General features: G+C 44.5%; 3 protein-coding genes and 1 pseudogene across 3 annotated transcripts; 2 read left to right on the top strand and 2 right to left on the bottom strand.

Annotated features, from left to right (window-relative positions):
- Positions 1 to 666: 666 nt before the first annotated feature.
- On the bottom strand, positions 667 to 49,606 carry Ttc26 (tetratricopeptide repeat domain 26). Its single transcript, XM_036180283.1, has 18 exons — positions 49,502 to 49,606; positions 48,659 to 48,796; positions 45,579 to 45,671; positions 43,309 to 43,423; positions 41,073 to 41,122; positions 34,261 to 34,406; positions 30,043 to 30,214; positions 27,535 to 27,609; positions 25,417 to 25,519; positions 23,209 to 23,264; positions 21,660 to 21,713; positions 20,331 to 20,394; positions 16,218 to 16,306; positions 14,934 to 15,017; positions 13,805 to 13,874; positions 6,420 to 6,526; positions 2,933 to 3,066; positions 667 to 1,589 (listed from the first exon to the last, which is right to left on the bottom strand). Exons 1-18 carry the CDS (start codon positions 49,502 to 49,504, stop codon positions 1,478 to 1,480), a joined length of 1,665 nt encoding a protein of 554 aa, XP_036036176.1. The 5' UTR covers positions 49,505 to 49,606; the 3' UTR covers positions 667 to 1,477.
- A 13,592-nt stretch (positions 49,607 to 63,198) lies between these two features.
- LOC118579338 lies at positions 63,199 to 63,418 on the bottom strand (annotated as a pseudogene).
- Positions 63,419 to 69,409: 5,991 nt separating this feature from the next.
- Positions 69,410 to 112,752, top strand: Zc3hav1 (zinc finger CCCH-type containing, antiviral 1). Its single transcript, XM_036181238.1, has 11 exons — positions 69,410 to 70,354; positions 87,417 to 87,552; positions 91,894 to 92,146; positions 97,243 to 98,253; positions 98,923 to 99,021; positions 101,005 to 101,128; positions 104,802 to 104,976; positions 107,931 to 108,054; positions 108,710 to 108,812; positions 112,164 to 112,222; positions 112,691 to 112,752. The coding sequence occupies exons 1-10, from the start codon at positions 70,047 to 70,049 to the stop codon at positions 112,195 to 112,197; spliced, it is 2,367 nt and encodes a 788-aa protein (XP_036037131.1). The 5' UTR covers positions 69,410 to 70,046; the 3' UTR covers positions 112,198 to 112,222; positions 112,691 to 112,752.
- A 16,675-nt stretch (positions 112,753 to 129,427) lies between these two features.
- On the top strand, positions 129,428 to 135,281 carry Zc3hav1l (zinc finger CCCH-type containing, antiviral 1 like). The gene is made up of 4 exons (XM_036181527.1): positions 129,428 to 130,064; positions 130,718 to 130,853; positions 133,040 to 133,301; positions 134,691 to 135,281. Exons 1-4 carry the CDS (start codon positions 129,697 to 129,699, stop codon positions 134,810 to 134,812), a joined length of 888 nt encoding a protein of 295 aa, XP_036037420.1. The 5' UTR covers positions 129,428 to 129,696; the 3' UTR covers positions 134,813 to 135,281.
- The last annotated feature ends 8,332 nt before the right edge of the window (positions 135,282 to 143,613 follow it).

A 143,613-nucleotide genomic window follows, 5' to 3' on the forward strand; every position in this document is an offset into this window, starting at 1 on the left:
CAGTGATTAGTGCTCTGGACCCATCAGATCTGAGCCTAATGTCAAGGATGGCACACTGGCCACCTTCTGAGCAGACCTGAAGAGCACCTGGGGTCTGGCCAGACGTGGAGGCTGTGTCCAGCCGCTGCTCCATTGCTCTGGCTGCTCTCACTCTGGACCGGCTCTCCTCTCTGTTCTGTTCAGCACCACGCCACCTGCAGCGGGAGCCTGGGGCAGGAGGAAGAACTAGCAGTGCATCCTTCCCCATCCACTCTGCTCTACGAGGATGGGTCTGCGTGTTCTAGCTTGTGACACTGTGTAGCTCAAACTTACAAAAGAAAATTAGAGAGCATAGAAACAAAGGTAATCTGATACAGAAAAAGATGTCTGTTTTCTGAAAGTGGGATGTAAGTCCGAAAATACTTGGTTGTAGAAAAAGAGGTTTATGTGATGTCAGCTCAGAGACAGGAGGCTGAGATATATTGGAGGGACTAACTACTAGGAGGTCCCTTCCAAGGACCCTCATTTATAACTATCAGTGAATCCCTATTACATGTGCATGTGTGTAATATATAATATGCCAGGTGGTGGTGGTGCACACCTTTAATACCACACTTGGGAGGAAAGACAGGCGGTTCTCCAAGTTCGAGGCCAGCCTGGTCCACAGAGTGAGTTCCAGGACAGCCAGGGCTACACAGAGAAACCCTGTTTCAAAAAACAAACAAACAAACAAATGTACATATGTTTCATGAAAACCTTCACAGCCCTATGATCAAATTGCTGTTCATTCAGCTGATAGATGAAGAAGCTTGCCCTGGCTTTGTTTCCTAAAATACAAGGTAGTGGAAACTCTGAACGGCACACTTTCAGAGACGCCACATTTTCCCTTTCCCTCACCTTTTAAAACCCTACAGCGCTCGACTTGTCTCACTACAACAAGCTAGGAGCAGCGTTGACCTACTGAGAGAGTGAGCCTCGGAGCCTGCTCTCTGCTAACGACTGGACAGTTCGGTGGAGGGTCCCATGCCATCCTTAGGACCACACACTGGGGAAGACTACTTCTCCCAGGACTCAGATGTATTCTTCACGGATGGGCTAATGGACAAGATGATAGAAGATGATCAAGTGATAGTCATTCTTTAGTATAAAAGTACTTGTCACGGCAGCTAGGAGAACATGTCCTGAAATGCTAACAGAAAAAGAAAAACAAAACTATGATCTACTCTAAAAGCCAGTGAATTATAGAGGAGTATTCTGAGTGCTTTTGGGAGAAAGGCATGGGGCAGGATCCAAAGTCCTTTCACCAGTAGATGACATGGGGTGTCAGTACAGACCAGGGAGGCCTGTGTTTCCCGATGGCTGAGTCCCCACATTCCAGCCACTCATCTTGACGTGCTAAAAGCAAGGAAGGAAATGTCAATCAAACGGTCCTGGATCACATGTTCAAGTTCCAATTTGATGTGAGAGGAAGCTGGTCCCTGGCCCAGGGCTGGGCTGTTTAGATAGGCACTCTGTTCTCCTTGGCCCACTTCTTCATGATCCTGATGATATACTCCACTTGGGTGTTTCCTGTGCTTCTCAGTAAGTGCAGCACTTCTCGGAGGGTCTCCCTGAGGAAAGGGTTGGCAAGAACACACGTCTCAATAGAAAAGGAAACCCCCGCAGTCTCACACTCTTACACTGTATCCAAGTGAGGCATCTGTGCTCATGGGTCCTCCACTGAGCCGCAAGCCACTTACAAAGTTACCAGTTTTCTAAGCCACACCAACCAGTGGCTTCTTCAGCAGATTGGTTTTAAAAGGGGTTCAAATATACTAAGAATAGAGATGTGAATAGCAGTAAGGACTCAAATTTGGTGAATATCCAGCATTTATAATTTAACTAATTAAAAATGCTTTAACTTAAAATTCATTTTATTTATGTATGCATGCATGTGTCCCTTTGTGTACGTCTGTGTGAATGGATTTGCATGTGTATGCAGGTGCCTGAGGAGGCTAGAAGAGGGTGTCAGATCCCTTGGAGCTGAAGTTACAGGTGTTTGTGAGCTGTCTGTCATACATGCTGGGATTCAAACTCCAGTCCTCATGACTGAGCAGCAAGTGTTCTTAACCACAAGCCATCTCCAGCCCCAAATTCCAGTGCATTGTAGTTAAAGCTTGGATTTTAATGAACTATAATGAGGTGGGCTGACACTTCCCTGTTGTCCCATCAGAACGAGGCAACTGTCTGTGGGCCCACTCCTTTATTGTCTTGTTTTCTATCCCTTTCTCTCCGAGGAGCCTCCCGCACCCAAGTGCTTCTATTTGGGATTGTAAATAGATACAAAGCAGAAGGTAAATTCTGATAATTTGCTTGAAAAATTATTACATTTTTCTATCCATATGTATTAAGCAATAAATATATTACATAGAGTTATTTTTAGAATACTGAATTAATGAATTAATTTTAGCCGAGGCTGGCCTTTCCTGGACTTGAGCTCACAATTGTGCTTCAGGATCCCAAGTGCTAGGAATTTAAGTGTTTTAATTTGTATTCAGATAGAACTATAGTCTCTTAGTTTTACATAATCAAATATCTCAGCATTTCCTGGAATATAAGAAGGCAGAAGCAAAAACAGAATTATCAATCTCGTCTGCTCTATTCCTCTTTCTTTGAGGCCGGAACTAGACAGCAGAAGGGAAAGCCAACAGGCAAAGAAAGTGGAAAGGTGAATGGCTTTGGTTATTGAAATGGCTGTTCATCTGGATGTGTACTTTGCCCTGGATTTGGAGGCTCTCATACGCTTAGTGTCCCCAGTATGTATCACTTATTTGATTGCATGAAATAAGACAATTCTGGAAGAAACGGTCAAACAGAAAATCTAACATCTCAACATTTCTATCTTTACAGTTTCCACAGGCACCTGTCCCAGGGATGGTCGAGCAGAAGTGCCTCTGTCCATTTGTTTACTTACTTGGGCTCTCTTCCGGCTAAAATCATCTGGAAAATGCCCACACAGGCGCCCCTTTTGCCTTCCCAGTATTCAGGGTTGGGATCCAGCCTCTCTAGGACATCAAAAGCTTTGGCTGAATAGTAGAACTGGCCCATCTGCACACAAGAAAGCATGGTGGTAGCATTGACATTTAGTCAAGAGGCAGAACGGAATGAAATATATGGAGTATAGAACAGAACAGGATGGAACAAATGCGCGCACACACACACACACACACACACACACACACACACACACACACACACAAACCATTTTGAGGTAGCAACTTAGGTACATTCCAATTCCTCCAATTCCTAGCCAAAAGGAGAGGACCCCAGTTTACGTGCATAGGTTTGTTCAGAGCCACATGCTCTTACTTTCGGTGAGAGAACATTTTGTCTACATACTGTTGAATCATGCTGCTATCAAGCCGTTTGTTATTTCTTCTAATTCTATTCCACTCTTGTGAGAAACTGATTGTTGTCTTTTTTAAAAAGGGTATTTTCAAGTCTCTTAAATACTAACCTGATCATATTCAACTCAAAAGACTTATCTTTTCCAGATTATCTTAAATGCTTAGAATGCCTAGGCAGTGACAATTTTAAGTACGGCATCTCCTAATTCATTTTGACAGACATCTTTCCCAAAGACATGACCCATTCAGGACATGTAGAGCACAATTGAGTTGGCTCTTAAGGCTCCTAAATGCTGGGTGACCCTCCTCACTGGTGATGTGATTACCCTCCCGCCTACTTCTCAGACACTGACCACTTAAGTCTATACTGCATTCTCAGCTTTTACTGCAGAGAGAGCATACACTCCCTTCCCTCAGAACAAATACTACTCCTCCCTTGTGCCATCTTTCTTCCTATCTCTCAAAACAAGTGTTCTTCCTCTTCTCAGGGTTAACCTTTCTGTCTTCATGTTTCTTTACAATATGTAAAATAACACAGAGAGAGCAATGTGTGAAACATGTACAGCTTACTGTGTGTGAATACAAGTGGAGAGTCTACCACCCAGGTCCACACAATATGGAAAATAAGAGTTTAGCATATCCCTTGCCAATGATCCCTGCTTCTTCCTCACTCAGCAGCGATTGCTATTCCCACTTCTATGCTCAATTCTTAGTCCCTCTTTATACTTTTATCTTCTACCTGTGCATCTTTAAATTTTGTGTTGGGGGGAGTATGTTTGCTATAGCATGTGTGGAGGTCAGAGGAAAACTTGGGGTAGTCAGTCCTTTGCTTCCATGTGGGTCCCAGGGATCAAACTAAGGTTCGCTGTGCCTAGTGGCAAGTAACTACCTGCTGAGCCACCTCACTGGGCCTCTGCATCTTTTAAACAATGTAATCAAGTTTGCCTCTCAGAGTTTTATCTACATGAGGTATTGCATTTGGCTCAAAACTTTAACATTCATCTACATTATTATATACAGCACTAATTAGTTTTAGTTTTTTTCCTTAGGTATTTTCTTTTTATGTGGATTTTTGTTTTGTTTTGTTTTTTGAGCTGAGGATCAAACCCAGGGCCTTGTGCTTGCTAGGCAAGCGCTCTACCACTGAGCTAAATCCCCAACCCCTCTTTTTATGTTTTTATTTCATTGTTTGTTTCCCTGCACACCTGTCATGGCAAACGTGGGGGTCAGAGGACAACCTGTGGGAGGTGGTTCTCTCCTTCCATCATTTGCATTCCAGGGATCAAACTCAGATCGCCAGGTTTGGCAGCAGGTGCCTTACCCACAGAATGATATCACTGGCCAAGATTTAGTTTTATTTTATGTATAGTGGTGTTTTGTGCACATTCATCTCTGTGGACAGTGTGGATGCCTGGTGCCCATGAATTTCAGAAGGAGGATCAAATCCTGAGACTGAAGTTACAGATGGTTGTGAACCACCCTGTGGGTGCTGAAAACCAAATCTGGATCCTCTGGAAGAGCAGCCAGTGCTCTTAACTGCTGAGCCATCTCTCCAGCCATTAACATCCCCAGTTTTATTTTAAATAATTACAACTCTATGGGAAATTATAAAGATAGGATCATGTCTCCTGTACATCTCACAATTTCTTCCAATGCTTATAGCTTCTAAAACCATAGGGAAAAAAAAATCAGGAAGTTTACGTAGGCACTGGGGAGATGACAATCCTGTGGAGAATGCTGACTTCCTCCGCTATCAAGATCTAGATTCCTCCATCACCAGAGATTGCCCTGTTTCCAGCCTACAGTGATGTCAAGCCCTTCCCTGTATACTCAGCATCCCTAACACCAGCACCCACTAATATTTCTTGATAATCTTGTCACTGCTGTTATAATTTCAAGATTTTTTTGTTTTGGTTTTCTTTTTTCTTTTCTTTTCTTTTCTTTTTTTTTTTTGGTTTTTTGAGACAGGGTTTCTCTGTAGCTTTGGAGCCTGTCCTGGATGGCCCAGGCTGGCCTCGAACTCACAGAGATCCACCTGCCTCTGCCTCCCGAGTGCTGGGATTAAGGGCGTGCGCCACCACTGCCTGACTCAAGAATATTTTTTATATATGTTATAAAACACAAAACTGTTTTCTTTACTCAGCATAATGTATATGATAGTCCTTATTAACTTGGGTATCAATTTGTTTTCACTATAATCACTCTACAAAACTAGGGATACCCCCAAAATTTGGTTTGGATATTGAGATTGATGATGCCCCCCCCCCCCCCCCGTGAGGAGTATGAAAATGTTTCTTATCTGTAGAACTGGGATCAATAAATTTATTTATTTATTGTGGCACTGTGAGTTGAACTTAGGGTCTTGAGCATGGTAGGCAAACACTCTACCACTTACCTATACTCCCAGCTTCCTTAGAAAGCAGGGAAAGGTTGTGTGTGTGTGTGTGTGTGTGTGTGATTGCCAGTGTGCCAGAGGAATTGGTTCTCTCCTTCCACCCAGTAGGTTTCAGGGACTGAACTCACATCATCAGGTGTCTTGGTGGCAGGTGCCTTTACTTGCTAAGTCATGCCAGCCCTTAAGCTGTTTCTGAGGGCTTCATTTTTCTTTTTCTTTGAAACAGGTCTTGAAATCTCTAAGTAGCCCAGGCTGCCTCCAAACTTGTCAGTGGTCCTCCTGCCTCTGCTTTCCAAGTGCTGAGATCAGAGGCAGGTGCTACCACACCTAGCTAATCAGTACTTAGATGCTGACGGTGATTCCTAATCTGTTTCCAGATGACGTTTTTCAAGTTTCAGAACCAAATTTCTGTCCATCAGCTGAATACTTCTACCTTGATAGCTCCTGAGATTTCAGGGCCTTAGAAATCAGAAGCCTCCTTCTAAATCATTGTTTATATGCAGACGAGACTCTGAAATACTAACCTATCCCTGAGGTCACATAATTCTTAAAAAGGATGACAGTCTTCTCACCAACAGCTAGCCAGTCTCCAGGACTAATATTTTGCTGATGAAACATGACACTGATCCTGTCTTCCCTTTCCTGGGACCCAAACTCACCTTGTAACAGTCGTTGGCAATGAGCTGTAAGAGGCTGAAGGACTCGCCAGAGGTTTCCATCTTGAGATAAAGTTCCCAAGCTAGTCTTGGTTTTTTATTCATGATATCTACAAAAGGAAACAATTGTTATTTATTATTTATTTATGACAGTGTCTCAAGATATCACCCAAGCTGTTGTTCAGCCTGAGCCTCTCAAGTGATGGGATTATAGGAGTGCACCACCATTTTTTAAACTTAGTTTTTATTTATGTGTATGTGTGTGTGCCCTTGGAAGCCAGAAGAGAGCAGTACGTCCCCTGGAGCTGGAGTGAGAGGAGGTCATGAGCTGACTGGGTGCTGGGACCTGAATTCTGTTCCTTTGCAAGATCAACAAGCACTCTTTACCACTGAACCATCACTTCAGCCCCTAGGCTTAAGCTTTTTAAGTGTTCAAGAACTAAGTCCTTTACTGTGCCATTCTATGGACTTGGATTTATATCCCCAAATACAAAATGGTGAAGTGTTGCCATTTAACTGGCTCCTTACCAGAAGTAGACCAAACTTAAAATATAAAAGACTTATCTAATTATCTTTTAGACTGGGTTGATTTCTAGAAGTTTCTACTTTGCTAAAGAGTATAGTTATTATTCATTCAATCCTGCTCAGTTTCATCCTCACAGAATCTGACTGCTAGCCAAGTGTGGTAGTCCATACTTGTAATTCCAACTTTCGAAAGATTAAGGCAATCGGATCAGAAGTTTAAGGCCAGCCCGGGACACACTTTGCCTCAAAATATTACTAGCACCACCAACAAAAAGAACATGTAATTGCTAAAGTTTTCCTGTGACTACAAAAACTTACTGAACATTTTAAGTATAGTTTAAAAATGTTTATTATCGTGTGTGTGATGTTTGTGTTTGGCATTGAGGACTATGTGCCAGGGTACATATATGATGGTCAGAGCCCAAACCTGTTAGTTTTCTTCTTCCTCCTTTATGTGGGTTCCAGGAGACAAGCGCTTACCTACTGAGTCATCTCAGTGGCCCTTGGCACGTATTTTAAATCTGACCGAATGGTAACAATGGCCTGACACTTGTGCCCAGAGCAGGCACCATATACAGAACTCCCAGAGTTCTCTTTCCTTCTCTTCTGTGTTTTCCTATCTAATATTTAATTTTAACTTAGTGGACCACCTCATTGTGCCCTGTTGTTGTTACTTCTTCTTTTTAAAATTATGTTTATTTTTGGTTTTTATTTTAAAGATTTGTTTTATTCATGGAACTGGAGTTATGAGCCCCTTGTAAGCTATCTGATGTGGATGCTGGGATCCAACCAAGTTCTCTCAAAGAGCAGTGAGTACTCTTGACTACCCAACCATCTCTCTAGCCCAGATTAGCTATAAAAAAAAAAAAAAAATTCACTCTGTAGCCCTGGATGGTCTAGAACTCATATGTAGACCAGGATGGCTTTTAACTCACAAAGATCTGCCTCCCTCTGTCTCCCAAACAGCTTTATTTATTTTTTAGACAAGTTTTAATATATCCTAAGCTGACCACAAACACATCATGTATCCAAGATTTACCATGTAGCCAAGGATGGCCTTGAACTTCTGACCTGACTTCCTCTTAAGTGGTGCTGTTTTTTGATTGTTTTTGTTTTGATGTTTTTTAAACTGGCACTCTCAAAGAACATAAGTAGACCTGTAATTATGGGTCTCCTGGTCTCAGCCTCCTGAATGCTAGTGTTGTTTAGGCAAGGCTATCTGATAGGATTTCTTTCTCCCTTCGCTGAAGATGGATGATCGCCTCTCTGTCTTTATTGTTCATCCTTTCTGTTTACCTTTCTCCCTACATTTTTCCTGTTGCTCAGTCTAATTGCTAGTATTATGCAGTTTATTTCCCTTCTATCCCTACCATTAATAACTAATATTATAGCACACGATGTACTATTCTTATTTCTTTCTTTTTGTGTTTTGTTTTGTTTTTTGAGCTGAGGATTGAACCCAGGGCCTTGCACTTGCTAGGCAAGCGCTCTACCACTGAGCTAAATCCCCAACCCTTTTTATTTCTTTAATTCCTAAAATTATTGGAATTGGAGAGGCAGTTGCTTTTAATTGAGTGCTGCTGCATTTTCATGGTAGACATATCTATAGTTAGAATTGTTCCCTCAGTTACTCTTCTGCTCTGAGAGCAGAGCTGCATATTGGGCCTGGTGCTCTGAGCATGCGGGGAGAAAAAACACTGAACACTGAAAACACTTTCACTGAAAGAATGCAAAAGTGATTGAAAAACAAAATCCAACCAAAACAGAATCCCAGATGTGCAAAGCCCAATGCAAAGCCAGGTGTGGTGGCACACATCTTTAGTCCAGCACTTGTCCCAATGCAGAAACATAAAAACCCTGAAAAATCACGACAATACAACTATCCTAAAAATTAGTAATTTCACAGTAATGCAGTCCAGTGAAAGTGAGATGAGTTAGGTGAAGTCCTGGACAAGGAGTTCTAAGGAATGAATATGAGAACATTCATTGAAATCAAAGACGGCTCAGTGGCTAAGAGCACTGGCTGCTCTTCCAGAAGACTCATATTCCGTTCCCTGAACCCACAAGATGACCCACAACTGTCTGTAACTCCAGTTCCAGGGGATCCGATGCCCTCTTGTGGCCTGGACAAGCATTGCATGAAGACTGTACATATATACATCCATGAATATAAAAAAAAAAATTTCTTAAGCCCTAAATTGCTAAAATAAAATTTAAAAGTCAAAGTAAGATATGAAAATGAATTCATAAGAGGAAATACTAGAGAAACTTAATTTTGTAAGTGGAAAATTCCGTAAGTCGTACAAAGGAGGCCTTGCCGGTAGAATGGGTCAAGTGGAATAGTGTCAGGGCTTGGGGAGAAAGTAGATGAACGTGACAGCTAATCTCGGTATCAACTAAACTGCATCTGGAACCAACTACAACTCAAGATTCTGGACACGCCTGTCAGGGGTTCTCTTAACTGATTATTTGAGGCCAGAAGACCCACCCTAAATGTGGGCCACAATTTAGGGTAGCAGCCTACATAGAAACACTTGGGAAAAGGAAGCTTTGGCTTTTTACCTGCTTGCCCTCACTCTGACTGACAAGTTCATCTGCCCTGTTGCTAATGCATTCCTTCGCCTATACTAGAACTAATGTCTTTGGGATTCCAACATAGCCTGAAGCTCAGCAGTTCTCCAGGAGTCAGTCCTCTAGTACGCCAGTGCCTGATTTGGAGATTGGTAAATATCCACCCCTTGGGACTGAGTAATACCAGATTCTCAGTCTTTCCACCATGAGACAGCCATTGCTGAACTATCTGGACCCTAGCCTGTAAGCTAGTATAGTATAGCAAATTATGTGTGTGTGTGTGTGTGTGTGTGTGTGTGTGTGTGTGTGTGTGTACATTCTCATTTTTGTTCCTTTAGAGAATGATGATTAATACCATGAATTAGAACAGTTATATAACGATGAAAATGAAGTATTAATAGAAGATGAAGAAATGAGATATACAGGACATGATTAAAAGATTAAATATATAATTCATGGGCATAGAACAGAGAGACATTGAAGACAAAGGTACAGACATATTTAATAAGATCACAGTAGAACATGTGAAAATCTAGGGAAAGAGATATCCATCCAGATACAGGAAGGAGGCTTTTAGAATGCCAAGATAAGACCAGAAAAGAACCTCCCATGCCATAGTTAAAACATTAAACACATGGGGGCCAAAAGAATATTAGAAGCTTCATGGGAGAAGGTAAAGACAACTTTATCAAACAAGGGTAAATTTTGCAACAGAAATTCTAAAGGTCAGGAATGCACGGAATGTCATATTTCAAATTCTCAAAGACAATAATCGCCAACCCAGATTACTATACTCAGCAAAGCTATGCTTCATAACTGAAGAAAGGAAAACTTGCCATGATAAATACAAACTAGAAAGAATTTATGCTCACTAAAACAAAACTAAGTGGAACGAATCACACACACTGAAAAGACAAACACAGCCATGAAGACATAGGAAAGAGCAGACCACAGGAGACTGGTAAATAAGCAAAGAGAAAACCTAGAGCAAACATTACACTAAATGGGGAAACTCGGACTTACTACTAAAACCAGGAGTCCATTTTCTCTACCCTTGAAGAACTCTTAATGCCCTGGGTGGTGGCACACACCTTTAATCCCAGCACTCGGAGGCAGAGCCAGGCGGATCTCTGTGAGTTCGAGGTCAGCCTGGTCTACAGAGCGAGCTCCAGGACAGGCACCAAAAGTACACAGAGAAACCCTGTCTCAAAAAGACAAAAACAAAAAGAAATTTTAATGTTTTAAAACTTTCTCTACTCTTGTTCAATATAGTCCTTGAAGCCTTAGCAAGAGCAATAAGACAAGAGAAACAAATAAAACAAAAGTAATAAGTCAAATTATCCCTACTTGTAGATGGTATGATCTTTTGTTTTGTTTGGTTTTGGTTTTTTGGTTTTTTTGTTTGTTTGTTTGTTTTTCCAGACAGGGTTTCTCTGTGTATCTTTGCGCCTGTCCTGGAACTCACTCTGTAGCCCAGGCTGGCCTCAAACTCACAGAGATCCCCCTGGCTCTGTCTCTTGAATGCTGGGATTAAAGGCGTGCACCACCAATGCCCAGCTAGATGATATGATCTTACACATTGGAAACTCTAAAAATTCTACAGGAAAACTTTTAAAACCGATGAACCCTTTCTACAATGTATATAAAAACTAACATGGTTTAAAAAACAGTAGCTTTTCTATCTACCAATAACAAACTTGCCAAGAAAGAAATCAGGGAAACTTCCATTTATAATAGCTTTAAAGATGGTGCAACAACTGGGGATAAACCTAACCAAGGAAGTAAGAGACCCACACAATGGTACTGTAAACACAAACGAAAAAAAAGGCACTAGAGAAATGAAAAGGCCACTATGGTATTGAGTCAGCAAAATAAAAATGGCTATCTTACCAAAAGCAACATACAATTTCAATGCAATTGCCACAAAAGTTCCAAAGACATTCCTCACAGTAACAGAAAAAACAAAAACAAAAACAAAACAAACCTGCTCCAATTCACACAGACGTACAAAAGAGGGATGGGCACAAAAGCAGACGTGGAACTCAGTGGAAGAGAATAAAGGACCTACAGTTCAATCAGTGCAGTCATGGCCATCTGAGTTTGACAAGGGTTTCAAAACCTCAACTGGGGAAATCGAGCCTTTCAAACAAATGGTGCTGAGAAGTGGACATCCGCATACAGAAGACAGAAATTAGGTCCCTGTTTGTCACTCCACTTAAAAATATGGACCTTAACCTAAGACTGAACTAAAACTGTTAGAGGAAGTCACAGGGAAAATGCTCCAAGACAGAGCCGTAGACAAGGTCTTTCTGAAAAGCATTCTAACAGCTTAGTAACTGAGGCCAGGATTAACAAATGGGATTTCTTGAATTAAGAAGCTTCTATGTGGCCTAAGAAACAACTGAGTGAAGAAGCAGCCTACAGAAAGGGCAGAAATATCATTTAGCTATATATCTGATGGAAGATAAATGTCTGGAATATGTAAAGAGTTTCAACAACTCAAAATTCCCCAAATCTAAATAACCCAACTGTGGTGGTATTGTGTTCCCCAAAATATTGTGCACCCTAACAAATTTATCTGGGGTCAGAGAACAGACAGCCACTAGATACAGAACCAAAAATGGTGGCTAGAAAATGGGTCAGAGCAAGCTATAGCAGAAGCTAGGTGGTGGTGGTACATGCCTTTAATCCCAGCACTTGGGAGGCAGAGCTAGCCAGATCTCTTGAGTTCAAGGCCATTTTAGAAACAGCTAGGCATGGTGACACAGCCTTTAATCCCAGAAATCCAGCCTTTAATCCCAGGGAGTGATAGCAGAAAGCAGAAAGGTATATAAGGCCTGAGGACCAGGAACTAAGTTAGTGAAGCATTTGGCTGGTTAAGCATTCAGGCTTTGGAGCAGCACAGTTCAGCTGAGATTCATGTGGAGGAGGACTCAGAAGCTTCCAGCTTGAGGAAACAGGATCACCTGAGGAACTAGCAAGGTGAGGTAGCTGTGGCTTGTTCTGCTTCTCTGATCTTCCAGCATTCACCCCAATACCTGCCTCAGGTTTGATTTTATTAACAAGACTCTTTAAGATTCCTGCTATACCCAACAAACAAATGGGCTAAGAAAATGAACAGTTCTGAAAATATAAACTGTAATGGTCAATAAGTGTATGCTAATATCCAACAACCTTAGCAGTCAGAGAAATGAAAATTAAAACCACATGGACTCCGTCTCTTCCCAGGCACAATGGTCATCAAACAGAACAAGTATGGAGAGTGTGGAGAGAAGGAACTACACACTGTTGCTGGGAATATAAACCAGTCCAACAAGTCCAAAAGGCTGTTATCAAAGTTTCTCAAAATCTCAAAATAGTGGGGCTGGGTTAGAGTGGTATAGCACTGGCCTGCCATGCATGAGGCCCCAGGTTTGATCACTAGACCACAAAACAACAAAGCAAGACTGCCTAAAATAGAACTACACTATGATTCCAGATCTTTATACCATAGATACTTGCACACCTATGTTTATATCTGCAGTATTTGTAATAGCCATGCTGGGGAAATAGCCCAGGTGCCCACCACAGATGAACAGATAAAATATGGTACACACAAACATATATAGGATATACAGAACAATGAAATTATGTTTTAGAAAATAATACAACTTAAGATCATTGTATTAACATATGAAAACTCAGACAAACATCTTCTCTCATCTGTACATCCTAGATTTTATACAGCTTCACAAGACCATTTCTCCATAGGAGATGAAGGCAGAAGGGAGATGGGGAATGGAGGAAACTATGGGAGAGTATGGGGGTGGATATGGTCAAAGTATATGATACACTTGAAGTTGTCTTGATGAAACCTGGCACTATGTGTAATGAAGATATGAGAAAAGAGGAAAAGATTTGAGAGACTTATTACAGGTTATCAATGAACAAAAATTACCTTTTGACATGTTGCTACTTTTCAGGCTTGAAAAATGAAAAGGTAAAACCAGCCTGACAGCACCATTTCCCTGATGGCACTGAATGCAGAGTCTGGAAGCTTTAATAAAGCTAAAAGAAGCTGACATCTTGCTGAATGGCATTGGTATGTCTGTGAATGGTGGAACTAATCATGGGTGAAGTTACATCATATTCACATGGCAGCTCTTACCAAGGAACATAAATAACCCATCATTTCAGTGTCTACTCATTCTACAGAACAAAAGAAGTGTAGGAAATGCTTAATGTGATTTCCAAACAGATTACATAATGGGAAAGAAAAAAAGAGCATTCTAATGTCGAGAAAGAAAACTTACAGCAGCGAGCTAACCAACTGAGGTAAATGTAATCATTTTTCAACTTCTCGCTTTGGATCAGGAGGAAAACCTAGGAGAGGGGAAAGGGAGTAAACATGAGGCCAGGTCAGCAAAAGAAATGGACATACTCAACTAGACCAGGTTGCTGATACTATAGCCTTATAGTTTATTAGCAAAACTGAAGTAAAGGAAAACATTAATATTATAAAATCCGTATGTTGATCGACACTGTACTTTTTGAAAGATTATTTAATTTATGTGTAGGCATGTGAGTCTGCTTGAGTTTATGCACACCATGCCCACGGAAAACAGAAGAAGATGTCAGATCCCCTGGAATTTAGATTACAGTCGTAAGCCACTATATAGGTGCTGGAAACTAAACCCTGATTTTTGCAAAAGCCAATAAGTGCTCTTAATGGTTGAGCCATGTCTCTAGCCTGATACTGTACTTTTTTAATGTAAACCATAATGAAACAAATTGTGCACACAGGAGTATATGGCACATGTATAACATGATGTGCATACGGAAGTCAGAGAACACCTTTCAGAAGTTGTTTCCTGCCCCTACCCTGCTGAAGCAGGGCCTTTTATTTTGCTGCCACAAGTGCTGCATACTCCAGGCTAGCTGGCCTGCAGGCTCCGGGTAGTTCTCCTGCTCTGCCTCCCCTCTACAAGATAACACCCCAGCCAGCTTTTTTATGTGGGCTCTAGGGGTGACTTGGGTTACAGCTAGTTCCTTAACCCACTGTGCCATCTCTCTGGACTGTTTTGGCTTTTTGAGGCATGGTCTTGCTATTGGTTCAGGGTTTATAGGACTGATCAACCTATAATAGTCCTTTACTCTTGGCTATTTTATTTTAGTGAGAAAAAGCGAAGAATGCTTCTAGATATGATAATTCAAATGCCTTTAAAAGCAGGCACCCTAAGAAGTATCATAATTTTTTTGTTTTTGTTTTTTGTTTTTCAGGACAGGGTTTCTCTGTGTAGCCCTGCTGTCCTGGAACTCACTCTGTAGACCAGGCTGGCCTTGAACTTACAAAACTCCACTTGCCTCTGCCTCCTGAGTGCCATGATTAAAGGTGTGTGCCACGCTGACCATGTTAAAGAGAGAAAAAAAGCAGGTACTCACCTCTTCACCCTCACTGGTGTTACCAGTTGCAGCTTTGGCTTGGGCATAATTAAAGTTAAAGATGTCATCATTGTAGAAGTAACTCTGAAAAATGTGCCAAGAACATGACACACTGAATATTAATATGTAAAATATAAAATCATCAGCTATACTGACTGGTAAAATAATGAGTAATAATGAAGAATCATCAGCTACATTAGCTAAAAAAAAATCTTTTGCTTTTGAAGCAATTTGCTGCCCCCACAGGAGTAATCTTAAGGAATTAAGCCAGGTATGGTGGCATACACCTCCTATCCTCGAACTTGGGTGGCAAAAGCAGGGGGATCTCTGAGTTCGAGGCCAGCCTGTGTTGTTGGTTGTTTTTGCTCTTTTGCTCTTTTGGGGGGCCTGCCACCCAGCTCCCAAATAAATGACATGGAGTCTTACTCTTACTTATAAATGCCTGGCCTTAGCTTGGCTTATTTCTAGCCAGCTTTCCTTAACTAAAATTATCCCATCTACCTTTTGCCTCTGGGACTTTACCTTTCTCTTACTTCTGTAATCTTACTTTCACTCTTACTCCACAGCTGGCTGTGTGGCTGGGTGGTTGGCCCCTGATGTTCTCCTCTTTCTCTAGCTACTCCTTGACCTCTTTCCCAGATTTCTCCTCTTATATCTTTCTGCCTGCCAGCCCAGCCCATCCTTTCTCCTGTCTCACTATTGGCCATTCAGCCCTTTATTAGACCATCAGGTGTTTTAGACAGGGACACTAACACACCTTCACAGAGGTAAACAAATGCAACATAAATTAAAAAAAAGTAACACACCTTAAAATATATTCCACAACAAGCCTGATCTACAGAGTGAGTTCCAGGACAGCCAGGACTACACAGAGAAACTGTCTCAAAAAACCAAAAAAACCCAAACAAACAAACAAACAAACAAACAGAAAAAGGATTTAGATTAATTCCTTGATGCTACCAACACCAGCAGAGATAAGGGGCTAGCTACAAATGTATAACTTTGGGGACCTGATTCTCCTTGACTTCCTTTTTTGTTGTTGTTTTGAGACAGGGTCTCACTATGTAGCCTTGGCTGTCCTTGAACTTGCTCTGTAGCCCAGGCTGGCCTCTAACTCACAGAGATCAGCCTACCTTGGCCTCCTGAGTTCTGGGATTAAAGTCATGTACCACCATGCCCAATTTGGCCTTGAACTCTTAATTTTCCTGCCTCAGCCATCATTCCCATCTAACACAGCATGTAAAGTGTTTCATACATAGTGTCACATAAATAATCCATACTGACCTTAAAAGAGTTGAGGTAAATCAAGACATCATCAAATTGCTTAAGCAGGAAGAAACACGAAGCCATGCACTGCCTCCCTGGTATTGTATCTAAAATGGGGTTAAGGAAAGGGAAAAGAAACCATAGAAATTCATGAAACCAGAAGTTGTCTTCAGCTAAAATTTGAATTACTGTAGAATTTAGAAATAGGAATGCAAAACTCCACTTGCCTCTGCCTCCTGAGTGCCATGATTAAAGGTGTGTGCCACGCTGACCATGTTAAAGAGAGAAAAAAAGCAGGTACTCACCTCTTCGCCCTCACTGGTGTTACCAGTTGCAGCTTTGGCTTGGGCATAATTAAAGTTAAAGATGTCATCATTGTAGGAATGCAGCAGAATGTGGTGCACACCTCTAAACCCAGCACCAGGAGGCAGAGGCAGGTGGATTTCTGTGAGTTCAAGGCCAGCCTGGTCTACATAGAGAGTTCCAAGACAGCCAGGGATACATAGTGAAACTCCATCTAAAATCAAATAATGAATCCCAGGACCCCTTTCTAAGTCCTGATTTTGAAATTGTGGAATCTGCTGGCCCCAGGCTTGAAGGTCAATTCCCCGAGTCCACAAGAAACACATCCCCTGCAAGTATACTGGTTTTGGTATTCCCTAGACTGCTTTTATGGAGCTTTGGTTTATGCAACTGGTATGGACCTCAACTCAATCAATATGGTCACGTCTCCACATTTACCTGTCCAACACAACATAGCACCTCCAGACTCAAGCAGGGAAATAATGTGCCATGGAGCTACCTGATTCTGGTCTTATACTTCTATTTAAAATAGCAGATGCTAATATGAGATCCTTATCCACTCCATGGCATTCCAAAGACTATGCTGTTTAAGGTTTGTTATAGTCTGCTATGTTCCATAATCTATTTCTGTCTCATGTACAAGGCCTGTCTGTCCCACTAGACTGTAAGCCCCACGGGGCAGGGATTCTTGTTTTATGTGCTGCTATATCTCCAATGCTTTAGTAAGTTTTGTTGTACAAATAAAAAAATTAAATAAGGAAAAGAAATACTGTTCAATAAATAGTGTTGGAGAAACATTTGTAAATATTCAGGAGCATTAAAAAAAAAGTTAACATTTGGTTCAGCAAACATAATTTTTTGCTCTGTAGACCAGGCTGGCCTGAAACTCAGAGATCCATCTACCTCTGCCTCCAGAGTGCTGGGACTAAAGACATTATTCCCAGCAGATTTAAATTTTTGAACAGGAAGGGGGTAGGGAGGGAGAAACTCAGTGTAATGACATATATCTGTAATACCAAGACTTAAAAATCACCTATCTATATCTATGTATCTATCTATGTATCTATCTATCCTCTCTCTGGCTGATTTATTACATATGCATGTATGCCTGTACACTAGAAGAGGGCACCAGATCTCATTACAGATGGTTTTGAGCCATCATGCAATTGCTGGGAATTGAACTCAGGACCTCTGGAAGAGCAGCCAGTGCTCTTCACCTCTGAGCCATTTCTCCAGCCCCTCTTTCTCTCTTTTTAAAGACTGTTTATTTATGTATGTGTGTGAGTATTCCACATGCCCACAGAAGCCAGAGAAAGGCATCAAATTCCCTGGAGCTAGAGTTACAGATAGTTCTGAGCAGCCCAACATGAGTGCTGGGAACCAAACTCCAGTCCTCTGCAAGAGTAATACATGCTCTTAACCACTGAGCCATCTCTCTTCCTTTTTTAATGACCTCTTATTATTTTTAGCATTTAAAGTATGTTTTATCACATTTCTTCACACATGTTGAATTGTGTGTATAGGAGTGTGGTCATGAATCTGCTATGGTGTACATGTGGAGGTCAAAGGACAAGTTGTAGAAGTTGGTTCTCTCCTTCTTCCATGTGGTTTTTGACAAACTCAGGTCATCAGGTTTGGCAGCAAATGTCTTAAGCCATTGACTCAGCTCACTGGCTTTTAGTTTTAATCTTTCCCTTTTATGTGTGTGACAAATGTGTGTACATGTATGATGCGTATGCATGTTTGTCTGTGTATATACCACGGCATTCACGAGGGGATCCGAGGACAACCTCACATGTTGTTCCTTGCCTTCTAGCTTGTTTGAGTCAGGCTCTCTTGCAGCTTGGCTGCATATGCCAGGCTAGCTGCCCAGCAAGCTTCCAGGGATCCTCTAGTCTCCACCTCCCAGCTCCCAGCAGGAGCACTGGGATTACAGATGTCCATCACTCTGAACTGATTCGCCTGGGTGCCAGGACTCCAAACTCAGGTCCTCATGCTTGTATTACAAGTGCTTTACCATGGAGCCCTCTGCTTAGTCTGGGTTATTTTTATAAGCAATAACATATGCTCTGAAGTTAGGCTTTGCTGGATGTGGTGGTGCATGTTGTAATCTCAGCACTTGGGAGGCAGAAGCAGGATGAGCATAAATTTAAAGCCAACCTGGTCTACATAGTGAGTTCCAGGCCAGCCAAGACTACATAATGAGACCCTGTCTCAAAACAACAACAACAACCACAACAACAAAGTGAAATTTAAAGCAGATGACCCATGTGGGGCGGGAGGTGAATCTGCAACATGCCAGAAGGTTAATATATAAGGAGTTGTTAAAAATTCAGTCAGAACATTTCATATTAAAACTAATTTAGCGCTGGGCAGTGGTGGTGCATGCCTTCAATCCCAGCACTTGGAAGGCTGAAGCTGGTGGATCTTGGAGTTCAAGGCCAGCCTGGTCTACAGAGTGAGTTTCAGGATAGCCAGGGTTACACAGAGACACCCTGTCTCGAAAAACAAAAAAAGAAGGAATAAAAACTAATTTAGATTTAAAATTCTCAGGAACTAAGGAGCAAATTTATTCCTATTTATTTATTCTCATATCACACTTTTAAAAATTATACTTATTTTTTATGTGTATGAGGTTTTGCCTAACTTATGTCTGTGGATCTCATGTGTACCTGGAACACATAGAGGACAGAAAAGGACATCAGTTTCCCTGGGACTGGAATTAGAAACAGTTGTGAGTTTTTATGTGGGTAATGAGAATTGAATTCAGGTCCTCTGTAAGAACAGACAGTGCTCTTAACTGATGAGCCATTTCTTTAGCTTCATATCCTTTTTTTTTTTTTTTTTTTCCTTTTTCGAGACAGGGTCTTCCTATGTAGGCTTGGCTGTCCTGGAACTCACTCTGTAGACCAGACTGGCCTCAAACTCACAGAGATCTCCTGAATGCTGGGATTAAAGGTGTGTACCACTACTACCCAGTCTTTTTTTTTTTTTTTTTTCCTTTTCTTTTTCTTTTGGTTTTTCAAGACAGGGTTTCTCTATGTAGGCTTGGCTGTCCTGGAACTCACTCTGTAACCCAGGCTAACATGATAGCCTGGAACTCACAGAGATCCACCTGGCTCTGTCTTCTGAGTGCTGGGATTAAGGCGTGCGCCACCACTGCCTGGCTCCCAGTCTTTTTTTTTTTTTTCTCTAAACCTATTTTATTGTTAATTATGTGCATGTGTGTACGTGTGAGGGCATGTACACATGTGAGTGCAGATGCCTATGAAGTCCAGAAAGGAATTCTGGATTCCCTGGAGCTGGAGATACAGGCAGTTGTAAACCACCTGATGTGGATGCTGGGAATTGAACTTGAGTCCTCTGTAAGAGCAGCAAGTGTTCTTAACCACCGAGCATCTCTCCAGCCCTTTCTTATCCCTCTTTACCAACATGTTCCAAGGGGCTAATTCTGATATTTTCTTATTGTTGTGTTTATTTGTGGGTGTGTCATTATTACAACAGCTTCCTATATCCCTGGCTGGCCTTCCCCATGGAGCCAAGGATTCCTTGAACTTCTGATCAGCCTGTTTCTGTTTCGAGGGCTAGAATTATAGGTACCAGCTATCATGTTAGCTTAATGTGGTGCTAGAGATCAAACCCAAGACCTTGTGAGCACTATGTGAGCATGCTACTACATGAGCTACATCCTCAGCGCTTCACTCCAGTTTCTAACTCCTTGCTTCATAAGGAAAAGCATGACAAGAATCCCTTGGTGGTTAGACTCCACTAATCAATATCGCCCAACTCCAGTATGAACTGGGTTCAAAGGACAGACCATAGACATACCACACTCACTAGCCGATCCTCCTACCAACTGGAAAAACTGCTGGGCAATTTTCATATGATCCCTCTGAAAAACAGAACAGAAGTGAGAGAGAGGAAGCACGCACAGTATTTTATTTATATTGTACTTATGATTACAATGCATTTTCCTTTATGTCATTTAACAAATACCCTTGTTTTAAATCATAATCAAGTTCTTATTAGCTTATTATTATAAGCACCAAGAAAAATACGACCTGAAATTACGTGAAAACTTAAGTAGAGTCGATTAGAGAAGAATCTAACCTCCAAATTCCACCCTAGAATCCATGTAATAAATAAATTAATTTACTCATTCAACAACTATGTAACACACTCTCTGACTGTGTCTGAACTTGTACAGAAGCCACGGACATAACAAGGATTATTAGACTCCTTTATTTGTGCACTGAGGATTTGCTGCCTACATGAAGAGACCCAGAGATGCAAAGCTTATTTATTGCACTCTTTGCTTCACCAAGAACTCAATATGCTACATTAACATGGACAAAAACCTTAGTTTATCTGTCTGTCTGGTGAGAAAGGGCTGCGTCATCTAACCCAGGCTGTCTTTGAACTTGAGGTCCCCTTGCCTTGGCCTGCAGCTATAGGTGTGTGCCGCCATGCCCTAGAGCAGCCTAACTTTAGACTGTTCTCGTAGTTCTAAGAAGCTCTTTAGCCAGGCAGTGGTGGCACACAACATTAATCCCAGTACTCCAGAGGCAGGCAGATCTCTAAGACTGAGGCCAGCCTGGTCTACAGAGTGAGTTCCAGGAAGACTGAAGATTGGTAGGAGCTCAGGGCCATCTTGGGGGTATATTATATGAGACCCCGTCTCAAGAAACCAAAAATGAAAAACAAAAAAGCTTTCCTAGAAGAGATGGGGGTGTATCCCCAGTGCCTTAAAAGCTTTTCTAGAGAAAGAATTTTTCCCATTTTCTAGGTACCAAATCCATTTTCTGTGTCTGTCAGTAAAGAGACAACCGTATTACAGTGGGGCTCTTTTAAAGAAACAGCAAGTTTTATTACTACAGCTTTAAAAAAAAAAATCTCTACATAACAGGCTTGTTTTTGCAGGGATCCTGGACTAGAGTATTTAAAGAATTAAAGGAACTGAAGGACCAAGGATATGGCTCAATGCAAGTATCTACCAAGCACAAGGGTTTGCTCCCTCACACCCCACCCCAACAATAAAGTACAAGGACCTACGGAAGAACCCAGTGATCATAAGCTTGTTACTGGCTGCTCATCATCATTCATCCCGGGTTTTCTAGAACTTTGCAAAGTAGGGGTTACTGATGGTGTCATACTCACCGAACCCATTTCCTGGCCAAGGGCTGCATTAACAACTCCTTTGAGAATATACTCCTGGGAAAACACAATCACACCATCAATCAGTGGGCTTTCCTGTTGGCCCCTTGCACCAACTCTACGTCACATGCTGAGCTGTCTTTCTCTGCTGTACCCTTGGCTTATGGGAGGATGTGGAGTCCAGTTTGATTTCAGCAGGCAAGAGCCCAGATAGCAGAGTTTACCATTGTGCAAGCTCAGTCTTAAGCAGAGATGACTTGGTGGGAGGCTCGGGAGACAGCTCAGTCAGAAAAGGACTTGCCATGTAGCATGAGGACACTAGTTCAATCCCCAGGACCCATGGGAGAAAACCATTGTGATCCCAGTGCTGGAGAGGTGAAAACACACTCCTGGGACTTGACAGGCAAGCCAGCCTAACCTAACCAGTGAGCCCAGGCCAGTGAGAGCCCCTGTCTCAAGGAACAGGGGAGGCACTGCTTTGGGAAAGGACTCCATCTGTGTCATACCCCCTCTCCAATGTCACAAGAACTACGCTGTGGTCCTTTTCCTACAGGACAAAGACAACATCTGATACCCACTTACAAGATACTTTCTCTACTGGAGTCTTGTAGCCTCATCTATAGCCTATTTTTTCAAATCTTGGCTCCAAAATTTAATGATACTTTCCTTAGAAGTATCATTAGCTTTTATTAAGAGGGCTCCTTCTAGGTAGCAAAAAGATACTGGAGCCTTTCGTTCCCTTGAGAAAAAGACTTGTTAGGTGGGCTGCAACCGGGCAGGAAGTGTTTTTCATTCAGATTGCTTTCTCTTTCTTTCTTTCTTTCTTTCTTTCTTTCTTTCTTTCTTTCTTTCTCTTTCTTTCTTTCTTTCTCTTTCTTTCTCTTTCTTTCTTTCTCTTTCTTTCCTTCTTTCTTCTCTCTCTCTCTCTCTCTCTCTCTTTCTTTCTTTCTTTCTCAACGTGTGTGTGTGTGTGTGTGTGTGTGTGTGTGTGTGTGTGCTCATGGGTGTGTATACACACGCCATAGCATGCATGTGGCGCTCAGAGTACAATCGCAGGATTTGTCTCTCTTCTTCTACCATATGGATTCCAGGGACTGAACACAGGTCGTCAGGCTTGATGGCGGGAGCTTTTACCCACTAAGCCACCTTGCCGGCCTCCTCCAGTCTCAATGAAGGGATGCTTACTCTGTCCTTAGCACACACAGTGTTGGAGATACAATAGAGACACGGTCCCTGACTGCAGGGAGTGAGCAGCCTACTGAGGGAAGAGACAAGCTACACACACTTACATTAGTGACAAAGGTCTATTAGTGGTTGTTCATTTCATTTCTAGATTTGGATTTTTTAAACAGATTTTAATATTTCCAAGCTTTAGGCTTTTTAGGAATGAATCGATATTAAGGGACCTGAGCCACATTAATAATAATAATAATAAAAGCCCAGAACATTCATTCTCATACAGATAGTCTTCTGGGCTACCCCACAGCTGTGTGCCTGCAGCGCTGCTCCCCACAGCACTTGCCTCACAGAAATGTACAGCACCTCCAATTACCTGGGGTGTAGTAGGTTCCAGGTCCTTGATTAAATTATAAGCTTCCTGTACATCATCTGCAAGGTAAGAAGTCAGTTGTTACACAAGCTTGTGTTTCAACAAAGCTCTCTAAAGCAGTCCCTAGCAAACTGAGTCTGCAGTATTCAAATACTCATACAAAATAGGGTGCAGCTTAGTAATAGAGTGCTTTTACAGCAGGTGAAGGGCCACACGTGTGTGTGCATATACACATACACACACACAAACACACACACACACACACACACACACACACACACACACACATACACACAGAAAATATGTTTCATCTGACCATTAATTCTCTATCCAGTTGAAGGTTGTGGGGTTATCCTAAAGATAACAAGTATTTTCCTTTTCAAAAACTGCAAGTATGTATGTGCATGTGTGAAGGGTAGAGGACAACACAGGCGTCATCCTCGGGACACAGTCCGCCCACTTTGAGACGGGACTGGCTAGCCAGAGAACAAGGGCTCTGCTGTCTCCACCTCCCAGTGCTGAGTTTACAAACACGTGACACTACACCTGGCATTTTCACTTGACTTCTGGAGCTGGAACTCAGGTCCCCCTGGCTTTCGAGGTAAGCACTTTCTGGACTGAGTCCTACCCTGGCCCATGAAAACAATTCTCTTCAGAAAACTGATACTGAGCCAAAAAACACCTAAAAGATGCTCAAGTTAAGAATATAGGCTGGGCCAGGCATGGTGGCACACACTTAATTCCAGCACTCAGGAGGCAGAGGCAGGTGGATCTCTCTGAGTTCAAGGCCAGCCTGGTCTACAAAGTGAGTTCTGTGATAGTCAGGGCTATTGTAGAGAGACCCTATCTAAAAATAAATAAAATAAAATAAAATAAAAGGTAGGCTGGGTGTTATGTCAATAGGTTTGTATTTAAATAAGAAAACTAGGGCTGGAGAGATGGCTCAGAGGTTAAGAGCACTAGCTGTTCTTCCAGAGGATCTGAGTTCAATTCCCAGCACCCACATGGTGGCTGACAACCATCTGTAATGAGATCTGATGCCCTCTTTTGTCATGCAGGTACACATGCAGGCAGAACACTGTATACATAATAAATAAATCCTTTTAAAAAATAAGAAAACTGGCACACGCCTTTAATCCCAGCATCCAGGAGACAGAGGCAGGCCTGATCTACAAAGTGAGTTCCAGACAGCCAGAGCTGTTACACACACACACAAAAAAAACTCGGTCTTGAAAAACAAAACCAAAAACAAACAATCAAAAAAAGTATTTTTCCCCAAAAGAAATACATATTACATACGTAACAGTGAAATAACAATGGTTGTCCTGGAACTCACTATGTAGCCGGGGCTGGTCTTGAATTCACAAAGATCCACCTGCCTCTGACTCCCGAGTGTAGGGATTAAAGTCATATGCCACCATCTCCAGGCTAAAAATGATTTAATCTGGAGTCTTTAGAGGTTCTATGATTTCTTTTGTTTATGCTAGAAATTTTTCATAAAATAGTTTGTAAAGTATATTCACTTTTCCATTAATTCATATCTAAAAACAAATTTCTTTTTGCTTATCTATCATATAGAAGGGGACTGTTTGCAAGACATGCTCTCTCAAAATACACATTTTTCTCAGTAAGGCATAAGTTGCCTGGTTGGCCTCCATCAGGCACCTGAAAAGGCCACACTGCTAGTTTCAGGTCCGAGGCCTAGTATCCTACTCTGGTAAGTTCTGGGAAGAGCTGCCCCAGGAAGGTTTCCAACAATGAGAGCTTCAGATACCACATTCTCTTTCAATCAGAGCATTTCTCCTAGATACCTGTGTTCCTGAGCAAGAGATGTGGATACTTTGAGCAAATACAAAAGCTGATAGTTTTAAAACAAACAAACCAGCCAACCACAATCGTACGTGATGTACGATTTCCTGAAACACAAACAGAAAAAGAAACTAAGGAGAAGAAAGAACTGAAGACCCCAAAGGACATTGATGGAGAAGGACAGAGCAGTCAAAAGAATGGGGTGAGGAAGAGGTGTGTAGGGCCAGGAGAAGAAAGAGAAGAGAAAAGGACAACTGGTGAGTGCCGTTAACTTTGTTTTGTCTCATGACCTTGTTGCAAGTATATATTTGGAAGTGCTGTACATTTAAAATGCATACAACAAATTCAATCAGATTAAATATTCTAAAGTATTTTCTTCAGAACATGACCAGTCTTTCTTACCTTGGCGAAGATAGTAAATCACCAGGTTTAGCCTCGCTTCAGGGATGACGTCAACCAGAGGAGGTAACACCTGCAAAGCCCCCTCGCCTCCTCGGAAAACAACCTGCACAGAGAGGATGTTACTGCGGCACCACGGGTGCATGTGCTCACCACTGGGAATGCTTCTATCACACACCCAGGGGCGGTGACAGGAGAGAACTAACTCCCACAAGTTACCCTCTGACTACCACACGCCTGCCACGGTGCACACGCCTGCCACATGCTTGCATGTGCATACATGCATACACAATAAATCAGTTAAGAAATGTGATTAACATTTTGAAAGATAAGCAAACAAGTATGTTGTCAGATGATAAGTGTTACAAAGTTTAAAAAAACCAAAAACAGGGCCAGTGAGATGGCTCAGCAGGTAAAGGCCCTTGCCGCCAAGACGGACAACTTGAATTCAATCTCCAGGACCCACGTTCTTAATTCCAGCAATTGTCCTCTGGCCACCACAAGTCCACACATGCACACATACACACAGAAATGTAATACAAATTGAAAAACAATTTGTTCCCAATATCGAACTCCCAGAGCCTAGCAGTGTTCAGAACACAGTAAACTCCACAAACACACTGAAACTGAGGTCATCGGGCATGAACTACATCATTTCTCCCTCAGAATATTCACTTTCGGAAGTTTCTCCTGGTTCCTTTAACAAGGGACATCATCTGCTTCCTTGATCCTCTGAGTTCTAACTCCATCTGCCTCTGTTTCTCCATTCATCACTGTATCTTCAGTCTCCCCAGAGGAGCAGCCCCACTTCTCAACTGGAAGCACACAGGGTTTTTGTTCTCCAGTAAAATCTCTGCTTGGTTCCTTTGTTCCTGCTGCAGAATGCCCTATTTTTTTTTCCTTTCAATGCTAAACTTCAAAAGCCGTGGCTGACTGCTAATTTCCTCTTACCCTGTCACTCCTTAGCCTCCCCCAAATTTGTCTTTTGCTCCCAGAACCCTAGTGAGCAAATGCACCCCTTTAACTAAAGGACTCCTGGGTGGTGTGGTCCCATGCTCCTCTGCGGTTTGACACTGCAGGCTTTAAGACGGCCGGCCGTAAAAACCACAGCACCATGGGCAGTATTCCGTCAGTGGGCACGTGGTACACAGAAAAGTTAGAAAAGGCTGGGGTTACTACAGGTTGAACATGCCTAAGACCTGAAAGTTTTGAGTGCTGCTGCTGCTGCTGCCATGAGTGTAAAATTCCACACATGACCTCAAAAAGCACGCTTGGCTGAGTGTGGTGACAGTTTGCCTTTAATCTCAGCAGTGGAGAGGCAAAGACAGATGGATCTCTGTGAGTTCCAGTCTGGCCTGGTCTATACAGAGTTCCAGGCCAGCCAGGGCTTTGTAATGAGAGCTTCTCTCGCGAAGAGGAGGAGGGGTTGGGGATTTAGCTCAGTGGCAGAGCACTTGCTTAGCAAGCGCAAGGCCCTGGGTTCGGTCCTCAGCTCTGGGGGGTGGGGGGAGGAGACAAAGCAGAAAGAAAAGCTACAGTTTGCTTAGTGCACCCAGGGTCTGGCTTGGAAGCACACAGTCAGATCTCATTATGTTGTGTGGTTGCTGGAAAACAACTCCATCTGAGCTTAGATTTACTTTAAGCAGTGGCCATGATACCCCAGCCCTGAGCCTGTTACTCATCCAACTTGGCTTTCCACTTTCTCTCACTCGCATTTACTACTCCGGATCAGTCAGCCTCTGATCATCTTACACGTCACACTTGTTCTAGGTTCGTGTCCTAGATTAGAGTGAACCCTTGAAACTCAGGCAATGTTCAAAGACCAAACAACTGTCCTCACTTATGCTAACCCTTGCGGGTATTTTCTTCTTCTTCCCAAGGACAAGGAACACTTGGGTCTGCCTTGCCTTTCTTTCCAGATGTGATCCACATTCTGCCCTCCCAGTAAGAGGTTCCCTAAGGAAAGAGACTGGTATTAGAAACCCATTGTATCCCTTCTACAGTAAGGAGGCATTCCTTGTAGTAGTGCAATATCTGCTGGGGAATCTCCTTTTATTCATCTTTAATTGCTGTGATGTACCAAGATAACACAGGACTCAAGTCAATCAAGATGGGACGTACCAGATTGTGCCTGATGAGCTCTTTAGCAAATTCAAAGGGTGAAGAGGCATTGTCCATCAAGCTTTTGAGTTCTGCCTGAAATATAAACAGGAAAGGCTTATCAAAGTAACAAGCATATAGTTCTTATCTTTTAAGATTTATTTTGTTATTATATTTATTATTTTTACTTTTTTAGTTCTATGTAACCCTGGCTGTCTTGGAACTTGCTATGTATACAAGGCTGGAATTTACAGAGATCTGCCTGCCTCTGCCTCTGCCTCCTGATACTGGGATTAAAAGCATGTGCCACCACACCTAGCTTATTATTTTCTTAAATTATTATATGTGTGTGTATCTGTGTGGTTGTGTGCATGTAAGTATGGGTACATGACACTCTACAGTTAAGTGTCTCAAGCCTCATACTCAGTAAGAAGTTTAAAAATTGTGCAGGTAAGCCCTTGGACTCCTAGGGTTAGTTTTTATTTTCAGTGCCAAAAGCTTAGAAGTTAAGCTTTTTATTTTTCAGTCTTACCATTGTACCTATATTCTTTTTTTCTAGGCCAGCCTGGTCTATAGATTGAGTTCCAGGACAGCTTACATAGTGAGACCTTGTCTCAGAAGAAAAAAAAAAAAAGCCTTACTGCTTTGGAGGTCAAGATAATGGCCACACTCCCATCATAGTCTCTCATGAGACCTCAAACACAGCCCTGAAGGGGGAGTCACTGCACGCCAGCACACAGCAATGGCACGGGATTCTTCTTCATGATTCTTTTGAAATCATAAAGGGGATTCTGTTCTCGTAAGGTCTGTAATACCGTTGAAGATGTTCTGCCCATGATCTTCCGAGGCAAGAAGAATTCTTTTTCTTCTCAGATGAGACTCCGTTCCACCAGCTTTGTTCATGTCTATCACACAAATTACCCATTCCCGGTGCTGCCTGTCTTAGGACAGTTCACTAGTCTCACTTGCTAGCTTGCTCTGAGGCGCTGGCTGGTGCGGCTGTATTCTCAGCACTACATCCACCTAGCAGCATGTGAGTTCTGTGGTTCTCATGCTGCAGCTGACTCAGAAGCCTTCTACCACCTGGCTTGAAGAGGGCACCTAATGCGGCAGGGCCAGCAAGTCCTAAGGGTGGCAAGTGAGCCGCCTACAGACAGCATGGAAGGAGCCCAGGCAGCTCGCCTGCCCTACCCTGTCTCACAGCCTCTGCAGAGCTGTTGGGGACCCAGGCACCTCAAATCACACTTTTCAATTATTGGAGATTATTTAGTTGAATGTGCTTACTGAAAACAACTAAAAAAAAGAGGAATTAGTAAAACATTTTAGAACAAGCTGGGCAGTGGTGGTTCACGCCTTTAATCCCAGCACTTGAGAGGCAGAAGCAGAGGCAGATGGATCTCTGTGAGTTTGAGGTTAGCCTGGTCTACAGAGTGAGTTCCAGAACAGACAGACAGGGTTACATGCAAAATAATAATAATAATAATAATAATAATAATAATAATAATAATGAATTTTAAAAAAAATTTTTATAAAGAAAAAAAGAAAAAGAAAGAAAAGAAATTGTCCAAAAAAATAATAATAAGTGAAGGGAAAACAGGTCCTGGAGGGAAAAAGTCACATAAGCCGGCTTCATAGATGTTCCTACCTGTGCAAGCTACACTTAGGAGACTGAGGGAGGAGGATCAGAAGCATGAGGCAGCCAAATCTGTATAGTAAGACCCTATGATGACTTGGCCCAAACACCAAATAGTACAAGTAGGAGGATCATGTGTCTAAGAAGGCAGTAATGCAAGAAGGTAGAGAAAGCCTGATCTAGACAATATCCGAAGAGTTAGACATCCCCAGATTATCAGCTGTACAGATTTGAACACTCAGTAGCACTAGATCCAATGGACACTGAGAAAGATGGGGCAGAGGAAGAGAGAGATCTAGAAGTTATATCTAATGGGAAACAGCGGATGATGACATGGAGATGAAGGAGAAGAAATGGGCAGACATCCCAGGTTTCTAATAATGATGGACTGGACATATAAGGTGGACAGGCAGCCACAGAGCCATGAATAGACTTTAGAGAAAGAGGCTGAAGCATTGATTTTAAACATTTACATTATATTTATATTATTATACATCATTTAGGTAAAACTATCTAAAATACACTAGATACAACACAGATCATTCAGAAGTGAAATTGCGTTTAGAACGTCAGATTTTTAAAAAAGTTCATGTAGGGCAAGGTGTTTTGTGTCACACCTTGAATATCAACGCTTCAGAGGCAGAGGCAGGCAGATCTGTGTGAGGTCAAAGGCAGCATGGTCTACATAAGGAGTTGGAGGCCAGCCAGAGCTACATCATGAGAGCCTGTCTTTAAAAAAATGTTTATACAATTATTTGGTTATAGAATCACACTGGCAATAACCAAGGAGCATTACTACAGAGCTATAGATCTGGAGTTTATGGGCTAACTTGGGAACTATTATGAAGTAACTCCCATTAGAACAGAGATCACCAGAAACACACCTACATGCTTACCTCAGCTGCTTTGCCGTTGTAAAGGCGAAAGTGATTGCAAGCCTTAAGGTTGAGTGCGATGGTACTGTCAGGGATTTGCTGGAGGTAAACAGCCAGGACTTCTTGGGACACATCATAGTAATCCAATTTGTAGTAGCAGAGAGCCACATAAACATTGAGGGCCAGGTACTCCCTGTTAGAGAAAGACTCAAGCTGAAGTATATTTCACAGATTGACTGATTGATTGATTTCCGATACAATAATCAAATTGTTTCCAAATGTCTTCCTTTCTTATGAACAAATTCATTTGACTTTCCAGTTTTAATCTGGACTACTAAATAATCATTACTTTATCAATTCAAGTTTATATAGCAACTGGGTAAGTCTTCTACATACAGAAGTAGTATAATAACAGTAAGACAGAGGATGGAAGGACAGAAGAATGCAACATGCTTTCAGAACAAAGGAACTGCATATCCAACAACACATCTGATTTGGAAAGGTACATGGACACAATTCTCATAATGGAATAAGTGTTTATTATATAGATACTTTAGGAAATCTACTTCATAAAGTATTCATTTTCTAAGAAGAAAGAAAAATATATGTTAAAAGAAGTTTGAAGGGGTGTTGGATTTTGTCAAAGGCTTTTTCAGCATCTAATGAGATGCTCATGTGTTTTTTTTTCTTTCAGTTTGTTTATATGGTATATTACATTGACAGATTTTCATATGTTGAGCCATCCTTGCATCCTTGGGATGAAACCTACTTGGTCATGGTGGATAATTTTTTTGCTGTATTCTTGGATTGGTTTGCCAATATTTTGTTGAATATTTTTGCATCAATGTTCATGAGGGAGATTGGTCTATAATTCTCTTTCTTTGTTGCATCTTTGTGTGGTTTGGGTATCAGGGTAATTGTAGCCTCATAAAGAGTCTGGTAATGTTCCCTCTCTCCTCCCAGCAGCTATTAACTGCTTCTGTCTCCTCAGGTGAAGCCACATAAGCCCCTCCTCTCTAGTACCATTAACTGTAAGTCCTCAAAGTAGGGCAAGGCTTTGTAAGCATTTCCTCTTCCATATTGGAATGATGAGTGGCCCAATCTTGTGCAGGGAATCACAGGTGCTAGGTATTCAAGAGTGCCCAGAAGGCAGCATTCTTCAACCTATCACCCTTTCCTCATTATGTTCTTTCCACATTCTCTTCCTTAATGTTTCCTGAGCCTTCGTGGAAGTGATACAGGAGTGGTACACTTAGAGAAAAATTCTTTGACTTGCTATGAATATCTATAGTTAATGCCACCTACAGAAAAAAAAAAATGGCCAAAGCTGACAGCAGCACTAATCTATGAGTATAAACATATACATTTAGAAGGCAATTTGAGAGACACATCATGTCCCTTTAGAAAAACAACTGCAGTAGCTTCTCTACTAGGGCCAATGAATTTTATAGTAATGGACTTTCTCTCTCTCTCTCTCTCTCTCTCTCTCTCTCTCTCTCTCTCTTTTTTTCCAGAGCTGAGGACCGAACCCAGAGCCTTGCACTTGCTAGACAAGCGCTCTACCACTGAGCTAAATCCCCAACCCCAGTAATGGACTTTTAACCCGTTTTACAGTACCAGAAATGAGTTCCCCCTGAGGAACAGGCCTCTAACTCAATCAGAAGGCAGTTGGTTACCCCATAGCATTTTATACCGCTATTGCACTAGTGGGCACTCTTGCCTAGCATGTTGGTAATTTAACACATCAGGTCCACAGCTGAGTAAGAGTGTTGGTGACAATTTTCTTCTAGCAGTTGGCATAGAATCTTCCAGCACTGTGAAAGCTAGTCAGGTGTGGTGATTTGAGAGAGAATAGGCAAAGGCTCATATATTTTATTTGAATTCTTGACCCATAGTTGGCAGAACGTTTGAGAAGGATCAGGAGATTTGTCCTTCTTAGAAGACGTATATCATTGGGAGAAGACTATGAGGTTTCAAAAAGCCCATGCTCACTGGGCAGTGGTGGTGCACGCCTTTGATCCCAGCACTCAGGAGGCAGAGCAGGCGGGTCTACAGAGTGTGTTCCAGGACAGCCAGGATTGTTACACAAAGGGACTCTGACTCAAAAAGAAAGAAAGAAAGAAAGAAAGAAAGAAAGAAAGAAAGAAAGAAAGAAAGAAAGAAAGAAAGAAAGGAAGGAAGGAAGGAAGGAAGGAAGGAAGAAAAAGAAAGAAAGAAAGAAAGAAAGAAAGAAAGAAAGAAAGAAAGAAAGAAAGAAAGAAAGAAAATACAAAACAAACAAACAAATCCCATGCTCATTTCCAATTGGCGCTCTCTCTCTTTCTCTGACTCATGGTTGTTGTGGTAACATGTGAACTCTCAGGTACTTGTTCAGCACCACACCTGCCTGCCACATGCTCCCCACAATGGTGGTCATGGAATCACCCTCTGAAACTGTAATTAACCCTCAAATTAAATGCTTTCTTTTGTAAGTTGCCTTGGTCATGGTGTCTCTTCATACCAATAGTACAGTAAGTAAGACACCAGGGGAGGAAGCTTCCAGTTCTGGTCCAGCTAGATTTCTCCGTATCTTTAACAAAAGTATGTGGACTCTTCAATGCTGGGACTTACCATCTAGTTCTAGTAAGTAACCAATAGCAATGGCAACAGCCTGTATTGCTGAGGGGCCTTCAGGGCCTTCCTGGTCAATAATTCATAGGGATGTAGACCACACTTGGAACTAGTATTTTCATTTAATAAATGTATGTCTGGTACCCATGGAGACCATAAGAGGGCATCCTCTTCCCCAAAGTGGTAGGATTACAGTAGTATGTTGCCATGTCCAACTTTAATACATTCTTTTTGTTATTTTATAAATTATTATTAATTTTTGAAGATAGCATACAAAGTAACAGGTTTTATTATGGCATTCTCATATATATGAATAATTACATTTTGTTACAGTTTTTCTTTCTCCCCCCACCAAGGCCATAAATTTTCAAAAAGGATAATACCATTTCCAATGGGTAAAAGTTGATTCTTATGAGGTAAAAAAAATACTCAGTTTATATAAAACCATATTCATTTTATATAAACACACACAGAAAGAATTATCAGTAAACATGTCAGTATATAAATTTTCTGGGAAATTAGGAGGAAAAATGTCAAAAAGGTTCCTTACAAAGAGATGGTGATGAAAACAGGTAGAGCCAAGCATGGTGGCACACACCTTTAATCCCAGTACTCAGAGGGAAGAAGCAGGTGGAGCTCTGTAAGTTCAAGGCCAACATGATCTACTTAGAGGTCCAGGACAGCTATAAAGTGAGAACCTGTCTCAAAAAACAAAGGGGCTGGAGAGATAGCTCAGTGGTTGAGAACAGTGGCTCCTCTTCCAGAGTACCCAAGTTCAATTCTCAGCACTCACATGGCAGCTCACAACCATATGTAACTCCTCTTCTAGGGAAGTGGTGTCCTCTTTTGGCCTCCACAGATACCAGACACACATTTGGTGCATATACATGCAGGCAAAACACCCATACACATAAAATATAATTAAATTAAAATCAAAATCAACAAAAGAAAAAGGGTAGAGAGTCTGATGTGAACAATATCCAAGGAGTTCTTAACTTCATCAGCTTAGTAACAAAACAGACTTGAATACGTGGTGGAACTAGGTCCAGAGGACACTAGATTCTTAGCCAACTTAGAAACAAGGAAACTAATCAAATGGCAGCTATCTCAAGTGGGCAGTGTTGTGGAACAGTAGTTTGAGATGTTACATTTGTTTATGCTATGGAATATTTGATCAATGATGCAAAGATGTGTTGCATTCTTTTATGTTGTATGTGTTGAACTCTGTGAAGCTGTGTTACTGTGCCTGTATAAACCACCTGATGGTCTAATAAAGAGCTGAACAGCCAATGGCTAGGAGGAGAAAGGGTAGGCGTGGCTGGCAGGCAGACAGAATAAACAGGAGAAGAAATCTAGGCTTGAGAGAGGAAGAGATAGGATTGAGAAAAGAAGGCGAGGAGGATGCCAGGGGACAGCCACCCAGCCACACAACCAGCCCCAGAGGAAGAAGGGAAGAAAGATGTATAGAATAAAGACAAAAAGTCCAGAGGCAAAATGTAGAAGAAGAGAAATGGGTTAATTTAAGTTAGAAAACATAGCTAGAAACAAGCCAAGCTAAGGCTGGACATTCATAAGTAAGAATAAGCCTTCATGTATTTGTTTGGGACCAGAGCAGGTAAGAACACAGACCTGTTATCCAGCAGTATCCGCTTGTATATGTCAATAGCTTCTTGGTAATGGGATCGCATGTAGTGGATTGAGGCCAAGCTAAGCTGGTCTTCTTTGATATCCTGAAGATTCTGATGAAAGTTCATCAATTTCTTCTCATCATTAAACTAAATTGTGAGAAAAAGACATGCACAGATTCACATTCATGTGAGAGAGAATCTCATGTGATGGAGGTCTGAACTTCTTTCTCTCTGGCCACTGTGTCCCTACTTCCTCCATTTCCTAGCCCCTCATCTCTTTTGTCCTACTGTAGAGAAAGGATGTAAATCATCTCTGGAGACAGAGCCTTGGCAAGGGAAAGGCTGTAAGTTACAGTTATGATTTATTATTTGATATCTCCACCCTACTCATTTCTTCTCCTCCTTACGTTTCTCTGCCTTTCTCTCTTTCTTCTATTTACATTTTGCCCTCACCCCTTAACAACTTTTTACTGCTTTGCCCTCACCCCTTAACAACTCTTTTCCATTCTGAATAGTATGTAATCAAAATGTATGTTATGTAACTTTATGAACATAATTTTTAATTTACTGTTCTAGGTGGGGGGTTTTGTTTGTTCGTTTAAGATTTATTTATTTATTTATTTATTTATTATGTATACCATATTCTGCCTGCATGTATGCCTGCAGGCCAGAAGAGGACACCGGATCTCATTACAGATGGTTGTGAGCCACCATGTGGTTACTGGGAATTGAACTCAGGATCTTTGGAAGAGTAGTCAGTGCTCTTAACTGCTGAGCCATCTCTCCACCTCCCCTGTTCTAGGTGTTTTTATCTTCTTTTCAGTTACCATACATGGTTGTTTTAGGCTTTCAGAATTCAACTTTTATGCTTATTTCATTAGAAGGTAGATATAACAAAACAACTGCCTTTGTTTTTATATGGGATCCAACTGATACATTTTGTATGTAACTCTTGATACACAGACTATTCACTTCTTCCTTCAAATCTTTATTTTCACTTTTTAAAAGATTTATTTATGTTAATTTTATATGTATAGGTTTTTCCCAGCATATATGTAAGCGTATTTAGTGCCCATGGAGGACAAGAGGACATTGGATCCTCTGGAACTGTGGGCCCACACGGGACTGGAGAAAACTCCAGCTACACCTTTGTTTGTCTTTTAGACATTGTTAATATAATATACACTAATGATCATAACTTTATACCATTTTCCTTTTAATTTCTTCCATATTGGATTTTTTCTCTAAATTGTCCTTTTTATTTTTCCATAGCATTAACAGGTAACTATCAGTGTGGTTTTTTGTTTGTTTGTTTGTTTTGTTTTTTGAGACAGGGTTCTCTGTAGCTTTGGAGCCTGTCCTGTACTAGCCCTGTAGACCAGGCTGGCCTCAAACTCACAGAGATCCTCCTGCCTCTGCCTCCTGAGTGTTGGGATTACAGGTGTGCACCACCACCACCCAGCCAGTGTGATCTTTTTACAGTTCATGAGATAGTTATCATACAAACTGGGTTGTCTTTGATATACTAATAACACAAGGGAGAATTGTGCCATCAATAAAGTACAATGATGTGTACTTATAGTTCGACAGTGTGTCTTCATCTTTCCAAGGTTTCAATAGTCAGAGAGATGTGAGATTTTGCTTTAAGTTTTAATGACTTGCTAGCATAATGGTTCTTGGGTACCTCCTTATGGAAGAAGGTACTCTTTTAAGCACTAATTTTAGGACTGAGCATAACAATCTGTTGTGTAATGTACTGTTTATGTGGTTTGATGTCCCATGTAATGATTATCACCCCACCCTACCCCAAACCCTCTGAATGATGATCCTCCAAACCCCCAGCTCAATGTGTTCTAAGCTCAGACAAGTGGAGACTTGATCCCTGGGTAGGCAGGGTCTTCCCCTTTGTTCACCTATGAAGAAGTTAGAGAAGAAGGATATTCAGTCTTCAGGAACCCTTAAAATTAAGAGGTTAGGGCCTGGAGAGATGGCTCAGCATTAAGAGCATTTGCTACTCTAGAGAACCTGGGTTCAGTTCCCAGCACCCACATGGCAGGTTACAACCTTCTGTAACTCCAGTTCCAGGCTATCAGACACTATTCTCTGGCCTGTGTAGGCACTGTACACACATGGTACACATACATACATGTAGGCAAGATACCCATATACATAAAATTAATTTTTATAAGGGGTTGAAGTCTAGAATGGGGAAATTGAGGTAGGATAAGAAGATAGGGAATTATGTCAGGTGGTAGCATTTAATCCCAGCACTCAGGAGGCAAAGCCAGGGGGATCTCTGTGAGTTCAGGGCCAGCCTGGTCTACAAAGTGAGTTCCAGGTATGGCACCAAAACTACACAGAGAAACCCTGTCTCACAAACCAAAAAAAAAGGGAGGGAGTTATGATGAAATTGAGAGAAAAGAGAATTTTGTCCTTCAATCTGACCTGTTTTACTGCTGAGAAAGCAAGAGACTTCTGATTTACTGAGGAGGACCTAATGGTTGAAAGAGGCAATGAACAGTGCTCACACAGGGACAGATGATGCTTTAGTCAAGGATTTCCAGGACAGCAATTAGGCTGTGCTTACTTGGGGCTAAAATGATGTAAGACCTATGTTTCTAACACTCTCCTTGCCTAGACCTAGGTGATGCCCTTCAGAAAACCTTACAACATTTACTGAGAAAAAAAATCTCTAACTTTTAACCTTGTTAACAAATTATACTCTTTGGGCAATGTCAAAAGAAGAGGGAGGCTTCTTATCAAACTTTAGACATACAAACTGTGAAGTCACCCTGTGTCTCTCTCTTGAGAAACCCACACTTGTCCTACAGGATTGTGCTTATGTTCTCTCTCTCTCTCTCTCTCTCTCTCTCTCTCTCTCTCTCTCTCTCTCTCTCACACACACACACACACACACACACACACACCTTTGTTTCTATAGTAATAAGTCCATTTGGCTAGGCAGTAGTGGCACACGCCTTTAATCTCAACACTCAGGAGGCAGAGGAAGGTGGATCTCTGTAAGTTCGAGGCCAGTTTCATCTACAGATCAAGTTCCAGGACAGCCAGGTCCACGCAGAAGCCCTGTCTCAAAATATATATATATAAATTCTGAAATTGATTTGCAGTTTGATCACTGATACACTACAGATGTATGTTATATGCATGTACATTTGTACACACGTGTGCTTATGTGATACTGGAGAACAAGGTCTGGGCTTCATGCATGCCAGACAAATGCTCTATCACTGACTGTGTCCTTAGCTCCTGGTATGGATTTACATACTTTGACAGTTGTTTTTTTTTTTCCTTGAGCCCTAGTTGGCCTAGCAATCACACTGTAGACCATGCTGGCTTCAAGCTTGTGCCCATCCTCCTCTCCCTGCTTTCCAGAGGAACAGGCCTGCGCTGCCATGGCTGAGTTGGTGAAACCTGAATATGAGAGGCAAACAGATCCAACTAGGTTCCAGAGTCTAGCCTGCAAAGCTTTTCACTGGTGCTCACTTTTTCTCACTTAGATGCCCTCTGTTTAATTCAGAATAAACATAAGAAAATCAGTTTCAAAAAAAGTTAATATTTCTTTTCTTTCTTTCTTCTTTTTTTCTTTTCTTTCTTTCTTTTTTTTTTTTTTTTTTTTTTGAGTGGGACTGTTCTAGAAAGGATCACTCTATATAGCCCTAGCTGTCCTGGAACTTGCTCTGTAGACCAGGCTAGCTTCAAACTTAAGAGATCCACCAGCCTCCGCTTCCCAGGTGCTGAGATTAAAGGTGTGCACCACCACCAACTGGAAAGTTACCTTTTCTTTAGGCCTGAAAATTGGAAAATGTCCAAATAAACAACCAAGGGAAATAAAAGGGTGAACTGTGGGACTTCCGTCTATTAGAAGGAATAATGATGACAGTAGTGAAGATCTAAATTAAAAATTTTCAAACTACACCATGATAGAAAATTACAACATGTCCACACGGTTGGGCTTGCCTGGCGGACCGCCTAATTATTTCCAGTTCAAAATAGCCACTTCTGGGTCAGACATCTCGCGGGACCCGAACTCTGTGGCTTTATGCAGTTGTGTAAAGCGGGCGCAGCCATGTAATCTACACACATGCGTGGAGTACCCACACGAGTTCCTGTACGCATGCGCGGCCCAACCTTTATAAAGCCGGTGCCATCTTGCATGAGCCCCCCTTGTCTCCTCATCCACGTGTGCTTCAGGCCTGTCACATTTCTGTCCTCTTTAATAAAAACTCTTCTGTGGTCTTGTTGTGTTTGGGACGTGTTCCTTGCGGATAAGAGCGCCGCCTAAATAACTAACACACCAGGCTAAAAATCATTGAGAAGGCTATCTCAGTCAGTACGGTACATGAAAAAACATTCAGAGTTTTCAAGAGAACTTAGAGATCAAAGCATGTATATGGCAGACCCTATTTTGAAATTAAAAAAAGAAAAAGAAAATTGGGAAACTATTTTAGAAAGATTTCACAGCCCAAGAGCTACCTACCATTTAGCTCTTCTGTAGACTATCTTGTGACATGAAAAAAATTGTATTTTTGAGTGCAAAATATGGACTTAGAACAGTACACATACATAAAATGCAATCCAAATTTGATAAAATAATCCACATTTTCAAAACGATATGGGGCAAAGGGTATAGCTCAGTGGTAGAGTATATGCTTACTTAACATGCATGATGCCTTTAGTTTGAGTCCCCAGCACTGAAGAAGGGGGAACAAAGGATGGGAGAAGGTGGGAGGGAGAGCAAGTGAAAAAGATGAATTTTTAAGACTTGACCAGAGGGGCTGGAGAGATGGCTTCCTGCTTAGGAGCACTGGCCGCTCCACCAGAGGACCTGGGTTTGATTGCCAGTACCCACATGGTGACTCAGCACCTTTTGTAACTCCCAGTCCCAGACACCTTCTTCTGGCCTCCTCAGGCACTAGAGGGTGCACAGATGTACATGCAGGCAGAACACCCATACACATAGAACTAAGTAGTAATAATAATAATAATAATTGAAAAAATTAAAGTTGACTTCTTTTGTTGTTGTTTTTGTTTTTCGAGACAGGGTTTCTCTGTGTAGCTTTGCACCTTTCTTGGAACTCACTCTGTAGCCCAGGCTGGCCTCGAACTCACAGAGATCCAGCTGGCTCTGCCTCCTGAGTACAGGGATTAAAGGCGTGCACCACCACTGCCCGGCCAAAAATTAAAGTTTAGAAGAGAGCAAAATACAAGAAATGTTGATTATTGTGTGTATGTGTGTCTTCTTAAAACTATTTTCTAAGAGAATAGAATGAACAAATCTTATTTTTGTAATCATAAGAAAACACAATAAAATATTTTTTGAAATCAAAGACTTCCACTTCTAATAAGTGTAGACCTGCTAGAAGCCTAGTCTTCTCACCAAGAACAACTAGAAGCTTGAAAGCTACTAGAAATCTGTGTGGAGGCATCAAAGGTACCAACTCAGTGAAGATCTGTGATGCCAAGATCCCAAAGAGATGGAAAGAATGCGCTGTGAGGTACGTGTCCAGCAACACTTACTTTTGAGGACTCTGGTCAGTGTTTAGTTGGCGACTGAGTCTCCAAAAGCTAAGTACAGCTTTTGGGAGCTGTATGGACTTGATGGGCAAACACTAGAGGCTGTCAGTGAGGAGCCCTGGAGGGACAACCCAGCCAGGGAGGCAATGTGAGAACCACCAGCTCTCAGAATAGCTGGGGACCAGCCTTGAATGGCTGATATCGCCGGCAGGAGCCCAACCATTTGTTCCTGTCTCATGTGCCTGCCAGACCATTTGTTCCTGTCTCATGTGCCTGCCAGACACACAAGCAAATCCTCTGTGGAAGATGACAAACTATTCAGAAACCCTGTCTTGAAAAAACATAAATGAAAACAAAACAAGAAAGAAAGAAAAAATAGAAGCATTTACCTGTGACACAATTAAAGAAAACTAACTATGTAGATACATATTATTGAGGTCCCAAGGAATGAACAACAAAACAAAAAAAGAAACCCCTCAACAACCAAAAGGACCTATGCTATCGTAACCTCTAAAGTACTATAAAAAGTATGCATGACAGCAAGCTAGCGGAGAACAAATATGGAATTTTAAAAATCAGTGCAAAAAGAACACCAGAAAAGTAGAGAAGATGGAATCCTGGTTATTCGGGACAAATGGAAACAAGCCATCGGGCAGCAGCTCTGGGCCTGGGTGTGCTGGTGATGCCTTTAACCTCAGCAGTCGAGCAGCTAAGGCAGGAAGCTTACGTGCTTGAGGTCATCTTGGGCTTTGCAGAAAGTTTCAGACCAGTCTGTACAACAAAGCAAGGTTACAACTCAAAAAGCCAGAGGCTCTGGATATAGCTCAATGGTGGAGTGCTTGACTAACATGCACAAGCCCCTGGATTTAGTTCTTTTTTTTTTTTTTTTTGGTTTTTGGTTTTGGTTTTTCTAGTCAGGGTTTTGCTGTGTAGCCCTGGCTATCCTGGAACAGACCAGGCAGCTTCAGACTTGGGGAGATCCACCCGCCTGCCTCTGCCTCCCAAGTGCTAGAATTAAGGAGTTTGCCACCAATGCCCAGCCCTGGGTTTAATTCTTAACACTGTAAAATAATAACAAAAATAATATTTTGAAATTTTTTTAATGTACCAAATATATTGTATATGCTACTTGTTTGTGACTTGATAAACTTTCTGTAAAACAATTTAGTAATAACATTAACAGCAATGTCTAGTTGAACACTGTCCATCACTGTTGGTGAAGGGAAGGAAGAGAGAAAATGTTTTTAAATCGAGCACTGCAGAATGAGAGCACAGTACCTTGTGGGCCAGATGGAACAGCAGGCGGTTCTGGAGCCGGCTTTTGGGAGCTGGAAGAAAAAGAACCGCATTGCTTGGTAAGGAATTCAACAGTTGCTCTGGAGAGATGGCTCCAAGGTAAGAGCACTAGCTGCTCTTGCAGAGGACTCAGGCTCAGCTCCTAGCACTCCCAAGCTTACAACTGTTCCTAACTCCTGTTCCAGGAGATCTGGTGCCCTCTTCTGGCCTCCAAGAGCACATGCAGGCAAAGCACTCATACATAAAATAAAAAATAAATCTTGGGAAGAAAATTCAATGGTCTATGAAAGTCAGTCCCTTGCTGGAATGAGACTCAGGTGGGTCTCCCCAGATCCTTCTCTAACTGTATGTGTCTGCAAGAATGAACAGTCTGTCCCCCTGCAGGAGCAGCAGCCACAGGAGGGCCAGAGGAGGGCTGTTCTCAGTCTGCTCTCCACCACGTCTACCCCGCACTGTTGTGTCCCACAGCACAACGCTTCTCTCTCTCTCACACACACACACACACACACACACACACACACACACACACACACACACACACACACACACACACACACACTGTGGCCCACCTCTGTGCTGTTCACACACTGAACCAAACACTGGGATGTCACCTCAGAACACACATGGAGCCACCCACATTTTGCCACTCGCCCCAGAATTCTTTCTCAGTTCCTACTGAAATCTCCTTTTCCAGAATTACACTGCTGCGTTTTCCTAAACAGCAGTCCACTCTACTCCAGGGATCTTCTACCACAGTTAAGGGCCACCCGTAAACAGGTATCCAAGATCCAGTCAGTTTTCCAATTCCGGACAACCAATTCTATATCTCTTTTATAGACCCAAATCATACTTCAATGCATGAAAAAATAGAAATGTATGTAAGTATGTATGTATGTATGTATGTATGTATGTATGTATGTATTGTGTATGTATAGAAATGAAGCCGGCTGCTGTGAGCATCCTTATGTGCTAACAGTCTTCTCAGTGCAAACTCTTAGAAACATGAGACAGTTAAGACCCTAAAAGACATGATTACATTTGGAAAAATTATACTAGCATATATGAAAAAATGGGGTTCAAACTAAGAATGGTTTCAAGTTCCCCATTTTTTAAATGGGGTAAGTTTTATACATATAAATATGAATTCTACCCAAAATCCATTTTCCATAACAATTTATTTTGGTGGAGGTTGGAGGGACCAAGGTCTCTCTGTGTAGCCCTGGCTGCCCTAGAACTCAGAGATCTTCTGGCATCTGGCTCCCAAGTGCTGGGACTAAGGTGTGCATCACATCCAGCTTCCTAACAACATCTTCATCAATATTCCCTTGCCCACGTTCTCTCCATTTCCTTAAATTCCATTCAATGTGTGTTCTAATTATCCTTCACCTTTCCTTCCATGTCTCCCTCTCCCTCTTACTTGTGAGTCTGAATACAAAGGGAAGCCTGCTGGACTCTTAGGTGGGGACCTGTAGGCTGGCTTCTCTCTCGGGCTCTCATTGTGAGCAAGAAACCCCACAGCAGAGCGGCCTGAGCAGAGGCACCTGACCACCACCCTCCCTGACGTCCACCTGTGGGGCTTTTTAAAGACCATGTGCCCACTTTCTTCTCTCATCCTTCTGTTTCTTGACTCTGCCTTCTTGAGCTGGGTGTGGGCACACTCGGGTGAGGATGGGTAATTAACTCTCTTTAAAGACAGAAGTGATCAAATCTGCAGGGCAGTGGTGGCGCATGCCTTTGATCGCAGCACTTCGGAGGCAGAGGCAGTCGTATCTCTGTGAGTTCAAGGCCAGCCTGGTCTACAGAGCAAGTTCCACGACAGCCAGGGCTACACAGAGAAACGTGTGAATTGACCAAATCCAGTACTTTACTTGTTCTGAAGAACAAAGTTCCTTTTTAGCTCTCATGGCCGTTGTTGGGGTTGAGGGTTAGCTCTGTGGTGGAGCACTTGTCCAACAAGCCCTGGGCCCTGGACTAAGCCTCCAGCACCCAGAAAAAAAAAAAAAAAAAAGCAAAACAGAGACCTTTAGACTGGAATTAAAAATAAAACAAAGCTTCAACTATATGTTGAAGTATCTATAAGACATGCACTTTGGAAGCAGAGAATGAAAACGGGTACAAAGCAAACACTGGTTATAAGAAAAAGAGGGTGGTAGATATAACAATGGACCAATGGACAAAGACGTTACGCCAAAAATGATATATGATACACCCACTTTACCTTTAAACCCAGCAGTTTCTGCTTGTTTATACATCCCAAGAAAGAAGTAGGTGCAGGCCAAGTTGACCCACACTTCTGGGTTGCAATTTTCCTCCTTCGTGGCGTTTTCGTATTCCTGAAACAGACAATAATTGAGGCCCCACTTGACAGTAAGGCGACCACCCATTGTCTACAGTGGAGGGGAGTTCTCACTGCCAGAGCAGCTTAACTTACACTTGGAGATTCTACCTCTTCTCCACCGTTCTCTGCTACAAGAGGGTAGGCTCACGGGATTCCACCCAGACGGGGCTCTTGTACACAGAATTACACTTTGTTTCCCCCTGGTTTTTAATGTGTCTAGAAACCTCCAGAAATTAAAACAACTGAAATAGTTTTTGCTAACTTAAACAGACATACAGATGGTACTTCTGGAGAGATTGCTAAGATCACTGGCTGTTCTTGCAGAGGACCCAGGTTCGATTCCCAGCACCCACATGACAGCTTACAATCATAACTCCAGTTCTAGGAGATCCAATGTCTTCTGGTCTCTGCAGGTTCCAGGCATGCACCTGGTTCACATACACACATGCAGATAAACACCCATAAAATAAAAAAACATTCTTAAAGAAGTATGAAATGCAGTGGTATAGCTCAATGGCAAAATGCTCACCTGGCATATGCAGAGTCTCTGGTACACATGTAAAAGTGAAAGGCAAGTAAGATACAGACCACAAGACCATATATGGAAAGTCTTTCTCCTTTTTATAAAGTTATTTTTTGACCGGGGGAGGGGGGGGGGCGGTACACATGCCTTTAATTCCAGCGGTCAGGAGGCAGAGGCAGGCGGATCTCTGTGAGTTCGAGGCCAGCCTAGTCTACAGAGTGAGATCTAGGACAGGCTCCAAAGCTACACAGAGAAACCCTGTGGGGGGGGGGACGACTTTATTTTTTGGATTTTATTTAAAACCATCATAATAATAACTTCTATTGTTGTAGAATATTATTTTAAGGTGTGTTACTTTTGTTTATGTTACATTTGTTTAATTCTGTGAAGCTGTGTTACTGTGCCTCTGTAAAACACCTGATGGTCTAATAAAGAGCTGAGCGGCCAATAGCAAGGCAGGAGAGAGACAGGCAGATCTGGCAGGAAGAGAGAATATGTAGGAGAAATCTGGGAGGAGAAGGAAAAGGAAGTAGCCAGAGAAGGAGGACATCAGGGGCCAGGCACTCAGCTAATTATCAAACCACGGAATAAGAGTTAGATTTACAGAAATAAGAGAACAGGAAAAGCCCTGAGGCAAAAAGTAAATGGGATGATTTAAGTTAAGGAAAGCTGGCAAAAAATAAACCAAACTAAGGTCAGCATTCACAATTAAGAATAAGCCTCCATATTTATTTGGGAGCTGGGGGACCAAAGAGTAAAAAAATGACAACATTCTATTATTCTATTACAAAAATAATACTAACAAATGTATTAAATACTCAGACATATTGGAATGCTACACATGCTCTTGTCTTGTGGGTTTTATACAAGTGTTATAGTTTATATACTATAGAGCAGGGCAGGAAGTTGAGCAGCATATTTGCCTCACTGTTTTTTTAAACTAACTTACAAACTAGCAGGTTTTCCCAAAGTGTTTTCATTGTCTCCTCCACCTCTCTCTCTAGTCTGTCTTCTGACTTACAGACTGCTCACGCTCGAAACACTCCCACCCCACATACTTCCTCTTCACCTTCATACTGAAGTAGAATAAGGCAGAGAAGACGGGTTACATTATTCATTTAGTGACTGACTCACAGTGATGCTCATCCTGCCCGTCTGCCAAGCAGGACTTCACTTGCAGAGCTGAAATAATGGGCTGTTGCCCTTAACAACCCGCGGACAGCCACCGCCACTGCAGAGTCGTAAAATCTGCTCGCCGCTCGCCTGCACGCTCGCTCACTCGCCTGCACCCTCACAGTATTAGAGTATAAAATGAGAACACAAACTGGACCTGGGCTGGAAGCCTTTCAGAAGCCCACCAGTGACCTCCCTCTTTCACCCTCGTTGGTGGCAGAGCGCTTATTCCAGAGAGTCCCACAACAATATCATATGTGTTCTGTTACCATCCCCACCCCCTCTCTGACTCAGTACCTTAAGAAGGGTCAGTGGGGCCCTTATTGAAAGATGTAGGATTGGAGAAGGCAGATAGGGCAATTTCTTTCTTTTTGCTTTGTTTCCATCTGCATTATTTCTTTCTGCTGTTACTATGAGCATGTACCATATAAGGTCATTCTTTTTTTTCACTAACCTCCAAAGCTCTCTTGTAGTCTCCCAGGTGAAAAGCACAGTATCCAATCCACAAATTAGTATCGTCTTCTTGCTCCCCAACATGGCGTTTGAACTTCACATTAAAATGTCATGAAAAAAAAAGATTTTAATAGTAAATGCTTTGGTGTCTTTTTTTTTTTTTTTTTAAGGTATGCTGAGTGACTGATAAACAAGCAAAATGCTAAATAATAGAAGCCGGACAATAGGCGGTGTGATGAAGTGGTCACAGAAGTCCTTTTTTTTTCAGACAAGTTGGATTTGTTTTTTCTATGTTTGCTAGTACCTTACTCCAGAAAGTATGCGAGTTATCTAATAATTCTGGGTGATGTTCAAGAATTATGTAAAACATTTGAAACCAGCCAGGTGGTGATGCACACCTTTGATCCTAGTGCTCAGGAGGCAGAGGAAGGCGGATCTCTGTGAGTTCGAGGCCAGCCTGGTCTACAGAGTGAGTTCCAAGACAGCCAGGGCTACCAGAGGGACATGTCTCAAAAACAACAACAACAACAACAACAACAACAAAGAAACATTTAAAGCCACCAAATACCTGAAGGTTAAAGGTCAAGCAATGGTTCTAACATAGCAGGGCCAGTCCCTGTCTCTGGAAACGGGGACATAAATTCATGTCTGCCTCCAAAGCCCAGGTTCCCACCACTGACTTTTGCTGCATTCAATATCACACTTCCATCTTCTCCTGTTAGCACACATGTATATTTATCAATACCGAAGGGCTTAAACTCTCCCACCTTCACAACGGAATTTAGGTTCCAGTTCTCTGAGAAGGACAAACAGGTGTCTTTTCCATCAAAGGGCCATTGATCTACAAGGCCCTTGCATTCAGGGTCGAGGGAGAGAATGAACACAGAGGGTCTAAGTCAGCCTCACAGTATCTCAAGGACAAACCCAACAGCCCCCTCTGAGTCACATCCAAGCTTGTGCAGATGTGTCCAAAAATGATAAAACTAAACCTTAGCCAATTAGACATATACTAACCAATTATGTAGCTGTCCCTGAACCTCCCCTTAGCTGTGCTGCAAGAGCCTGCCTGCCCCTCTCAGGGTCGTCGCCATTCTGTACAGGTGAACACCCCCCCACACACATGCATGTGGTATAATAAACACTCTTCGTTCTTGCATACTATTTGAGTCTGGAGTCTTTCCTCAGCGTTTCTTTGGACCCTACACTAGTTCATAACCCTTCTCTGAAGACAAGCTATGAAATCATTCCATTACCCCATCAGGCTAACTTACAGACTAGATGAGTTAAAGTTGTACGGAAGATAGTCTTGTGTCCACTACAAAAGTTTAAGAATTCTTCATCTAACAAAACATAAGTTCTACTTCAGAGGAAAGGACTTGAGGAGGATTCTCAAGGACCATGAGTCCTACTTTCATCCCCATTGCAGTGCTAACGACCCTGAGCAAAACCTAGGGAGCTGGCCGTGGTGGTACGTGCTTAGCTGGGTGTGGTGGCTCCATCCTTAATCCCAGCACTTAAGAGGCAGAAGCAGGTGCAACTCTGTGAGTTCAAGACCAGCCTGTTCTATATAGAGACTTTGTCCCAATAAACAACCCAAAATACAGTGCTGCTTTGGTTGTAAAGTGAATCCCTTAGACAGAGGTAATGCTATATAGAATTGCAAACAGACCTGACTTCACATTTCTGCCCTGACTTCCCTCAGTACGGACCATCACCTGGAATTATAGGAAAAAAAAATCCCTCCTCCCCTAAGTTTTTCTGTTTGTGTTGTTTTGGTTTTGCTTTGTTTTCCTCTTTAATCAGCCCGGTATTTTTATTTTTAATTATGCTACATATGCATTTGCTGTTCTTCTAGAGGACCTGAGTTCAGTTCCCAGCACCCTCATAAGAGCTTACAACTTTCTGTAACTCTAGCTCTAGGAGATCCAGTTCCTCTGGCCTCTGTGTGCACCTGCATTCAGGTGCACACACTGACATGCAAAGCCAGGCTGTCATGGCACACGCCTTTAGTCCCAGCACTCGGGAGGCAGAGGCAGGTGGATCTCTGAATTTGAGGCCAGCCTGGGCTACAGAGTGAGTTTCAGGACAGGCTCCAAAGCTACACAGAGAAACCTTGTCTCAAAAAACAACAAACAAACAAACACCCCCCTCAAAAAAAAAAAAAACAAAAAAACTGATATGCAGACACAGACAACTACACATCATTTTTTAAATTCTTAAAAAAAATCGACATGTACAGAATAGGTGGTGCACACCCTTAATCCCATCATTTGGGAGGCAGAGGCAGGTGGATCACTGAGTTTGAGGCCAGCCTTGTCTACAGAGTGAGTTCCAGGACAGCCAAGGCTATGACACAGAGAAACCGTGTCTTGAGAAACAAAAGCAAACAAACAAACAAAAGGTGAGATCTACAAGCTGGGGCTGGGCTGAGGTGCAGATCTGTGGCAGAATGCTTACTTGAGGCCCCAAGTTTAATCCCCAGCACTGGTTCCAAAAAAAGATGACACTGACATATGGAGTTGAAATGTTCTATGGGCTTTCAATACTTTTAAAATAAACATGGAATAATCAATCTTTTAAGCAAAATATTATAATAGGAAGGAGTTATAAATCACTCAGGAATCTTGATAAACAATGTGTGAATTGACACTGTATTATGTGTAATGCTGCATGTGTAGGTTAGATTCACCATCTGTGGGACTAGGAAAAAAATTAGTTTTAAGTGTATGAGTGTTTTGTCTTCATCTGTTTCTATGCCCCGTATGTGTTTCTGGTGCAGAAGGAGGTCAGAAGGCCTTAGATCCCCTGTCGTAGTTACTAGCGGTTGTGAGCAGACGTGGGTGCTGGGAATCAAGGTCCTCTGGAAGAGCAGCCACTGGTCTTAACTGTCAAGCCATCTCTCTAGTCCAAATTTTTTTTTAAATATCTTATCAGGCTTATAGTTAACTTGGAATCTGGACTATGTGTCTGGCTATATTTACTTGGATTCCCCAGAATGTGCCCACCTATTCCAATAGCATAGTAAGCTGCATTCACCCCGACGTTCATCAGACATAAAAGCAAACCTTCTTTGGACATTACCTCCAATAGGGTAATGGCGCCAGTGAAATCTCTTTGCGAAAGTAGATCCTCTAGCTTTGGAATCTTCCTCCCTTTCTTCTTTCTTTTGTCAGTGTGTGGTGATTCCCCGCCCACAGCGGGTTTGGCTCGTGAAAGCATCTGTAAAACAAACAGCAAAGACCGTTCAACTCAAAAGTCATTTTGTTTGTTTGTTTTTTTTTCAAGACAGGGTTTCTCTGTCAAAAGTCATTTTTAAACTCAGAGTAACAGTTCTGAGATTTACAAGTCAAATCCTTACCAACAAACACTAGGAAGTCGATTCTTTTGTTTGTTTATTTTTTGCTTTTTCGAGATAGGGTTTCTCTATGTAACAGTCCTGCTGTCCTGGAACTCGCTTTGTAGACCAGGCTGGCCTGGAACTCACAGAGATCCACCCACCTCTGCTTGCCGAGTGCTGGGATTAAAGGCGTGCGCCACCACCGCCCGGCCTATTCAGAATCTTTTTTTTTTATCACACATTTTATTGAAAGAGCCTGAAGGGGAACCAAATAGCTACTTCCAACTACTTTATCCACAAGAGACGAACAATTCACGCAGCTTCTACCATTTCGGTCTTCCCTGGCTCTTTTTCCAGTCCATAAGCAGATCTGGTATCGGGAAATGGAGAAGCAGGAGGGGAGACAGCATCAGGGTAATTTTCTTTGCATCCCTTCGCTATTCCCGGTGGAAACACTGTAGGGTGAAAAGGATCGCCCTCTGGAGACACACCTAGATTCTATCCAATAGTGTGTTGGGAGTTATAAACCCCGGTAAAAACCTATTCGAAGTCCCCCCGCCTCCCCCTCACTATTCAGAGCCACTAACCATCTTGGCGTCGGTCTTGTGAGCCCCCGCCGCAGATACTCAGGCTGGGTGCCTCAGCGACTTGCCATATCCACACAGCAAGCTCCGTTTCCACGGCAACGCCGCCAGGAGGCTGGTCCTTCGATGACAAGAGCTCGCCCGAGAATCAGTGTCGGCAGCTTCTTGGTTCCATGCGTTTCCGCGGCTGGAAGAGAAGGCGTTCCTATCAAGGGAGCAGATCCTTGTTTGTGCTGAGGACGAAAATGTGCTTGTGTGCTTAGGAATGTAGTTTAGGAAAAGGCGACTTAGAATTACTATTGCAATTAGGAAGTGTATTTCAGATGCAAGTTTCTTGGGAAGGTAATTTTCAAGGACCACTTCCGTTTGGTCTAGGTTGAATTCCACAGCAGCCCTGCTGTCTGGCACCTTGTCTCTGTTTTCCGCTGGTATCCGCTGAACGAAATGATAGTTTGGAGGTAGAAGTGACACCGAAACATTTCCTCAAGACACTGTTAATCCCAAAGATGGGAGGGAAAAGACAACCGGTCCACATCATGGCCAAGTTAATGAAGGCAAGCAATTAATTAAAGCAAGTTTATTCGTGTACTCAGGCTACCTCCCCCTAAGGCGGGCTTCGAGAGGTCAGCATTAGATGTGAGGCAATGTTTTTTATAGAGCTCAGGGGTAGGGGTTTCCAAATGGGAGATGTGGCGGGCAAAATAGGCAGGGTTACAGGACGCAGAACATAAGCATAAAAAGTAATAACAAATTAGTCTTAACAAACTCCTGAAACAGACCCGGTTGCAAGGCGGTCATATAACCTTTGGAAACAAAGGTAGGGTTGTTTCACGTCTGCAATCTGTTGGAGAGTGGATGACTTCTGTCTTGATGTATACACGTTTGTATATACACAAACCAATTGGTATACAGAGATACATACCAAAAAGCAAATATATACACTTCAAAGATGCACAGATTTACCAGCACTCCACTTAAATTCTTTTGTTTCCAAATTTCAGAAATATATCTATTTCAGTTAAGAAAAATTCAACAAAATTATTTGTAGCTACTTTCAGTGGTATGGTATAGATGACAGACGCTTTAGTCAAAATAGTCAAATAATTATAAAATTCATCTTTTAAAAGGACAACTCGCCGGACGGTGGTGGCGCACGCCTTTAATCCCAGCACACGGGAGGCAGAGGCAGGCAGATCTCTGTGAGTTCAAGGCCAGCCTGGGCTACCAAGTGAGCTCCAGGAAAGGCGCAAAGCTACACAGAGAAACCCTGTCTCGAAAAACTAAAAAAAAAAAAAAAAAAAAAGTACAACTCAGTAGACTAGCGTATTCATAACACTGTGTGTCCTTAACAGTCATAAGCTCTAGATCATTCCAGGGAGGAACCCTACAATGCATGGCAACATTCATCATTTTGCTCTCTCGCTAGTCGCTGTTAACCACCCATTTATTTTCTTTCCCTGTGGATTTACCTATTCTGAACATTTAATAGAGATGAAATCATACGAGGAAGAACCACATTCCGTATGCCTAAATATTGAAAACTTAAAAACCAGCCCAGCAAAATTATTAACTAAAATGTTTTAGCATTCTACCTTGATAAAGAAAACACAACACATAGAAGTTTGAACTCCAGTTTAGAATTCTCAGAAGTTTTGAAGGATGTAGCAGTGTACAAAGACCTAACCCTAATTCTCAGGCTTCAGCTCTTCTCACCCCAGGCTTTAGTCGTCATTGAAAGGGCTTCACGCATCACCGTGGAGCCTCAGCCTACAGAGTCAAGCTTCAGGCCCCCATTTATCCTAGAACCTGTCAGTCTTAGGAGCAGAGCCCTACTCAAGTGTGCAAACAGACTAGAAGTTGCATGAGTATAGGTTCACTATTCTAAGCATCGTGGTATAAAGGAGGGAGAACAAGAACTGAGCAATGTAGATTCTTTCTATCTAGTTTAGCATACAGTCAGCATAGAATGCAGAGCAGAGGGCTCTCTTACTATGGTCTAAAGTCAGTGTTACTGATAATGCTGTATGCCACCATGTTGAATTTACTAAATCAGTTGAAATGGTCTCTGATTTCTGAAAGTTTGTGGTATTGCTTTACATCTCTGAATCCTTGCAGAGGCTTTTTGAGATATGCTGTAATTACAAGGGACAGACTATGGCCCTGAGTGTACCTGAGAAGTTCTTCCCAACCTGGTGTTATAAAACATGTGATAACTTCAGCATAGGAGTGCTGGCTGCAGAGGTGAGAAGCAGAGTTAGGACTGCAACTCTCTTCCTTCCTTCCTTCCTTCCTTCCTTCCTTCCTTCCTTCCTTCCTTATTTGTTTGTTTATTTATTTATTTATTTTTGAGGCAGTGTTTCTCTGTGTAGTCTTGGTTCCTGTCCTTTATTTATTTGTTTGTTTGTTTATTTATTTATTTATTTATTTTGGAGGCAGTATTTCTCTGTGTAGTCTTGGTTCCTAGTCTTGGTTCCTGTCCTGGATCTTACTCTGTAGACCAGGCTGGCCTCGAACTCACAGAGATCCACCTGCCTCTGCCTCCCTAGGGCTAGGATTAAAGGCATGCGCCACCACCGCCGGAATGCAGCTTTAGTATAGTTTGGAGAGAACCGCAACTGTGAAGGAGCTGTAACACCTATCTGGATTGTGGTGACAGCTGAATGGTCATGTAACTTTACTCAGGCCATTGACGTGTACAGTTAAAGTGAGTGTGAGTATAGCTTATGCTGTGTAAAGGGCATCCCATGAAATGTGATGTAGATTGCTTAAATAGTAATCTAGTTTTGAATTCATGGCCGTATTCTCTTAAAGAATAATTATTTTGATTGTATGTGTACATGCCTGTGTTTATCTATGCAGGTGCCCACAGAAGTCAGAAGAGGGTGTTGGATTCCCTAGATCTGGGGTTACAGGCAGTTGTGAACTGCATGATGTGTGTGCTGGGAACTGGACCTTGCTCCTCTGCAGGAACAGCAACTGTTCCTCACTGGTGAGCCATCTCTCCAGCCCTTCAATGAGGGTGTTCTTGAAACTGTCTCTCCAATTTTACCCTGATTCATATTGATAACCATGTACGGTCCTTGGAAACCACTGTAGGAATTATGCCTCTGTCCATGACAGAGCCCTGTACTGTTGAGGGAATGTTAAGATATTAAAGATTTTTTTCTTTTTTTTAGCTGAGGATCGAACCCAGGGCCTTGTGCTTGCTAGGCGAGTGCTCTACCACTGAGCTAAATCCCCAACCCGATATTAAAGAGTTTTAATGAGGCCTGGAAGGGAGGAGAGGCCTAGCTCAGTATTACATAATATGCCTAGCATGTGTGAGACCCCCAGCACAGAAAAAAGAAAGTCTGTGCATTTCTCAGTAAGGTTGGTTTTCCTTAAAGGGAAAAAGAAAATCTCTCATGAAAAAAAAAAAAAAAAAAAACTACAACAAATCTCTGTGTTGCCACTACAGACCACAGTAATTCTATTAGAGTGCTGTTAGCCTTTTTATTTTTGTTCACTAGATTTATAAATATTCATCAGAAAGAATGTTTGGGGGCTGAGGAGTTGGCTCAGTTGTTAAAGTCCTTGGCCCACAAGAATGAGGACCTGAGTTTGCATCCCCAGCATCTACACGAAGGGCTTGGTATAGTGGCTCACCTCTGTAATCCAAGTGCCGGGGAGGCAGAGAAAGGCAAATTGCTAATCTCTCTAACTAAATTGGTGAACTCTGGGTTCAGGAACAGATGACGTGTGTGCTGAGGTCAGAAGACAACTCTGTGGAACCGATTCTTTCCGTTCATCTTTCTGTGGACTCTAGGGACTAGACTCAGGTTGTGAGAACATCATTCCTTTTTTTCTGGATCATCGCCCATCTTGTGAACAGGCCCATTTTGCTTAAGTCTTCATATTATTTAAAGCAGGTGATGTCTAGGAAGTTTTCAGAGCTTGGTGCTCCCATTAGCCTCCTCCTTAGTGTCCTGGAGTCTGCAGCACAGCATCCATCCATCCTGTTCTTCTACCTTATGTTGGATTCAAGGAAGATGCCAAACCATGAACAGCGGTTCTCAACTGCTGATGATCTTAGGCTCTAAAACACCACTCAGTACAAAAATACCATTATGAAGTAGAAATAAAAACAACTTTGTGGTTGGGGGTCACAACAACATGGGAACTGTATTAAATGGTGACAGCATTGGGAAGGTTGAGAACCACTGGCCTAGATGCAGTATGCTGCTGGCCCTGTCTTTGCCTGAAAGGCTCATTCCTCTTATGACTTTTTATATATTGGCTTTTATTTTCTCTCTGTCTTATCACATGAAAAGCACTGGTTTTATGAGTAGTCAGGAAAACCTGCATTAAATCACAAGGCAACACTGCTGGACACCCCCAGACTAGCTCCAGTCAAGCTGTGAGCCTAGGCTGTTGTCACATGATCTCTTGACTCAGGCTCAGAGTTCCCTTTCCAAGTGGTTCACCCACATACTGGGCAATTTAACATGGCTGTCAGTGGGAGAGCTTAGTTGCTCCCACATGGACCTCTCCATAGGATGCCTAGAATGTCTACATTATTTGAGAGTTGGCTTGCCAGATGTAGAGAGCAAAGAGGAAGCCACAGGGTTTTCACAACCTAATTTAGGAGTCACAGTGTCATTTCCGATTACTCAGGTCACACAGCCAACCACAGACAAAACTCCCCGGGAGCCAACTGGCTATTTGTTCTAGGCACTAAGTTAATCCTACTCAAGGATACAAACATGCCCATTTCTTCTGCTTTCAAACTTGATGCCTAGTAAGAAGTGGTACTGAAGTGAAGGTCTGGTAGTTCAAATGTAATTGGCCCCTATAAGCTCTTCGGGAGTGGCACTATTAGAAGATATGGCCTTGTGGAAGTAGGTGTGGCCTTCTTGGAGGAAGTGTGTCTGTGGGGGTGGGCTTTAAGGTCTCCTATGCTCCAGATAACACTTGCTGTCACGGTTCACTTCCTGTTGCCTGTGGATCAAAGATGTAGAATTCTCCAGCACCATGTCTGCCTGCACAATGCCATGCTCCCCACCATGATGATAATGGACTAAACCTCTGAAACGGTAAGCCACGACCTGAATTAAATGTTTTCCTTTATAAGAGTTGCTGTGGTCATGGTGTCTCTTCACAATAGAAACCCTAGCTAAGACAGGGCACACAGCCTGAAGTTTCTCATTTCAACTCCAACAACAAAGTCTACATACATTCTGAGAGAATGACTGGCCTTTCTCTTCTATGTGGTTAGATCTTCCTTCTCTGTTTAACAACATCATCCTCTCCTACTTCACTTCTTCCCAGGAATCTGGCCCTCGCACAGGTTCAAGCTAGGGGAAATCCCTGGCTGTCCCCTGCTATCTAATCACGTGTTTGGTATGGACTTCGGACTTGTCATCCAACTCACCTCAGATATATGTGTACTTTTAAGTTCTATGACTTAGCAAAGCTGACTCATTATATTCTCTCTGTGCACTGCTTCCTTCTGATTGGTAGTTAACTGATTCCTATTGCGTGCTATACCAGTGTGTCCTTACAGAGTCAGCTTTGTGCTCTCCACAGATTTGTCTTTGAAATTCTCAACTATGCTAAGATCCTCCAGTAAAACATTAAACAAAGAAGAAAAACAGCCAAAAACCGAAGAATAATATAATAGTTATGTTTTCTGCACCCCGATAGACCTGTCCACTGATATAGCAATCCAAATCAGACCAAATCAGACTGAATTAGAAAAAGCCCAGTTTAATGGGTAAAGCATTCCCGGGTGATTCTCTGGCCCACCCCAGAGAGAAGACAAGACAAGAGACTGGAAAACCACATGTCTGTTTTCTGGGATGCAGCTTATATACCCTGTGGGAGTGGTCTTGAGCCTCCCTCGGGGAGCTGTGTTTGGTGGGCTTTGAAGGGGCAGGTTTGGGGAGAGAGATGGGTGAGGAGTTGAGGTAGATCTTCCACCAGAACATTCCAGACTCTTTGAGTATATGGATGCCAGAGTGTCAGGGGTTGAGGTGGAGCTCCCACCTAAACATTCCAGACTCTTTGGGTGAAAGGTCGCCAGTTCAAGTCTGGCTACTTCCTGTGAGCATAGGACAGTGTGGGGAAGTGGGGAGTCAGGAGATGGTGGGCTCACATTCAGCAGGAGGTGTGACTGGAGGAGCATCCGGTTGTCATCCTGAAGACCTCAGGCATCTGTTTCTTGAGGAAGCAAAGAAGGCAAGTTGCTAGGAAAAAATAGATTATTAATATCTGCCCTAGCTTGTGCTGCAAAGATGAAATGTATAGAGCAGAAGAGCAGATAGGCCCTTCATTGGGACATCTTGGAAAACTGGAGGGTGGAGGGTCCCAGCTGCTTGGCAGCCAAGGTGGCAGGCTCAAGGGCAGTTGGGTCTGTTGGTGTTGGAGCAGGAAGATAGCTGTGCTCCTCTCCCCTCTTCCCTCTTCCCCCCCCCCCCTCGCCGTCCCCTCCCCCTTCTCCCCCCTCTGTCCCCTCCCCCCCTCCCCAGTGCAATGGCACCTAGCGTGGTGGAACCTTTAAGAGGTGGGACCTAGTGAAAGGACATTAGATCCCTGGACTCCGTGCTTGGAAGGAACTAATGTCACTTCCTGATGTAAGTTAGGTACTGGGGTGATGGCTCAGGGGGTAAAAGGCTTGCTACACAATCCTAGTGAACTGAATTCAGATTCCCAGAACCCACATCAAAGCCAGACACAATAGCACTTATGTGTAATCTCAGTGCACCTATGGGGAGACGGGTAGAGACAGGAGAATTCCTGGAGCTCATGGGTAACTAGCCAGGTGTATGCCGTAGCAAACAATGAGACCCTGTCTCAAACAAGGTGGAAGGCAAGGATGACACCTGAGGCTGTCCTCTGACCCCCACATGTTTTGTGGCATGTGTAGATCCCCTTCCCCAATACACACACATATACACACACCCACATATATACACACACACATGCCCACCCCCCCCACACACACACATGCACACACGGAGGCGGGGGCACTAAAATAATAAAGAGTGAGCAAGTCTCGTGAACCGGGCTGGCTACCTCCGGAACCGCTGCTGTAGAGGAAGCTTTCTGTTCACTGCCTTTGTTTCAGCTCCTGCCCCATCTTCAACCATTTTATGTGTCCTGTCACCGGACCGTTTCATGGACAGCACCAGGTCCTCACCAGATGTGCCTTGGACCTTCTGACCTCTGAAACCGTCCTCCACAATGAACGTTTCTTTACAGTTTGCCCAGCTTCTGACATGTGTGACAGCAACACAAAGCAGAGGAAGTGCACTCCCTCGTATCCAAACCTCTTCTTCTCTAACATTTCGACATGTATTCCCCAAACACTTAAGCCCCGACCCCCTTCCTCACTTTGGACATGTTTCTTGACCTCTCTGAGTCTGGGTCCTCATCTATCCAGATGTTCTCACAGCAACTGTTCCTTTTTCTACTGTGAGAAATGTGCATGTGTGGTGAGCACCCCCAATTGGAGGCGGCACTGGTGCAGATGTGGGGCCCTTCAGCTCACCAGGGAAACCCCAAGCTTCTCCCTGGGGCCGCTCACATGGTCCTGAGGCTGAAGAAGAGCCTTACTGTGTATCTAGGTGTGTAGAGGACTTGGAGAGTCAGCAAGGGCCTGGAGGTTGACACCTGCCTTCCTGTGAGAGAGTGTAAGGACACCAGAGAAAATGTTATCCTCAATCTTTTTCTTCCTGGACACACCAGGCTCACTCAGCCTGCTTTCTTATACAGCCCACGACCACCTGACCAGGAGGGGTGGCTCAGCTCACAATGGGCTGGGTGTCAGGATCCTGCCCTCACTCCGCACATGCGCAGCTTGGGGTCTTGTGTCTTGGGGTCTTTTGAGGGGGCGCTGGCAGCTACTTAAAATGCTGGATGTGCACCCCCACCCTCTCTCTGTGTTCTCTCTCTGTTCCCTCTCTGCTCTGCTCTGCTCCCTCCCCCCAGGCCTGGCTCTCCCCTCTTTCTTCCTCCCCTTTCCCTCCTAATAAGGATCTGAAACTAGCACTGGTTTCTGTGACCGTGACCTTTCCACTCAGTAACCAGCGCCATTTATCAGAACCATCACTGGGGTCTTCTCTATCAATCACTAATCAAAAAAAATAATATTAATGCCCTACACATTTGCCTATAGGTAATCTGATGGTGGTATCTTCTCAATTGAGATTGTTTTTTCCTAAATAACTCTGGCTTTTATCAAGACCAAAAAAAAAAAAAAAAAAAAAATCAGAACAACATCCTAACTTGAGCTCATGTTGTGTGGCAAGACTTTTCCTGAGGAGATGCTACACACAGTTCTACTCACCCCAGGTAAGAAGCTTGTGTACAGATACCACCAAAGTCCAATTTGGTGAACCATGAGTTTTATTGGGGTTACTTACAAAAATACAGGTGAGGGGTTACCTACAGGAGCAGACATAACTCAAATATAGCTATATCAATGAAGTCCACCCAACATGGGTGACAGGTCACAAAAGCTGGGGACATGGAGATAATCCTGCTGAGCAATCCAGGTAATCCTGTTCAGCGGGTGGTGGTTCCTCACCAAAAGTCTAACCCAATGGTTTCAAATGTGGTTTTGCACCCAAAGTCCAGACCAATAGTTTCAAAAAATCACCTTGCCCCATATCCCTTCTACCCAATCCCAAGTTGCCAATTTCCGGCTTGTGGTTTTTCCCTATAAAGACTCTCTACACCAGGGCTCATGACCGCCACCGCCACATTTCCTTCCATCTGCCATGCAGTGGTCCAGGTTGGACCTGAATAAAAGTCCCTTATGTGCTTGCATCAGAAACCAGCTCCCGGCTCCTTGGTGGTCTCTGGGGATTTCCACGAAATGGGTACAACAACAGTGGTCAACAAAAGTGGCAAGGATGCTGTTATACACTGGAAAGGAAATATGGGTGGGACTCCATGGGTGCCACTCCATTCTTCTTTGAGAATCATTCTATGAGTAGATAATAGTAGCAACCTTGTGTGCCTATGAAAGGGAAAAATCAGTAGCCATCTTGAGAGATGCTCTCCCGCCCCACCCCAGCCCACCCCTATCCTCTAAGGGATTTACTGACCAGCAGTTTTAGAACTGACCAGAAGTTGAACTGATGGGAAGATAAGGCTGGAACAATAAATCTATATATCCTGGACTTGGTAAAACAGGATATAGGGAGTAATGGACTCAACTGACCAGAAATTGAACTTATGGAGAAAATAGGACTGGAACAATAAATCTGAATGTATATATCCTGGGTTCAGCAAAAGCAGGACATAGGGAGTAAAAAAATTATGTCTCTGTAGATACCCTGAATCCTATTAGCCATCAGTAACCTCATGCTTATAGTTCAGCCAATAACTTTAAAGAACTACCTCACCCCTAGCCCCCTCGTCCAATCCTGAGATATGTAACTCTCTGGATGTAAACCTTCCCTATATAACCCCTTAAAGTGAGTGCTGGGGCGTCCTCCTCCACCTGCTGTGTGGAGTGTTTGGAATATGGACCAAGCCCCTGGCTTGCTTTGTTATTAAAAAACCTCTGTGTGCTTGCACCGGATATCAGCTCTGTGGTGGTCTTGCTTGGGGGTCTTGCGACCTGGGCAGAACACTTAGACCCCTCAGCCTGGTAAACACTGAGATCTACTGAGGAGGTAGCTGAGGGTCAGGGGAATTAAAATACATAGTCCTGGAGATGAAGGGACTCTTGCAGGCCCCAGCATGACAAACATGGCTCCGGCAGGCCTTGCCCTTCCCTGATTCCCTCTGCCTTGCTAAAAACTATTTGATTGCATTCTTAAAGCTAGCCACAAGGTCTGTCCACCTCCGCCCCCTGAGGGCCAGTACCACTGTCCAGCTATCAAAGTACTGTAGTCCAGCTGATAAGAATTCACAACATTTGGAAATCAATATGGCGCTTCCTTAGAAAATTGGGAATCCATCTCCCCCAAGACCCAGCTGTAGCACTCTTGGGCATATACCCAAGGAATGGTCAATCATACCACAAGGGCATTTGCTCAGCTATGTTCATATCAGCATTGTTTGTAATAGCCAGAACCTGGAAACAACCTAGATGCCCTTCAACTGAAAAATGGATAAAGAAAATATGGTACATATACACAATGGAGTACTACTCAGCAGAGAAAAACAATGACATCATGAGGTTTGCAGGCAAATGGATGGATCTAGAAAAAATCATCCTGAGTGAGGTAACCCAGACTCAGAAGGACAAACCTGGTATGTACTCACTCATAGGAGGATACTAGATGTAAAACAAAGATGACTAGACTGCTATACAACTCCAGGGAGGCTTCCTAGAAAATGGGACCCTAGGAAAGACCCAGGGATCACCCAATGACAGAGAAATGGATGAGATCTACATGAACAACCTGGACGACAGTGGGAGAAATGAAGGGCAAGGTTTGAGGGAAGGGAGGCTTGAGGGAGCAGGAGATCCCAGCTGGATCAGGAACAGAAAGGGAGAACAAGGAATGGTAGACCATGATGGATGAGGACCACATCAGAACTGGAGTGGGCAGAGAGGTTCCCTGAGGTCCACAGTGATGCATCCTCTGTAGACTGCTGGCAATGGTCGAGAGAAAGCCTGATCTGACCTAGTCTGGTGATCAGATGGCCAAACACCCTGATGGTCGGGCTGGAACTCTCATCCAACAACTGATGGAAGTGGATGCAGAGATCCTCAGTCAGGCCCCAGGTGGAGCTCTGTGTGTCCAGTTGTCGAGAAGGAGGAGGGACTGTGGGAGCGTGAATTGTTGAGCCCAGGATTGGAAAAAGCACAGGGATGAAAGACCAGACGAATGGAAGCACATGAATTGTGAACCAAAGGCTGTGGAGCCCCCAGCTTGATCAGGCCCTCTGGATAAGTGAGGCAGTTGAGTGCTTGGACTGTTTGGGAGGCATCCAGGCTGTGGGACCTGGACCTGTCCTTAGTGCATGAGCTGGCTGTTTGGAACCTTGGGTTTACACAGGGACACTTTGCTCAGCCTGGAAGGAGGGGACTGGACCTGCCTGTACTGAATCCACCAGGTTTAAATGAATCCCCAGGGGTGTCTTGGCCCTGGAAGAGATGGGAATGGAGGGGAGGGGATGGGGGGAAGGTGAGGGTGGGGGCGGGAGGGGGGAGGACTGGGGAACCCATGGCTGATGTGTAAAATTAAAACACAAATATAATTTTTAAAAAAGGGAAGTAAAAAAAAAAGAATTCACAACATGCCCCCACAGTTGGGCATGCCCGGAGGACCTAGGCACTTCCACCTAGTTATTTCCAGTTCAAAATAGCCATTTCTGAGTCAAAACGTCTCACGTGACCAGGACCCTGTGGCTTTGGGTGGTTGTGTAAAGCATGCTATGTGATCTACTCGAATCGTGGAGTAGCCACATGAGTTCCTGTATACAGGCACAGCCCACCCTTTATAAACTGGCGTCATGTTTCCCTGGTCTCACTCTGTCCCTTGACCACGTGTGTTTTCCACAGGTCTGTTCATGTCTGTCTCTTTCTTCGTATCTTAATAAAAACTCTTGTTAGTGGATTTGTCGTGTTTCGGGACATTTCCTCGCCCTGCCAAATAACTAACACCAGCAATCAAAAACCCCTATTTGGCCACCCCAATTAACCTGCCTAATCAAAATTAAACACCTCATCCTAGCATGGGGTTTCCCCTTTTACCTTTATAAACTGCTAGTTTGTTCTTCCAGAGGTCCTGAGTTCAATTCCAAGCAACCACATGGTGGCTCACAACCATCTATCATGAGATCTGGTGCCCTCTTCTGGCCTGCAGGGACACATGCAGATAGAATACTGTTTACATAATAAATAAATAAATCTTAAAAAAAAAAAAAAAAAAGCCGGGCAGTGGTGGTGCACGCCTGCACGCCTTTAATCCCGGTACTTGGGGGCAGAGGCAGGAGGATCTCTGTGAGTTCCAGGCCAGCCTGGGCTACAGAATGAGTTCCAGGAAAGGTGCAAAGCTACACAGAGAAACCCTGTCTCAAAAAACCAAAAATAGATAGATAGATAGATAGATAGATAGATAGATAGATAGATAAAGTGCCATTTTCCTTCGGGGTCACATCTATCTCCTCTCTATCCAGAGGCAGTCCTTTGTCCCTCCAGGGCAGGTACCCCTCCCCTCTCTCCCTGTTCCCTTCCCCTTCTCCCTCATCCTCCATCTCCTGTCTTTGTCTCTTATTCCCTGTCTGGGGCAAATAATTCTCTCTCTGGGGCAAATAAATCTCCTTTGTGCTGAGAACTTAGTCTTGGAGTGTCTTGTGCCAATAATGGTCCGTTCAGGAGAGATGGCTCATGGCTCAGCGGTTAAGACTTAGCTGCTCTTGTAGAGGAACCATGTTCAATTCCCAGTACCCATGTTGGTTGGCTCAAAACCATCAGAAATTCTAGCTCTAGGTGATCCAACACCTTTCCCTGGTCTTCATAGATACTTGCATGAGAGAGTGAGAGTGTGTGTGTGTGTGTGTGTGTGTGTGTGTGTGTGTGTGTGTAAGACATGTGTGATGTGTGTGCAGCATTTCCAACATCTTGGGTTCTCCAAGGCAATACAGGTTTCAACTTCACAGCTTCATGCAATTGCCTCACTCAGCCTCCATTCAGGGACACTCTGACACATACCTGGCCTCAGTGGCTTTCCTTAGTCTTGTGGGGAGGAGAGACAAAGTCCATAGCCCCTTTCTTCTATCTTTAACTCCAGAACCACGTGACCGAAGCTGCCTGCCAAGTTCTGCTGTTTACTGGGGCTAGAACATGGCCCTCTCATTCAATTACATCTTCATCAGCTTTCTGTTCTTCACTGCCTAAGGTTGGCTGTCCTGAAAGTGGATCTGTAGACCAGGCTGGCCTTGAACTCAGAGATCTGCCAGCCTCTGTCTTCCCAGTGCTGGGATTAAAGGTTTGCACTACCACATCCGGCTCTAAACTTTTCTTTAATTCCTTTTCACAAGTTGGAAATTTAGCTGGGTGAGATCTTGTCCTGAGGTCACCACTCCCTATATTCCATTTCCTAATATGTTTATCTCCTTGAACACAGCACTTAACTCCATTCCTTTCCTCAGATTTTATATCTTGTTGCTCCTTTTCATTATAAATCTTCATTGGAGTTACCACTAATAACACACAACAGTCTATCCTAGGCTGTTTTGAGATTTCCTCTGCCAATAGAGTTAATCCAAATCTTTAGCCTCAGGCAGACTCTTCAGACAAGGGCAAAAAGCAGCTGCATTCTTCACCAACATATCACAAGAATGATCTCTAGGCAGCATATTCAAATTCTTCTCCTCTGAAATCTCTTGAGGTGGTCCCCACAGTTCATCAACTCACACTCAGCACCGCTGTCTTCCTTGTTCCTACTAGTATGCTTAAAGCATCCCACTGCTTCCATAACCCAAAGTATCAAAGTCCAAATTCCTCAAACAAAAACACAATCAGGTCTATCACAGCAATACCCCAGTGCCTGGTACCAACCTGTCTCAGGGGTTCTATTGCTGTGAAGAGACACCATGACCAAGGCAACTTTTTTTTTTTTTTTTAAATAATAGAAACTGGTTTTATTGTCAACTTTACATTTTGTAAGATAAGTCTGCTAAAACATGGATATTCCAGTCATGATGGAAATAATAATGTCTGGGGCATTGCTTTTGAGTCTCTGATTTCCAAATGTTCAGCCAAGTAACAAAAGTAATACAACGGTAATTGAGTTTACTATTATCAATGACACTCCCATCACTTTACGTACAGATCGAAATCCTGGCTCCTTTCTGAATCTGCCCATTCCCTGGCCCGTTCCCCAACCAATATTCTTAAGGAAGTGCTCCTTGTATGGTGATGGAGTTCACCCACAGCAGGGCCGCCTGCAGCTGAGAGTAGAGCGTGAAGGCCATGTGTTGGTTAAATCCAGGCTGCTGGTGGCTGGCCGCCGCCCACCGCGGCCATGCCAACGGAGGAGTGCTGGTTGGCGGAAGAATCACGAGCCATAGTTACCTTTTTAGAGCTTTATTGAAAGAGAGAGGGAGAGAGACAGAGAGACTATGTAGAGGGCAGAAAGAAAGAAGCGGGGAACACAGAGGATCTGCAGGCTTTTTAGGCTGGCCTGCATCCCAGGATGATGATGTAATTAAGGTCAGAACCCTTACACCATAGTCACTCCAAATAGTTCTCAGACTTGACTAGATCACAGCAACTCTTATAAGGAAAACATTTAATTGAGGTGACTTGCTTACAGTTTCAGAGATTCAGTCCATTACCATCATGGTGGAGAGCATGGTGGTGTTAGGGCAGACATGGTGCTGGCTACATCTCGATCAGAAGATCTTGAGCATAGGAAACCCCAAAGCCCAACTCCACAGCTACACACTTTCTCCAACAAGGCCATACCTATTCCAAAAAAGCCACACCACCTAATGGTACCACTCCCTATGAGCTTATGGGGATCAATTAATTTAAACCACCTGGCTGGCAATTTTCGCTTCTCCTTGATCTGCCCAGCATCTCCTGAAGTCTGTAATTCCCCGCTGGCTTTAACCAGCAAGGCAGTGGCACATGGGCTCCATCTGTGCTGACTAGTTTTTAGTCAACTTGACATAAATTAGGGTTATCTGGGAAGAGAGAACTTCAAATGAAAAAAAAAAAAGTATCTCCATTCAGACTGGCCCATGGACAAGTTTGTGGGGGCATGTTTTTTTTTAATTAATGATTGATGTGGGAGGTCCCAGCCGCTTGGGTGGCACCTCCCTGGCCATGTGGTCCTGGGGTTATAGAAGAAGAGCAAGTTGAGTGAGGAATGGAGAGTAAGCCTGTAAAGCAGCATTCTTCCCTGCCTTCCCCTCAGGATGGGCTAAAAGATAAAAGATGAAGTAAACCTTATCCTCCTTGATTGCTTCTGGTCATGGTGTTTGTCACAGTAACAGAAAGCCAATTAGGACACTGCCTGAGGCAGGATTCCTGCTCTCTAGCATCATGCTCTTCCTGATTTGGTCTTCTTGAGAGAATGACGGCTCTCTCTGACCCATCCTGTTCCTTCTGTTGATGTCCTCTGGTTCCACTCAGGATCTGCCCCCCCACACCCCTTCTTCCTCTTGCTCCCCCTCCTCTTATTCTTATTTTTCTCCCTCCCCTCACTAGAGCCCATGCTGTCCCAGAATTCTCTACATAGCCCAGGCTGACCTCAATCTCCATCCTCCTGCTGATGTGAAAGAAACTGAAAAGAAACTAATCGGTTTAAATCACACAAAGTAGAACTGAGTTAAGGGAATGCTGCCTCCAAGATACCCCAAAGATGAGTGTAATGCAAACCAGGCCTATTAGAGATTAGTAAAATTCAGCATGTTAAAGCTAAAGGTTTGCTGGGCCACATGTCTTTAATCACAACACAGAGGCAGGCAGATCTCTGTGAGTTCGAGGTTAGCCTGCTCTACAGAGCTAGTTCCAGCACAGCCAGGAATACACAAAGAAACCTTGTCTCAAAAAAAAGAAAATATTTATTTCCCAGGATTTGTTTACTTTTCTATAGGCTCCATTTCCATAACAAAGAAGAAATCCCTGACCAAAAAAAAAAAAAAAAACCCGAACAAAACAAAAACAAAAAACGAACAGAAACAGAGCACGCAGCCATTGGGCCCATTGAGCAGCCTACGGCAGGCAGCAGAGGGTCACAACATCAGTAAGTCTGGCCTGCCACTAAGTGCCCTGGGTTCTAGTCAGGGAGACTTAATTCTTCCAGGTGGGCATGACGACCCTGGGTGACAACTCTTTGAAAAGAACATCACAGGTGTACTTAAGAAACAACTCTGGGGTTGGGGGTTTAGCACAGTGGTAGAGCGCTTGCCTAGCAAGCGCAAGGCCCTGGGTTCGATCTTCAGCTCAAAAAAAAAAAAAAAAAAAAAAAAAAGAAAAGAAAAGAAAAAAGGAAAAGAAAAGAAAGAACTCTGAAGAGAAAGAAAGAAAGAGAGGCAGAGGCAGGGTGAGTTCAAGGCAGCCTGGACTACCAGGTGCATTTCAGGACTGTTACCCTGGCTCGAAAAACCAGGAAAAAAAAAGAAAGGAAGGAAGGAAGGAAGGAAGAAAAAAAGAAAGAAAGAAAGAAAGAAAGAAAGAAAGAAAGAAAGAAAGAAAGGAAAAGAAATAATTCTAGCAACAGCTTTGATACGTAAATCTCCCGTCTGCCCAAGCAGCCAGACGCGCATTCTCCTGTCTGTGTTTAGATTGTTCAAAGTGTAACCTAGGGCCGGGGCGAAAGAGACTTAAGGCTGGCAGTGTGTGAGAAATGAATATGCCTAAGGTGTATGTAAATTAGTACAACCTTACTCAAGGCCTGCTCTTTTTGGGCATTAGCCCCAGTTGGACAAACACTACTAAAAAGCATTTCCTTCACTAAGAGTCAGGAGTGACTTCTCACCGGAAAGGCATTTAATTTGTAGTACACATCCTCATTCTCGCCAACCACTGGGACAAGAAGTGTGTGCCACCATCTCTCTGGCCCCTTCTGTACTTTCAACTCTGTCATTAGCTCCCTCCCAAGAAACCCAACTATAACAGTACATACCACTATGTCAAAAATGCCCTAAATGAAGCCTGGCATGGTGGCGCACACCTTTATTCCAGTACTCAGGAAGCAGAGGCAGGTGGATCTCTGTGACTTTGAGGCTGGTCTGCATACAGAGTTCCAGGCTAGTCAAATGCTATATATAGTAAGACCCTATTTAAAAACAAAAATCCTAAATGTTTCCCTTTCCCCTCCTTTCCACAGGTGAGAGTGTTCTCTTGATTATGTTTCCTTCCTTCCTTCCTTCCTTCCTTCCTTCCTTCCTTCCTTCCTTCCTTCCTTCCTTTCTTTCTTTGCTGTAGTGGAGATGCTGGGATGGACCTCAGGACCTCTGCACACCAGACAAGTCAACTGAGTGGCATCCCTGGCCCGCACACTAATTTTCAGTACTTGAACGGAAGGGAATTGTGTTTTGTTCTATTTTGTTTGGTTTGGTTTTGGTTTTTTGAGACAGGGTTTCTCTGTGTAGCCCTGGCTATCCTGGAACTCACTTTGTAGACCAGGCTGGCTTTGAACTCACTGAGATCCTCCTGCCTCTGCCTCTTGAGTGCTGGGATTAAAAGCATGGTCACCACTGCCCCAGTTTGGTTTGGTTTGGTTTTGGGTGGGGGCAGGGGGAGGGGTTGTTATCTGCATTCCTAAGTACTCTCATCCAACTGGACTCTGTCCTATACAAAGAAACCTTTTTACAAAGACTTATTTTACTTTATTTACGTATATATGTGTCTGTGTGAACATATACCACGTGAGAACTGGGAATCAAACTCTGGCCCTCGGCAAGGGCAGGAAGCACTCTTAAAGGCGGAGCCATTTCCCTAGCCAGGACTCTTTGTTCAGTAATCTCCTTAATCTCTTTGGAGAGAAGTCACTGATTACCTCTTACCTCCATGTAGGTTCTTAAGAGTGCGCTGGCCTGTGAATGGCTTAACGTTGTGGGGCTGGGAGGCTAGGGTGCCTGAAAATCAATGGCCACCAAAGCCACCCAGTGGCTTCTACGTTTGTTATCGTATGCTCAAGAAGAATAAGGAAATTCAGACGAGGGGTGAACAAGAGAGCTTTATTAAGGGAAAATGAAAGGCGCTCCAGGAGAGAGAGAGAGGCTCACCGGAGGAGTCCTTCATGCTTACACAGTGTAGTTTCCTATGGTTGCAACTGGAGGGAGATTTCAGCCATTTTTTTTTTTAAATTTATTTTTACTTTATGTGTGTTTGCCTCTTGTATTGCTTGTGGAGGCCAGAAGATGGCATGGTTGTGAGAGACCATAAGGATGCTGGGAATCGAACCTGTGTCCTCTGCAAGAGCAGCAAATGCTCTCAGCTGCTGGGCTGTTTCTCTAGCTCCATGACTGAGGAAATCCTTATTGGGATCGGTCACTTCTGAGAGCAAAGCGCTGAGCCAGTAAGACGCCTTACTTCACATCCCTTAACTGTTAGGAGTAAGTCCAGGGGTCTCAAAGGAAGAGAATACTACTCCAACCCAAGTGCCTGTGCAAGGCAAACCTTACCTTGGTCAGGAGGGTGTCCTCGGAAGAACTAACACAGGAAGTGCGCTTGGTTCTTTTTTTTTTTTTTTTTGAGACAGTCTACGTAGCCCTGGCCATCCTAGGACTCTTTTTGTAGACAAGGCTGGTCTCCAACTCAGAGATCGGCTTGCTTCTGCCTACGGAGTGCTGGGATTAAAAGTGTGTACCCCTAGCCTGAGCCACCCTGTTCCTGTCAAGCCCCCACTTGAGTCCTACCTCCCCGTCTTGTTAATTGTGTAGTCTTAAAGGGAACCAGCAGAGAAAATGAGGCAGAAGTGGAAGGGGTCTCCATGAACACGGCAGGGCCTTGGTGCAAATAAAGGTTTATAGTGGGTCGGGTGTTTTGTTGTTTTTGTTTTTAATATTTTCATAGAAGTCTTTCTTACGGGGCTAGAGAGATGACTCAGCAGTTAAGAGCACTGATTGCTCTTCAAGAGGACCCTGGTTCAATTTCCAGCACCCACGTGACAGCTCACAGCTGTCTGTAACTCCAGCTCCAGGCAACCAACCATCAGTAAATGCATTGATCTTACTGAACGGGTCTCTGGAAACGTGTTAGACGGAAAATAAGGCCAAGTGGATTAAAAGATGATTACAGAAGCAAAAAAGCAAGAGCCAACAAGTAGCCAGAGGGCCCAGGTTTGGCTACTTTTCATACCAAAGAACTCCCTTCCAGGGAGTTGGAATGGATGACTGTGAATAACCAGAGCCAGACTGATTCTCATGCAAGTTTCTGGAGAATTTTATTTCTTACTGATTTGTTTTTAAACTTTAAATTGCATTTATTGAGAGAGACAGAGAGAGAGACAGAGACAGAGAGAGAGAAAGACACAGAGAGAGGTGGGGGAGATTATGTAGGGGTCAGAGGATAATTTGCAGGAGTAAACTCTCCCTCCTGCAGTGAGGAGGTCCCAGGGGGTCAAATTTGAGTCCTAGGTTTTAGCAACTGGTACCTTTACCTGCTGAACCATCTTCCTGTCCTATAATTCCCCAGGCTCAGTCTCCCAAGTGCTTATATTACAGGAATGCAATCACCACATCAAGCTATCCATATTATTTTAGTGTTTTGGGGTGTGTGTGCAGGGACCCATGTCCTCTTGTGAAGTTCAAAAATACCTCAGGCTTACATGGCTCACAGTTGTACTCCTGAACCATGACTGCTGATTTTTAAACAATGTTTATTTCCTATCTGACCAGCGGTCCTAACGATTCATTTCATTTCTGAGCGCAGAAGTAAAAACACTTTTTCTTTTCCAGTTTGGGTCTAGTGCTTAGGGGTCTGCAAATTAGTTGAGAATATAGATGAATCAAAGAAAAGACAACTATCCTAAATAAAAGTTTTTAAGTCTCAGTTTAACAAGGGGAGGGGGCGGAAGAGCTGACAAGGTTTTTTGAGTCTCAATAGGAGAGTCTGGAAGGATATATTGAGCTTTTTTATGCTAATGGCCTGGAGCAGCTGAATCTTCTGGAAGCCCCCTGGGGGATATAGATGATTCTTTAATTTCGTCAGCTTTTGCTTTCCTCAAAGGATATCTAGTAAATACTTCTTTCTGCCTCTACGGTATCTTAAAGGGTTTACCTTAAAAATCATCTTTATTCCAAGCGGGGGAGGAGGATATTTGGGGATATTCTAAGCATGCCCGATTGTGGCTTCTTGCTGTCAGGGATAGACTAAGCAGTTGGTTCGGGGCACCAAAATTGGCGATTTTAGTTAGGAGGGCCAGAAAGGGTCAAAGAGAAGGCAAAGAAACGAGAGAGAATAACAACCACAGCTCTCTAAGAGGTGCGTAGAAAGTGCGTAGTAGTCCCAGACCTGGCGCAGCGCGATCAGGCCCGGGGAAGACTTTTGAGAACCTCATTGTCATCCGAGCTCCACCTGTTCGTTCAAGCTATTTCCTCAAGCGCAAATTCGGTTAGTATGCACGTCCTGGGGTGGCTGCGAGCACTGACGACACCAGCAGATCGCCTCGCTCGGAGGAAGCGCTCACCAGGGTCTTTCCGGGGCTGGGTGGGGCGAACATGAGGACGCCTCCAGTGGCAGCCCACCCCCCCCCGCCAGGATGCGTCACTCGCCTCAGGCTTATCAAAACTCCACCCTAGCCCCACGAACATCTTTACTTCCTCTCTTCGCGGTAGCAGCCTAGCAGTCCCGGACTGTGGGGCTCTCACGTCTAGCCTGGAACCGAGGGTGACGCCGCGCCTGCTGACCTGCCGGCAGAGCGTCGCTTTCTGCCCATCCACTCTCCCGCGCTGCTGACTTCATTTAAATCTGACCCCAGGACCCGGCGGGTGAGGTCGGGTCTCGCGTCGCCACTGCCAGAGTTGGAAAGCGAAAGCTCCGCAAACGGCACCGCCCGCGTCCGCCCCTGGGGCCGCCCGTAAGTTTCGATTCTCGGCGAAGCGGTGTCCCGCGCTGCGGCCAGAGCTGCGGCAGCCATAGCGCGCCATGGCCGACCCCGGGGTATGCTGTTTCATCACCAAGATCCTGTGCGCCCACGGGGGCCGCATGACCCTGGAGGAACTGCTGGGTGAGATCGCGCTCCCCGAGGCGCAGCTCTACGAGCTGCTGGAGTCGGCGGGGCCCGATCGCTTCGTGCTATTGGAGATCGGAGGCCAGGCCGGGATCACTCGGTCGGTGGTGGCCACCACCCGAGCCCGCGTCTGCCGTCGCAAGTACTGCCAGAAACCCTGCGACAGCCTGCACCTCTGCAAGCTCAACCTGCTGGGCCGGTGCCACTATTCCCACTCTCAGCGGTGAGTGCACCGGGAGCAGGGGGAGTTCTCTGCCGGCCTGGGAGTTGGGGGCGGGGGACAGGACCGTGAGGCTGCTTCCTGGGGGAGGCCGGGGCGGGGTGGATGTCGCTTACTCCCCTGCAAAACCTCTCTTTCCCTCTCTCCCTCTTCCTCAGACCCCCTAGGCTAGTAGTTCTCAACCTTCCCAAGGGTGCGACCCATTAATGCATTCCCTGTTGTGGTGACTCCCCAGACATAGAATTGTTTTCGCTGCCACTTCATAACTGTAGTTTTGCTACTGTTGTGAGTCGTAATGTAAATATCTGTGTTTTCCGATGGTCTTAGGGGACCCTCGTGAAAGGGTCGTCCGACCCCCAGGTTGAGAACTGTTGCCCGGGGCCAAAGTGATACTGCCTGAGATTAGGCTGTTTCTCTATCCTTTCCATCTCCCGCTAGAATCCTAATTAAAGTACTTTTGGGCCAACCCCGGAGTTTGGAGAAGTTGCAGACGGATCTTTTCCTCCTTGCGACCCCGGAGATCACCCCTGGCGTGTTGTGATCTCCCAGAACCCCAGCGGTGCTGCGCACTGGCGTGTGTCTCTGGTGCAACGCGGTGGTCCGCTGTGGCCCTCCACTCCTAGACTCCCCACGTTCCTCTAGCGACAGACCGCGCCACCAAGCCAGAATGGCCCTCCTTGAGATTACCACAGTAGTAGCGGCTTTCTAGCTTTCCCTGCCTAGTTTGTACGACGGCCCGCATAGTGAACAACCGTTGGCTCTTGTGACCCACTCTCGCAAATTGCGTGAAACGGTGTGATTTAACTTCTCAGGCAACTGTTTCTGGGCCTACTTGGTTCTTTTTCGCTTCCTAAATATAGGCGTTTCCAAGACTTGAATCAAGTCTTTTACTTAGCGGTCTTCCCAATTTTTCCGTGAGAGGGATCACTCCCTTGGGTTCACCTGTTGTATCTCCCGAGAGAGCTTCCAAACACACATCCCCTGCGGAGGCCTGTGTTATGAATCCAGCGTCTCCATCTCAGGCATCTGGGGAACCAGTGTCCTGCTCACTTGGGCCAAACTCCCTCTAAACAGGCTCTCCGACCTAACCCCCGACTTCTCTCCAGTTTATATAATTTCTCACCCCTTCTGCGCTTTCCTCTTCCAGATCTCATTTCTGAGTGTGAATGGTGAATGGTGCCTTCTAGGCTATCGTCTTTCCCAACTGTGTGTGTGTGTGTGTGTGTGTGTGTGTGTGTGTGTGTGTGTGTGTGTGTGTGTGATGGTTGTGGTACTGAAGATTGATAGTTGGGCCTCCTGTATCCTAGGCAAGCACTCCACCACTGGAGCCTTAAAAATTCTTTTTGAGCCAGAGTCTGACCAACTTGCCCAGGCTGGCCTCTAACATACTCCATAGCTCTTGAACTTGGGTTCTTCCTGTTGTATACTTCCAAGTGGCTGAGATTACAAGCCTGTCCCTCAGGCCCACACCTCTGCTGTTATTTCTTCTGGGTAGAGCATTTTGCACACTTCGTTGGTTCTTAAAAAACCATTGAGTGTTGCCCTGTTTTGGAAACAGTGTCATTATCAATTTTTTTTTTTAATCATCCATTTACTATCAAAAAACCCTCCAGTTACTCACCTCCAGTATGTGTGTTTTACATGGATGGAGTAATATTTTTAAATTGTTTGGCACGAGAATTCATTTAGCTCTTTAAATATTTGAAGAAATGCTTCAGTGTGCCCCTTTGTTTAAATATTTAATGTTATGATGCAACAGTTTGAAAGCCTTTCTGAGTTACAGGAAGTTATGCTTAGAAGAGGCATCTAAGTTGCTTGCCACTGAAGAAATGGCTGAGTAGGAAGGAGGGGAAGTGGTTAGAGGCAGAAAAGGAAGGAACGTTCTAGCACTGTACTGAACAGGGTTAGACCGCTTTGTGAGCCTGTTTTCTCCTTCTGTCGTTGCTTGGCCTGAGATTTTCCGCAGTAACTGTTGGCGTCTAGTTTTTAAAGGCTTCAGTGTTTCTCTGCCGTTCTCAGCATATTAAAAGTGGAGAGGGAGCGGGGTGGTGGAGCACGCCTTTAATCCCAGCATCAGGAGGCAGAGGCAGGTGGATCCCTGAGTTTGAGGCCAGACTGGTCTACAGAGCGAGTTCTAGGACAGCCAGGGCTGTTGCAGAGAGAAATCCTGTCTAGAAAAACAAAACTAAACAAAAAAGGGGAAAAGTGGAGACTGCTGAGTCTCCCTGTACCCATCGTTTTGATCCAACAGTTTCAAAATATGGCCTGTTGGGTGCCATGTACTCAGTCTCCACCCCCAGCTCCAGAGTTTTGTGGTAAAGCGTGTCCCAGTGATTATTTTATTAGTATTCTCATGGGACAGTGATCACCTTTAAAAAATGTCTCTCGTTAGTGGTGGTGGTGGTGGCAGAGGCGGTGGTGGCACTTGGGAGGCAGAGGCAGGAGAATCTCAGTGAGTTGGGGGCCAGCCTGGTCTACAGAGCGAGTTCCAGGACAGCCAAGGTACACAGAGAAACCCTGTCTTGAACAACCAAAACAAAATAAAAAGTTTCCTTCTCTGCTTTCCCTCCCTTGAGATGGGGTCTCATTGCAGTCCAGGCTGGTTTAGAACTCCTCTTAGGCCAAGGATGACCATGAGCTTTTGATCCTCTTACCTTCACCTAAGTGCTGGGAAGCACACAACCGTAGCAGGGTGCTGGAGGCCGAACCCAGGGCCTTGGGTACGAGCAAAGCACTTTACCAGCACAACTCCATCCCCAGCCCCCCAACAATTATTTTATTATTGTGAAATTTGGTATTCAAATTCTCCTGATTGCCTTAGCCTAACTTGTTTATTCAGGATAAAACACCTATATAGACATAATCCACAATCACTTTGATACATATCCAGTATGCTTTTAGAACTGTCGTTTCAGCTTGTTACACATAACATATGTAGAATTTTTAGTTTTATGAATTTCGTTATTGTTTTTGTGTGGTTTAAAACAACCATTTTAAGTTCACAGACTGGCTTGGAAATGGCACGTTTCTGTATTTTGAAAATTATATATAATAGAGGGATTATTTTGTCTGTTCAAGTTTTGATAGACTGTCCAGAGTATTCATCATTTTTTATGGGGGGAGCAATGTATATTTCTTGTTTGTTTGTTTGTTGTTTTGTTTTTTGTTTGTTCGTTTTTGTCTCACTGGGTAGCTCACTATGACATGGAACTTGCTCATGTGGACTAGGCTAGCCTTAGACTGACCAAGATCCACCTGCCTGTGATTCCAGAGTGCATCACCATACCTGGCTAGTTGTGTTTATTGTTTATGTGTATGGGCATTTTGCCTGTATGTGCACTGCTCTCTGCTGCCTGGCACCCTCTGAGGGTGGAAGAAAGCATTAGATCCCTGGAACTGGAGCCACAGACAGCTGTGAGCCCCCATGTGGTGCTGGGAATTGAACCCAGGTCCTCTGGAAGAGCAGCCAGTGCTCTCAACCACTGGGCTACCTCTCCAGCCTTAGACTCTCGTTAGAGACGGGCAACATTTTGTATTTTTTTAAAGCACATTTGTTTTGTAGTATTTTCTCTTTAGCAACTCCTACAGAATTCTGTCTTCTAAAACTTGACAAGAATTAATGCCTCTCTTGAAACACTGGCTAATGGGGTCGGCTAACCATTTAATACCCACAATGATAGACTGCATTTGTATGTTGTAGTGTAGTTTGTATTTTTGCTGGTCTTGTAATACTTTCTCTGTAGTACTTTTATTTATAGAAAGAAATTATTATCCTGTCTCGGTGTTCCTGTCTTCCCTTTTGTGATGCTTCTGGCTATACATTTTCGTTGACAACAGGGTGGCGTATGCTTATTTGGGCCCTCAAGTTTGGACATTTCTGTTTGCTTTGCTGACACAATATTCCCAAACCTGAAATTTAAGTCCCAGGTGTGACAGACACTAATTATGCAATAAGTACAGTAGAGATGACAGCTAAATTAGTCTTCACTGTAGCTCCTGAGAAGTTTGCACTACAAGTCCACAGACCAGACCTCAGGCCTGCCTGTGCCTCCCAGTGCTGGGATTAAAGGTATTCGCCACCACCACCGGGCAAGTCCTTCCCCCTTAAAAGGTAGTCTAACATTATTGTTATTGTTTTGTATGTGTGTATAGGTGTACAATGTGTGTACCATAGAGCACATACGGAGTTCAGTGCAGTTATGTGGACTTGGTTCTCTTCTTTGTTTTGTTTTGTTTTATGAGACAGAGCCTTGCTAGGTCCTGCAAGCTTGCCTCAAACTCAAGAAAATCCCCTGCTTCAGTGTCTTGGGTGTAGTTAGAGTTTTCCTGCCTGGTCCAGTCAGGACAAATCTCTCTTACCCGCCAGTCCCACAGTCGCTCAGACCCAACCAAGAAAGCACACAGAAACTTACATTGTTTAGAAACTGTATGGCTGTGGCAGGCTTCTTGTTATCTACTTCTTCTATCTTAAATTAACCCATTTTTGCTAGTCTATACTTTGCCACATGGCTTATGGCTTACCAGTGTCTTTACATGTTGCTTTTCATGGCGGCAGCTGGTGGTGTCTCTCTCCCCCCAGCCTTCCACCTCCCAGAATTCTCTTCTCTCTTGTCCCGTCTATACTTCCTGCCTGGCCACTGGCCAATCAGAACTTTATTTACACAGAGCGATATCCACAACACTTGGGTGCTAGTATTACAGGTATACACTCTCACACCAAACCTTATAAAATGCTGTCTTGGGCTGGAGAGATGGCTCAGCAGTTAAAAGCTGAGTTTCTGCTCCTGCTGGGTTCTGGTTCTATTTGTAAGCTCAGTTTTGTGGGATCTGACACCTACTTCTGGCCTCCACAGGCACCAGGCATGCATGGGGGTGCACATACATACATGCAGGCGTAGAGGCCCTTAGGCTTTTACTGAAGGCCACCATAGCTTGTAGCTGGCAGAGATGACAAGTCATTTCTATCTGCGTGAGTTTCTCCATTGTCTAGTAGCCGCATGAAGTGGGGTCTTCCATGAACTCAAGTTACTCTCCTTGCAGGCCTGATTTCTGTTGAACTGGTTGGAACAGATGTCTTAAGGTTATTATGGTTTCTGTCAATGTGGGTGTTTTTCTTCTGAGCTCTTTCCTGTTTTTAAGGTATTCAGTGCTGAAACTCAGGTGTGGGGCCTGTGAAATGGCTCATGAAGTAAAATGCTTGCCTCACACATTGATGACCTGAATTCAATTTCCAGAATCCACAGAAAGGTGGAAGAAGAAGATCAGATCCACCAAACTGTCCTCTGGTTTCTACACACACACTTCGGCATGCATGTGCCCCTGTCCATACACATTACACACTGGTGCACACACACAGAATAACAAGTAATTTAAAAAGGGATATAGAATGACTGTCTGTGTTGTTAAATTTTTGCTTGTCTCTTACAAAATGAAGAGCCTGAGAGGTCTCAGCATATTTGTTTTCGTCCTTTGGTTCCATTCTTTTTGCCTGTTTCCAGATCTACAAACCAACAGGTGATTGGGTTAGGGTGTTTGTAAACTCCGAATCTGTGGAGTCAACCAACTGCTGATGGAAAATATGCAGGGGGAAAAACTGGATCATTGTTCTCCAAACAATCCAGCAGAGCAAGTATTTACATAGCATTTCCATTGTATTAGGCATTGTAAGAATTCTCAGGGCGATCCATGGGAGGGTGTGGGTAGGCTACATGCAAATGCTGTGCCTTTTATGTTAGGGACTCCAACATGGATTTCAGCGTTGACAAAGACTTGAAATCAGCCTCTCAGGGTCACCAAAGAGAATGGCTCTTCTCGTTTCATTTGCTCTTGTCTGCTCAGCATGCTTCACCTGCTCTATTTTCTCTTTTTGCCTTGAGCTCTGGGTTTTATGGGTCTTGGTTCTGATCTTTGCCAAGTTGTGCCCCTACCCAATTTATTTATTTATTTGTTTGTTTGTTTTTTCGAGACAGGGTTTCTCCGTGTACTTTGGTGCCTGTCCTGGATCTCGCTCTGTAGCCCAGGCTGGCCTCGAACTCACAGAGATGCGCCTGGCTCTGCCTCCCGCATGCTGGGATTAAAGGCGTGTGCCACCACCACCCCCTACCCAATTTTAAAAAGACCACATGGTACCAAGGAATTATGCCCGCTTCAAACCTGTACCACTCCCTTCCCCAATCATGTGGGGCCCTTGAGCCAATGGACTTCTCAGTTATATTTTTAGAGTCTACATATCCTTGGGTCTTTTTACATGTGGAAGGAAATGGCTTATACAGTCTGGTGCATCCACTGTCTCGGTTTCAGTTCTGTGGGTGTAGGGAGAACCTAAGGAGAGAAGGGACTGGTGGACTAGAACTGGGAAACAGCACTACTATCTTCCACTCTGAGACTGAGCAGTTTGAGAAGTCTAAATTCAAGCTGACCATCCTGGTCATTATGGACCAATCTTTCTTACAAAAGGAGGAAAGAATTCAACAGATTCTTAGCTTGACTTACTACATACATATTACATAGTAAATGTATTATACTTTTATATGTAGGTGTGCCATATGGGCCTTCATTTACATCTTTGCTATAGACCCCACAAATTTTCGAGGGGGGCTATTTGATTTATTAAGATAAAAAGCTTTTTTCTCACCATTAAAATTGAGATTGTTAGCCAGGTGGTGGTGGTGCACCCCTTTAATCCCAGCACTCGGGAGGTATAGGCAGATCTTTGTGAGTTCGAGGCCAGCCTGGGCTACAGAGCAAGATCCAGGAAAGGCGCAGAGCTACACAGAGAAACCCTGTCTTGAAAAACCAAAAAAAAAAAAAAAAAAAAAAAGATTGTTTTTAGTTGTTTTGCTACGAAATCATGATCTTTGATTATTTTGATGATGTTTCTTTGTGCACATCTTCCCTATAGAACTAATAATAGAATTTCCAAGCAAGTTCCAGAAAAGGGGCAAAGCTACACAGAGAAACCCTGTCCTAAAAACAAAACAAAACAAAAAAAATTGGAATTTCCAAACTTACCTTAAGTTTTATGAGATGACGATGCTAAATTGTTTTCTAGAGTGTTTGTGGAACTGGGCGTAATGGCACATGCCTTTAACCCCAGTCCTCGGGAAGCGTGCTGCAGGCAGAGGTCTGAGTTTAAGGTCAGCCTTGTCTACATAGCAAGTTCTAGGTCAGAGAGAGAGTATTTACATTCCCAGTAGATAGGGATACCCTTAGCTTTTATCTTTGTCAACTGGTCTCATAAGCCATTGGGAATTTGTGCCGATGAAGGGATGTAAAATTGTATCTCACTGGTTTTTTGTTTTGTTTCATTTTACTTATTTATCTTGTAAAGAGAGCCACATTGTAAAGAGTGGCTGGCCTCCACTTTTTTTTTAAAATTAATTTATTTATTATGTATACAGTATTCTGCCTGCAAGCCAGAAGAGGGCACCAGATCTCATTACAGATGGTTGTGAGCCACCATGTGGGTGCTGGGAATTGAACTCAGGACCTCTGGCAGAGCAGTCAATGAATGCTCTTAACCTCTGAGCCGTCTGTCTCTCCAGCCCCAATGTAGTTGAGGACAACCTTCTGTATCACTCTGAGTTTTTGAAGCTTGTTGACTTGATGTGTTTATTGACACTCTCTCTTTTGGTCATTTTAGCATGGTTTTCTTTTGGCTTTTTTGAGACAGGGTTTCTTTATGAAGCCTTGACTGTCCTCCAACTCAGAGATCAGCCTGCCTCTGCCTCCCCAGTGCTGGAAGTCAAGGCCTGAGCCAACAGGACCAGTTCATGGTGTTTGATTTTTTTGTTTGTTTGTTTGTGATGTTCTTGATTTCATTTTTTAAAAGTTTTATTTGTTTGTTTCATGTGTATGAGTGCTCTATCTGCATGTATACCTTACACCAGAAGAGGGCATCAGATCTCATTACAGATGGTTGTGAACCACCATGTTGTTGGTGGAAATTGAACTCAGGACCTCTGGAAGAACAGCCAGTGCTCTTAACTGCTGAGCCATCTCTCCAGCCCTTGTTGTTGCTGTTGTTTTTAATAGCTAAACCCATTTTTAAAATTTTGTATCAATAAGCACATTCATGGCTTATTTATTTGTTTTGTTTTATAGTTATATAACTACTGCCACTATGGAAATCCAGAACATACCATCACCCCCAGAAAAATGCCCTCACACCTGATTCTTTCCTACCCCCATCGTCTTCCCGCCTGTAGGTACTGAACCTGTTCTGGGCCTTTCCTCTCGGCAGCTTCACAGTGTGTCTGGCCTCTGGGGCGTGCCTGCTCCTTTCAGGCTGTGTGTCAGCAGAGCCTCTGTTTTAGTTGAGCAAGTGACACATAGTTGCTTTGGGTGGATTTACCTGGGAGGAGCCCTCCTGGGAAGTTCTTCTGTCTGTAGAGTACTTCTCGGGTCTTAAAGGCACACTTGCTATTTTCTGCAACCTGGTGACCGAGCAGGGTGCACTCCAGAAGAATCATTTTGGAACCTGTTCTATTCGGATTTGCTTCATGTGTTTTAATTTTACTTCCATTAAACTTGACATTCGGTGTTGGCAACATTCTGCAAAAATGAAACTAAGAAACTCCACATAAGTAATGCTTGCAGTGATCAAAGAATCTCTAGCAGGAACAAGCATTGTTTTGAGAGTTTTCTCTGTGTAACAGCCCTAGTTGTTCTGGAACTCACTCTGTAGACCATGCTGGCTTCGAACTCACAAAGATCCACCTGCCTTTGCTTCCTGAGCGCTGGGGTCACTGCCCAGCTAGGGACAAGCATTTTAATGTGTGAGTATTGTACACTAGCTCATTGCTCCACTGGGATTCTACACAAGCATTTTGACAACTAATACTTTCTGCTTTTAAATATAACTGTTTTCTTTCTATGAAATAGAAAGTTCTCATTTGCTTTCTAATCCTGAAGGTGTTTCTTCCAAACAGGAATCTATCTGACCTTTACCTACAAGTTACTTTGGACTAGGCAAGGCCTGGAACTGGGAAGAGGAGAAAAGATTCTGGGAGACTGAGGATGTCAGGCAGAACAAGAAACAGGCAGGCGTCCAACTCTGTTTAGTGAGGGGTGACCTAGAACCTCTGATTCTCCTGCCTGTCTGCTGAGTGCTGAGGTTACAGGTGTGCCGGGGTTACAAGCCTGCGCTGGGGTACTCATTCAGTGACCCATCCCTACCTGCTCATGACCTGGCCATGTAACCATGAACATCCTAAGTACAACTCCTTGTTATATAATTATAAATAGGAGACTGAGGTTTGTTTTTTTTTTTTTTAGTTTATTAAAGTTTTAATGTATAAAAATCAACATCCCAAAACTAGTTGCATCCTTACAGCTATATAAATTAGTTTTTTAAAATGTGTTTATTTTTTAATTTTAATTTTATTTATTTATTTATTTATTTATTTTTTGGTCATTTGCCTCAGCAGAATGCCGAATGCTGTTTATTGAAGGAGGGAAGAGGTCTTAAATACAGGCTTACAGCACAATGGGAGAACCCCGGAGGGCAGAAGTTCACTATGGATGTTTTACAATCTTGCATCTAAGCTGTTAACACCCAATATGAAGGATACACAGACAAGGAACTTCATTTAAGCATTCAGGAGGGTGGAAACTGGCAGGGAATTAGCATAGGGAGGACATCAAGGTCAAGGTCAGCAAGCAAGGCAACAGCTACCCAAAATGGGGCCAGGGCCCTAGGTCCCCCCCTTTTACTGAAAAATGGGTTGGGTGGGACGTCAGCAGGTCACCTTACCCATCATGGAGACACCTGCCCAGGTCACACAGGCGTTCTGTCTTAGGTTGGTGAGCGCCCTCTCAGGCATTATCTGTCTCTGAATACTCATTATCATACAGGCTTAACCTTGTGCGCTGCAGAGTTAACTGTTGCCAAAGATCTCAAAGTGGCACTGGGCTTGCAATCTGTGTGTTTGACCCAGAAAAGTCCAAGAGAAGTCTTAACCCACCCATAGCCGGTAGGCTAAAGGCAACTGAGCCATTCCCTTCCTTAACAAGCCTTACTGCAAACTGGAGTCCTTGTAAGATGGTATCCCAAAAGCAAATGGAACTTGAGTTTGTAAATTTATAACTTTCAAAGCCAATCAAAATGTATATAACTATTGACCTAAATTTGTCATGCCCAATAGAATGAAAGATTAATTAACTGTGGTAGCTACTTTTGCTGCCAGGGTCTCCACTGTGCTAGCTGTAGTAACCAGTTATGAAATGGCAATCCCAGAAACAGTAGTAGCAGTGGTTTTCACTGTTATAACAGCAACAAAAGCAGCAGCAATGTCAAGTTCTCTTCTGGAGCGTGTGGGCGTCCACTGGCATGGACACAACTCCAGGAGCACGAACCGCCAAGGACCAAGCCTTTTTCTTTCTTTTTTTTTTTTGGGGGGGGGGTGGTTTCGAGACAGGGTTTCTCTGTGTAGCTTTTGATAGGAAATCACAACATATCCACACGGTTGGGCTTTCCCAGCGGACTGCCTAGTTATTTCCGGTCCAAATTAGCCATTTCCAGGTCAGAACATCTCAGGTGACTAAGACTCCATGGCTTTACATGGTTGCCCAAAGCGCGCGCAGCCATGTAATCTACGCACATGTGTGGAGTAGCCACATGCAGTCCTGTATGCATGCGCCATGTTGCACAGGTCTCTCTCTCTCTCTCCTCCTCTTCTCTCCTCACTCACGTGTGTGCTTCACACAGGCCTGTCATGTCTCTTCCTATCCTATATTAATAAACAGCTCTTCTGTGGGTTTGTCGTGTTCGGGACGTGTTCCTGGCAGGGTAAGAGCGCTGCTAAATAACTAACAGATTTGCGCCTTTCCTGGAACTCACTTGGTAGCCCAGGCTGGCCTCGAACTCACAGAGATCCACCTGCCTCTGGCTCCCGAGTGCTGGGATTAAAGGCGAGTACCACCACCGCCCAGTGGACCAAGCTTTTAATATTCATCAGGGTTGGTTTTGATTGCTGATCTCTGTTCTCTAGACAAATGTCATCTAGATAACATCTCTCACACATCCCAGTTCCTTTTCTACCTGGCTTGTATCATGGTGCATTATTTCCTGTTTCCTGTGTGAATCAATTATTCCTGTACTTATCGACCCTATGGGTTATAGGGAATACAGGGGTTATGGGAAAAAGGAGAGAATATTTCAATGTAGTTACCATCAAACCCCAAGACACTTACATCTTCTTTTATTGTGATCTTCTGTTGAGCAGCTGGTGTGTTTACCGAGGGGAACACCCAGTCAGGAGCCCCACCCAGAATTGAATGTGAAAAGCCCAACCCACAAGTCCTGGGCCCAGGAAACATTAGACTCACTTGAGGCCTCACACCAGTCAGATTAAACCAGTCTCCAGGTGTGGCTGGGGTCAGGCCATTTAAAGCAGTCCTCGGTTGGTGGTTATGTGTTGCCTGGGATAAGAACCATTTTCCAGGCTAGGTTGTTAAGGCCGTGATCCTCGGCTGGGGAATGTGTGGACTGCTGGGTTAAAGCAGCATCTTTGTTTTGTGGGCAAAGGAAAAAGGTCTTTTATTGTTAGGCTTGGGGTCTGAGAGGTGGTCCTGCCTCAACATGGCCACCTTTGCCTTTTTCTCAGTTACCATTTCCTGTGACAGGAGCTCATTGTGTCTGCTCTGGTGCCAGCAGCACTCGGCAAATGTTTGCATTGTCCTAGGCAATGCATGCAGGATGATAAACAAGCTCTTTTTCAGTCTGGGAGCTGGGGGCACCTGAGGCTCTCTCTAACCAACCCTCTCTGCAAGAGCCTCTGTCCTCTGTCCTCCCTGTGGGGGAGGGAGCCATGACTACTTCCAGGATCACCGGGGAGTCCCAGCCCCCACCTTCCGACCAACTGTTACAGAAATGGCTTGGGACCTCACCATCGGTCTGACAAACACTCTGGATCTAGATGATTTGCATGCTACAAGTTGAAGAATCAACTGGCAGGTCTGGGATAGGACCCAGAGGCTGCATTTCTGAGAACTTCCCCGTCGATTCTAGTCAGAGGCCCCAGCGCTAGCTCCAGGGGGCCCTGGGCGAGCCTCCCACCAGTCCCTGGCTGAGGGTCAGGCTCCTGAAGTAGGACAGAAGGGTGGGAGGAAAGCCGAGAGGGAGCTTCAGCCTCCACTCCAATGAGACCGGCAGCTGCGCCGTCTCCTCCCAGCAAACCCTCAGTTGGTTTTTGCCCTACTGCACTTTATCCTTTATGACCTTCTCTCTGCATTTATTCTGTGCTCAGCCTTTGGGTTCCAGAGGAACAATGGCTTAGACATCCTCACAGTCTTCATTTGTAAGTTTCTGAGCTACCTGAGCTGGGCTTTGCAGATTAGAGGCTTTTCTCCCCTCTTGTTTTGGACGTCTGAGTTCAGTGATCTTCCTGTTACCTGCCTCACTCTTGAGGTTTCAGCTTATCTGGCCTTAGTTGCCCACATTGGGGTTACTGTAATTGCTAAGCTCCCAGGCAGGAAATGTGATAGGTGTTAATTTCTGTATTTCCTCAGATAGACAGCAAGTACAAACTGCCCCGCCTTTGTGCCTGATCAGTGTACTGAAATGAAGATCAAGATTAAAAATAATAATAATAAAACAAAACACAAAAACAGCTGGGTGGTGGTAGCGCACGCCTTTAATCCCAGCACTCGGGAGGCAGAGCCAAGCTGATTTCTGTGAGTTGGAGGCCAGCCTGGGCTACAGTGTGAGATCCAGGACAGGCACCAAAACTACACAGAGAAACTCTGTCTCGAAAAACTAAAAAACCAAAACCAATACAAAACAACAACGTAAGAAGGGCTGGAGAGATGGCTCAGCAGTTAAGAGTACTAACTGCTCTTCCAGAGGTCCTGAGTTTAATTCCCAGCAACCGGCTTGCTACCATCTGTAATGAGATCTGGTGCCCTCTTCTGGCCTGTAGGGATATATATAAAAAATCTTAAACAAACAGACAAGCCTGTAAGAAGCAGCTGAGGGAATGATGCCTGGAGCCTGTGGAGAAACAGCTGGGGATGGTTGCCAGACTAGATGCAGCAGGTGGGAGCTGTGAAGACCAGAGGTTGGGGGAATAGTAATTTGCCTCAGGATGGAGAGGAGAAAGAAGAAGTAAAAGCACATCATCAGAAGGCCAACAGCCAGCCCAACTCTACTCTTCTTCTAGACAGCCATGCTTTGAGTGGGCTTCCGAAGACAGCCATGCCTTGAGTGGGCTTCCGAAGACAGCCATGCCTTGAGTGGGCTTCCGAAGACAGCCATGCCTTGAGTGGGCTTCCAAAGACAGCCATGCCTTGAGTGGGCTTCGGAGCAGAGGGAGCCCCGTTGGCTGGGCTCTGTGGTCAGGATGTCTGAGCTGGACCCAAAAGGAAAGCAGGGATTCCTTACTCTTTGACTAACAGAGGTGGACCCTGTCTGTCTGTGGGGCTGTTTGAGCAGATGGCTTTACCCACTGAGTGCTGTGCTGGCCCCGGGCAGGTGCTTCAGCTAGACTGTTTTCATATCTGTACCAAGAACCTTAATGGGAACGGCTATGGGAACAGAAGGGATGCCTGGACCCGGAAGGTAAAGCAACTCCTCCACCTCCGGCAGAACTGTCACAGGGCTGTGGAGGAGGGGAGGTGGGGCGGGGAGATTACCTTCAGATGCTCTCTGTGGCCTCCGGGAGTAGGTGATAAGCTGGAGTTTCTGCCCAGCTGTCCAGGGTTCTTGGTGGTGGAGGCTGATGGGAGCAGTTATCTGAAACCCACAGAGCAGAAGCCAAAAGTTAGCAGGGCCGAGGTCAGCCTTATCAAGGAGCACCAGAAACATAACACACTAGAAGCCAAGGTTAGCGGTGGGCAAAGTAAGGGAAGGGCCTGTCTGGGAACGTGGCTAGTGAGGATGGAGGCACAGCCCTTCACCTTTCCTGAAGCAAAGCACCTGAAAGGGCTGGCCGGAATTCAAGGACTCAGCTAGTGGCCAACAGGGTTGTATCTGTAATTTTTTTTTTTTTAAATAAGGTTCTGGTACATCTGGAGGCTTAATAACATTCCTGTGAGTGAGTGAGTGAGTGAGTGAGTGAGTGTGTGAGTGAGTGTGTGTGTGTGTGTGTGTGTGTGTGTGTCCCGCACGCCACATATTCGTGTAGGGCATCATTCCTTAGGAGCTGTCAACCTTATTTTTTGAGACTGTTTTTGTTTGTTTGTTTTGTTTTGTCTTGTTTTGTTTTTCCCAGAGCTGAGGACCAAACCCAGGGCCTTGGGTTTGCTAGGCAAGTGCTCTACCACTGAGCTAAACCCCCAACTCCATGAGACAGGTTTTGTCACTGAGTTGGAACTGAGCTCTAGGGATCTGCCTGTGTGCACTTCTGTGCTGGGACTACAAACAAGCTACCAGGCGTAGCTGGGTTTTTTGGGTTTGTTTGTTTTTGTTTTTGTTTTTGAGTGGGGGGGGCGGTTTTGAGACAGAGTTTCTCTGTGTAGTTTTTGGTGCCTGTCCTGGATCTCGAGCTGAAGACCAGGCTGGCCTGGAACTCCCAGAGATCCGCCTGGCTCTGCCTCCTGAGTTTTGGGATTAAAGGCGTGCACCACCATCAGCCGCCTTGTTTTTTTTTTTTTTTTTTTTTTTTCAATGTATGTTCTGGGGATTGAACTCGGGTTGTCATGACGGTAAGAAACACACTTGACTAATTGAGCTGTCTCTCTAGCCCATATAAATGACTTTTAAAGACTTTTTTTGTTTGTTTTGTTTTTTTGAGACAAGAGTTTCTCTGTGCAGCCCTGGCTGTCCTGGAAATCACTCTGTAGACCAGGCCAGCCTGAAACTCATAGAGATCCGCCTGCCCTTGCCTCCCAGCACTATCATTGCCCAGCAAAACTAATTCTTCGAGCATGATTTCCATGTGGATGTTCATGTTTGTGAAAACCCACCAGTTTTCATAAAATCATTTTGCATTTCTGTTTACCAGGAATAAAGACCTGAAAAATAGTAGTGAGCAGGTAATATTTAATATTTAGAAATGAAAGGCAATTATTAAAGGAGATTTTTAAAAAGTTTTTTTTTTTTTTGAGACAGGGTTTCTCCGTTTAACAGTCCTAGCTGTTCTGGAACTCGCTTTGTAGACTAGGCTGGCCTTGAACTCACAGAGACCTTCTGCCTCCCCAGTGCTGGGATTAAAGGCCACGACCGCCTGACTAAAGGAAAAACTATAATAAAAAAAAAAAAAAAAAAAAAAGGAATAAGTCTTGAATAAACCAGTTGCTATTTTCTGCTCCAGAACCAGATACTTTAGTGTAGTCATGACATGGGTAATATGTAGTATCATTAATGGAGGTAACAGAATTATGTGCCGTTTTATAGAAATTGAGACACTAACATTTGTGTTACAAAAGTAGTTAAGCTCATTAAGGATCTTTTGAATAGGAGTAAGCTGACATTATCGTGAATCGTTGTGTTAATATTTTATGTTGTAAAGGACATATAAATTACCACCATTGGTTTTAAAGCAAAACAGATTCGTGAAACACAATAAGAGGTTGTAAGAGTGAGCCCTCTGGTGTGGGTGCTGGGAACCAAACTCAGGCCCTCTGGAAGGGCCTCCAGGTCTCTTGGTGATTTTTGTTTCTCGATGGGCAGTGGCTTTTCCCATTCCTATGCCAGTTTTTCCTTCTCTCATGGCTATGTGCAAAAGAAGTATTATAACAGTTAAGGTCAGATATTATGTGTGCTTGTATACAGTTTGTAAAGAATTGTGCGCCCTCCTGATTTAGCTGTTTGGTAAATATATCATTATTTTTATCATCATCGTCATTTTATTTATTTAGTGGTTTTTTTAAGTCAGAGTCTCTCTTTGTGACCCTGGCTGGCTTGGAACTAGCTATGTAGATCAGACTGGCTTCAAACTCACAAAGACCCTCACATATATACCTCTCAAGTTCAAAATCATGTGCCACACACTCTATTTTTTTTTTAAATACTTTTTTTTTTTTTTTAACTCTGAAGCAGAGGCATACAGATCACCATGAGTTTGAGACTGGTCTGGTCTGCATATCAAGTACCAGGCCAGTTGATGTTATATAGTGAGACCTTGTTTTTTTGGTTTTGTTTTTTTTTGTTTTTTGTTTTTTTTGGTTGTTTTGTTTGTTTTAAGTATATATTTGTGTGTGTGCAATCAAACTGAGGTCATCAGATTTGTATTTGTGTATGTGCAATCAAGCTGAGGTCATCAGGTTGGTTGGCAAACCTTTATTTACCTTTACTCACTGTGCCATCTGGCTGGACCAGTGTACCTTTGAAAATTTTAGTCTTCTGTAGGATTGATTAACCTGTGTTAATTATCGAAGGATTCATCATTGACCTTTGCTGAGTGGAAGTTTAATGGACTCTTCCTTTTAAATCTACCTTAGACATGCTAAGCAGGTGCTCTACCACTGAAATCCACTCTTTTAAAAAAATAAAGGCCAGGCGGCGGCGGCGGTGGCGCACGCCTGTAATCCCAGCACTCGGGGAGGCAGAGCCAGGCGGACCTCTGTGAGTTCGAGGCCAGTCTGGTATACAAAGCGAGTTCCAGGAAAGGCGCAAAGCTACACAGAGAAACCCTGTCTCAAAAAAAAAAAAAAAAAAAAAAAAAAATCAGTATTTAAGGCTGGCTAGCATATAAAGCAATGTATTTTTGTTTGTTTGTTTGTTTGGTTGGTTGGTTTTTTGAGAGGGTTTCTCTGTGTAACAACCCTGGCTGTCTTGGAACTTGTTCTGTAGACGTGGCTGTCCTCGAACTTGCAGAGATCTTCCTACCTCTGCCTCCTGAGCGCTGGGATTAAAGGTGTGTGCCACCACTGCCTGACAGTAATGGATTTCATTATGGCGTTTTCATGCATCCATGCCATCACACTTCGGTCTTGTGTGTTCCCCTCTCACAGTGCTCTTGCCTCCCCCCTGAACCCCGCCCTATCTTGGTAATTCCTTTCTTCTCCCTGATAGTTCCCCCTTCTGCATTCTGTTTGCTTCTCCCCTCCCCCTTCCTACATCCATATCATGTGTCTGTGGCTGCCTTCTTTTTCCTTTCTGACAAATTGTCCTCCTTTCTTCCAGGAACCTTTGCAAGTACTCTCACGAAGTTCTCTCGGAACAGAACTTCCAGGTTCTGAAGAACCATGAGCTCTCTGGGCTTAACCAGGAGGAGCTGGCGGTACTCCTGGTACAGAGCGACCCTTTCTTTTTGCCTGAGGTAGGTCTTGAATCTTACTTTAAGCACCCTCTGGTTATTATTATGAGCAGGCTAGGCATGGTTGTTAGTATTTAAGTGGCGCTAGGAACACGTCCCGAACACGACAAGACCACAGAAGAGTTTTATTAAAGAGGATAGAGGTGACACGCCTGCGTGAAACACACGTGGGTGAGGAGATAAGGGGAGAGAGAGACTGAGAAACTCATGCAAGATGGCACCGGCTTTTTAAAGGTTGGGCCGCGCATGGGTACAGGAACTTCTGTGGGTACTCCACGCATGCGCGTAGATTACATGGCTGCGCACGCACTTTATGCAACCACGTAAAGCCACAGAGTCCCGGTCCCGCAAGATGTCTGACCCGGAGATGGCTATTCTGAACCGGAAATAGGTGGTCTGCCGGGCAAGCCCAACTGTGTGGACATGTAATCTCTATCAATGGTGGTGCACATCTTTAATCCCAGCAACCTTGGGAGGCAGAGGCAGGCAGATCTCTGAGTTGGAGACTCGTTTTGTCTCCATAGCAAGTTCCAGGCCAGTCAAGGCTACTTCGTGAGACCCTTTTCTCAACAAATTTGGGTCCAGACGTCTCCTTCACTAGGGTGCCCGGGATTCCATTGTGAACAGAATGGGTTGAAGACAGTCAGCTTGGCTGATGCTTTGCATCAGGATGGCCTTTGAACTGAAGTTGGACAGATAGAGGTGCGTGTTGTTTTTGCTGGACAGGAGACTTCTGCGCTAATTTAATGATTAAGAAAACATACTGTAAGGTTTTACTCCTTGATAGCCTCGTCAAGGGTCAGCAGGCTGCAGCTCAGGCCAAACCTGGACCGCCACCAGTCTACAAATAAGAGTCCACTGGAACACAGCGGAGCTGACATGTTTACAGATGGTCTCTGCTGCTCTCCCCCTCCAAGGGTCAGTTGAGAAGTTGCAACAGGGACTGAATGGCCAGAAGAGCCTGAAATGTTGACTGTCTGGACTGTCACAAAAGTGTGCTGCCCCTGGGTCTGGCCTGGATACAGGCAGATAGATGCTGCGTGGTCGGGCAGAGGATTCTACATTGTCTTCTAGGGACTCACACTAGTAGGTTATCTTCAGAATGTGGCTTCCATCTCTCTGTCCAGGGATTTCTCCCTTGTTGACAGTGTTTAGTCAGTGGGATTGTAGATGGAGGTTGAGGGCAGCAGTTTACTTTCTAAAACACTGGATGAAGTGTGTAGCACATCTCACTGACCAGTGCTTATCACGTGGTCATTTTAGCTGGAAGGGAGGCTGGGAAACTGAGTTCCTGGCTGAATGCCTGCCCGACTGTCCAGAACTTCCGTTACTAGAGGAAAATGGAGACGGTGGTAGATAATGAAGTCTCATCTGCAGAGGCCTGTGGAGTGGAGAGTTAGTGGGTGTTGACCCGAGGATAGCCATCATCGTTGAGAATCCTTCAGTGCCGGCCTGACACAGAGAGGGAGACAAAGAAACAGGAGAGCTGCAGATCTGCAGGGAAGGTGGAATTCAGATCGTCCTGTTAGGTTAGGTGAGATAGCCAACGGAGGTTTCTTGAGGGTTCCACCGTTTGGGGGAACTGGGCACAACAGGTGATTCTGAGGTGGCCTCTGAGCTCCAGGAGCCTTGAAGGTAGGACACTGTGTAAGAGTTGTGTTGCTGGGGGAGGGCATGCTTCTGTGGTGATCCCAGTCCTTTAGCCCGTTCATCATTTAGCCCACTCTGCCTTTAACCACCGCTGTGGCCATAAAGCTCCAAGCCCTGGCATCATTGCCTCTGTGGTGGTTTGTGTTGCATCCGTTAAGATTTAGAAGTGCCAGGAGGGTCTCTGCAAGTTCCAGCCTGGTCTACAGAGTGAGTTCCAGGTCAGCCAGGGCTACACAGAGAAAGCCTGTCTCAAAAAAACTAAAAGAAAGATTTAAAAGTGCCTGCCTGCATCAGGTACAATGTCAAATTCTGAATGAAGCAGTGGACAAGACACGTTTCCTTGTCCTAAAAAAAAATTTAATTAGTAGTTGGGGACAGTGGATAAAGGAACTTGTCTCCAAGCCCGGTGATGTGGGTTCAGTCCCTGGCACCCACATGATGGAGGGAGAGAACTGACTCCCCCAAGTGGCCCTCTTTGAAGCTCAAAATGTCCTGAACCTCACTCAACTGTCTAGCCTAGGTTAATCTTGAACTCTTGATTCTCATGCCTTAGCTGCTACATGCTAGGATCATAGGCAATGTACTATAAGCCCTTGCTCTTGGATATGTATTTTTTTGAGACAGAGTCTCACTGTGTAGTTTGAACTCAGAGATCCATCTGCTTCTGCTTCCCTAGTGCTGGGATTAAAGGTGTGCATCACCTCACCTGGTCATTTTTTGTTTTGTTTTGTTTTGTTTTGTTTTTTTGTTTGTTTTTTGAGACAGGGTTTCTCTGTGTAGCTTTGCGCCTTTCCTAGAACTCACTTGGTAGCCCAGACTGGCCTTGAACTCACAGAGATCCACCTGCCTCTGCTTCCCAAGTGCTGGAATTAAAAGCGTGCACCACCACTGCCTGGCCATTGTTTTGTTTTATTAGAGACAAGATCACCCTATGTAATGTAGCCCAGGCTGGCCTCAAACAAACCTGCTCTATTCACTTCTTGAGGGTTCATATTATATACATGCTTGGTGTGTACATGCTACAGGGAATTGAACCTAGAGCCTATGTATAGTAGGCAAGCCCTCTACCAACTGAGCTACAACCCAGCTCCTGGATTTGTATTTCTAATATGTGTCCAGATACCACACTTTGAGAACTGTGGTCTGGAATCAGGTTCTGTAGCAGGTTTTAGAGGCTACCGATGTGGCTCCGCCGCTGGTCCTGGAGTCAGCCTGTCCCAGCATTCAGACCCCCTGCAGGGAGGCAGGCAGACCCAGTTTTACACAGCCTGATAGACGAAACATTTTCATCTTTCAAGTGCCCAAAAGTTCAGGTTTGTCATGCATCACACTGGCTCCTCACCTAATGGGTCGAATACTTGCCTGGCACTCCTATTTTGTGCAGTACAGTTTTCTGTTTTCTTGTTTATTCTGCTTCACAACAGATTGTTGGCAGGCAGAGCCAACAATTGTTTTCCTTCTGCCCTTGAAAAGGAAACAAACTGGAGGATTGCTGGGTCTGTGAGGTCCCCCTGCTGCTTCAAGGACCTTGGCCTTTAAACCAGCCTCTCAGCCATGCAGCCTGGTCTCCATCTCTGCCTTTAGTGGAAACTCTTATCTCTGCAGAGCAGTGTGTACAAATGTGTTTGTTTAGAGCAGTGGTTCTCAGCCTTTCTAACCCTGCCACCCTTTAATACAGTTCTTTGTGTGGTGACCCCCAACCATGAAATTATTTTGTTGCTGCTTCATAACTGTCATTTTGCTGCTGTTATGAATCATACTGTAAATATCTGATGTGCCATCCACAGGTTGAGAACTGCAGGTTTAGACAGTATGTATGGGTTTCATTACTGAGCTGGCTTATACTGGTGCATGCCTGCAATCCCAGCACGTGGGGGTCCAGAGGAGAATTGTGAATTGAAATCTTGCCTGTGCAACATAATGAGACCTTATCACAAAACAAAACTGAAAAAGCAAGGCTGGACACAGCGGTGTGCCCTTTAATCCTAGCTAACAAAAACAAAATGGGACAAGGGTGTGTACACCTTTTATCCCAGTACCTGGCAGGCAGAGGCAGATGAACCTCTTAAGAGTTCAAGGCCAGCCTGGTGTACATGGAAAGTTCCAGGCTAACCAGAGCTACATAGTGAGACTATCTCCATCTCCTCTGTCTATCTGTCCCTCCTCCTCTTGCTTTTTATACCCCCACTCCCTCACGTATTTGAAAAGGTCCTGCTCTGGCTATGGGAGACCAAATGACAAAACCGTAAAGTTGTAGATAAGACACACATGTCCTTTCAACTGTAGAGAAAGTCAGGATCCAAACTAGGCTTCCTCCTTTGGGTACCTTTATGATATTCTGTGCCTAGCTTGCCATTTGAGTTCGATTCTTCCAAGAATTAACAAATTCATCACTATTTTTTCCCATATGTTTCTTTTCTCTTAAATGCAAGGTTTTGTGTTGGGGATCCTCTTTGCCTCCTGAGAGCTGGGTTACAGGTATGCACCACCATGCGGGATGTCATCTGTTAACTAATCTGCGGATCTTGCCTATCCCCAAATAAGTCACAGTTCAGTCCATCTCATCGAGGAGGTGGACTGTGCGTGCATTGTTTTCTTTGGTACACCTCTTGCTTTTTACAGGAAGGGGGTTTGTGCATTGAGCAGGAGTGGCAGATACAAGTTCTCACCCCATTGTTCTTCTCCCACCTGTAGATATGCAAAAGTTACAAAGGAGAGGGCCGGAACCAGATCTGCGGGCAGCCACAACCCTGTGAGAGACTCCACATCTGTGAGCACTTCACACGGGGCAATTGCAGTTACCTCAACTGCCTCAGGTCTCACAACCTGATGGACAGAAAGGTGCTGGCCATCATGAAGGAGCATGGGATGAGTTCTGACGTGGTCCAGAACATCCAGGACATCTGCAACAACAAGCATTCCCGGAGGAACCCCCCTGCCATGAGAGGTGCGCCCTTCACCTTTTTAATCCTGGGAACTCTCAGACAGAAATTACAACCAAAGGAAGCTAGCTGTAAAATCTCAGCTTCGCTACACAAATCCCCCTTATTTTCTCTGCCACACCCTTTTCCATATGCATGCACCACTTTAATACAACTGAGATAATGATTACAGCTAGCTACAGCCTCTGGTTTTCAATAAGCTATTATTGTCAGGTGTGTGTGAGTGCGCACGTGCACATATGTGTGTGTGTGTGTGTGTGTGTGTGTGTGTGTGTGTGCGCGCGCGCACGCTTGCCTCTAATGTCAGCACTTTGGGAAGCAGAGGCAAGAGATCTCTGATTTTGAGGCCAGCCTGCTCTACAGAGAGAGTCCGAGGACAGCCAGAACTACATAGAGAGATCTTGTTTCAGAAACAAAACAGTTTAATAAACTTTATTTTATTTTCCTTGAAGTTTTTTTGGTGTTTTTGAGACAGGGTTTCTCTGTGTAGCTTTGCGCCTTTCCTGGAACTCACTCTGTAGACCAGGCTGGCCTCGAACTCACAGAGATCGCCTGGCTCTGCCTCCTGAGTGCTGGGATTAAAGGCGTGCGCCACCACCGCCTGGCTACTTTTTTTTTTTTTTTTTTTTAAATGGGAACGAAACAAACATCTTTGAGATTCAGCAACTATTAACTTTCTTCCAGTTTCGTCTCTTTCTCTGTGTGCATGCATACAAACACTTGTGTACACATACGATTTTTAATTGCAATTACTTATTTTGTGTGGAAGTCAGAGGGTAATTTTCAGGAGCCAATTCTCTTTCCATCTTGTGGGTCCTGGGGAATGAACTCAGGTTGGTGACTGAGAGCCACCTTCTCTGCTACACATAAATTTATGTCTGTCTGTCTGTCTGTCTGTCTGTCTATCTATCCATCCATCTATCTATCTATCTATCTAAAGACAGAATTTATTATGTAGTATTAGGTGGACAGGGCCTCACTATGTAAACCAGGCTGGCCTCAAACTCACAGAAATCTCATTGCCTGTCTCCCAGTGCTGGGATTAAAGGTGTGGGCCACCACCCCAGTTCACTTGCACTTTTTGTGGTTAAAATATATATAAGTCTACCAATGCATTTCCTGAAAATGTACTCATACATCACAATAAATAGTATATATTTTATTTTATTTTACTTTATTTTTTTGGAGCTGAGGATCAAACCCAGGGCCTTGCACTTGCTAGGCAAGCGCTCTACCATTAAGCTAAATCCCCAACCCCAGTATATATTTTTAAATTTATTTTATCTTAAAAATTATATGTATGTGTGCGGCAGTTGGAACAGGTATATGCATATATACCTGTATATGCATTTGCGTGTAGGTGCCTGCAGAGGCCAGAGACAGCAGCTCTCCCCAGAGCTGGAGGTGTAGGCAGTGGTGAGCAGCCCAACCTGGCTTTATAATAAATAGCAGCCAGCAAGCACTTCTAAGCAGTGACCCACCTCCCGGCCCCTTCATGTTTTGAGGCTGCATGGTGTCCCTGCTTTGCTTATTCAGTCGTTTGTTGATGGACACTTGGTTCGTTTCTACGTGGTAGCCATTGTGGGAAGAATGCCGCTGTGAATGTGGGTGCTCAACTATCGACACCCTGCTTCCAGTGCTTTTAGGAGTATAACCAGAAGCCCAGTTTCTAGATCACTTTCTAAATGTCTTCATTGTTTTGAGAAGCTGCCATGCTGTTTCCTGTAGCAGCTCCGCCATTTCCCCCCATCCCCCAGCAACCCAAGGTCCACATGACTGCCCTCCTTCCGGTGCTTGTCACCGTCAGAGTTTTCATGGAGCGACTGTCCTAGGGATGCGAAGTGGTACCGTTTGTTAAGCGTCTTCATATTACACACCATGGTACTGGTTGGAAAAGTTTTGTCTTTTAAATTAAGTTATATATTGTCTTAGTTATGGTTACTGTTGCTGTAATGAAACACCATTACCAAAGTTACTTGGGGAGGAAAGGGTTTATTTGGCTTACATTTCCACGTCACTGTTCATCGTTGAAGGAAGTTGAGGCAGGAGCTGATACAGAAGCTATGGAGGAATGCTGCTGACTGGCTTGCTCCTCATGGAGTACTCAGCGTGCTTGCTGTCTTGTCTTGTCTTTTTTTTTTGGATTGTTTTGTTTTTCAAGACAGGGTTTCTCTGTAGCTTTGGAGGCTGTCCTGGAACTCGCTTTGTAGACCAGGCTGGCCTCGAACTCACAGAGATCCACCTGCCTCTGCCTCCCAAGTGCTGGGATTACAGGCGTGAGCCACCACCGCCCGGCTTTCTTTTCTTTTCTTCTTTTCCTTCCTTCCTTCCTTCCTTCCTTCCTTCCTTCCTTCCTTCCTTCCTGTTTTTGTTTTTGTTTTTGTTTTTGTTTTTCAAGACAGGGTTTCTCTGTGTAACCCTGGCTGTTCTGGGACTCAGAAATCCTGCTGCCTCTGCCTTCCGAGTGCATACACCACCAACCCTGGCTTCAGCCTGCTTTCTTATAGACCCCAGAACCACCAGCCCAGGAATGGCACCACCCACAGTGGGCTGGGCCCTCCCTTATGAATCATTAATTAAGAAAATGCCCAACAGCTGGATCTTATTTCCTCAGTTGAGCGTCCCTCCTCAGAAAGCCCCAGCTGTATCAGGCCGATGTGAAATTAACCGGCATGACTATATTATTCATTTACTTTGGGTGTGTATCGCCACATGTGTGGAGGTCAGAGGACCACTTGCAGGAGTTCTCTCTTCCCTCGGATTAAGCCCGCGTTATTCAGGCTTTGTGGCAGACACTTTTACCATCTCGCTGGCTCCCCTTGTCTTTTTAAAGTAGATAAAGAAGGAGGTGAATTTTATGAAGCGGACAGAATACTTGACTGACTCTAAGATGCTACAGTAATGCAAAGAAAAAGTACATCTCCTTGTATTTTGGAAATGGTTTATCGTTTACAGGAGGCTTTCACCCAGAATACTTCATTATTCCTCACAGCAAAACGATGAATGGTGGCAGGTTTATTATTTATTAACCTCACTTAAGTGTAAGGAAATGGATGCTCAGAAATGGTCAAGCAGCTGGGCTTGGTGCACGCCTTTAATCCCAGCACTGGGAGACAGAGGCAGGAGGATTCTCTGTGAGTTCGAGGCCAACCTGGTCTACAGAGTGAGATCCAGGACATTTGGGGCTCTGTTACACAGAGAAACCCTGTCTTGGAAAAACAAAAACAAAGAAAAGGAAGGAAGGAAGGAAGGAAGGAAGGAAGGAAGGAAGGAAGGAAGGAAGGAAGACAAGCAATGTTATGCAACTTTTATTGCAAGCAGCTTGAGTCATGCTTAGACACCAGGCAGCATTGTGAAGACTAAACCCAAAGCCATGTTTCTGAGCTGTGCACAGCGTGCTCGCTCTGATTCCACAGTGCTTGTCTTCCGCACCACAGTGCTCTGAGCAGGGCTGTCTGTGGCAGTGGGTTTTGGTGTGTTCCATGTGGGTTCAGTGTCTGTGGGAGAGATCTGTATATATTATTGTTATTTCTAGTTCACCGTGGAGTTAGCCATCATGGTAGGAGGGTTGCTTTAACTACTACATTACCATTGTCCCCTTTCCTCTACCAGGACAGGACATACACACTCTTTATAAACATACACACCACACACCTTTCAAATCCCTTTCCACAACAGATGTCATGTGTGTACATCACACACCCAGACTTCACACACCGGCTCGTTCCTTCCATCTTCTCTGTTTCCAGAAGGTGTGAACTGTCACTTTTTCAGAGAGGAGACACTGCTTCATGAGTTTGACTTTATTCCCCCCCCCCCCCATGTATAGTGTAGGGTAGGCTGGCCTAGAACTTGCTATACTCCCGAGTCAGCCCCCCAAGCACTGGGATTATAGGCCTGAGCCACCATGTCTGCCTTTAATTTTGACTTTGGATAATAGTTTGGACTTTAGGGGAACTGGAGGAAGAAGTCTGCAAAGTCTGTGACGTACATGAAGTCATAGCTTGAGTCTGTGGTCCCTTTTCCGTTTGGTTTCACTGTTAAGAATGCTTATCTTAAGAAGGCTCAGAGGTTAAGAGCACTGGCTGCTCTTCCAAAGGTCCAGAGTTCAATTCCCAGCACCCACATGGTGGCTCACAACCATCTGTAATGAGATCTGGTGCCCTCTTCTGGCCTGCAGGCACACATGCAAGCAGAACATTGTATGCATAATAAATAAATAACTCTTAAAAAAAAAGAAAAAAAAGAATGCTTATCCTTATCCAGAGCTGGGAGTGGTGGCGCACGCCTTTAATCCCAGCACTCGGGAGGCAGAGGCAGGAGGATTCTCTGTGAGTCCGAGGCCAGCCTGGTCTACAGAGTGAGTTCCAGGACATTTGGGGCTCTGTTACACAGAGAAATCATGTCTTGAAAAAACAAAACAAGGGGCTGGAGAGATGGCTCAGAGGTTAAGAGCACTGGCTGCCCTTCCAGAGGTCTTGAGTTCGATTCCCAGCAACCACATGGTGGCTCACAATCCTCTATAAAGTGATCTGGTGCGCTCTTCTGTCAGGCAGACATACATGCAGGCAGAAGGCGCTTGCCTTTAATCCCAGCGCTCGGGAGGCAGAGCCAGAGTAAGTTCGAGGCCAGCCTGGGCTACCAAGTGAATTCCAGGACAGGCCCCAAAGCTACACAGAGAGACCCTGTCTCAAAAAACCAAAAAAAAAAAAAAAAAAAAAAAGAACTTATTCAGATAGCCATATTATAATGATTATAATGAGTGAAATCTCTGTGCATTGTGGACATTTTTCTCTAATTTCTCCAGTCCAGCTTTTGTTCACTATAGTAATGACATTTAACTTGGGACTAGAATCTGGATAGAGCCTCCCCAGGCTCTTGGGGGACTCGGACTCACTGAGCCCTGGGAGAGACTGGAAGGGCGTGGGGTCCTCCTCTGATCTTAGCTGTGGACTGTTGTTGTCCAGGACTCTGCCAGGATCCCAGCTCTGTCTTCAGGTTGGTAACCACCAGTTTGGAACCTCAGTTCACAAGGCTGCCAAGCAAAGGAGCAGAGAGGCAGGACCTGAGCTTGAATTTCTCTTTGGGTTTCTCTTTCCAGCTCCCCATCCACATCGCAGAGGCGGGGCCAGAGGTAGAAGCAAAAGCAGAGACCGCTTCTTCCAGAACAGTCTGGATCTCCTCCCAACGGCCTCACCTCCGGAATCTGGTCCACCTAGCCCAGATGTCGCCAGCTGTAGGGATTCCCTGGAGGATGTGTCTGCAGATATCACCCAGAAGTTCAGGTACCTGGGGACTCACGGCTGTGCACAGCTCTCCTCGGTTACATCCGAGGCTGCCGGTCTCCGAGGAACCAGTCAAGTGGGAGCGAGCCTGAAGTTTCCAGAGAGTGGGGATCCAGATGGCCTGTTTTCCAGGGGTCGTTCTGATTCATCCCCAAGTCAAGCTGCCAGCGGCTTTCGTCTTGATTTGACACAAACACTTGAGGCCATGACCGTGAAACCGGGCAAGCTTTCCGGACACCGCCTGGAGGTCGAGGGCAAGAGTGAGCCTGGAGACACCCAGCGTGTTCCCTTTTTTGAGAGTTATGCTGGTGGAGAGACTGTGGAAGGAACAGCCTCAGGAATTCTAGGTAACAGGGCCACAGCCAACGGTCTAGGAGAAATGGCATTGCCCAGCAACCACTGGAAGAGTACAGCTAGCCCTCAGGATCCCCGGACCATTGGCAGAATCGCCGACCGTGGCCAGGCCTCGGCGTTCCTGAGTGGTAAATATGGAGGAAACACAGCCTCCCATATTGCAGCAAATGGCTCTAGTCAGATTAGGAATGACACCTCTCATATGTCTGAAAGTGCCACCGGCTTTGGCGTAAAAGCAGCAGTCACTGAAAGAAAAGAAGCAGTGTGTTCTGGAGTGCAGAGTCAGAGACACCAGGCCCTGGCTGCACCTGAGAAGATTACTGCCCCCAAACAGGCCAGCAGCCTGCCTCGGTCACCTCCACCTTCCTCCAGCCACAGAGTTGCAGCCTCTGGGACCCTTGGCAAGAACCCCGCACATGCCTCTGTGAGCCCAGCCGGTGAGCTCTCAAGGATGACCTCAGACTCTCCCAAGTGTAAGTCACAGAGGGGACCCCCGAGGCTTGAAGGCTCAGGGAAAGCAAGCACAGCACCATGACATTGAGTTCCCTGCCTCAGAATTGCCATCATTTCCTAGTCAGGAGTCCCTGGTGTCCTGGTGTCTGTCTCATTTTACAGAGGGACTGTGTAGGCTCTTCGGGGCAGCTCATGAATCCCAGGATGCATGTGAGTGTGGACTGTAGTCGGAAGATTTCCTGTGTCCCAGCCTGCCGGTGGTCGGGACAAATCTCTCCCTCTTGCATCCCCCAAGTAAACACACAGAGGCTTACACTGATTATAACTGCATGGCCATGGCTCAAGCCTTTTGCTAGCTAACTCTTGTATCTTAAATAGTCCATAAGTATTAATCTATGTATTGCCGCATGTTCTGTGGCTTTTCCTTTGTCCCATTACATGCTGCTCCTTGAGTGGCTCACTGGCATCTCTCTCCACCTTGTTCCTGTCTTTCTCTTTGAATTTCCCGCCTGCCTCTAGGCTGCCTTGCCATGGGCCAAACGGCTGTGTTCATCAACCAATCAGAGCAACACATATTCGCAGCCTACGGAAAGACACCCCCCATCAGTGGACCCCAGTTGTGATGTTTTCCTTGCTGTGGGCCAGGTGTCCTCATTTTTGGCATACACGCATCTTCTTTTGTCTTGCAGATCCCCTGTGCTCTGTCACAAGTCCTGCATCCTCTAGGATGGACGACCATGACCCTAAGGAAATCTGTCAGGACCATCTGTATAAGGGCTGTCAACAGAGTAAGTTGTGTTTTTCTGAAAGATCCTTTAGCCCTGTGCGCACGGCACACACCAGTACTTGCCCAAGACGCTGCCTTTGAGAGATCGGATAAGGAACTGGATCATAGGATAATTCTGTTTGGTTTTTGGAGAAAACGATTTCGCTGCCTGGCTGTTTTTCACTGCCTGGCTGTTTTCCTGCTCCCTCAGCCTTTACTCCGTCTTTTCCCTTCTTTTTCTTTTTTTTCCAGATCTTTGACGATGTGATGCACATGATGAATTTTGATTATGTTTGCAGACACACCTATTACCCCCATTCATTCCTCTCTCTCTCTCTCTCTCTCTCTCTCTCTCTCTCTCTCTCTCTCTCACCCTTTTCTAGCAAGACCTCTCTGCATTTCGTGTTTTCTCTTTTTGGTATAGCCCACTGAGTTTAGTCAGGACTGCTTACACAAGTACGAGTTGGGTTATTTACAGGGGCACAGGCAGCTTACCAGTGTCTACACCACTAAAGAAAACAACTCTTCCTCCTCCAGAACAGCCTCTCTCCTCCTCCTCCTTCTTTGTTAATGAAATTTTTAATCATATAAATCTCAAGCAGTCCCATTGTGTGAGTTCCTCTGTGGTGTTTTTTGTTGTTCTTGGTGGTGGTGGTGGTGGTGATGGTTTTTCGAGATAGGGTTTCTCTGTGTAACATCCCTGGCTGTCCTGGAACTATCTCTGTAGACCAGGCTGGCCTTGAACTCACAGAGATCCACCTGCCTCTGCTTCCCAAGTGCTGGGATTAAAGGTGTATACCACTTCTGCCTGGCCTGTAGTGCCTTTTTATTTTAAAGTAGCCATGTATCTTTTAAACATTTTTACAATGATTTAAGGTGCTGGAAAGATGCCTCGGAGGTTAAGCCCACTTACTTACTGCTCCTGTAACTCCAGCTCTAGGGCATCCATTGCCCTCTCCTAGCATCCATGGGCACCTATATGCACTATGCACTTGGTATATATAAACTCATACAGGCATGCACACATACACACAAAAATAAAGATCTTTTTAAAAATCCCAGAAGATTATATTTATATATTTATTCTCTCTCTCTCTCTCTCTCTCTCTCTCTCACACACACACACACACACACACACACACACACACACACACACACACACACGTATACATCTATGACAACAATAATAAAAAGAGGCCATGAATTCAAGGTGATCCAAGAGGTGAGGTACAAAGGGCCTGGAGGGAAGGAAGGAGAAGAAATGAGAAATTCAGCACACCTACAATTTAAGTGATTTAACTGTAACGGTGATCATTTAAGAAGCATTTTCTGTGTCTCCTTGGATCGGGATTGTAATAGTTCCTTGCTCAGCCAGGGTTTATTGTAGCATCTTTTGATGCTTGTGCTGAGAGCCCAAGCTTAGCTAACGATGCAACTTTCCTTCAATGCCTGTTATTCAAGTGGGCACCAGTGTGCCTACAAACGGGAAGACTACTTAAAGTAAGCAAATACCTGGCATCTAGCCCAAATTGGGTACCAGATGCTGCCTTAAGGAATTTAAAATACTAGTCAGATCATAATGGAGTAGACGAGTTCCTGGGATCCTTTCTGGAAGAGATGGGTCTGAGATAATAAAGGCTTCAAAGAAAGATGAGGAGCCGCCTGCTCTAGAGCTCCTTGTCCTGGCCAGAAGAGGGCATCTGGTCCCCTGGAATTAAGACAACTGTGAGCGGCCATGTGGGTGCTGGGAATTGAACCCTGGCCCTCTAGAAGAGCAGACAGTGCTCTTAACTGATCATCTCTCCGGCCCAGACTTTTATTTCCTAATGAGTTTGCATTGGAACCAGCGTAGATGACATACAACCCAAGTAGAGACCAGCACGAGGGAAGGGCTGACAGGGAAATGCCTGGCAGGTAGGACAGGCTGGTCTGGACAGGAAGTCAGCAGTGAACTTGAGTTGGTGAGAAACCCCACACCTAACTGTAACCCTTCCCTGTCATTTAGGCAACTGTAACAAGAACCACTTCCACCTGCCCTACCGGTGGCAGGTGTGCATAGCTAATGCTTGGAAGGACTTCCAGGACATGGAGAACATCGAGAAGGCCTATTGTGATCCGCAATCCGAAGTGTAAGTTGGTGGCTGTCCTCTGGCTAATGGGATCTACAACTCCGAGCAGAGGGAAGCTTCGAGCTCAGCCTGGGGGACACCAAGCTGCCTACTGCTAGGGCTTCCAGGAATACTGAATAACTCAAGTGACATGAACAGCGATGTGATTGTTTGGTCTGTAGGTGTATCCTTCAGAAAAACAGTACAGAGGTCAGTACTTTTTCTTTTGAGACAGGGTTTCTCTGTGTCACTTTGGCCATCCTGGGACTCACTCTGTAGACCAGACTGGCCTCCAACTCCACAGAACCTGCCTGTACCCCCCAAGTGCTGGGATTAAAGGCATGCACCACCACCATCCAGCTAGTTCATACCTTTAAACAAAATTTTAATTTAATTTTATGTGCACTGGTGTTTTGTCTGTGTGAGGGCGTCAGATTCCCTGGAACTGTAGTTACAATTGTGAGGTGCCATGCAAGTGCTGGGAATTGAACCAGGGCTCTTAACCACTGAGCCATCTTTCCAGCCCCCAGTTCATACTCTTTAATAGCTCACCACTATCAAAAACCATAAATGAGGCCAGGAAGATGGCTCACTGGATGAAAGCAATTGTCCCAAAAGCCTGTCAACCTAAGTTTGATCCCTGGAAGCCATGAAAAAGCCAGATGAGGTGGCACACATCTGGAATCACAGCATTCCTATACCCAGAAGCCAGTGGCCAGCTAGCCCAGAGCACACCACATAACAGGAAAAAGGAGAAAGGCCCTGCCTCAGTAAGGCAGAAGGAGAGAATGTCTCCTCTGTCCTCCACTCGTGAACTGTAGCATGTGTGCCCACACACAGGTATAACACAAAAAAATTATTTGAAAAAATACACTAAATTAGAACTTGGCTTTATAAGTATGAGAACCTGAGTTATATCCCTCAAACCCATGCTTTTAAAAAGCCAGACAGACACAGCTGTGCATGGTGGCATATGCCTTTAATCTCAGCACTTCTGAGGCAGAGGTGAATGGAGTTCGAGGGCAACCTGGTATACAAAGTGAGTTCCAGGACAGCCAGCGCTACACAGAGAAACCCTGTCTCAAAAAACAAAACAACAAAAAATAAATAAATAAAAAGCTGGACAGATATGCGGAGTTAGCTCTGTGTAGAACGCCTGCCTAGCAAGCACAGGCCATTGATCGTCAGCTCTTGGTGGAGGGGCGGGGGAAGCAGGGTTTTATCGTGTGTGCTTGTGATTCCAGCACTGGGAAGCAAGAGGCAGGGAAACCCCTGGGGTATTCTGGTTAGCCAGTCTAGCCTACTCGGTGAACTTTAGGCCAGTGAGACCCTGTCTTAAAAAAACAAGGTGGAGGGTGTCAATGACAGCCATGGTTGTCCTTCTGGTCACTACATGCATGTAGATACATGTACATGCTTGTACACACACACACACACACACACACACACACACACCCCACACACACACGCTTTAAAAAGAAACATTAAGTAATTTGGGACAAATAAGCTTTGGCTTAATTTCTTAATTTAAAAATAAGATTTGAAGCTTACGAGATAGCTTTGGTCAGTAAAGTGCTTGAATTCAATCCCCAGGACACACCAGGGTGTGTATTTGTAATCCCAACCCTGGGAAAGTTGAGGCAGGTGATTTCCAGCTTAGCCTGGGTGAGTTCCAGGTCAGTCCAAAAAACCATAGTGGATCTAAGTTTGACCTCTAGTCTCCATGCACGTATGTACACATGCACCCCCTGACATGTGGTTTGAATAATTCCATGTGTTCTAGTACAGAAGTTTGTGTGTACCTACGTTATTGTGTCCATCTCTGTTCTAGAGGCTTCCAAGAGAGTTGCTTATATTACTGCATTTGCTAGGGTTGGCGGGGGTGGGGGCGGTGGGGGTGATAGTCACATGACCGACCACATTTACGTTTGAGTGCAAGACGGAAGTGAATGTGGAATTTAGAAACTTTGGGTAGGTGTCCCATGTTGCCACATTCTGCCACTAGAGGGCGGCATTAGCTGTTCTCATATGTAAATGAGACCTTTTTTTTCTCCCCTCCCCCAGGTAGGACATTTTTTTCCCTCTATGTAAACCTAGTTTCTCAATCTTGAGACTGTTGATGTCTAAGAGTATATATATGTACATATATATGTATGTGTGTATGTGTATATGGTGGGCAGAGTTTAGCGATATTCTAGGCCTGCAGTGACCAATATTGTCACCCACTGTTACCAGAAGTTCCCCTGATCTTTCCTGATCAAGGACCCAAGAACTCTTTCATAGAACAGCAATTCTCCAACTTCCATCTCAGCAGCATAATGAGGATCTGTGTATGTGAATTACAGCTATCAGTATGTCATATATATAAAATAATATGTAGGGCTGGAAGATGGATAAAAGTGCTTTCCATGTAAGCAGATGAACTAAGTTCAACTCCCAGGATCCACTGGGGAAGAAGAGAACTACCTCTAAGTGTAGTCCTTTGACAATCATGCATGTGCCTGCGTGCACACGCCATACACACACACACACACACACACACACACACACACACACACTATACACATACATTCACATCATCTACACACATACTATATAAACACATGCACACATGTCATATACAGACACATCATACGTATACTCATGTCATATACATATAAATCGTATATACAGACACATCATACATACACACAAATAAAAATTAAATCTGTTTTGAAGTTAAATATTATGTAGCCCCCGGAAAGCTGTGTTATACACAGAAAAATAGAAAAGCAAAAAAGCCAGATAGCATTGTGTGTGTGTGTGTGTGTTGTTGTTGTTGTTGTTGCTTTTTTGAGCCAGGGTTTCTCTGTGTAGCCCTGGCTGTTCTATAAGTCAGTCAGTAGACCACTGACCTCGAACTCACAGAGATCCGCCTGCCTTTGCCTCCCCAGTGCTGGGACTAAAGGCGTGCATCACCACCACCTGGCTTAGCCAATTGTTTTATGGGCAATTCTATTCTTTTTTTGGGAGAATCATTTTTACATTTTCCCTTTATGTAAAGATTTTTTTTTTTTTCATTTTATCTTACTGTGTATGAGTGTTTTTGCCTGCATGTGTGGATTCCCTGGAACTGGAGTTACAAATGGTTATGAGTTGCCATGTGAATGTGGAAAATTGAACCCGGGTCCTCTGTGAGAACAACAAGTGCTCTTCACCACAGTGAGCCTTTGCGACAGCCCACTGCGTCTTCACCACAGTGAGCCTTTGCGACAGCGCACTGCGTCTTTGGTGGGGGATGAATAACTTTTTAAAAAATTAGTTAATTAAGTTTTTTGAGCCAGGCCCTCACTAGGTAGACCAGGTTGGCCTCAAACTCATAGAGATCCATCTGCCTCTCCTTCCAGAGTGGAGGGATTAGAGCACACCACCATGCCAAGCAGGAATTCATTTTTGGAAACCATTACATACATAGCATAGACAAATTGCCTGTCTGTTTCAGTTTTTCTGTGATGTGTAAGGCCAGGAGCTGTACAGAGGAAATGTAGGCTCAATCCCCAGTACCATTTAGAATGAAAGAGACAGAAACAGAGAAAGAAGCGTTAAAGAGCCGTCTCAGGCCCCAGATTCAAATTCTGGGTTCACGGGAGGGATGACCAGAGTGTAGGAAACAGGCCACTGAATTGTGTAGTTAATTTTCTGCTTTCTCTTTCAGCATTTTGGTAGGAAAGCATGAGATCAATTTCCAGAAAATGACTTGTGATTCTTACCTCATGCGCCGCCTCTCCACGCCTTCGTTTGTGGCTCAGTCAGCCAATGCTGTCTTCAGCACCACATGGCTTTGGTACTGGAAGAATGAATTTAACCAATATGTACAGTATGGGGAAGAGGTGAGCACCACTTTCCCTTTGGGGGGGTGTCTTAGTTAGGAATTCTCTTGCTATGAAGAGACCACGGTAAGTCTTATAAAGGAAAACACTTAACTGGGGCTGGCTTACAGTTCAGAGGTTCAGTCCATTATCATCATGGTGGGAAGCATGGCGGCGTGCAGGCAGACATGGTGCTGGAGAGGTAGCTGAGAGTTCTACATCTGGATTGGCAGGCTAAGGAAGGAGTCTGTGCCCATACTGGTCCTAGCTTGAGCATAGGAGACCTCAAAGCCTACCCCCACAGTGACACACTTCCTCCAGCAAGGCCACACCTCCTTAGAGTGCCACTTTTTATGAGATTTTGGAGGACAATTACATTCAAGTTGCCACAAGGGGAAAAAAGCCAAAACACTAGTTTTCTTTTGTTTTTTGTTTCTTGTGACAAGGTTTCCCTGTATAACAATCCTGGCTGTCCTGGAACTGGATATGTGGACCAGGCTGGCCTTGGACTCACTGAGATCACCCTGCCTCTGCCTTTCAAGTGTTGGGATTAAAGGCGTGCGCCACCACTGCCTGGCCCAAAACACTATTAACAAAATGTTTGAAGGCTACATACCTACCCTTGGAGAGTGGATTTGGAAGATGAACTTTGGGGTATTTTTGGGTTTTTTTGGTGGTAGGGGGTGGGGGTTACAGGGGTAGAGTGTTCCAGTTCCTAGATACTCTAGGAGGAATTAGAAACACAAACATGTTATTTTTCGGGACACTTGGGAGACGCAATTCAGTCATGTCCCCCTTCCTCATTCTTCAGGATGGGTTGGAGCTGGGAGTCAGCTTTCTGTGTGTCTGTTCTAAATACAGGCCAGCAAAGAGGGCACTAATGGGAAGTTAGGAAAGGGATGGAGATGTTGTTGCACCAACAGATGTCTTTTTTTTTTTTTTTTTGGTTTTTCTTTTTTTTTTTTTTTTTATGGTGAAAAAGTATATTTAGAATTAGCCAGCTGGACTCGGTTTAGATGATCCCAGTTTTGTTGGCAACATCCAGAGCATCACAGTCAGGAGCCAACCGAACATATACCTTCTTCTCTCCATCAGGCCTTATGAGGGTGTTGACTTTGGCCACATCAATGTCCTAGAGTTTCTTTTTTTGTTGTTGTTTTTTGTTTGTTTGTTTTTTGTTTTGTTTTTCAAGACAGGGTTTCTCTGTGTAGCTTTGCGCCTTTCCTGGAACTCACTTGGTAGCCCAGGCTCTCCTCGAACTCACAGAGATCCGTCTGGCTCTGCCTCCTGAGTGCTGGGATTAAAGGTGTGTGCCACCACCGCCCGGCCCAACAGATGTCTTAACCTGCTCTGCCACACAAACCACATCTGGCACTCGTATTCAGTCAGAGTTTGAACTGACATGAACTTGAAGGATTGGACTAGAAGATTCTAGGCTGACCCACAGTGGGGACATCGTAAAGAAGAATAGAAGCCTGGATACGCTGAGCATCTGTCCTTTTGTGTGAATGTCTCTTCCTTTGATTCGTAGGCTTAAAGAGGGTTGGGGGTTGGAGGAAGAAGTCAGAGAGAGACAAAGGTCTTCAAATCAAAGTGACTTCGGAAGAAAGCCAAGAGGGAAGTAAGGCCCGAGAGTGGCAGTGTGAGGTTAGAAGTGAGGGGTAACGGAGCTGTTCATCAGAAAATCCTGGCGCCTCTGTGGGAAGCACACCTCTGTCTGCTGAACGTTAATGTCCTGTGTGGAGGGGACGAGTGGGCTGTGGGAAGGGGTCCTTCCATGTCAGTTCAGCAGCACAGTGGTTTCCAAAGGTCTTGCAGCACACACATTTTACCAATGAATCTTTCCAGGCACCTAAATGAGCAAAGAGGAGCAGGACAGAGGTGCCGTTTTGAAGTAAGCTAGCTGCCCAGACCTGACGTCTTGGCTGTCTAGGTCTCGTCTATCCGCTGTCTCCTACATCATGTGGAGCATCCTTGGAGCAGAGTTCTTGGCACAGCGGGTGCAGGCTCCTGTGACAGGGAACTCTCTGATTCTTTTTATGTTCAAGCCAAGTATGTTGAAGTGCAGTCCCACAGAAATGATTTTGTTAAGTCCTGTGGGAATAGATATCATAAACCCAAATTAATTAACCTTGGGAGAAATGAAAATAAACTGTAGGTCTCAACGGTTCCTAAGCACGTGTTTTTGTGCGTGTTTTCCCCCCAGAGCTGGGAATTGAAACTAGGGCCTCACGCATGCTAGACCAGGGCTCTGCCACTGCGCTGTATTCCCAGCACCATCCCAGTGGTTCCTAAGTCAGGTAGTTAATGTTCTGTTGGATAAGGGAAGGAAGATCAGGAAACAGCTGGTCCTAGTAACATCAGTGCCAGGAACCAGAGCTATCAGAAGAGGTGGCATTTAAATTCAAATATAGAGCCAGCACAATGACGAAGGTGCCCGCCAGCAAACCCAACAACCTGAGTTCCATCTCCCCCAAATAACTAAATAAATGTGATTTAAACACTTAGTCCTATAGGTCACATTTCCTAATAAAACATCTAGAAACTTCAGCCACAAGCATGGGGGTATATACCTGTCATTATTATATCTGCTCACAGGAGCCTGGGCTACATATTGAGATCCTGTATCAAATAAATACACTTGATCTTAGCCAAAGGGCCGAGAAGCGATATCAAATAAATAAATAAGCAAACAAATGAAAGAGAAGATTTCTGAGCTCCTAATATAGACTTTTCTCTGGGACAGTCAGACTACATTAGCTACAGAGGTTTTAGGATATAGTTTTAACTCATAAATTACATTTATTTATTTATTTGTTGTGTGTGTGTGTCCGAGTATGCACTGCACACACGTGGGAGCATGCCTCCCTAGTCCCATCGCTAAAGCCAAATTGTGTAAGATAGAACAGTAGAGATTTCCCGAACACCTACCGTCAAGTCTTTACCTGTATTTTCTTAATTTTTTCCGTGACTAGAGGAAAGGCCAGCCCTGTTCCAACATCAGCTCTCCGTACCTGGAGTCTTTCTTCCAGTCCTGTCCCAGGGGAGTTGTTGTGCCGTTTCAGGCCGGTTCACAACACTACGAATTGAGCTTCCAAGGTGAGTTCTCCCCTTTGGTGGTGTGGGGAGTGTCCATGGAATCTGTCACTGAGCACACGAGAGCAGAAAGTCCATGCGCATTGCCACACCCAGGGTCAAGGGTCTTTTTTAGCATGGGAACTTGTCTCTCAGAGTGGCAGCTGGCGGCTGTCAGATCCATGATCTCCTGGGAGATCAGAGGTTTGGAAAGAAACCCCTAGGGCTTCTTCAGCTCTGTCAGAGTATGTTTCTGATTTTGGGGGGTGCACTTGGTATCTAGTTGCCGATGACTTGGTCCTCTGGGTACCCTTAGACATTTTCAATTGTAGAACTGGCTCAAAATTCAGAGTGACCTTTTTGCATTATTAAGAGTATAAAATAGCTGGGCGATGGTGGCTCACACCTTTAATCCCAACACTCAGGAGCCAGAGCCAGGTGGATTTCTGTGAGTTCGAGGTCAGCCTGGTCTACAGAGTGAGTTCCAGGAAAGGCATAAAGCTACACAGAGAAACACAGTCTTGAAAAACCAACAAAACAAACAAACAAAACCATTCTCTATTTGTGCATTTAAAATTCAGTCATGAATATTAGCTGTGCAAATGACCTCTGGGAAAAAAAAAATGAGTCATTTTCTAGGATGAGTCTTGATTTTTATTTAATTTTTTTCTGTCTAAAGGGATGATTCAGACAAACATAGCGTCCAAGACTCAAAGGTGTGTTGTCAGAAGGCCGGTATTCGTTTCATCGAAGGATGTGCAGCAGAGGAGAAGAGGTCCAGAGTAAGTGTTCTGAAGCTGTTTAGCTGGCAGATATCTGAGATGCTCGGGCCCTGATCTCGCCACGCCGCCATGGCCATGCGTCTGGAATCTGTTCTTGGGAAGTTCCTGCTTCGGTTTCATTGTTAAGCAGTATGGTGTGTGTGGAAGACTCAGACCAGGGGCTAGGGGAGCAGGCCTCCATTAAGTTTTTTGTTTTTTGTTTTTGTTTGTTTGTTTGTTTGTTTGTTTTTTTAAGGCCTTGGGTTTCGGGTATAGGGTAGAAGGGATACTATGCCAGAAAACCAGCGTTTGCCCTTACCTCGCAGGGATTCTAGGTAGGTTTCATCCACGCTTTGGGCCTTAGCTGCTGCAGCTGTGACTGTCTGGATCAAGGGGTGTGCCTATAAAGTACTGAGTACACTGTTTTGCTGTGGGTTTTCTCTCTGTCTTTGGTTGTGCTGTGTGGTTCATAGAGGGCAGAAGGCTGATAAAAAGGCTTGAGCCAGCAGCCTGGTTAAGGGCTTTGGAGAAAGATCAAGTTGGCTAAAGGCATTAGTTTTAGTTTTAATAATTGACTTGTAATCATTGTACCAAGGGGGCATTTCAAGGCGGGTTTTGCTATGGGGAATTCATTGTAACTTGCCTGTCTGCTGTGAAACTCAGTAAAATCTCATTGTCCATAAACTTTGCAGTTGGATTTTTTTCCCCCTGGGGGATGTATGATTGTATGAATTAAGTTTCAAGGCAGGTGTAAAATCAAGCTGTTCTAGATTCTTGCGGTTGTAAGAGTCTGAAGCGGGTTACCGTGAGGCAACATGGGAAAAAAACATCTAAAAGTGTTTGGGCATGGGATGGGCAGGGAGTTGTGTCCAGGACAGATGTGGGTGCCAGTGCTGAAGGGTGGAACAGCCTGGTTCGGGTCCTCCACTGTGGCCAGGTCTGAGGTCCAACTCTGGTCACCTGAGTTCACACCCTGCCCTCTGCTCATTAGCCTTTGGGGTTTTGGGCGGATGAACCACATTGCCCCTCTTCTGAATAATATGTCGAACAGCAGCACTGTGCACCCTGGGAACAGAGGCTGACAGGGCGGATGCTCAGTAATGACAGCTTTGGCTATTAATTTTATTCCTCTTGGTGTTAGACTCTGTGACAACACTTGTGTACATCTAACAAAATTGACAGTAATGCATTAAATGTCATGTAATACCCATTTCATGTTCAGTTTTCCCATTCTCTTTGAAACAACCTTTTATAGTTGATTTATCCCCTATTATACCCAAACAAGGTCTGTATATTTATTGCATTTAGCTGATTTATCCCTTAAACTGCTTTTAACCTGTTGAAGTATACCCTCCTCTATTTAAAAAAATTTTGGGTTGGGCGGTGGTGGTGCACGCCTTTAATCCCAGCACTCAGGAGGCAGAGGCAAGCAGATCTTTGTGAGTTCTAGGCCAGCCTGGTCTACAGAGCGAGATCCAGGAAAGGTACAAAGCTACACAGAGAAACCCTGTCTCGAAAAAACAAAACAAACAACAAAAAATTTTGTGTGTGTACACATGCATGCGTGCATCTGTGTGTTCTCACCCATTCTGGTCCACGTAGAGGCCGGAAATTGACATTGGTATGTTTTCCTCGAGCACTTCGTCTCGAGACACCGTTGCTCACTGAACCTGGAGCTTGCACATCATCTAGACTGTCCAGCTAGTCTCTGAAACCCACTTGTCTCCACCTTCCTGCCCGTGCTGGTGTTATGAAGGGGTGCTGTCACTCATAGCTTCTTACGTGGGGGCTGGGGATCCCAGTGAACCATCCCCCCACATTTTCTTTCCTTTTTTTGTTTTTGAGATAGGGTCGCCTATGTAGTCTTAGCTGGCCTTGAATTCAATATGTAGATCAGGCTGGCTCTGAACTCACAGAGTTATGCCTACTTCTGCTTCCTGAATGCTAGGATTAAAGCAGTCCACATCTGATTTCCCTCTGTTTTTAGAATATTAAAAGGGGGCTAGAGAGATGGCTCAATGGTTAAGAGCACTGACTGGTTTTCCAGAGGACCCAGGTTCAATTCTCTGCACCCACATTGCATCTAACAACTGTCTGTAACTCCAAGATCTGACACCCTCACATAGAGATATACATGCAGGCAAAACACCAATGCACATAAAATAAAAATTCCTTAAAAAATGTGATTTGAAAAATAGAAATGGGCAATTTGATCTATCAAAATATACTCTATTGTATTCTTTGTTTGTTTGTTTGTTTTTTCAAGACAGGGTTTCTCTGTGTAGTCCAGGCTGGCCTGGAACTCACTCTGTAGCCCAGGCTGGCCTCAGATTCACAGAGATCCACCTGCCTCTGCCTCCTGAGTGCTAGGATTAAAGGTGTGCATCACCACTACTGGCGAATTTTGTGAACTAGTCGGCTCCAGTCTGGGTTTTTGGTCAAGAATGCAGCACAAGGGATGTTCTTACTGAGATACATAACGTCTTACTGTCCTGTTTCCCGACGTTAAGGGATCTCTACAGTTATTCTGTCTTACTGTCCTGTTTCCCGACGTTAAGGGATCTCTACAGTTATTCTGTCTTACTGTCCTGTTTCCTGACGTTAAGGGATCTCTACAGTTATTCTGTCTTACTGTCCTGTCCCCGACGTTAAGGGATCTCTACAGTTATTCTGCTCTTCCAGCTGGTCTCTCACCCTGAAATACAGTGTCTACAGAAAGGAAGATCCTTTCCTTTCCTTTGTGTCTTTTTTTTTTTTTTCCGAGACAGGGTTTCTCTGTGTAGCTTTGTGCCTTTCCTGGAACTCACTCTGTAGACCAGGCTGGCCTCGAACTCACAAAGATCCACCTGGCTCTGCCTCCCCAGTGCTGGGATTAAAGGCGTGCACCACCACCGCCCGTCCTCTGTGTCTTTCTATACTTACCTGTCTGTCATTAGGCAAGGAAGTTACAAGGCACACATGCGTGTGGAAGCTCGCTCTCTCTCTCTCTCTCTCTCTCTCTCTCAAACAGGAGCATGTACACACACACACACACACACACATGTCAGGGGACAAACTCTGAAGAGTCAGTTCTCTCCTCCAACCTGGAAGGCTCCAGCAATCAGACTCGGGTCATCAGGACTGCATGCAAGCGACCATACTGACCGAGCTATCTGACCTACTTTCACAGTATAGAACAGTGGGAAAGAGCATTTACATTACTTAATTACGCCCTTATTAAAAGCTGTGGTTGGTGGGCCAGGAATTTTCAGGGGTAGTCTAGACGGAATACAGAAGTCAGCAACGCGTTTCCTAGGAAGCCCTGACCTTCTGGCTACCTAGTGAGGGAGGAAAGAAGGGAACAAAGTGAATTTCCTTCTGTCTTTATTGCAGCCTTCAGCCGGCGATGCCTCAGCCGAAAGAGTAGCACCGTTCCTTCCAACGGATACGAGGTACTTGGTTTTCCTTGTTTGCAAGGTGGGGAAATGCTTTGCGGGAAGTGTATGGGTTTGTTCTCACAATGAATGGATTGCTTCGGCCTTAGCTCCGAGTGCCTCACTTTGGCACCAGCCTGGCTGGGACAAGAACGTTTCTAGTGTGTTTAGTCTTCACAACTGGCTGCAGTCTGGTGGTTGTGCTGCATAGGTACCTCGGATTGCTCTGTCACTGCTTGGCTTTGGAGTTTGGGCAGTGAACTTCCTGGGTCTCTGGACTAAGTCACACACCATATAAATTGGCCTGAATGAGTCGGTTCATTCCCAGAATGAGCAGGTTCATTCCCAGAATGAGCAAGAAGCCAGATATGGACACTCTAAGCCAGCCTGTCTCACCTGAGAACATAGTCATGACATGGGGCGGCCACATGTGTTTCATGTTTTCAATATTTCCTAGTTAATATTTGAACATCTAATTTTTTTCAGCTGTTAGAACTCAATAGCCAGGATGTGGAGTATGTCAAAATAAGTGAACTTTTTAAAGCATCCATGAAACATTTCAACATTGCAAAGATAAAAAGGATATGGAATCAAAACCTCTTGGAGACTTTTGAAAGGTGACATCATCAGACCTTGTTTGGGGCCCTGTTATTGAAGCAGACTGAGAGGGAGGGTGTTAATTTCATTTCACATTTATTTGGTGGGGGGAGGCATGCATGTCATCAGACAACTTACTGGAGCCGTTTGCCTCCCTCTGAGCATGGGGGTCCAGGCGACTGAACTGAACCTCTTGTGCTCAGTGGCAGCCATCTTGCTGGCCCAGTGTTCTTGGCACTGAATCTCACATTTCTCTGTATTAGGAAGACGCTGATGATGAAGAATAAAAATGAGCTGCTCCTGTTTCATGCAACATGCCGGGCTCATGTGGATTATATCTGTAAGAATAATTTCGAGTGGATCCTACATGGAAATCGGGAGAGCAGATATGGCAAAGGTTTGTGCTGGGGTAGAGAGAGCCGGGATTCCAGCTCTGCACATGCTTTTGAGATGTTCTTGGCATTGCTTTGTCCATCTCCATGTCTGGGCTTCAGTGGCCTTGGGAGAAAATGAGCTGAGTTACCTTCTAGCTAACTAGCTTTCCATTGTCACCAATGGATTCCAGTTAAGAACGGGAAGAGCAGCCTGGCAGTGGTGTTACATACCTTTAATCCCAGCAGAGGCAGGTCGATCTTGAGTTCAAGGCCAGCCTAGTCTACAGAGCAAATTCCAGGACAGCCAGGACTACATACACTGAGAAACCCTGCCTGGAGAAGTGTAAACAAAACGAAAAGACTGAGAGAAGAGGTCCCTTCTCATCTCAGCCACACTGGGTTCTGAGGCAGGAAGGTTCAGTCCAAGGCTAGTTTGTAGTGCAAAGCTAGTTCAAGGCTAGGCTGAACTAAATACACTTAGTAAGGTCATGTCTTAAAATAGAAAGGAAAGGACTGGGAGTATTGCTCATGGATAGAGACCTTGTCCAGCATGAGAGAGGCCCCAGAAGGTTAGTTCTAATACTAGAAAGAGAAAGGAGGAGAGAGAATACAGGATACTGGTACAGGTGAATGAAGATGTCACGGTGAAACCCAGCACATTGTATGCCAACCTAAAACTTAATAGCACAGGAAGAGGAGGATGAGGAAGAAGAACTAGCAGAAGACGATGGTAATGATGGTGGTGGTGGTGATGATGATGATGATATGGCTATTCTATTCTATTTATTGTATAATGTAGATCTGGGGCAGGTTAGTACAGAAATTTGTAGTGGGGACCAGAGCTATTACAGTGAAAAATAATACAAAATAGCTGGGTGTGATGGGTGCATGCTTCTGATCATGCAGGAAGGTCTCTGAGTTTGAGCTTAGCCTGGTTCACATAGAAATTTCCGGGATAGCCAGGACTATGTAGTGAGATCTTGTCCTAAATAAAATAAAACAGTAGTAGAATACAGAAGGCATTGTAAGTCTGTAAAAGGAGCGTGGATGGTCCAGTCCTCCTGAAAATAAGTTTGTTCTGACTAACCCTTACATTGGGAAGAAGACACAAGTGACACTGTCGGAGGTGGGAGGGGGGACACAGAAGAGTAGTTCAGGCCCAGTTAGAGGACTTTGAGCTGCGTAACTACATTTAAAATATCAAGGCATAATGACATATGCCTGCACTCCCAGTGCTGGGGAAGCAGACAGGTAGAGCTCTGGCTCTCACTGACTGGACAGCATTGCTTACGTGGCAAGTTCTGCAGCAAGTTCTGTGCTGGTCAGGGATCCAGCTTCAATCAATCAGTCAATAGATGTGGGTGGTACCTGAACACACACACACACACACACACACACACACACACACACACACACACACTTCAGGCTGTAATCACAGTAAGTACTCAGGACCGGGGGACCAGAGGATTGCTGTAAGTTTGAGGCCAGCCTGGGCTACGTAATGAGCACTATCTCAAAACTCCTCAGCAGAGGACTGGGGATGTAGTTGAGTCAGGAGACCCCTTTTCGGGTGAGTTTGCAGCTCCTAGAGGGTGCCTTCCTTCAAGGCATTTTTCCTTTTGTCCCAATAAAGTAAGGGTTCTGCTTAATGGAGTCAATATCTTTAACAGTTATAGCACCTTCTTGGTACATGTTCTCTCTGCTCTGCTCTCAGCTTTAAATGAATTTATCATTCTTTCTTTGGCAAACTGCACAGTTTTTATTATCTTCTTGCTCTCAATTCTCATTATAAGTCTCAATAAACACAGTAAACAGTAGCTATTGCAGCCTGAATGTTACTGTCTTGAATTCCTTTTGCCAATAAGGTGTTTACATTACCTTTACATTCAGCTTTGTTAATATGGTCAGGACATGGGGTGGAGAGATAGTTTATGGGTTAAGAGCACTGGCTTTTCTTCCAGAAGACCCATGTTCAATTCCCAGCACCCACATGGAGGCTCACAACCATCTATGACTCCAGTTCCAGAGGATCTGATATCCTTTTCTGCTCTGCAGGCTGCTGCATGCATGTGGGGCACAAAAGCGCATATAACTACATACATACATATACATAAAAATAAAAAAAATAATGTTTAGAAAAAAAGAAAGAAGTGGTGAGGATACAGTTGGTTGGTTGTTAGACTGTACCATCAATGTCTTCTAGCCCAATTTCCAACAGAGCCTTTGTTCCCCTTTACAGCCTCAGAAACACCATTTTCACTTGTCAGCATTCTGGTCTTTCCCACCAGAAGAGTCCATTAAGCCCTGCCTGCAGCTCCAGCCCACAGATCCAGACTCTTCCACATTCCTTCCACAAACCAGCTCCAAAGCTTGGGTCGGGTTTATGTCAGCAGCAGCCCCACTTTGGTGCCAGTTTTCTGCCTCTGCTGCTTGTCTTGTACCCATGACCAAATACCCAAGAAGAAGTAACTTAAGTGGGAAGGGATTTATTTTGGTGGAAAAGGCATGAGAGCAATAATTCAAACAGATGATCAAATTATAGCCATGGTCAGGAAGTGGTGGGTGGGTGTGTGTGTGTGCTGGTACATATCTGTTTTCTTCTTTTCCACCCAGTCTGGGTTTTCAGCCCTTAGAATGACATCACCTACATTCAAGGTGGGTCATTCAATTGAACCTTTCTGGATATGTTACCACTTGCGGAGGTGCAGTTAAGTCAACGGTGAGGATTAACTATTTCAGAGGGCTTATGAGTGTCAGTAAGGTATTATTGGCAAATGTTTCATCCATACCAATGTATGATGGATGTACCAATGAAACCTATTATAACCTATGCTCATTGATAACAATTCCCCACCTTTTTCTGATTATTTTTAGGAAATTACTTTGCAAAAGAAGCCATCTATTCCCACAAAAATTGTCCATACGATGCCAGAAACACTGTTATGTTTGTAGCCCGAGTCCTGGTTGGAGATTCCATTGAAGGAAATATGACCTACAGTAGCCCTCCTGTGCTCTATGACAGCTGTGTGGATACCAGGTTGAATCCCTCCGTCTTTGTCATCTTCCAGAAAGAGCAGATTTACCCAGCATATGTGATTGAGTACACGGAGCTAGAAAAAGAGAAGTCCTGTGTCATTAGTTAGAAACGACGCATACTGGCGCCGAAACCATCCTATTGACTTCTAGGACCAAATCATCCCCAGGCAGGAGACGTCTGCTTTTCCTTGCTACGTTACCTAACATCTTAAAGCAGCAGTTCTCAAACTTTTTGTCCCCAAATTCACAGGTCCCAGATTGTACCCCCACAAGGGCCAGGCAGTGCTTTTCGTTCAAACTCCCCCCAGCCTTTTGAAAAGTTTGTATGGTCTGAACGTTACCAGTCAGGCTGATTTCTACATTGTCTGCAATCGACTTCAATCTTTCCCGGTCTACTCTTTGGTTTTTACTGTGTATGCAACATTGTTTCAGTTTCGCTTAAGTCGAATTAGGTATCAGTTCCGGAAATTTGAGAGAAATGTAACAATGCTTATTGAAATAGGGACATAGGACATTGCAGCTTTGCACAGAAAACTTGCTGAGGAAAAAAAAGTTTAAGAGTTAAATTTAAGCGCCGTTGAGAGACACAAAAGCAGTATGCAATACTATATATTATCATGCGATGGAACTGATCTGAGGAGCACATTTCTTTCTCTTTGCATTTACTTAGAAGACAGACTCCATGAAGTTGGCTCTGAAATACAATGATAAGAGACCTCAAGTACAATTCAGAAGAACTAACTGGAGTTAATTGTCCATTTCGGCTCTTGGTATCGGTGTTCTAGTTCATGTGATTACAGAGGAAGCATCTTGAGGTCAGCCTTTTGTGGAATCATCCGGATTTTAGTAAGATTAAGTTGCAGAACGGATAAACCCGAGTGTTATTGGGGTTCGCTTACGGTGACAGAAAAGGGTCACCAGGAACCAGGAAGGGCTATGCTTGAAGGCTGGCCCTGTACTGGTTTGCTGGGGAGCACGGAGGCAGTGCAAAGAAAACAGCGCCCCACACAGGCCTTTACCTGCTAGCCACATCTTTTCAAAAACAGCAGATGTGTTTTTAGAGCAGTTAGGACACCCAGGCCAATATTTTCTTCCATATTTCGGATCAGGTCTTTCCTTCCAACCCCCCTTTCTCAACACTCTGTCCCAGTTACCACAGTTTCTGTTACGTTCCTTCCAGCAGACGTGGTCGGCATTAATGGGCATTTGGGCAGATTTTACACTTCGGAGGTCTCCACCAGTAACACTGTATCGAGAACTGTTTAGAGTGGGATTCTTTCCTGGGGTGCTTGCCACAATGTTTTTTAATGCACTGATTTTTCTTTCCTTATTTTTTCAATCCTCTGACATAGATCTTAATACTGTAGACATGCAATTTATCCCACTTCTCAGTAAGCTAACTTCTAGTTGGATATTTACCAGCCATCTCTGGTTCAACAGGCCCAAAACGACCACTCTTATTTGCTCCTTCAAAGGGATCAATCAGTTCATGGTGTGTTTGTGCCCTGCCCCCCACGCACCTTCCCCAACCCCATAAACAGTATTACCTGCTCCCTGCTATGCAGAAAGCTAGAGTTCACCCCAGGCTCCTAGCCTCCCCCAACCCCTTACACATGGGAGTTGTTCCCAAGTCCATTTACCCCTACCCCCACCCCCGTACAAGCCATTCTGGTGTCTTTGCAGTTCTTGGTGACTTTTGGATCTAATTCAGTGGTTCTCAGTGAACTGTTCTGTTGGGTCTCTCTCTCTCTCTCTCTCTCTCTCTCTCACACACACACACACACACACACACACACACACACACACACAGCAGTATCCTGTTTGTTTAATCTCCAGGGTGCAGTTTAGATATATTCTCCACATGATTCCATTAATTAAGAAAAATCAAAGTTAATATAATTTAAGAGGGAAATCAAAGGTCATAACCCCGCACGACTGTACAGTACTAAGACATAATGGAGTCGTCAGATGCCTACATTTACCATGAGTCAGTATGAGCTTAGAAGAAAGGAATTGGAGAAACATGAAAAAGCAGAGACATGTGTGAACATTCGAGCAAAAACTAACAAGACAAGTCATTTGCAAGTGTCATGGTAAGAACGAAATACCTTCATTGAAATAAAGATACTGCACAAAAGAACTTAAAGATTGTCGAGACAGAGAATGAAGAGATACATTCTTGCAGACGAGCTGTAGGTTATACATGAATGTCTGATGAGACATTCAAAACTCGAATAGGGCGCAGAATAATTTCTTACTGTGAGTAACTGCCCGATGTATCAAAAGATATGTAGTTGGCTCTCACATGCTAAATGCCAGTAGCGCCCCGCCCCCAGTCACGACAACCATAGACCCTACTCGACCTGTTCATCCTTCCAAAGGTAGACCTTTTTTAGAACATCTTTTGCCATCTTGAGATGATTTATAGGCAGTACAGTCTACACACATGAGTTTATTAAAACTTAATTTAGTGCCCTACCTGTATTATGATGGAAATGAAACATGGAAGTCAGAGGTTGGCAGTGGACACACTGAGTTTCATGTAAGTGCTCAGGCATGACTATGCTATAGTCTTTGAAAGAGTTGTTAACTCTTGCTCTCATAGGTTTGGGCTTAAGAGTCCAGCATGGGCAACTTCCTGGAATGAATGAAGTACAGGGAAGTGAAAGATTGAAGGGATGCTGACAGACAGACAGACAGCATTAGGGTACGCCATAGCAGACCATAGGGAAGGGCAGAATCACTTCAATTCAAATGATAATAAGACAGGACAAATTACAGTTTGTCTCAGAGGAAACCAAGTATTCACTCTCAGACAAACTGTAGGTCCTGCGTAAATGTCCAACAGGACACTAGACAGTCGCAAAGGTGCAGAACAGTTTGTGTGTGGGACTGACCCTACCACACACACTGGCTCAGGTTGCATCTACTCAGTGCCGGTAATAACTCGATACAAACCCAACAGCAATCACTGTCCGGTATACTCCAGTGAGAACCACTGATCTCGTTAGTGACAGCACTCTGGACCAATTCAATTGTACTTCCGTTCTGTTTTACCATAGAATAAGCCAGATCCTTGCTTCACAAGCCCCCAGTTTTTAAAATGCTTTGTGCCTTGGTTTTGCCTATCTGTATCAGCCTTGTTTGCTCAATAAAAAGAAAATAATTTGGTTCATTTGCCTTTGTTTGCTCTGTTTATGGCTATCACAAAAACAAAAAATAACCTCAGCTCGACACCAGACTGGAAAGCAAGGTAACCATAGTAATAGCTAAGGCTATAGTTGATTGGCACAGCTGTGGACTACAAACTTAGGGAGAAGGGAGGAAAGTGTTGGAAGCCACAAATGTACTTTTCCTCTGATCCCAAGGGTGGTAACAGGTTGAGATGAAGGTGCATAAATTTATAAGCAGAATTATCCTGCTGGCCAAACCCTTCTCTAGCCGGGCAGTAGTGGTGCACACCTTTAACCCCAGCACTCGGGAGGCAGAGCCAGGCAGATCTCTGTGAGTTCGAGGCCAGCCTGGTCTACAGAGCGAGATCCAGGACAGGCACCAAAACTACACAGAGAAACCCTGTCTCAAAAAACAACAAACAAACAAAAAAGAAACGAAAACCCTTCTCTAAATCTGGGCATGATGGCGAATGCCTTTAGGCAGAGGCAGGTGAATCTCTGTGAGTTCTAGGCTATCCTGATTGGTCTACATCATAGTAAGTTTCAGGCTACCCAGGGCTACATAGAGAGACTCTGTCTTCAAAACAGGGAGCCATTGTCTACATCTGGGGATGTAGCTCAGTTTATAAGAGTGTAGATTACACAAAGCACTACATAAGATCAGGGTGGTGGTGCTTGCCTGTGATGTCAGCACTTACGAGGTGAAGGATCATTAAGTTCAAGGCCATCCTCAGCTGCATAAGTAGCATGTTCAAGGCCAGTCTTTGGTTTTTTGTTTGTTAAGGTGGGCGCCATTTTCTTCTCATCTTTTTTCGTTACAAAGCTGTGGTGGCCGACAGAAGATGAGAGCGCGGTGTGCACTCACACTGTAGCACACATTTGACAAGGTGAGGATGGGACTTCCATGAACTGGGCTTCACTGTCAGCATGGCATTTACACTCACTGTTGTCAAAGCATCCCTATCCAAACACAAAATGCTACCAAACCGAACGAGCGGATGGTTGAGGGTTTTGATTGTAAACATAGTATGACATGCTCTAGTGTGTGCACAGATGTCAGAGGACATTCTGTGTTAAGTGGGTGCTCTCCTTCCCCCATGCAGGTCTCAAGTCTTGTCAACGAGTGTTTGCCCTCTGAGCCAGACCTTGGTTATCTTTGCGTTTCCTGGTCACTGCAGGCTCCCTTAGAGTCTGCCACTTCTCTGTCTTCTGAGGTGTATTTCTCAGTCTGGAATTTGGTGCAAGCAAAACTAAAGAGGAGCCACTTCCTGGTCGGCCTCTGTAAAGTGGCTCCCATGAGAGGTGAGGGGTGCCACATGAGAAGTGTTCCTTTAGGGCCACTACCGCTGGGTTTCAGAGCACAGCTTCAAAGTTTGGAGTGCAACGGACTCATGAGCTTCAGCGTGGAACGTTAGACCCAGGAAAAATCACTTAAGAAACCGCTTAAGGTCAGCTCCAGGGCTGGAATGCTCACCAGCCCCAACCTTTCCCTTGCAAACCTGCCTGGCATCAGATGTCTCCCATTGCCTCCCTGTACTCCCCACCAGTCTGCTCTAGAACCATTTGTCTCCACTACATACTTGTGAGTGCTGTTCATTCTCAGCTTTCACATCACAGACACTGACTGTGGATCTGGAATGTACTCTAAAGGCACAGCGTTAAAGGCTTGACACTGTTAGGAAGTGGTGGAAACCAGCACTGGGCTGCCATCGGCCCAAAACAAAAATGCCAATTGGTTATGGCCCAAATTTCCAACTGAGCCACAATAAACTTGTTTTGGGGCACTGGAGAGATGGCTTAGGGGTTGGTTAAGAATACTGTCTGCTCTTCCAGAGGACCTGGGGTCAATTCCCAGCACCCACATGGTGGCTCACAACTGTCTATAACTCCAGTCTCAGGGGATCCAACACACATATGGTGTACAGACACACATGTAGGCAGAACATCCATTCACATAAAAATAAAAGGTCAATGGGGCTGGCTCAGCAGTTAAGAGCACTGGCTGCTCTTCCAGAGGTCCTAAGTTCAATTCCCACCAACCACATGGTGGCTCACCACCATCTATAATGAGATCTGGTGCCCTCTTCTGGCCTGCATGCATACATGCAGGCAGGACACTGTATACATAATAAATAAATAAGTCTTTAAAAAATAAAATAAAAGGTCAATCTGGGTGGTAGTGGTGCACACCTTTAATCCCAGTACTTGGGAGGCAGAGGCAGGTGAATATCTGTGACTTTGAGGCCAGGTCTACAAAGCAAGTTTGAGGACAGCCAGGACTGTTACACAGAGAAACCCTGTTTCTAAAAACCAACCAACCAACCAACCAAATAAATAAAAGGTTAATAAATTTGTCTTTCTTTTTAAAAAAGTATTTATTATGTTGTGTATACCTGTGTGTGTGTGTGTGTGTGTGTGTGCAGGAGCCCTCAGAGGGCAGAAGAGGTCATCCAATCTCCTGGAACTGGAATCAGGCAGTTGTGAGCTGCTGTGTGGTGCTGGTGACCATGTGAGGTGGCACCTGAGCTTCAGGGAATCAGTCCACCAGGAAGCAAGGCTCTGATTGGTGAATCTTGGATAGGCAAAGCCCCAAGGGCTTTGGCTCCAGAATGTCTCTTGCTATTTCTGTGTCTTTGCATGTTTGCCATTTTTCTCTGGTATCTGGTGTGGTGTGAATGGTGTGGGAGAATCCCCACTGCCTTTAATGTAGTGTGATTATCTCATGGACATATCCCATTCTACTGGGAATTTATACCTGTAGATCATTATGCAGATGATTTCCCCTTAAGCTGTGCTGTTCACCTGAAGCAATGATTTTATGCAATAATAGTGTTAGCTTAAATAGAATTCTGGTGATTGAGGGTTTTTAATAAATACAGTAAGGCATTGTGATAGAGGTTAATTTAGTGGGAAAATTAATACAAGTAAAGGTAGGATATGGTGTTGCCCCTACCCCTGATAAAGCAGAGGCTGCAGAGGATAGAAAATAGAATGAGAGAGTGTCATGCATGCTAGCTATGAGTTTCTCTTGAGGAGCCATATTGTCTGTGGCTTAGGTAAATGATTTAAAACAAAAACAAAAACAATTGTCGCAAGGCCCTGGGTTTGGTCCTCAGCTCCAGGGGAAAAAAAAGAAGAAGAAAAGAAAAACAGTTGTGTCCCAGAAGCCCAGCTAGCTCACGTTCTCTTAAATTTTTTTTTTTTCTTCAAGATAGGGTTTCTCTGTGTAGTTTTGGACCCTTAATGTTGGGAGTTGTGTTCATGTGTTTCACAGTGTGCATCATAGCTAAAACAGGTTTAAATAATGGCTTAAGATTAGGTTAAGGTGTTTTTGTTAATGTCTCTAAAGTAGAAAATCTTGGGGAACAATTGAAACTTTAAAAAGACATACTTTTAATAGTTGGACAAGGGACTCATTGAGGTCAGAGAACAGGACAATAGTACCCTGGCTATTGCTGGCTGACTTTCGTGTTAGGATGGGTTGGTGATCAAAGGTGATTAATTCCTTGTACCCATTTCTGCCCTCAGCTTCCTGATATATAAAAAAAACCCAAACTGTTGATGAGTAGGTGTGCACTCTGAGGATTTAAAATAGAGCTGACTGATAGTTTTTCATATAGAAAAGTTAAAAGTTGTGATTCTTTTAAGATTTTTTTATAAGATTACCTGTGGTGATATTTTATTTGTGCTTTGATAAATAAAGTTTGCCTGGAGATCAAGAAGAAAATGCCAGCCATTTTAAGTGAACAAGAAGTCAGGCAGCACATGCCCTTAATCTGATCACTTGGCAGGCAGGGTCTCTGTGTGTGTTCAAGGCCACACTAGAACAGAGCCCAGCGTGGTGACACATCCCTTTAATCCCAGTACCAAACATAGAGGCCTGGAGGTCTGTACAGACAGTTAGAAAGTGACAGCGTTGTGTAGGAAGAAGTGAGGTACTGGGCTAAGAGAGCCAATGAGAGGGCAGAACAGCAAGGCAATAAAAGCCTGGGTAGACAGGAAGTCAGCTCATTGGGAAGCTGCAGAGTTGGTGAGGTCAGGTTGACTGGTGGCTCTCCCAAACACAGAGGCTCCGTATTTGGCTCCGTGTTTTTTATTTAATAAGACCCTTTAGAAATTTGTCTACAATTACCTTTTGAGATAAACAATAAAATGATTGATCCTTTCTTTGTGACTGTAAAAATGCAGCCTACCAGTAAAAGAATTGGCTGAGAAAAATGCTTGTTTATGCTCTGTTAATCTATAACAAGTTGCTTGGACATGAATGTTTGTGGGTTCTTGGAGATAATTTGTTTTCTGCCTGTAATATATTAAATATTTAATCATGTAAGGGATATGAGAAACATGTTATTTTTCACCTGTATTTATTGTAATCATTCACCTAAAAAATAGAATGTAACCCATTGTAATTTTTATACTGCTTGGAAGATTTTGCTGGGGTATATAAGCTGTGAGAGAAAAATAATAAAAGGAAGACATGAGGGACAGAAGGGGTAAGGGTTACATCTGGATAGAGGCAAGAAAGGAAATAAAGAGATGAGAGAGATGACAGAAAGACCCCTACAGGAGGGGTGTGTGTGTGTGTGTGTGTGTGTGTGTGTGTGTGTGTGTGTGTGTGTGGTGTGTGTATGTGTGTGGTGTGTGTATGTGTGTGGTGTGTGTATGTGTGTGGTGTGTGTATGTGTGTGTGTGTGTGTGTATGTGTGTATGTGTGTGTATGTGTATGTGTGTGTATGTGTGTATGTGTGTGTATGTGTATGTGTGTATGTGTTTGTGTGTGTGTGTGTGTGTATTGTTGTTGTTGTAGTTGTGAATTCATGTGTTGGGATGCCCCTGTGGGTGTGCATATATGCATGCATAGTGTGCTTGTAAGGTCAGATGACAACCTCAAGTGTTGATTCTCAGGTACCTTCTACCTCTGGTTTGAGACAAGGTTTCTTATTTGCCTGGTCACCACATAGGCCAGGCTAGCTGAACCTGGGAGGTCCACAGATCTGCCTGGATTACAGATACATGCTGCCCTACCTGGCTTTTTACCCGGGGTCGGGTGCTCTGAACTCAGGTCCTCTGCATGTGAGGCAAGCACTTGACTAAGGCATTTCCCCTGCATCTGTTTCAGGGTTTTGGTATGCAGCTTACAGACTTGTCCATATGCTCACATTCTTGCCTGATTTTCTCCTTCCATCTGAGGTGAGTCTCCCATTGCGTTTCATTCTTTTCTATCACCTTCTGGTCCTCACCCACTGAATTACCATTTTTGCCTGCCATAGTCTCAACTTTCCCTTCTCCCCAGCACAACCACTTCATATAAAATTGTGCTTACCTCATCTATAATATCTCCCTGACTCCTCCTCTAATTATTTTTATCATTACCTTACCTTTCAAATGACATTTTTCAAAACAGTTGTCTCAGTTACAGTTTCTATTGCTCTGAAGAAACACCATGTTCATGGCAACCCTTATAAAGAAAAACATTTAATTAGGGTGGCTTGCCTACAGTTTCAGAGGTTCAGTCCATTATCGTCATAGTGGGATATGGCAGTGTGCAGACAGACATGGCGCTGGAGCAGTAGCTGAGAATTCTACATTCTTGCAGGAAATAGGAAGTGGTCTGAGGGTGTCACTGAGCAAAGCTTGAACAAAAGAGAACTCAAAGCCCATCCCCACAGTGACACACTGTGGTGATATATTGTGTACCCTAATAAACTTATCTGGGGATCAGAGGACAGAGCCAGCTACTAGATTAGACATAGAAATCAGGCAGTGGTGGCACATACCCTTACTCCTATCACTTGGGAGGCAGAGATCTGTCTGAATCTCTGTGAGTTCAAAGACACCCTGGAAACAGAGCCAGGCAGTGGTGGCACACACCTTTAATCCCAGTACTGGGAAGAACACTCACCTCTAATCCCAGGAAGTGACGGCAGGGCAGAGAAAGGTGTATAAGGCTTGAATAGACAGAAACTCACTCTTTTAGGCTGAGGATTTCATAGAGGTAAGAACTAGTGGCTGGCTGCTCTGCTTTTCTGATCTTTCAGCTTTCACTCCAATATCTTGCTCCTGGTTTTTTATTATAAGACCATCTAAGATTTGAACAACAACACACTTCCTCCAACAAAGCCATGTCTCCTAATAGTGCTACTCCTATGAGCTTATGGGGGCCAACTACATTCAACTATCACAGCAGTTTTATAGTTCCTGGACCTTTCTATCCCCTCTCTCCCTCTATGTATGTGTATGTGTGTGTGAGGTATGTGAATGCATGTATGTAGGCATGTTCATACATGGGAATGCATGTGTGTGTGTGCATGTACATGCCCTAACTTTGGCTTTGGATGACTTCCTGCATTACTCCTAACTATATTTCCTGAGGCAAGGTTTCTGGCTGAATCCAGAAGGCCCCAATTTGGGTAGTCTAGCTAGCCAGCTTTCCCTGTGGCTCCTGCTTCTGCCTACCAAGGGCTTGAGTTACAGGAAGTCCTCCCCCCACATTCCTGTATTTTGTATCAGATCTGGGGAGTCAAACTCCAGCCTCACACTTGGCCAGTAAGTGCTCTATCCTCTGAACCGTCTCCCCAGCCCATCTATTCTTTAACATCCGGAATCAACCTCATTAAGCTTCTGGTCTAATCTTGCTTACATCATCAGTGCCCTTGGAGGAAAACTCCTTCCTGTAGCCTTGATCTTGTTTGAACCTCTCCTCTGTGTGTGCACGTGACTCTCTCTTCTCTAACCCCTTTCTCAACTTGTATCTAACTTTTCCTCTTTCAGTTGTATCTTAGGTCGGCTCCTCCTGGGGCAAACAGATAAGGACTGATGGAGGGCAGTTCCTTCAGAAGGAAATCCCATGAAACACCCTCAGTTCACATCTCAGCCCGGGCTCCCTGGTAAGCAGATAAAGATGGAGTGTAAGCAGTGTCTGTGCAAGGCAAGGAGGGAGGGACCCAGGGAAAGGAAGGCTATCGTCCTGGGCTCTATTTCCATTAAGGAACCTTAGGGAGAGCATTGAATATCTATTTCCAAGTCATTCCGTAGAGAGATAATAAGCTAGGCTATTTGTCCACTGTTAGGGAGGAAGAGCCTCTTAGGTTTAGTGAGTGTGTATGTATATTGCCACCAATTTGACGATGGGAAATACGTTTATTTTTATGTATATGAATGCAGAGAAGAAGTAACTCCTTAAACAGCCAAAGATAAAGACTTACACTGTAGAGAGCTGCGTGTAGCCGCACCCTAAAGATGGCGCTGGCTTCCACCCTCTGCCTTCCCGATGGCAAACACTCTTTATGGTAAACAGCTCCTTATTTGGCTATGGCTGGATTCGTGTGCTGCTGGCATATGCGTGAACCTGTGGACAGTGCCCACGTGGCTGCCTGGGGTTGGTAGCCCAGCCCTACTTAGGTGCTGGGAGAGGCTTGCCCCAGGAGAGAGACAATGCAACTAACAAAGGGTCTGAATAAACTGTATTAAGAGGAGTCCCATTGTTGCGTCATCCTTGCTGGTCGAGGCGGGCGCGACATTACACAAATGTAGCTTAACAGACAGGAGCTGGACATGGTGTCACATGCCTGTTAGTCTGGTACTTGGGAGCAGAGAGGCCACAGGAGACAAATAAGACACAGGAGTAAAATGACTTCTGGGAGAACAGATGATTTTTAGGGGATCAAAGTGGAGATACAAAAGTTTGTGATATTGTGTGTGCAGGTATGAGAATGTCGTCTCCTCATTTTCCTTTTTAAAAATTGTATTTGCATTTCATGTATATGGGTGTTTTGCCTGCACACCACATGCATGCCTGCTGTCCTCAGAGGCCAGAAGAGGTTGTGAGCTGCCAAGTGGGAGCTGGGAATCAAACCAGGTCCCTGTGCTCTTAATTTGTTAAGCTATCTTTCCAGCTCTTCTATTGTGTTTTTAAGACAGTCTCACACTACAGCCCAGGATGGCCTTGAACTAAGCATTCCTCTTGCCTCAGCCTTCCAAGTGCTAGGATTACAGTTGTGAGCCACCAAGGTCCTTTTGTTCTTCATTTCCATAAACAACCCCAGAGAGGGGGTTTCATGCAGTATCCCTTTTAGAAGCTTGTTAATTTTGCATCTGTTAATTTTGCATGTCTTTACAATAATCTCTCAGATCAATTCTCTGGGTGAGAGCTTTGTAGCCATGAGCTCCCTGGGTATTCCAGCCTTTCTCCATCGCTGCTGGCAAGCTCACTCCTTCTGCTGAAGATCTTAGATCGGGAGTGCAAGTACAGATGCCAGTACCAGAGAGACTGGCTACTGCTGATTTCCGGCTTTTGTCTTCCTCTACCCTTTTCTTTAATACTGATCATCTCAGATGATCCACGCTTCTCTCAGTAGACACTTTTAGGAGCTGAGGATAGAGATCAGCAGCACAAAGAAGATCACTGCTTTCATGAACTTGAACAAACAGAAACGAGAGAAAAAAATGTCAGCGGCATCGCTCCATGCAGAGACAAGGGACCTACTTTATACTAGCTGTCACAATGAGTGATAACCTGGAACTGCTTGACACAGAGTCACCCAGGCAGAGGGATGCTGTCACTCTCCACCTGAAACCGTTCAGTGGCTTCTTTGCATTTACATGAAATCAATTCCTTCAGGCTCAGAGTCACCTGGTGAGGTGAGTCCCTCATCTGCCTTTTTCATCCTTATATTCTGTTACCTCTTTAGCAGACAATCAATAGACGTCCACCAGATGAAGGCTGCATTGAGCAAAATGGATAGATATTTAACACATGTGCAGACGTGTCTGGATGAGTGCTACCCACAGAAATATAGAGTGAGTCAAATGTGGAATTTTCTCCTGGGTAGATCAGGAAAGTAAATGAAGAGGGCTGAGGAGAGACGGCTCAGCTGTTAAAGAACACTCGCTGCTGTTCCAGAGGACAGTGTTTGGTTCCCAGCATTCACATCAGGTGGCTCACAACTCTAACTCCAGGGCATCTGTACTCTCTCCTGGCTTCCATGGGGCACATGTGGTACACACACATTTTAAAAATCTTTAAAAAGGGAAAGAAAATTAAAAAGAAGTGTCCCAACATTTTGTTACTCAAATATGTCACAAAGAGTATTCACTTTAAAATAAGATTCATTAATTTTATTATTTTATTGTATTAGTATTTTGCCTGTATATGCACCATGTGTGTGCCTGGTGCCATTGGAGGTCAGAGGAGGGTATTGGGTCCCCTGGGACTGGAGTTACAGATGTCCTGACCATGTGGGTGCTGGGGATCAGACCCCTGTCCTCTTTAAGAGCCACAAACACTCTTAACTGCTGAGCCAACTCTCCAGCCCAACTTTGAATCATATAAAATTGAGATTTTTATTTATTTATTTTGATATAGGGTCTCATGTAGAACAGGGTGACCTCAAACTAGATATGCTGTGGGGGATGACCTGGAACTCCTGCTCTAACAGCCTGCCAGTAGGGTCACAGGCAAGCCCATACATGCTGCTGGGGAATGGAACCCAGGACTTCTTAATGTTAAGCTAGCTATCTTTAGAGCTCTATCCCTAGCCCCCAAACTGAGATGTTTTTCCTCCCATTCTAAATCTAGTGTGTGTTTCACTTCTCAGTTCAGACTGACCACATTTCAAAAGTGATCAGCAGCCACAGGTGGCTAGTGGCCACCTCTTCAGAGAGGTAGGTCCTCCACCAACACCAGGCATCGCCTTCCCACCTTACCAGCTTTCAAAAAATCTTTAAATCTTATCTATTGTGCATAGTGTGTGTCAGCATCTATGAATAACGTGTGTGTGTGTGTGTGTGTGTGTGTGTGTGTGTGTGTGTGTGTTAGTGCAAAGCCACGCGTGTGGAGGCCAGAGAACAATTTTCCGGACTTGATTCTCTCTTTCCACCCTTGGTTCTAGGGACCAAACTCAGGTAGGGGGCTTTCACACACACACACCCCACACCCCCCCACACCCCCGAGTCATCACAGCTTGTTCCTGACTAGGTTTTTTTGAGACAGGGTGTCATGTAGCGCGGCCTAGTTTCCAACTCCCTTTGTAGCCCACGCTGGTCTGGACCTGGTTCCTCCAACCTCCACCTCCCAGGCGCTGGCACTACAGGCGTGTGTCATCGGTCTGAGTGCACCGCTTCACAGTCCTTTGCAGCCCTCGCGGGGATCTGCCAGGAACCCAGGAGCCTGGAAGGCTGGCTGCCCCAGCTCAGGCCCGGCCTTGTGAGGCCCGGCCCCCCGGACAGCTCCCAAGTTCCAGTGGCAGTCGTGGCAGGGAGGAGCCTGCAGGCCCCGGGCTGGCGGGGACGCGCGGCGCGGGCTCCGCGGGCCATGGCGGACCTCACGGTATGCTGCGCGTTCCTCACCAAGGTGCTGTGCGCTCACGGCGGCCGCATGTTCCTGCAGGACCTGCGCGGCCACGTGGAGCTGTCGGAGGCGAAGCTGCGGGCCGTGCTGCGGCGCGCGGGCCCCGAGCGCTTCCTGCTGCAGGAGGTGGAGCTGCGCGACGGCCCGTGGGACCCAGAGGCCGAGGTGGCGGCGGGCGCGGGCGCGGGTGGCGGCGCCACGGCCTGCAGGGTGGTGGCCGTGTCCTCCGCGCGCCTCTGCGCCCGCTATCAACGCGGGGAGTGCCAGGCCTGCGACCAGCTGCACTTGTGTCGCCGTCACATGCTGGGCAAGTGCCCCCACCGCGACTGCTGGTGAGGGGTGGGGTCCTCGGTCCCCAGTGGGGCGGTGGGGGTGGGGGGATGCAGGCCGGACGCGCCCTCCGGAGGCTGCTCCGCTAGCCGCGGGCGGGATGGGACAAAGGCCTTCTGCGCAGGCCACTCCTGTGCTCCTCGTCCCTGAGGTGTGACATGGAAGGTCCTCTCCACTTAAGTTTTTTAATCACCCCCACCACCCCCAAATTGCTGTCCCTGCCCCAGCATGCTAGGATGCGCCACAAGACCAGCCAGGTTAAGTTCGTTGTTGCGGATTTTTTGAGTTCCCTTCTGTCAAGTGCCACACTGAGGGAACGCCCGAAGGCCCCATATGCCCTGGGACCTTCTGTTCCCTACACTCCTTTCTTAGGTAATCACAGCCCATTAAGGGTTAAAACGTTGGGGTTGGAGATTTAGCTCAGTAGAGCGCTTGCCTTAGCGAGCACAAGGCCCTGGGTTCGGTCCTCAGCTGGGGGTGCGGCCGGGGGGGGGGGGGGGGGAGGATTAAAACGCTGGTCTAGTCCAATTGCAGGAAACTGGTGGCCAGATGGGTGAGGGCCTGGGGAATTCACTTGTAAGTTGGAAATGCCCTAAGGCAAAGAATTAGACCTGCCAGCCTCTTCCCTCTTCCTGGTCTGCTCTTCTGCTTCTAGGTCTACCTGCGCCCTGTCCCATGATATCCACACGCCTGTCAACATCCAAGTCATGAAAAACCGCGGGCTTTTTGGCCTCAATGAAGCCCAGCTTCGAATCCTGCTTTTGCAGAATGATCCCTGCCTTTTCCCAGAGGTGAGTCCCTGATGTTTGTTTTGTTTGTTGAGATGGGATCTTACGTAGCCTGGCTGGCGGTGCAGTTTGTATTAGCCGAGGCTGTTCTTCTGCCAATCCACCTCTCAAGTGTTGAGTTTGAAATCCGCTGCCTCCATCACCACTTTAGGTGTTAATTTTAACTGCTTGGAAGCACTATGATTTGGTTCCGGATAATTTGAAAGTACCCTCTTTAAATTGCTGGAGTGATAAAAAAGCACATTTGTGGGGCTGGAGACGGCTCAGTGGTTAATAGCATTGGCTGTTCTTCCAGAGGACCCAAGTTCAGTTCCCAGCACCTACAAGGCAGCTCACAGCTGTCTGTAGTGTAGATCCTTTTTCAGGGGATCCAACACCCCTAACACATAGACATACATGCAGACAAAACACCAATGCACATTAAAAAAAATAGCACACTTGTTTCTTTTTATGTGAAGAATTTGTTAACCAAATAATAATCTCAAATCAAAATTTATGAGACTATCAATAATTTTTTTAAAAATCTGGCATGATCTTTTATCATGGGCATTATTGTCAGAGGCAGGAGGGACATAGCTCCAGGGTGTCCCTTTCTACAACCTGAGGCAGTCCCTTATCTTTGAGGGACCTTAGCTCAGATAAAATCGGATCCCCGGCTTCAAGGCAGAAAAGAATTTTAGGGAGAGCTCATATGAAGTAGGGTTATTGAGGGAGACCTGCTAGCCTCTTTTTCTCCCAGGGAATCTTGAGGGAGAAGAGGGAGAGAGGCAGCTAGAAACACAGGATAGCTGGGGAGGGCCTGGGTCAAAACCCACCAGCCCCTTCTGTCTCTACTAAAGGGCTTTTAAAGGAATGCCAAGGAGTGGAACAAAAGACCTCCCCCAGCACAGCCAAGTGCAGACCATGCCAAACACCTGGTGATCATGCACGTGGTCAAGCCATCCCCTAATGCAGCCCTGCTGGGTAAAGCAAGCTCAGATCTCACTAGGAAACCTCTGTGGGCTCCCACAGTTTGTTTGTTTGTTTATTTATTTATTTATTTATATTTTTTTAAAGGCCTATTTTTTTTTTTTTTAATTATGTATGCAGTGTTCTGTCTGCATGTATCCCTGCAGGCCAGTAGAAGGCACCAGATCTCATTACAGATGGCTGTGAGCCACCATGTGGTTGCTGGGAATTGAACTCAGGACCTCTGGAAAAGCAGCCAGTGCTGTTAATCTCTGAGCCATCTCTCCAGCCCAGCCCGCAGTTTATTAATAGACTTTAAAATTTAGATGTATTCGCCAGCAGGTGATGGTGGTGCACGCCTTTAATCCTAGTGCTCGGGAGGCAGAAACAGGTGGATCTCTGGGTTTGAGGCCAGCCTGGTCTACAAAGTGAGTTCCAGGACAGGCACCACTATACAGAAAAACCCTGTCTTGAATCCCTCCACCCCTCTCACCCCTGCAAAAACAAGAAGGATAAAAAGTGGATGAGTGTGGGGGTGCAAACCTGTAACTCTCCAGAAGCTAAAGCAGGATTGAGTTAGGGCCAGCTTAGGCTACATACCAAGATAAAACAAAGATAGACTGTGGTAAGGACATTGAGAACTCTCATACATTGTTGGTAGGAATATAAATTAGTATTAAACATTGTACAACATAGAATGGAGGTTCCTCAAAAAACAAAAATAAGCTAGGCTTGGTGACTTATTCCTATAATCCTGGCACTCAGCTAAGGTAAAAAGGATAACCACAGACCTTGTCTCTGAACAAAACAGATAAAAACACAAGGGCTGCAGAGGGTCTGATGCCTTTGGCCTCCGTGAGCACCTGTACTCACAGGCATATACCCCTACATAGACTCACACATTTATACATAGTTCTTTTCCTTTTCTTTTCTTTTTTAAAGACAGGTGTGGTGGGATACCCTGTAATCATAATGCTGGGGAGGAGGGAACAGGAGAACCCAGGGGCCTGCTGACCAGCCATCCTATCTGAATCAGCTCCAAGTTCCATGAGAGACCCTGTCTCAAAAAATAAAGTGGAGGGCAATTAAAGATACCCTTGGGCCTCCATGCATGTGCACACACATGTTCTCTTCCCCCCAAAGATGCCATTAAACTTCTAATTTAGTTGAAGAAGTTACAGTTTGTTAGCTTAAAGACAACAGAGAGAACTGTCTCAAGCGTTGCCTCCTTTCTGCCTCAGGTCTGTTTGCTGTACAACAAAGGCGGTGATGTCCTTTATGGCTACTGCAACCTCAGGGACAAATGCAACAAGTTTCATGTGTGCAAATCCTTTGTCCGGGGTGAATGCACACTTCAGACCTGCAAGCGGTCCCACAAGCTCATTCACGCTACCACCCTGAAGTTGTTAGAGGACCAAGAACTGAGTGTCTCAAGTGTCGTGAACTTCCAGATAATCACCGTCTACAAACATACGAAGCTGCACAAGATGCTTGAAGATAAAGGTAGGCAGGGGACCATTCGTGAGGAGGTGTGCTAAGGTTTGTACTGTGTGTGTATGCACATGTGGGGTGGAGGTGCCACAGGAGGCCAGAAGAGGGCAGCAGATCCCTTGGAGGTCTGTGAACCGCTTAATGGAGGTGCTGCACTCAGGTCCTTGATTTCAACAGCAAGTGCTTTTAGCCACTGAGCCATCTCTGTAGCCCCAGTTAATGTTTTATGGTATGGAAATATAATTCTAACCAAAGAAGGGGAGGTTTTTGCCAAGGTAGAAAACATGCCCAAGTATTGGAACATGGTAGCTTCTGGGCAAACTGGGAGTCAAGAATTTGGTAGAATCACCTTAATAATTCAGCTGGGAATGTGGGACGGAGACGGCAGGTGAAGGCTAATGTACATGTGGTTTTCTTTTGTCAACTTTAACTACAGTTTTCCTGTTTTCATTTTTAAGTAATTTTGACCGCATTACAGGCCACAGAGTAGAAATAGAATAGCGTGTCTCAGGATGGCTGGAGAGATGGCTGGGCTGTTTAGAGCATTTGTTGTGCTTGCAGAGGACCCAGGTTCGGTCCTCACGACCATCCTAACTCTAGTTCTGTGGAATCTGACGCCCTCTTCTGACCTCAGCAGACACTGCATGCATGTACATGTACACTTACACACATGCAGGCAAAACACTCGTACACGTAAAATAGAAGCAAATATTTTCTTTTTTTGAAGTTTGTCTTAGCCACTTTTCCTATTGCTGTGAAGAGACACCGTAACCAAGGTGACTCATAAAGAAAAACATTTAATTGGGGTCTTGCTTATAGTTACAGAGGCTTAGTCCATTATCATCATTGCAGGGAGCCTCTTGGCAGATGCAGCAGGCATGGTTCTGGAGAAGTAGTTGATAGCTACTCACAGGCAGACACACACACACACACACACACACACACACACACACACACACACACACAGATTGAGAGAGAGAGAGAGAGAGAGAGAGGAGACTGGGCCCCCCAGCATGGGCTTTTGTTACCTCAAAGCCCAGCCCCAGTGACACATTTCCTCCAACAAGGCCACACCTCCTAATCCTTCTAATCTTATCAAAGAGTTCCCTGCCTGGTGTGTAAGCAGTCAAATATAGGGTTGTAGGGGGTCATTCATATTCAAATCAGCACAAAGCTGCAGGGGATCCACTCTACTAGTTACTGAGCAAGGGCTGATCTGGAGGTGGACCAAATGGAATTCGCTTACTATCTTTTTTCACTACATTTAAGATCAGAAATATCTGCCGCTTAGTCTTTCTAACTGCTTATTGTTATTTATTTGTTTGTTTTGATCCAGTCCCCCATGTTGCTCCCAACAGAAAGCTAAAACAGAAAGCTCATCATCTCTCTTCTTCCTTTCAGACAGCGCGCCCTCTGCCGGGCACTCACAAGGCCTTGAGAAGCAAGGGGCCCCTGGGGCTGGGGCTGCAGAAGCCAGGCCTCTGGCCCCTGCCCCTGCCCAATCACCCAGGAAGTCCCAGTGAACCTTAAAGAGCATAGAGGAAGTGAGAAGCAGCTTGTCCATCCCGAAGGATCAGAAGCAAGAGCAGCTGAGCTGGAGTTTGTAACCATTCTCTTTCCTAACTTACAAGCATTGGCAACTTTAATACCCATCTCATCCCTAAATGCATCTGAGAACCCAGGGTGGAAACGAAAATATACTTGCAGGTGAGGTTGGACCTGGAGCAGGCAAAGAGAGGGTAAAATTCTGAGCACAGAGGGAATCAGTCCAGGGCAAATCCTGAAGCTGTAGCCTCTGTCTGCGTCTCCTGAGTGCCTTTCCAGCCATGGGATGGAGGGCAGCTTTCTGCTGCCTCTGTGTGTTAGTTATTTGGTGGCGCTCTTACCCTGCGAGGAAATGTCACGAAACACAACTGATCCACTAACAAGAATTTTATGAGGATAGGAAAGAAAGGGACAGATGTGAACAGGCCTGTGAAAAACACACGTGGTCAAGAGAGAAAGAAATTGAGACCGAAGTACATGGCGCCAGCTTATAAAGGCTGAGCTGCACTTGAGTACATGGACTTAGGTGGCTACTCCACGCATGTGCGTAGATCACATGGTTGCGCTACACGCGCTTTACATAACCACGTAAAGCCTGGGGGGGGGGGGTCCTGGTCACATGAGAGGCTTTGACCCGGAAATGGCTGTTTTGAACCAGAAATAGCTAGGCGCAAGTGTCTAGGTCCGCGAAGCATGCCCAACTGGGGCATGTTGTGAATTCATATCACTGTGTCCAGCTCGTGTTTTCTAGACTCCATTCATACAGCTTCCATTGTAGACATCACAGAGTTTTGACACACGGCATATTACTTGGGTGTATACATAATCCCTTTTTACACAGAATTGTTTATATAGCTTAATTACCTCCCTTATTCTGGAATATTTCAATACTCATAACAACGTTTGAATATCTCATTTGTATCAGATGTATTTGTGTCTCATTTTGTATTGAGTTTAAAAGCCATTTCATACTTTTATTTGGCTTGTAGGTGCTAAACAATGCTATCTTTTGATGCACGTTTCTTTAAATATCTGTGTAAATGAGCGGCCTCCTTGCCCCTGCATTCTGTGTGTCTTGATTTTGTGAATTTCCTGTGTTGCATTTTGTTGCTGGGGCCCTCTGTGCTGTTATCCATGCTGTGTTCATGATACTCAGCCATCTGGGTCATTCTCAATTGGCATCACAGTTAATAATCTTTGGGCTCTCACCAGGGTTCTCTACCTCACCCCTCATCTCTAACTGAGCCTACCAGTGCTCTGTGGCTGTATCTTGAAGGATGTGTATGTAGTTCAATCCTTCCTCCAGTTGTGTCCTGCCCCTTCTGAGGATGGGGACAGGTCCTCAGGAATATATATATACACGTGTGTGTGTGTGTGTGTGTGTGTGTGTGTGTGTGTGTGTGTGTGTGTGTGTGTGTGTGTGTGTGTGTGTGTGTGTGTGTGTGTGTGTGTGTGTGCAAAGCTTGACCAGCAAGCTACATCTAAGTCCTGGGACTAAACTTTAAAAAGAAAGGCCAGTCAGTCACTGTAGTGTACGGTTTTAATCCCAGCACTACAGAGGTAGAGGCAGGCAAGTCTCTGTGAGTTCAAGGCTACCCTGATTTACATTGTGAGTTCCAGGCTAGCCAGAGCTACATAATGAGACTCTGTCTCAAAAAGATATTGTGTTTATTATTATTACTATTTATCCTTTGTCTTTCTCCTGTATATATTTATTGTAAGCCATCTTAAATCCTTAATGGAATGGAATAGCTCAGTGCATACCCTTTACATCAATAGACTTTTACGTTTTCTCACATATATCACGATTATGCTCTTCTGTATGATGTTTATTGATTTGTAGTCATTGTTGCAACATTTTATTCAAGTCTATAATGTTCCATTTTAATTTTAGTTCTCTTGGAGTTTAGTCTACAAAATTCTCTTTTTGTATTTATGTGTGATACTGGGATGGGCTCATGCGTGCTAGACACCTGCTCTACCACTGAGCTGTATCCTCAGCACTAAACTCATCTTGTGTAATTGTTACTGGACCAAGTCTGGCTGCTTACTTAGCCCATGACAGTTAAGAGACGTGGTACTGAGGCAAAGGGCTGATTTTATTTTAAAATAAACTTCTTAGAGAGGAGGATGGGGGCTGTTACAGAGCCTGCCTTGCTGGGGAGCTGATTTGGGGTCAGTTTATACAAGTGGGTGATGGCTGACTTGGGCGATCCCTCAAGTGGGTGGGCCAGGTAATGCACACTCACTACAGTGTCTTGAGGTGGATTTCACTTACAGTCTCAGCAGCAGGTCAGTATTTCCTTGGTCTTTACATTTCAAATTAGTTCCACAGCACATAGCTTGAGGCAGAGGTAGGCAGATCTCTGAGTCCCAGGCCAGCCTGGTCTACAGAGTGAGTTCCAGGACAGCCAGGGCTATTACATGGAAAAACCCTGTGGGGGGTGGGGGAGAGTTAAAGGCCATCTTTCATAACACAGTGAGTTAGAGGCCTGCCTGGCTGCTAGAAACCCTGTCTCAAAACCAAAACCCAAACCAAATGGATGCCAGAATTTCAACCAACTTGAAAATTTTGGCTTTTTTTTTTTTTTTTTTTTTGGCAGGGTCTTATGTCTCCTAGGCTGGTCTTGAATTCACTGTGTAGTTTACATTTTGGATCCTCCTGCCTCCACCTCCCAAGTGCTGACATCACTGATGTTTACTACCAAGTCCCACTAAGTGGTTGTGGGGACTGAAGACAGGACTTGATCATGCTAAGTAAGCACTCTGCCAACCGAGGCACATCCTCAGGCCCAGCCCTGGGCTCGATCTTTAAATGATGTTGCCTCGGCTGTAAATACCACCCCTACTTCCCTCTGCCTGCCTCAAAGGCTGGCAAAATTATAATCGTCAAGATACTCAGTAGCCCTTGCTGACCCCAGAGAGGTGGTTCCTGCCCCTCCAGCATAGTGCTCTCTCACATTCCAATGCTTTGGCTTTGAGCTCAAACATTATTTGTTCCTCATGGTAATTCTGACATGTAGAACTTAGGACATTCCTTGTCAAATACTGAATTAGTTGTCAATATATGCTCTTCATTGGTTTTGTTGTTATTTGTTTTGTTTACTTTTACTTTTTTCCTCTCATAATCAGGCTCTCACTGTAGCCCTGACTGGCCTGGAACTCATGTGGACTGGGTAGGCCCTGAACCCACATAGATCCGCTGGGACTAACGGGGTGTACCCCCACACGCAGCACCCCCACACGCAGCTCAGGTCCTTTACTTAAACAAGCAACATTTTTTGTTGTCCTAATGAGGGTGCTATGTAAGGCAAACAGTTGAATCACTGAGTCTGAAGTCAGTTTGTGTTTATGAAGTGGAGTTTCTCATCCAGGATTCTGTCTCCACCACTGATGTGTTCTGATTTCCCTCACTATTTTTTTTAAAAATATAAATCTGTTATGCTAAATCTTGATTATTTTGTGTTTGTGTTGCTACTCATCATGGGGGAATCTCTCTGAAATACGCTTTTATGTTACTTGCCTTTGGGTAAATTGTCAGTTGTAATAGTCATACATGGCCTGTTTGTTTTTCTGAATATAAAATCATGGCTACAAAATGATTTGTTATGTAGCTCTATCACTTTATATTAAATACAAATAGAAAATATTTTTTATATTTCTTCATTAAATATAGTTGTTAGTTTTTAAATTCTTTATTAGGATAAGAGAGATACTCTATTCTTATTTGTTGGAAGCTCAAAGCTTGATAAAATGAATTAATCTCTTAAGGTAATAATATTTTAATCACTTGCATGATTGCATTAAAGGTTTTTGTAATATTAAAACATCCTTAAATTCTTGTGATAAGCTTTGCCTAGTTAGGGCATATATTCTTCTAATGTCATTTTTTTCTATTTGCTATGCGTCAATTCATTCATAAATAAAACTCATTTATATTTTATGACATATAGTGATTTTCTTTTTAATATTATTGGTATATGGTCAAAGTATACATTTTATTTTAAGTAACATTACAGCTTCTGTAAATTGCTTCATGATTTATTTACTTGACTTTTTCACTTAGGGACTCACTCTGTAGCCCTGGAATTCCTGACCCTCCTGCCTCAAACCCTCAGGTGCTGAGATTATAGGTGAAGGCGTCACTCCTAGCTTCATTTTTATTTTAAAATTTATTTATGTTTAGCTGGGCGCACGCCTTTAATCCCAGCACTTGGAAGACAAAGGCAGACCGATCTCTGTGAATCTGAGGCCAGCCTGGTCTACAGAGTGAGCTCCAGGACAGCTAGGGCTGTTACACAGAGAAACTCTGTCTCAAAAAACCAAGAAAAAAATATTTTTATTGTATGTGTATGAATATTTTCATGGGTTTATGTGCACCACATGCATGCAGGTAACTACAGAGGTCAGAAGATGGCACTGGATCCCTTGGAACTGGAGTTACAGATGATTGTGAGCTACTGTGAATTCTGTACAAGAGTAGCAAATGCTCCTAACCACTGAGCCATCTCTGCGGTGTTCAAAGTTGTGGTCTTTGGAAGTGGATTAGAACCCGAGCACTCTGGCCTCATGGATGGATTCATATATTTACGGATTCGAAGCATAATGGGCCATTGGGAGATGGTGGGAACTGAGAATTAGGCCACAGTTGGAGGGCGTGCCCTTGAAGGGAGTATTATGTCCCTTCTTGCTTCCTCTCATTCTTCCTCTCTGTTTCTTGGCTGCCACCAGTGGAGCAGCTTTGTGCCACCAAATGCTCCCACCCTGGCGTCCTGTCTCACCGCAGGTCCAGAACAGCAGAGCCAAGTGACCGTGGACTGAAACTGTTGGCTGTGAGCTAAAGGAAAGTTTCCTTCCTTCCAGCTGACATCCTTGTCTAGTTGTCACAGGGTGGAAAGCTAACTGGTGCAATGCAGATGTGTTAAGAAAGTCATAAGCAGCCATAATACCACTGTGTGAAGAGAGTCACACGGGCTGGTGAGATGGCTCAGTGGGCAAGGCCACTTACCACCAAGCCTTGGTGATTCCCAGAACCCACATGATGAAAGGAGAGGATTGGCTTCCACAAGGTGCCTTCTGACCTCCATATATACAAACAATAGGCAGTACATGAGAGAGAGAGGTAATCATTGCTGATTGACTGTTAAGTATTTTTAGCTTTTCTCATACATCTAATCCTAGCTACTGAGGCTGTATTTGTTTATTTTGGGTGATATAAGCATTTTCCTGTATTAAAGGTATTTGCAGTTTTATTAGATGGTTATATTGCACCCACGTGTATCATGTAATCATAGTTCTATTGTTGGATGTTTATTGTTTGCATCATTTTAGTCTTTAAGTGAGTGCCTATACTTATTATTTTCTTAGAACACATTTCTAGGTGTAAACAGATGATGCCCAAAGACAGTGGATATTATAAAGACTCACTGAGAATCCAGAGTAGCTACAGCAGTTTCTGCTCATCAGTGGCAGGAAAGTGCCCGTCTCAGGTCTCTCTGAAGGGTGCTATTGGCATGTTCTCATGAAAGACATGGTATATTTTCTTTCCTACATAGTTGTTTGGGGTGATATATGTTACATATAGTACAATACAATACTGTTTTTTATTACATCTATTTTTCTTCTACAGTAGTTATGCTTTCCTTCTGTAAAAGTCAATGAAGTGTTTAAATGTTTAAAAAGTTACACAACTGAGCATGGCAGCCACGACTTTGATCCCAGCACTTGGGAGACAGAGGCAGGAGGATCTCCATGAGTTCGAGACCAGCTTGGTCTACAGAGTCAGTTCCAGGACAGCCAGGGCTACATAGTGAGACCCTGTGTCAAAGTTACAGCTCAGATTCTGGGTGGGGACTGAGAACTAATGTCTTAGTGTGAGTGAGAACTGAACAAAAATGAATGAAGGACAGGAGCGCTCTCCAGTGTGTCTCTGTCCAGCTGGTGCTTGCAAAGGAACGTGTGTGTGTGTGTGTGTGTGTGTGTGTGTGTGTGTGTGTGTGTGTGTATATATTGCAAATATATATTGTATATACACATACACACATACATACGCACATATATTTTATTGGTTTGAGATGAAGTCTCAAGTAGCCCAGGTTGGCCTCAAACTCACTATGTAGCCAAGGATGACCTTGAACTTCTGATCCTCTTTCTTCCACCTCGAAGTGCTAAAATTACAAGGATATGCTGGGATTATGAGCTTGCATCAACATGCGAAGGTGTGGAGTGCTGGGGATCAAACCAGAGTTTCGTGTGTGCTCTGCAAGCACTCTACCCACTGAGCTGCCATCCCAGCTGCAGTCTGGGCAAATATTGAAGAAACTTATATTAATGTTTAATTAAGTACTCACCTAAGGTTATATTTTATTTATTCCATTTTTATTGAGACAGGGTCTTGCGATATTGCCCAGGCTGTTTTTGAACTCTTATAGTCAAATGGGCCGTATGTATCAGTTCACTACAGGTGTGTGCCCTGGTACCAGTAGCCAAGGTATATTTAAAGCCATTTATTATTTGGTAATAGTAAATCATGCGCTTTCTCCTTCTTGATTCACTTTTGCATGGCAAGTTCTGTGTGACTGGATCATGCATTCTGCTTATAAAGATAGTGTTTGCTGGGCACCTGTAATTTCAGCACTTGGGAGGTAGAATTGGGAATGTCAGGAGTTGATTGATACTCAACAATTGACAACCACAGACTTGAGGCCAGCCTGAGCTACCTGAAAGCCCTGTCTCAAAGAATGGGAAGAAAATAATAGAGGTAATTAATATTTGATTTCCATCTTGCCTGACATGTACTCACTCTCCAGTACGTATCTACAAGATGAATTTCTGGCTTATTGAGAGGGACCAGCCAGGTGTGGTACACATGGCAAGATCTCCATAGGAGGGAAGAAAGTGTCTGTCAACTTGGGTTGGCTCTGCTGCTCTCACAGTAGAGCTGTCTCAAATAAAAATCTTCCTTTGGCTCACAGTCTTTTGCACATCTAGATGAACAAGCCAAGAAAGCCTGGCAGATGCTGTCTTAAAGCGGTTGGCCCTGTCTTTCTCTGTTGGATAATCCCATGTGTTCATGCTGCCCTCACCAACCTCTGTAGGACACCTGAATCTTGCCCTCTGGAACCATGGCTAGTTCTCTGTCTTTCTGTGTCTCCTAAACCCAGGGCCTTGCAGAGCAACATGACTGAGCAATAATAATATCCCTACCCCCAATGTTTTCTTTCTCAATCCTAGGGATTAAACTCACGGCCTTGTACATGCAACACAAGCACTCTACCACTAAGCTGTCCTTAGACCCCTGGCTCGGCTTCCATTTTTTTTTTTTTTACAGATTTATTTATTTATTATGTATACAGTATTCTGCCTGCATGTCTACAGGCCAGAAGAGGGCACCAGATCTCATTACAGATGGTTGTGAGCCACCATGTGGTTGCTGGCAATTGAACTCAGGACCTCTGGAAGAGCAGCTAGTGCTCTTAACCTCTGAGCCATCTCTCCAGCCTCAGCTTCCTTTTTAAAGTTCTTTGCTAGCATATCTTAACGGCACAATACTGAGTTCCATTGTGACTTTTTCAGACATGTCTATAATGCATTTAGATCATATTCACCCCGACTACCCTCTTTTACGTGCCTCGACTCCCAATGTTCCCCCTCCCCTTCAAGTTCGCCACCTCCCTTTCATGTCTGTTTTTGGGGGGTGTTTGAGCCAGTGAATTTAATTAGGGTTGCTTATAGGTGCATAAGTGAGGGGTAACTTACAGTTGTGTGGACAGTTCACTAATGACTACACCACTGAAGAAAATGTCTCCTTGCCCCCAACACCTACCGCCTTTAGACCTCGGCAAGGGAGGGGCGTAGAGCCTCCTGAGCACCTCCCCCCAGCCGCCATTGGCTGCCTGGTGACCTAGTATAGTAAGGACTCTTTGCTGGTTTTGACCTGTGGGTTTGGTTTTTGTTTTGTTTTGTTTTGTTTACATTTATGGGCATTGATGTTTTGCCTGCATGTATGTCTGTGTGAGGTTGTCGGATCCCCTGGAAATGAAGTTAGACAGTTGTGAGCTGCCATGTGGGTGCTGGTGATTGAATCTGGGTCTGCTGGAAGAGCAGCCAGTGCTCTTAACTGCTGAGCCATCTCTCCAACCCCTTGACCTGTGGGTTTTTTTGTTTTTTTGTTTTTTTTTTTTTAGATTTATTTATTTATTTATTATATATACAGTGTTCTCCCTGCCAGAAGAGGGCACCAGATCTCATTTTAGATGGTTGTGAGCCACCATGTGGTTGCTGGGAATTGAACTCAGGACCTTTGGAAGAACAGTCAGTGCTCTTAACTGCTGAGCCATCTCTCCAGCCGGACCTGTGGTTTTATCTCACTGGCCTGTACCCCAGGAGCTACACTATCTTCTCCTTTAAAAGGAAAAAAGTTCATTAGACATTCTTTAATCAGGAGACAGGGATGTAGTACAGTTGGGAGAGTGCCTTGCGTTTGATCTCTAGTATCACATAAAGCTGGGGCTGGAGATCCACACCTGGAACTGAGGAGCTGGAGATAGCAGGGACAAAGGGCCTTCCTTCCCTGCAGGAGGTAGTCCTTCCCAGAGCCTGGGCCCAGGGGAAATACACAGGGCTCCTCTAAGACTGAGAATTGGCATAGCTTTGCTTCAATTTGATACAAGCTGGGGTCCTCTAAGAGGGAACCTCAATTATGAAAACACCTCCAGCAGATTAGCCTGCAGGCAAGTCTGGGGTGTTTTCCTGATTGATGACTGATATGGTAGGGCCC

Source organism: Onychomys torridus, chromosome 3, assembly GCF_903995425.1.
Source record: "Onychomys torridus chromosome 3, mOncTor1.1, whole genome shotgun sequence".
NCBI classification, from domain to species: Eukaryota; Metazoa; Chordata; class Mammalia; order Rodentia; family Cricetidae; genus Onychomys; species Onychomys torridus.

Excerpts from the sequence above, each read along its gene's own strand:
- Ttc26 (XM_036180283.1), bottom strand. Across the intron at positions 41,123-43,308 it reads AGAAACTGCTGGGTTTAAAG|CTCCCAAAAGCCGGCTCCAG; the intron begins GTAAAGTGGGTG and ends TTTTTCTTCCAG. Across the intron at positions 1,590-2,932 it reads TTAGCCGGAAGAGAGCCCAA|GGAGACCCTCCGAGAAGTGC; the intron begins GTAAGTAAACAA and ends CCCTTTCCTCAG.
- Zc3hav1 (XM_036181238.1), top strand. The coding sequence starts at position 70,047 with ATGGCCGACCCCGGGGTATGCTGTTTCATCACCAAGATCCTGTGCGCC. Across the intron at positions 101,129-104,801 it reads TGTGATCCGCAATCCGAAGT|CATTTTGGTAGGAAAGCATG; the intron begins GTAAGTTGGTGG and ends TTTCTCTTTCAG. Across the intron at positions 108,813-112,163 it reads CAGAGGAGAAGAGGTCCAGA|CCTTCAGCCGGCGATGCCTC; the intron begins GTAAGTGTTCTG and ends TCTTTATTGCAG.
- Zc3hav1l (XM_036181527.1), top strand. The coding sequence starts at position 129,697 with ATGGCGGACCTCACGGTATGCTGCGCGTTCCTCACCAAGGTGCTGTGC. Across the intron at positions 130,065-130,717 it reads TGCCCCCACCGCGACTGCTG|GTCTACCTGCGCCCTGTCCC; the intron begins GTGAGGGGTGGG and ends TTCTGCTTCTAG. Across the intron at positions 133,302-134,690 it reads CAAGATGCTTGAAGATAAAG|ACAGCGCGCCCTCTGCCGGG; the intron begins GTAGGCAGGGGA and ends TCTTCCTTTCAG.